Here is a 144,179-nt window from a genome sequence, read left to right on the forward strand (position 1 = left end):
AAAGGCGCTGAGAGACTTGCTCGTCACAGAGTTGTCACAAGCCTCCAATTTGTAAAAAGGACATGCGGAGCGCAATACCGTGGCACACGATGAAATGAAGTGTGCCTGTAAATTTTTAATCATTTTTTTTTAAAGATTTTATTTATTCATTTGAGACACAGAGATACAGAGAGAGAGAGAGAAAGAAAGCGTGGGCAGGGAGAGAGGCAGAGGGAGAAGCAGGCTCCTCGCTGAGCCAGGAGCCCAATGTGGGACTCGATTCCAGGACCCTGTGATCATGACCTGAGCCAAAGGCAGATGCTTAATGATCTGAGCCACCCAGGTGCCCCTGTAAATTTTTAATCTTAATGGATAAACCCTGGGATCCAACCAGTGATAGAAAAGCTGCAGTATTTACTGGCTCTACTCCATTCCCCGTAACTAGCAGGTGGAAGCTTGAGCCCAGCTCAGCCCTGTGCAGACCAGCCTCTGAGCCACCCTGGTGCCCTCATTTACTGGGCATGACTGAGACAAAACAGGGGGAGGATGTGGGCTGCTTTCATGGGTTACCTGCCTCATGCATGCCCTGTCCCCTACTTGCTGAAAATGTCCTCCCTATTAAAAAAAAAAAAAATGACAGAAATTTTTGGTGGCTGGATCGCCGTAAGATTCCTGGTAAAGCACGTTCCTCAAAAGCATACCTTGGAAAACTCGGAGTTAAAAACACTTTCCCTTTTTTCTTTTGTTCTCTTCTCTTCGTCCTTCCTGCAAAGCACCCTATGGAGGCCTTTACTCCTCAGGCCTCTAATCTGAGTAGTGGCACATGTCAAGTCCAAAGTCTCTGGACAGAAAGATTAGACCAAAGAAAATAGGGCTATAAATTTCATGGGATCAGACACTCCCAATAAACACTAGCTATGGGGCTTGGCATGAGGACCTTCACCATCCGGTTATAGAGACCTCAGTTTCCTCTGCATGAAGGGAGAAAATTGTCCTACATGGTTTCAAACGACCCTTGCAACATGAAAATCCCATGACTTTGATTCTCTATTCACAAGAGAGGAGGGTATGGATCCTATAATGATCTCACATTTTAGGTTAATTTTAGAAAGAACCAAAAGAAGAAGCCTCACTGAAAAGATGGAGACATTCCCAAAGGAGAGTAGAGGGGTTTTGTGGTAGATTCCTATGGCAAGTGTTACAGTGTTAAATGAGCCTATGTGGAAATAGAGAAGTAAGACTTGCAACTGCGAGAGACCTAGCCTTTCCCAGGCAGTGGGTCCCACCAGGCAAGCTGAGACCTTGGTGTCTCTCCCTCTATCTGTCCCCCTTTCTGCACTTCACAAATCCACCAGTTCTGAGTCCAAAGCCCTATTACAGTTAGTGGAAGATCTCTGTCTCTCTCTGTCTCTCTCTCACTCTCAGATTATACAAACTCTTACTTCACATGGAAGATACCTCTTATATTCTCTCATTATATTAGGCGATGTGCCAGGCTCCCAGGAGGAAAAAGATGGCTTGCCAAAATTACAATAATTCAAGGCGGCTTAATAAAGAGGGATAATAAAGGATAGCGAAGTAGCCTGAGATTGATAACAACAGAGCTTAAATCTATGTTCAAAAGGAAGCAGACGGGGGCGCCTGGGTGGCTCAGTTGGTTAAGCGACTGCCTTCGGCTCAGGTCACGATCCTGGAGTCCCGGGATCGAGTCCCACATCGGGCTCCCTGCTCAGCAGGCAGTCTGCTTCTCCCTCTGACCCTCCCCCTCTCATGCTCTCTCTCTCTCTCTCATTCTCTCTCTCAAATAAATAAATAAATAAAATCTTAAAAAAAAAAAAAAAAAAAAGGAAGCAGACGGGGAGCCAGCAATTGCCACAGCTGAAAAAAGAGTCGTGCACCCTCCCCAAACCTCGCTGGAGGAGGCTGCTAGCCTGAAGCAACCCCATAGACAGGGAATCAAGGGAATGAATACCCTTGAAGCCAATACAAGGCATTTGGAAAACATTTCAATCCTTGCTAGTTGAAGTACTTCCTGAAATAATTCTCACGATGTCCCCAATCTGGTAAAAGTGTATGCTTACCGAGGAAAAAGCCAGAGGTAGAAAATTTTTGTGCCAATGTACTCTCTTAAGCAATGCAGAATTTTTGGTGTGGGATAGAAGTAACTATGCAAATCTAAAATGATTCCTTACTCCCAGAATAAGCTACTCTACCTGAAAGAAAAAGGTTGGAAAAAAAAAATTCTAAAATTTTGCTACTTGTTATTCTTTGTAATTAAATACCCGAGAGACTAGGTTTTCTTTGCATACACTCAATGTGAATGCAGGGAACCAAATGACCACACTCCTAGATTTAACACGGGGGGGAAGTCACTGTCAAGCCCTCCCTTAAATGCCTAGCATTTGTTTCAGGCTATCAGGATCACTTCTACAGTCTTACCATAGTGCTATTTCAATCTGAGAATCTTATACTGTGTCCTGCTTTATCCTGTGTCCCCTCCAAGTTGGATCTATTTTAATTACATTCCAATGCCCCAAACCATAAGCCAAATTCTCTGCAATGTCTCATCTGGGGTAGCCCATATATTGCAAAGGATTTCTACCTTTCGCTCCCATGCTCACAAGAGATGTGACTAATCAACCGTTTCTCGTTCCTGGAAATTGTGAAATATGGTAGTGTCTCTGTCAGCAAATTCTCTGTTAACCAAAGGAATTAGCTTCTGCATCCTTCCTTTTTTAGTCCCTCCAGGCCTTTTAAAATGGTATTAATATATACTACAAAAACCTGTTAGAGACTATTGCAGTAAGTCATTACCACATAATAATTGCTCACTCCCCTGCAATTAACCTTCTGCTGGCATTGCTTATAAATTATGCTCCTCTTTCTTGTCTGCTCCTGTTGATCTTGCAACATCCCTGGTGTTAAGGAGTAATCATAACTAATTAATATTTACCCTTCACAGAGGCCATGCTATAATCTGGTCTAGAGTTTGTTTTCTTATAAGTTTGCCATTTACAACCTAAACCAGAATTCTTCCACTTCTGAATGAAACCGGAATTTAACTGAGTCAGGGAGAATATCAATTAGGGGGATATATCATTCCCTCTCTGTCTTATGCTTTAAGATAAATCAAATGAAATCCTGGAATACCAAAGTTGGGAGAAAAAAAAAAACCTTCTTGATGCTGAAGACAGGCAATTTTTTTTTTTAAAGATTTTATTTATTTATTTGAGAGAGAGAGAATGAGAGCGAGCACATGAGAGGGGGGAGGGTCGGAGGGAGAAGCAGACTCCCTGCCGAGCAGGGAGCCCGATGCGGGACTCGATCCCGGGACTCCAGGATCATGACCTGAGCCGAAGGCAGTAGCTTAACCAACTGAGCCACCCAGGCGCCCCGAAGACAAGCAATTTTTAAGATAATGCAAGACACTTAAAGAACTTGTCATATCCAGTAAGTAATATAAATGAAGATTAGCTTCAAGGGAATGTAGATAATTATAGGATAGTTTACTTTATGGTCCATTCATTCGTTCAACAAATATTAAGCATTACCAAGCCAAACATTTGCCCAGTTGTTGGCAACTAGCATTGTTCACAGGCTCTTCTCAAACTTTAGAAGTTGCCTGGAGGGCAGCTACCAGGTCATTCCACCTACTACCCCCTGGGTCGGTCTGAAACAGGTGGGATTAAGGTGGATGGATCATAGATCTGGCCCAATTTGCCCTTTCCTACAATCTTTCAGCATTTTTATCGTAGATATTCATTTACTCAAATGCATAAGAATAATACTACCTAATCCAAACCCTTTGATCTGAGTGATTATAAAGAACATGTATAAATAGACAAAAATAAACATTCCAACTGAAGTCCTATCTGTTCATCTGATTAAAATTCTGCTTTTTTAAAAAGACGGATGTTTTGGTCAAATAGTTGACTTTTTCTATCCTGTGTATGGGGCTAAATCAGCTTCTCTAATATCAGAGTTTCCTTTCTCACCAACTTTATTCACTGTCCTGCTGCCCAGAGTCCTTGTGTCTAATGATACCAGTCTGATAATACACTGAAATCTTGCCAACAAGAAAGAATGCTCATGGAATACGATGATTAGTGACTAAACCATTTTAAAATGCTATTGTTTTGGGGCATCTGGGTGGCTCAGTCGTTAGGCGTCTGCCTTCAGCTCAGGTCATGATCCCAGGGTCCCGGGATCGAGCCCCGCATCGGGCTCCCTGCTTGGCAGGAAGCCTGCTTCTCGCTCTCCCACTCCCCCTGCTTGTGTTCCCTCTCCCGCTGTGTCTCTCTCTGCCAAATAAATAAATAAAATCTTTTAAAAAAATGCCATTGGTTTGCTTTCTTTCTAGAGGATATACACACAGGAACAATAATAAAAGTTCAAAGAAGCCAAAATCTTTCTTTCCCCTTTCACCGCATAAATTACCTCCTCCTTTATAAACAAGTGGTTATTTACAAAGCTGGTTAAAAAGTGGTTTAAATTTAGGATTCATTTAGAATTTCTCGGCCACATATTTTTGTTTTTCTCTTAGTATTTAAGAATTATTTTTTTTTAAAGATTTTATTTATTTATTTGATAGAGAGACAGTGAGAGAGGGAACACAAGCAGGGGGAGTGGGAGAGGGAGAAGCAGGCTTCCCGCGGAGCAGGGAGCCCGATGCGGGGCTCGATCCCAGGACCCTGAGATCATGATCTGAACCAAAGGCAGATGCTTAACTGACTGAGCCACCCAGGCGCCCTATTATTTAAGAATTATTTTATTGCACATACCATTCCAAGTACTGAAACATTGTTGTGATTTTTTAAAATGTACTTAGAAACACAAGGCACTGGTTTTGAAAACAGTCATCGAAACCAAATTTATCTCAGGAAGAAAAGGAAACCAAGGATGCAGCTTAAGCAAAAAGACTTTTCTAGTACTGTACTTGTTGACTCAGAGGTGACTGATCATTAGGAGAATCAACACACCCACCCTTTTCTACTATTCAAAATACTTTCTTTACACAGAAGCAGGCAGAATCTTACCTTAAAGGGGATGATCACAGGCTACTCTATCACTGTTCTTTTATTCCAACTAAAAATCATACCTTGGTGTTTTTAAAAAGTTAAATGAAACCTGGAAAGCCAAATAAGAGACAAATAGAGAAAAAAGAAGGAAACCAGATGTGTGCCTGTATTTCAGGAGGAAGTGTTTCTGAAAGCTTTTTTTGAGACCTCTTTGGTCCAGCTAAGTTTGAGGTTACCCTAAGCATCGCGTGCCATTCTTGAAGGGCCCTTGGGCTGACTCATTTGCTTTAACATTTCTTGTGAAAATGAGAGGTGGGAGCTATCACTGGAGAGCAAAGGGTGACTTGGTGACTGATCTCTGTACTAAAATGAGTAAAGCAATCACACGCAATGTTCAGAGTCTCCCCGCTCCCAGAGAAACCCAGCAGCTTTATAGAAAGGAAGTTATTTCTATCTAAGAAGACAGGTGGCAACTGAAAATACAAATGAAGAAAAGAAGAATCAACATCTTTTTCAGATATGTATCAGCAGTTACAAATAATGAGTATTATTCCAGTTCTCTCCTTAACTGCATTTTGCAAGTTAAAATAGAATTGATCTGGGCGCCTGGGTGGCTCAGACGGTTAAGCGTTTGCCTTCGGCTCAGGTCATGATCCCAGGGTCCTGGGATCGAGTCCCGCATCGGGCTCCCTGCTCCTTGGGAGCCTGCTTCTCTCTCTCTCTCTCTCTCTCTCTGTCTTTCATGAATAAATAAATAAAATCTTTAAAAAATAAAAATAAATAAATAAATAAATAAAATAGAATTGATCACTGTGTTTGTAAAGTTCTGTCTTTTTAAAGTTCTCTGCCTTTCTAAATGTTATCACTTCACTTCTAACTGTCCAAAGAACCCTTTAAAGTTTACTTCCTCTAAAACAGGTGCAATTTTAATAGAACGGTGGGGGCAAAAGCCACACACCCACCCGAAGTGTTGAGGGAGGAGCACGGGAGCTGTGCGCAGAGAGGGGTAGGAAGTGATAAATGCCTTAAGAGAAGTCATGGGAAGGTCAGAGAGCTTTCTGTCCTGGGGCAGGGGGGTTGAACTCTTGATTGAGCTGAGCTTCCAGGACAGACACTAATGTCTTTCCCTGTGGATCTGGGAAGGAAACAGCAACAACAGCAACAACCCTTGTCGAGCACTTAACTTGAGTGGGAGGAGGGAGAGACAGATACTTTTCTAAATACTTTACATGCATATCTATTTTAATCCTTCAAACAATCTGGAAAAGTAAATATTGTTATTCCAATTTTAGAGATGAGGAAGTTGAGACACTGAGTTTAAGAAGGAGAGTAAAACTGATGAAATCAAGGCAGACTGATCCGTTTGCCATTTTGGAGTCTAGATGTTTCTAAAGCATATCTGCGTTCTATGAGATTAAGCAACATTTTCTATTACTTCAACTACTGAAGCACATTCTCTTATATTATCTCAATTTAACTTCATGAAAGCACTGATGGGGTGCATGGTGGCCCAGTTGGTTAAGCGACCAACTCTTGCTTTCAGCTCAGGTTGTGAACTCAGGGTTGTGAGATTGAGCCCCACTTTGGGCTCCGCACTCAGCAGGGAGTCTGCTTAAGACACTCTCTCTCAGGGCGCCTGGGTGGCTCAGTCGTTAAGCGTCTGCCTTCGGCTCAGGTCATGGTCCCAGGGTCCTGGGATCGAGCCCCGCATCGGGCTCCCTGCTCTGCAGGAAGCCTGCTTCTCCCTCTCCCACTCCCCCTGCTTGTGTTCCCTCTCTCGCTATGTTTCTCTCTGTCAAATAAAATCTTTAAAAAAAAAAAAAGACACTCTCTCTCTCTCTCTCTCTCTCCCTCTGCCCCTCCCCCTCACACACCACGCTCACTCTCTCTAAAATAAATAAAAAAATCTTAAAAAAAAAAAGCACTGATAGGATGCTCTTGATAAGCTTATTGGTCAGGTGAGAAAAACGAATCTTGGAACCACTCATCCAGGAAATGATAAAGCCTCAACCAGAACACAAATGCTGCGCCTTCAATTCTTCTGCTCTTTCAGTTTTGCCTCCTGCCTTTCATCTCTGCTCCCCTCCTTTCCTTATGATTCGTGGGAAGGCTGTGATGTCTGTAAATTCTCACATCCACCTGCAGCCAGAACTGAAGTTCATCAGCTTTACAGCTTCGTTCCCTGTTAAAAACACAGAAGCCCTTAGGAGAAGGGGCACTTCGATCTTTCATTTACATTTCAGTATGACAAAAGGTCTGAGATCAGGTTTTCTTAAATAAACTTTACTTTTTAGAGCAGTTTTGGGTTCATCAGAAAATTGAAGGGAAGGTACAGAGGTTTCCCACACACCCTGCCCCCACACATGCATAGCCTCCCTTATCATCAGCATCCCCTGCTAGAGCCATACATTCATTACAATTGATGAATGTACAGTAATGCATCATTATCACCCAAAATTCATAGTTTACATTAGGAATCACTCTTGGTGTTGCATATTTTTGGGGCTTGGATGAATGCATAATGACATGTGTCCACTATTACTTTATCACACAGAGTAGTTTCACTGCCCTAAAACTCCTTTATGTTCTGCCTATTCATCCCTCCCTCCACCCTAACTCCTGGCAACCACTGATCTTTTTATTTATGTTTCTAAAATCAGTTTTTGATGGGGGTAGATGAACATTAAAACAACAAACAAACAAAAAACATAGAAGATGAGGGCATTTAGTTCCTAAGGTATACGGGGTGATGTGGGTTGGGGAATTGAGTATCTAAAGATAAGCTCTAGCAACTTTACAAGTCAGTTAAGAGATGCACCTCTCTGCCCCACCCAACCCCACATCTTGCTGAAGGCTCCTCTCATGGATTTCAAACATTTTTAACAGCGAAAACCTATGTTGAAATAAAAGCTTACAGGGACGCCTGGAAGGCTCAGTCGGCTAAGCTTCTGCCTTCAGCTCAAGTCATGATCCTGGGATCCTGGGATTGAGCCCCACATTGGGCTCCTTGCTCAGTGGGGAGCTTGCTTCTCCCTTTCCCCCTGCTCGTGGTCTCTCTCTCTGACAAATAAATAAACAAAATCTTTAAAAAAAAAAAAAGAAATAAAAGCTTACATTTATATACATAATATACTAAAATTGTAATTGTTAAAAATTTATGTTAGAATGAAAGTTTAGTTATTTTAATGAAAGTTATAGTCTTATACACACCTCAGCATCTACTTCTGCTGGCAGCCTCCAATCTATTCTCTCAAAATTTTTATTTAGTTGTATGGCATTGAAAAAAATCTAATTCATAATAATAAATATCTGCAAACAGTTCTTCAAAAGAACTCACCTTGTAGTCTTGGACTATTTCCATTAAACTGAAGGGCACTACTTTCTTTCATTCTCTAGTATAAATATAAAAGTCTGACACATATCTAAAAATTAAAGTTAGTATTAACACCATCTATATAAAAATATCAAAATATGACCAAATTATGTGCTCAACTGCTTTTATCTGAGTGTTGATGCATGACGAAAACATTCACCAAAAGGCATCCCTGGGTCTTGCCTGGAACATGATCACGTAAGCATTATCATGGTATACTTTTAGTGGTATACATTTATAGGCTTAAATTTTGCAAGAGTCAAGCTATAAACCTTTCTAAGTCAATCACATATCTGTAAGAGCAATCTATGAACAGAGACAGGGTAAACTCCAGAAGAGAAGACTATTGAAGAGGACTAGCCTTGCCAGATATTCTAAGATATTATAAAACTCCAGTAATTAAACTATTTGTGTGTTGGAATAGACAATCAATGAAAGAGAACAGGGTACAGAAATAGACCCAAATATATATAAGACATATGAATATGATAAAGTTGAGCACTTCAGTATAAAAAAAGTGAATTTACCATTTGGGGGGGGGGGGGAAAGCCATATGGAAAACAACAAAAAAAGAACCTGGATCTCTCTCATCCCTTATGTCAAAATACATTTCTGGTGCAGTGATGTGCTAGACCTGCCATATACCAGCTAGTAGGAGCCAATTGTGTGCATCTTTTCCTAGCTGACTCTGTGTTCAGTTCACACTGATAGCTTATAATTGGGCACAGGTGGGACTGTTTACACTTCAGTAATTGGCAAATACTGCAAATCAGGGTTCTTGTTTTTTGAGACCCAATTTTCCAGTCGCCACTGCTGGTAGAAAAAAACATACAAGATATGAACCAGAAGATAATATGATGATTTTTCTTTTAGTAATTTTAGGGGTGGTAGAGAAAGTTTTTTATAAAATCCAAAATATTTTTTAAAAGATACCCTACAAAAAGTAAAAATCTTCTACTCTGAAAAGACTCTATAAGTAATGTTAAAATTAAAATGTCAAAATGGGGGAAAATATGTACACATATAAAAAAGGGCTAATTTTCTTATACAAAGAGCTCTAACAAATTAATGGGAAGAAGCTGAGCAATTTAATATAAAGGTGAATAAAAGACAGCAACTGACGGTTACAGAAATATAAATATAACAGGCTAATAAATCTATGAAAAACATGCTCAACCTCATGCATAACTAAGAAATCCAAATTGAAAAAAAAGAAATATGTTTTTAAATCTATAAAATGGCAAAAATCTAGTGTAGGCTGTGATGTTGGGGTAGATGTCAGGAAACCCATTCATTCATTGCCATTGTAGGACAATGTTAAATTTAACATTATTAAGTGAAATTTACAACTCACATTCTTTCCACCTCAGTAATTTTACATCTAGGAATTTGTTTTATAAGCTTTCATAGTCTCACAAAAATGAGCAGACAAGGATGATTGTTATGGCACTGTTTGTGTTGTAGTTATCTATGACTGTGTAAAAAATTACCCCATGACTTAAAAGCTTAAAGTCATAATAAACATTATTATCTTATATGGTTTGTGTGTCTCGGGAGAGGAGCTTAGGCAAGACTGTAGGCGAGGTGTGGGTGGAGGCATCTGAAGGTCTGACTGGGGCTGGGAGATCAGATTCCAATATGACTCACTCATATGGCTGACAAGCTGAAGGAGGCCTCAGTTCCTCACCCCACAGACTTCTCAGTTAGCAGAAGGCTGGAGTGTCCCCATGGCGTGGTAACTGGCTTCCACCAGACTGAGGGACCCAAGAGAGAGCAAGGCAGGAGTCCCACTGCTTTTTATGACCTAGTTCTGGAAGTTATACGTCACCATATCCATAATATCTTCTTGTCACACAGGTCAGCCCCATTCAGTGAGGGGTGGGGATACACAAGGGCATGAATGCCAGCAGATGGGGCTCACTGGAGGCCATCTCTTGAGGCTTGTTACCACAGTCTAAAGTAACAACAACAACAAAAGGAATCTCAGTATCCATTAATAAGGTGCTGGTTAAATAAATTTCTTAAATGAAATGTTGTAGAGCCTTTGCAAAGAAGGAAGCAGGAGCATCCTCTATGTGCTGCTACAGAAAAAAATGCCCCAAATTGGGAGCATACATTTATATGTTTATAGTAAGAATCCCTGAGTATTCTCATAAAAGCAGGTGTATATGCATAATTGCCTAATGAAATACAGAAGAGTATACAATTTCTGCAACAATATAAAAGGAATTATATTAGTGGGTGAAATTAGAGGTGATAGTGGTTGGAAATATGTAACTTTTTGTTTTATGCTGCATACTTATACTGGTAATGTTTGAAAAAAATGTTACCATGCACATATATTACATTTATAATTTTTAAAACTAGTTTAAAAATATGCTTCACAGATATTTACAGGACAGATAAAGAAAGGGGGCTATCATTTTAGCCAAGCTCAGGCAGACTTCCTCCTTACTCTAGCTCCTGTTCAGAGTTGCTAAGGGGTAAGCAGGAGAAACACAAGAGGATTTTCTGAATTGGAGGATTGAGTGCTTTGAAGTCTCCCTAATCTCCAGGTCTCCAGACTCTGCAAACCTGGATTAATATGAGACGGGAATTATCCCAAAGTAAAAAGCCGCTGCGGTGGATTTCTCCCTATTCTGAGGCCATGGAGTCCTGTGGAAGGTCTGGCAGCTGAGAATGAGTAGGAATGGCAGGCTTCACATTGGGTAGTGCTTACACAGCGTCACTCAACCACGGAAGGCCTCTCAACACCTCAGTGTGGGTGAAACTCAGCTCCCCTGGATTTCCAAAGCATCCACTACCAGGAAAACAGGGAATGTAAACATCGGTCCTGGAAGATCCTCAGGGACTGCAAGAGTCATCACCTATGATGGGTTATCGGGATGGGGATGTGCACCCAGCTCAGTTTATTACAAGGTCAAGTTTGTATGACAAACTTGTAGTACAAGGTCAAGAAGACCTCGACTGGGTTGAAGAAAAGGACAGTTGAGGACTGTCTGCAGCAAGCACGAGCAAGCTAGAGTTACAGGTTTTTAAGGAATCCTCCTAAGAGTTCGTATCAAAATGCAAAAAATACAATGATAATAATTATAAAGATGCAGCTGACATTTATTGAATGCTTATTATTCATTTACTAATTATGCCCATTTTACAGATTAAAATGCAGAGAATAGGAGAAGCTAAGCAATCTTCCCAGGGATATTCCACAACCTTTTTTGTGGGGGGGGAGGGATTTCTATTTTAACAAATAATTCAAAAATGTATTTTAAAAAATAAAATTTGAATCAAACATTTTAAAAACTCCCAAAGCACTTCTGCCCAAGAAATCAGAAAACCACTGCTTGGCTGATCCAATATTTGAACTGGTGAGTAGAATTTACAGAAAGATAAATTTCTGTTCAGTATAAAATATAAACTTATTCATAATTAAACTGTCAATCATGGAAGGACATTGTCTGACATAGTAAGCGTCCCATCCCTGGAAATGTTCAGGCAGAATTGCAACTGCCACCTGTTAGGTGTATGCTGGAGAAGTGTGAGCAGCGGACCCTTGGGTTCCTTGCATATCTAATCTCTGATGCTGCTATGAGAATAGAGACTTCTCTTTTCTTATCCTTCAGGTTGAACTGAGTTGAAGTGGCTGATTGCAGAAGGCGTGATTACGTAGAAGTCCTAAGATTGTGGGGTTTTAGTAGTAATAGTAAACAGATACAAAGTACTTAATTATGTGCCTTGCACTGTTTTAAGTGCGTTACATATATTAACATAAGTAATCCTTTTTACCACCCTAATGAGGCGTGTATTCGTTACACAGAATTATCTAAGATCCAAACCTCCATAGCTCGCTACCAAATCAATCCATGCTCTTCCACACTGTGTTATTGTAGTGAGATAGTTGCAATTATATGACCCTACCCGAGGAGAAGAGTTCAGCTAAAACACTGCAGATAAATGAATAAACAGACACAGGAAGTGGTTTGTTGCATAATAGGGAGTTTCTGTCCATGTGTCTAGTTATGTCTCCAAAGCACAGGTTGATACTTTGAAAAAATCAGTGCCAGGAAAACCACCGTATCATTAACACTTCTTGTTTCTGAATTCAGTACAAGTCAGGTTAATCCAAAATTTTTAATTTAATGGAGAAAAAAAAGATAAGGAGAAAACCATAAAAATAGCATTAGTAGAGTGTAAGTTCCCTAGCCTTTTTTTTTTCTTTATGTTTTCCATAACAATTTGTTATGGATTTGTTTTCACAGAGGAACATCCACACACATTTACAGGTCCCTTATTGAATGCAAATCATGGTGAAGTACTGAAAAGTACACAGCTGTGAGGCAAAGTCTTGACTCCAAAGGAGCTTTCCTAACTCAGACTGCCTGTGGCTGGGAATACTTCACCCCCACCCCCACACCTCAGTTTTACTCATACATGCAATGGGGGATAATGGGGGATAATTCTCATAGGAATATTTCTAATATTGAATAAGTTAACTCATGTAATTTTAGAACAGTGCCCTCCACGTAGTAAATCCCCAATTAGGGTAGCTACTAATATTAGCTAGTGTGAGGAGAAATAGAACATCTAAGTGTAAATCTAAATTTGCAAAGAGATAAATGATACTGCTAAGCAGTGCGTGAGAATAAGATGGGATTTACAGATACCAAATATTCCTGGGTTCAACGTGGGGTGAGATGGATATGGTGGGAGGACCAGGGCCAACTGTCAGGGAGAGGAGGCTTTTGCAGAGCCAGGAAACAAATTCTTTTGGTCACCTTTGATGTGGCATACTTTCAAATGCTGTCCCCAGTCTGTGACCATAAAGGAAGAAAACAGAAAACCAAAGAAGAGAATTCAAAAGTTAAATAGTAGGTGGGAAACAGTGTTAAATAAAAGAATTAAGATACACAGAGGTAACATGTTATTTCCTTCCCCCAATAAATATATATATTAAAATGTGTTTAATATTTGGATAGATGTGTAAATGCCAATCACTGAATTGTTTTCCACTTTTCCAGCTAAATTTCTCCATTGGATGACTCACATTTCTTAGCTTTATTTTATTTTATTTTTTAAGATTTATATATTTGTTTGGGGGGGTGCACAAACCGGGGGAGCAGAAGGCGGAGGAAGAAGCAGGCTCCCCGTGGAGCAGGGCTGGATCCCAAACCCCAGGCCCCTGGGATCACGACCTGAGCCGAAGGCAGACGCTTAACCGACTGAGCCACCCAGGCATCCCTCAAATTTCTTAGCTTTTAAAGTAATGATTATTTTTGACATTGACCAGAAAAAGTGAAAAGCAGTTTAATTTAAAGTGGAAAGCACCTGGCAGGTGGCACAGGTGTTTATGGGTAAGGCGTAAGGATCCAGCTTTCCCTGCACAGCAAAACATGCAGGTACATTTATAATTCCCACCTGGAGGGGAGCAAGCATAATGCAAATGACTCAACTTTTCTTCCTGACAAGTCTCATCTACTCCTTACTTTTAAAGCGACCACTACTCATTTGTCTCATTTTCTGATCGCTTGTTTTAATGTCTTCGGGATGGCTTTAACTGATTTACTAAATACCGAATGTTCAGACAACACTTACCAGGTTACAGAACTCTTTCCCACGCATTATCTCACAATAATTTTGAGAAGCGCACATTACTCATTCTAGTTTTCAGGTGAGTTAACTTAAGAGTAGAGTCTGTGTGACTTTCCCTAGATCACAAAGGGATGACTGGTCTACCTGCAGATAGAATGGGAATATTATAAAATGTTTCAGAAATAATCAGTATGCATTTAAGGGTCCCCTGGTGTCTGGTTGGAAAAGGAAAATTTGGGGGAGGGAAGGACAATACAATATTTGAGTCTCTGCCTTTATTTTTTGTGTGTGTGTTGCCACCTATTGGTCTTCGTTTCGTTTCATTTTTGGTTTTGTTTTCCCTCTGAAAGAAAACTAGAGGGTTATTTTTCCTCACAAGCTTCAGAACCCTGCCAGGGAGAGCAACGAAATCCCACAACCTGTTGACTGTGGCCTGGGGTCCCTATCCGGGGGAACAAGAGGTGGAATGATGGAACAAGATGCCCCTCCAGCAGCGGAGACACATGGGACCGCTGGGTCCCAGGAAGCTTTCCCCAGAACTGTCCCATTGCTTCATCCTCACTGGGCAGTAAAGTCAATTGTTAAAGCCACAACCCTGTGGACCGGCTTCATGAGCACCTAGAAAATGTGGCCTGGGTTAGCAAAGCTACTTCCTCCTGTGAAATGCTTTAACAGAAGTGGTGGCTCAAGACAGGCCTGGAACAACAGAAAGAGTTTTTACGAGAGCATGGGAAGGGGGAGGGGGGTAGTGCCATTGGAGGAGAGGTTAGCAGGAGCCCAGGACACCCCAGAAGACTATTCATAAGCAGTCCTTGGCCACCAAAAAAGGCGAGGAGCTTCACCCAATCCTGGAAATATGGACTTGTGGCCTGATGGCACCCTTGGAGTCTCTTTAGTGTAGGAGGGGAAGAATGAAGGGGGGAAATCGGAGAGGGAGATGAACCATGAGAGATGATGGACTCTGAGAAACAAACTGAGGGTTCCAGAGGGGAGGAGGGTGGGGGGATGGGTTAGCCCGGTGATGGGTATTAAAGAGGGCACGTTCTGCATGGAGCACTGGGTGTTATACGCAAATAATGAAACATGGAACACTACATCAAAAAAAATTTAAAAAAAAGAAAAGGATTAAGAGAAGTTTCAAAGCCTAGGAAAATGGAAAGGGGGCACACACAGAGGAAAAGAAAGGTAAGTGGAGGGTAAAGGCAAAGAGCAGGCTTTAGTGGTGTGATGGTTCATTTTATATGTCAACTTGGCTGTGCTACACTGCCCAGACAGGTGGTCAAAAATTATTCTGGATGTTTCTGTGAGGGTGTTTTTCAATAAGATTAACACTGAAATCAGTGAACTTTGAGCAAAGCAGATTGCCTTCCATAATGTGGGTGGGCCTCCTCCAATCCTCTGAAGGCCCAAAGAGAACAAAAGACTCACCTCCCCTGAGCGAAGGGAAATTCTGCAGTCGTTGGCCTTTGTTTGGACTTCAACTGTAGCATCGGCTCTTTCCTGGGTCTCCAGTCTCTGAGATTAAGATTTCAGACTTGCCAGCCTCCATAACAGCATGAGGCTATTCCTTAAAATAGATCTCTTTATATACATATATACCTTGATGTATATATATATATGCCCATATATACATCCCATATACATCCTACTGGTTTGATTTCTCTGGAGAACCCTGACTAATATAAGTGAGTTGTAATCCTCAGACTACAAGAAAGAAAATTGAAGCTGGTGAACAAAAACCAGGGATACAGCACTAAGAAAACGAACTGTGGCTCTATTTGGCAACATACAGGTACTGACTGCAGTCTTGGCTTCTTAAGTTCTCAGCATTAGTTTCTCTTTGCTAACTTTTCTTATTTCTAATTGAATTCATCCCATCCTGTTTTATGTGTGATTATAAATCACCTTAATTCTTTTTTAGGATACGTTAGGGGTATACGTAAGTAAATAGATTCTCATCATTTGAAGCAATTATGTAAGGCTAGATTTAGATTTCCACAGATAGGGAAGGGACACATGAATTATCCAAATCAAAGAAGAAATGAGGAGGAGACATAGATGATAAATGCCCAGAATTTAAAAAGATGTTCAGTGAAAGTCCAGGTGTGTGTGCAAGGGAAAACATTGTAGTAACAGAAAAGAAAGTATTGAAATTAATCCAGAGGATAAAATATCAAGCCACAGAGATGTGATAAAGAACCAAAAACTCTACATTAAAAACATAAAAGATGAGTTACAAAAAAGAGAAAATGAGTTTGTGTTAGTATATCTACCTAAATTTTTATGAGGTTTACATAATTAAAAATATTTTATGATGGGGGACAATTAAAGGGTTCAAGGAAAAGACATGAGTAGAGAGAACATTGTGAAACAATGAAAACATGTTGCTATGTTGTCTTTGTACATATGCATTTCAAATGTGTATACTCTAAGATATTTTTCTAAATTAATAGCTCAGGTACAATTCATGCTATGCCAATAAGAGGAGTCTGAGGCATTTATGACTTTATGTAAGATGATAGCAACGCACTGAAAAATTATGAGGAACAAACAACAGTGAAAGAATGTCCCACCGCAGAAGTGTAATAAGAATGAGAGGACTCCACCCCACCTGCCCACATCAGAACCTGGCCAGGGTGCAAACCCAACCATGTAACGACACTCAGAGAAAGCCTAAAGATTTCAGGAAGAAGTGTTCTTCAGCTTGTAACTCATTTTTCCTCAACGGAAAGTATCCTTCAATCTCATCTCTTTGCTCACCTGTGTTATATCTCATACCAATCCGACCATGAGGTAATGATGTTGTGGTAGCTGCCCATAGATTGTGTGAAGGGAGGAGGCCAGATATTCTTCTCTAAGACCTGGGTTGGCTTATTCCCTCCATACAGCTTCCTCTAATTTGGTGGGAATCAAAGGGGAGCATGAGGGGTTATGGGTTTTCGTTCTTTAATTGGTGAACTTTCCTTTCATTTCCTCATTCTAGGGATTGCCAAGGAAACCATGTTGAGGTTTTTCAGCCATTGGTAGCAGGCCCTTCAAGTGTCACTAAAATAGAATTTGAAGAAAACAAAAAGTAACGCTATAAAAACTGGAATGGTTTTTTTTTTTTTTAGGTTTCTTTCTTTATAAACACAAATATGCTCAAGTTCCTCTACAACTCATGAGACACCTTTGTGGTTGAGACAGAAGGCTATTGCCCTTAGAAAACATAACCCAGAAACTGTGGTCAACTTGTTAGATGGTCATTAATTTCAATGTAACTTCTAAACTAAAATCTTAAAGAGGTCACATATCTGGGGCATTGTCTAGCACCCACCCTCTGAAATACCTACCTTCCCCATTTACCTAGATGTGTATGAAATCTGTGACTATACAGTTTGAATTTTATGAACACTAATTTTACTTATTAGCATATATAGAAAAGATACTTGAGTGCTGCACAGAAAGTTCTATGAATCTGAAGAATTATTAGAACCTGTGAAATAATTTTTTCTACCATATCTGATCTCTTAAAGTAGAACTATTTAGAACATAACATGCATTTAATTAATCTTAACGAGGTTAAAAACAGGAAGAGCTCTTTAAAAACACTGATGAAGTAATGACGACTCATGATAAAAAATTAATGTAACAGAATGGAAAGTTCTTTCTGATAAGAAACACCTACATGATGGAAAAATATGCATAAAGAAAATGATGTTTTGAGAAGCTAAAAAAATCCATGGCTTTTACTTTTTAATATTTGTATTAATCTAATAAATGAATGCCTGAAGTTAAAAAAAATGAAATATAAATAAAGGCTTATAATGAAAAACAGCCATTTTCTATCCCAGTCCTATCCACCCCAGTCCTGCTCTCCAAAAGCAATGACTTTTAAAACTTTTAGGTCCATCTTAGGGTGCCTGGGTGGCTCAGTTGTTAAGCATCTGCCTTCAGCTCAGGTCATGATCCCAGGGTCCTGGGATCGAACCCCACATCGGGCTCCCTGCTCTGTGGGGAGCCTGCTTCTCCCTCTCCCACTCCCCCTGCTTGTGTTCCCTCTCTCGCTGTGTCTCTCTCTGTCAAATAAATAAATAAAATCTTAAAAAAAAAAAAAAAACTTTTAGGTCCATCTTCTGTTTACCTCCATATTTCTTTTTTTTCTTTATTTATTTGAGAGAGAGAGAATGAGAGACAGAGAGCATGAGAGGGGGGAGGGTCAGAGGGAGAAGCAGACCCCCCACTGAGCAGGGAGCCCGATGTGGGACTTGATCCCGGGACTCCAGGATCATGACCTGAGCCGAAGGCAGTCGCTCAACCAACTGAGCCACCCAGGCGCCCTACCTCCATAGTTCTAAATAATAAATTTAATCTCTTACCTGTCTGAAGATATTAATGCTACAGGTCTGTTTGTCTGTTGTCTCTGCTTATTTCTCTCTCTCTTTCTCATATTTGGAGATTTTCCCCCAAAATCTGATGATCCATTCCTCTAAAGAGGCACTAAAAACTGGATTGGGTGCGCTGGGGGTGAAGAGATGAGTGTGCAGAGATGGGGGTATACAAAGGAAAGAGCTAATCATTTTGTGGTGAACACACCAAAGCTCCCAGTGGTAAAGTATTATTTTTTTCCTTTAGAACTGTTCTAGAAAATAATTTTCTAGAAAACAGCCCTTGAATCTCCTGCCCAGCTGGAAGCCAAATTCCCTTGGAGAAAGAGGGTGAGCAATGGTTTTGAGCCCCCAGTCAGTAGCACATTTTCAAAAAACCCATTTTCAGTCCCAGCCTGTCCTCTGCCTTTGAAAGTCTTAAATAACAGGGAGAAATGCTTAAGATATAAAGTTAAAGGGGAAACATCAGGATACAAAATTATATACACAGTATGATTTACCGATATTCAAGCATGCATGAAATAGCTAGAAAGAAATACACCAAAATATTGAGTAGTTTTGATTATTTCTGAGTACTGTATAAAATGTGATGGTTATTTGCTTCTTGATACTTTTGTGTTTTTTTCCAAAATTTCCACAAAATATAGACAGTAATTTAAATATTAGGGAAAAAAAATACTTGTTTTTTTAAAAACATGTATCAAGATGCCAACAAGAAAACCCACAGAGGTGTATGTTGATATCTGAGTAAAGTTTCTCAGCTCCCAGCTTTAAAGATTTTCAGCTAAATATTTAATATTGCTTTACATTTAGAAAATATGAGTAGTATGCTAAGAAATTTTCTATTGATATGTTGAAAGATTGAAATGGCCACTTGAGAACTTGAAAGTGTTTTGCAAGTCCTGACTCAATCCTTCTCCCTACTCACCTGAATTTGTGTTGTCATTGGTTTTCATTAGTTTTATCACCTAAAAACAGCCTATGTGAAAATTACAGCCTGGAGTATACTCAGTAGTATCGTAATAATGTTATATGGTGACTACACTTTGTGGTGAGCATTGAATAATGTATAGAACTGTTGAAGTACTATGTTGTACACTCGAAACTGATAAACACTGTATGTCAACTACACTTCAATAATAAGAAAAAAGTCTATGGTCTAGCTTTGTATCTTTTGAGTTTTATACAAATGAAATCATACTGTATGTCTTATTCTACAGGGGTTTTTCTTCACTCCATATTATGTTTGTGAGTTTTGTGGATACTTCTGGTATTTATATTTCTATTCTAGTGAATACCTTTATTATTACATCTTTATTTATCATCTTAGTTTTTCATTTCTTTAGACAATATCCATTAGTTTCCTCTAATATCAATGAGAATTTAGCATATTTTCATTTCCTCCCCTGTAACTCCAGCCAGAAGTCAAGCTGTATTGTTTGTATGTTTTCCTCCTTCGATTTATCAATATATGCTGCTTTCTGATTTCTCCACTTTCATTTTTAGTCCTTAAAAGTAAAAATGTACACCATTTATATGGACAAGCAAATTTTGAAATTTTTTGATCATGTGCTACTAATTTTGACCTCTAAAATATCCTTACTTATTTGTAAATTAAATATATGCATTAATGTACTAGTTTATTATGGACAAATGATTAATTACACACAAAAGTAGAATTTTTGAAAGGATAAAAATATTTTCTTACCTTTCTTCACTGAATTATCATGCACATCCCCTAGAGTAGAGACACTCTCCTGATTTAGATGAACAGTCCTCAGTCCTTTCAGGATTATGTATCCTTTTGAGAGTCAAATTAGCATTATGAACTCTAAGAAAAATGCACCCATTTCACATGATGTCAGGCAAATCACAACTCAGGAACTCCCTAGGAATTCAACATAATTGGGATTATAGACATTGCCAACTCCAGAATCTCTGTAATGAAGAGAAAAATGAAACAATAGAGCCATTTGCCAAGATATAAACATGATAGTCAAACTAACCCTGATTGATTGAATATGTAATAACGTGTTTAGATCATCTCTCCACTAGTACCATAGTTGAATGAACCAGCAATCCCCAACAGTTCTCTTATCTTCTCTCCTGTCTCTCTCTCCTTTTCTGTCATGTTCTCCTTCTCTCATGTCCCTCCTCTCCCTCTCCCTTGTCTCCCCCTCCTTGTTCACTTCTCTCCACTTTCTCTTCTGTCTCCTCGGGCCCCCCAGTAAGTCCCCAAAACCCAGAATTAGATTTTCTTCAACGAATGTGCTCCACCTACTGGTACTTTAAAGAATTTCAAATTTAAATACAATTTGAGAAACTGCTATCAGATATGTTAATGGAAATTATTTTATTACCTAAATTTTAGTACCTGAGAAGATCTTGGCAACTTATGGACTAAGATCATTTTTAAAATCTAAACTTAATACATGATTTATCAAACATATTCACATGGAGCATGTATTATTTTAATAACCTCTCATATGGGACGCCTGGGTGGCTCAGTCGCTTAAGCGTCTGCCTTTGGCTCAGGTCATGATCCCAGGGTCCTGGGATCAAGCCCCGCATTGGGCTCCCTGCTCAGCAGGGGGCCTGCTTCTCCTTCTCCCTCTGCTTCTCCCCCTGCTTGTGCTCTCTCTCACTCTCTGTCAAATAAATAAGTAAATAATCTTTAAAAAAAATATTCTCTCATATGTAGAAACACAGCTATTATAATGTTTTAAAACTTATCACAATCATATCCAACTTGTCTCTTTTTTAAAAAAGATTTATTTATTTATTGAGAGAGAGAATGCGAGCAGGGAGCGGGGCAAAAGAAAAGGGAAAGGGAGGGAATCTCAAGCAGCCTCCCCGCTGAGCATGGAGCTGGATGTGGGGTTCAATCCCAGGACCCTGAGATCTCGACCTGAGCTGAAATAGAGTCGGTTGCCAAACGGACTAGGGCACCCAGGAGCCTCCAACTTGTCCCTTTCTGATTTCCTTCTTCCCTATTCCTTTTGGCTCAGGGAACTTCTTCTCATCCTCCTTCCCAGACTCCTCTTCCCAAACTCATTTTTCTGCCTCCAGTTCAGTCTCTGACTTTCCTTTCTTACTACACTGCATGCACTTCCTTGGGTGACTCACCTTCTTCCACTTGTTCAATTATTGCCTTTACACAAATAATTGGTAAATATTTGTTTCTAGATTGAACTTCTCTCCTGAGCCTTAGACTCACATCTCTAAATACCAGCTTGCAGGCACGTCAAGCTCATCCAAACTGCTGTCCTCTCTTTTGTTAATGACATCTAACCTTATCCACTTATCCACTGCTATTGAACAAGCCACCCCAAATGTAATGATATAAAACAGCAACCATTTTATTATGTTCACAGCTTCTGTGAGTCAAGAGTTATGACACAGCAGGGTTGGCTTGTCTCTGCTCCACATACAAGGGCATCAGCTGAGAAGACTTTTTTTTTTTTTTAAAGATTTTATTTATTTGATAGAGACACGGTGAGAGAGGGAACACAAGCAGGGGGAGTGAGAGAGGGAGAAGCAGGCTTCCCGCTGAGCAGGGAGCCCGATGCGGGGCTTGATCCCAGGACCCTGGGATCATGACCTGAGCCGAAGGCAGACGCTTAATGACTGAGCCACCCAGGTGCCCCGAGAAGACTGTCTTGTTGTTACAAGATACCGTATTTCCCTCACATTACCAAACGGTGGAGAGGGAGGTAAAGATGAAAAGGAGGTCCTTGTTCTTTGTTTCCTAGAAATATTCACATTATTTTTAAGTACCATACTCATGTTAAATAGAATATTAAGATCAAGTTCATAATAAAGAATAAAAACTACTTCCAGAAGTTAATTTGTATTGATATAATTTAAAATGTTCTTCTGAGAACATATAAATTTTTTAAGATTTTATTTCTTTGTCAGAGAGAGAGAATATCTACTGCAATTTTTATTTTAATTTTTAAAAATATTTTATTTATTTGACAGAGAGAGACACAGCGAGAGAGGGAACACAAGCAGGGGGAGTGGGAGGGGGAGAAGCAGGCTTCCCGCCGAGCAGGGAGCCCGATGTGGGACTCGATCCCAGGACCCTGGGATCATGACCTGAACCAAAGGCAGATGCTTAACTGACTGAGCCACCCAGGCGCCCCTCTACTGAAGTTTTTATTTTTATTTTTTTATTTTTATTTTTTTTTTAAAGATTTTATTTATTTATTTGAGAGAGAGAGACACAGCGGGAGAGGGAACACAAGCAGGGGGAGTGGGAGAGGGAGAAGCAGGCTCCCCGCTGAGCAGGGAGCCCGATATGGGGCTCGATCCCAGGACCCTGAGATCATGACCTGAGCCGAAGGCAGACGCTTAACGACTGAGCCACCCAGGTGCCCCTCTACTGAAGTTTTTAAAGAAACTACAACTTTAGCTACAAGCAATTGATAAGTTGGTTTGAAATTTTGTATATTAAACTTATTAGAAGGATGTCAAACAGCAGACATGGAACATTCTTAAAGCCTCAGGCTGCCTCACCAAGTTAGAAAAGGAAAGCAACTTGACCAGCCTGCATTTTTAATTTATAGATGCATTACTCCCTTGCTGTTAAATAGAGGCATCCAACTGGTGCAACTTTATTTACAAACGTTAGTTTGATACTTCCCTAACCGTTCCATAAGCAAACGTGTCCGTGACAGAGTCGATGTTGCAACTCTATAAACTACGACAAAGCCAATCTGCTCTCCTAAATGACTGTATTTGTGTCAACTCCTTGAAACCGTGATGGATTAAACTGTGTCAACTCTTATATTCAAACATGCTTTGAAGTATGAATGGAATTAATAGGTGAAGCATTCTTTAAAATGCTGATTACTGATTCATGAGCTTAACTTCTAGAATCAAAACCAAGTACATTGATTAGAAGGTGAAATGCAGGTTAATTACCTTGCTCTGCTGGTCTGCTAGTGTGTATCTGGTATTAACTAACCTGTAGAAACAGGTCTGTGAGGTTTTATATTGTACGCGCTATGACTTGGTTTCAGGTAACAAAAAATACTAAACTTAGTCAACTATCTATAAACGTCTAAGCTTCACTAACTTAAAGGTGCTAATTTAGGTTTATTATGAAATGGGAATTTTACAAGTGTGTTTCTTTAGGAAGAAGGATCAATTTTTTAAAATGTGTGATTTCAAATGCACGGTACTTAGGTCAAGGATACTACAATACATCCCTGAAAGCCATTTCTTTTTTTTTTTTTAAAGATTTTATTTATTTATTTGACAGAGAAAGAGAGAGTTCACAAGCAGGAGGAGAGGCAGAGGAAGAAGCAGCTCCCGGCTGAGCAGGGAACCTGACGCGGGGCTCGATCCCAGGACCCTGGGATCACGACCTGAGCTGAAGGCAGCCGCTTAAGGACTTCACGGCGCCCCGTGAAAACCATTTCTAAATGGGTTTTAAAGGATGCGTACTCCTCTTAATGGGAACTTCTGTCCTCACAGACTAGGAATAAGACAGTTATATAGAAAGCCAAACGATACTAAGCTTAATTACACAATATATTGTAAAACAGTGTTGGAAGACAAGGGTTAACAAGTCATTCACGAGGTAGCTGGCACTATAAATAAGGAAAGACCCACCCTAGGTATTTTGGAGTAATCGTAGTGTATGTTAAATGACTATGTGCATACAGACTGTGAGGAGAGCAATACTACAGATGAAATGTGCGGAGGGGTAGAAGAGATTGATTCCAAGGCAGGTTTCTTGGAAGTCTGAACTGGGCATGGAAGGATGGATGGAAGCCTGAGAAATTCCAAGCAGGGGTGGCAGCAGCCTGACTACAGGCCAGATGGAAGAGGTTTAGGAAATGCTCAGCAGCATGAGTGGTGGGTATGAGGTCTGAGGCCAAAGGGCAGAGGAGGAATGCAGAAGAAAGGGCAGAAAAGAGAGGTCAGAGTCAAATGGTGGATTGCTTTGAATGTCGGGTTGAGTTTAGCATCTTTTCTGTAGAAGGGGGGATGCTTAGAATATTTGAGGAGGGCAGTGATAATGGGATTTGAGGAAGTTATTATTATTTTTGGGGGGGGGGGGGTTGTAAAACGGTGGTTTTATTAAAGCCCAGGGACAGAATCCCTGGGCAGAAAGAGCGACTGCCCCGGGGTTGTGTGTCCTGCCTCATTATATACTTGGGAGTTGGGGGTAGGGAAAAAGGGAGGTTTTCAAAAGAACTTCCATATGGTAAAGACGAACTACAAGATACTGGAGGCCTTTGCCATTGTCAAGTTAAGGTTGTTTTTCCCTTTAGTAGGACATTAAGACGGTTGGGAACTTCCTGGAAGAGAACGGAGGTCAGAGTGACCGGAGACCCAAGATTGCCGAAGTTCAAGTCAGAGGGAACGTGGGACCAAAGTTGAGTGGTGGCAGTGGACAAAAGATTGGGAAATCAAGAAATATTTCAAAGGTATACTCAACAGGATTTGACTAGGGCAATGAAAGAGGGAAAGAGTCGGATTTACTTTGTGGTTTGGGATCTAATTCCCTTCCCCTTGAATCTGGAGCTGGCCTTAGTGATTCACTGGTGACCAATGCAGTTTGGAGGAAGTGATACTATGTAACCTCTCAGACTAGATCAGAAGGCAACCATGCTGCCTCTGCCTTGTTTGCTGGAATACGTGTTCTGAGCCACCTGAAGGCACTGTGGTCTACAGACAGTCTTGAGTCCTGAGCTGAACCTAGCCTTCGAGGTGTCCTAGCCTAGGCTTAGAGGTGTCAGATGATTTCTGGCTTGATCAACTGTAACGGCAAAAGACACATGGAAGGATAAACCATAAAGGAACAGATTATTCGGCCTTCTAATAAGGCGCTCTTTAGCATGCAGAAGTTTTTATCTCATTAAACACTCAGTTGCATTAGGTGGGTAAGCTGAGTATAGTGATGGATATAAAGTAGTGGTTAGAAATTTGCTCCAAAGCATTTACATGCCATCCCTCAAATTTCCAGCCCTTATGACCACTAATATGCATGTATAAGAGGCCAGCAGTTAGGTGTTCAGGCCATTTGGAGGTACACCCTGGGCCTCTAGCAGACTCAGAATAAACATCAATATGAATTTAAAAGAGAAGGTCATTTTGAATAAGAGTAGAATGATCTATTTTCCAATAGTTACTCAATTCTTTTTCCCCCATAGTTCTCATCTGTAAGAGAAATACACAGTTATTGAGAGTATGAAAAACTGATACTCTGAAATTTTGAAATTTCATCTTAGTCCAATGACCAGACCTGACAGCCCTAAACACAAATAAACTAGCAGAACTATATGCCAAGAGATTTTTATTGTAAAAAGTAAACTGAGGTTTATTTGAACATTTGTTCCTATATGCTTGTATTTTTTCATTTAATCAACTTTATTAAAGTATAAATCACATATACAATAAAATTCCATGATTTTAAGTGCCAAGGTCGAGTTTTGATACATGTAAACAGTCTGGTAAGCACTACCACAATCCATATAAAGAACATTTCCATCCCCTCAAAATATTCTTTTGCTCCCTTCCCAATCAATTCCCTAGTCCTAGCCCTAGCAACCACGGACGCCTTTCTCTTGTTTGAATTTTGGCTTTTCTAGGTTTTCACATAGCATAGTCATACAGTGAGTTCTCTTTTGTGTCTGGTTTCTTTCACTTGGCGTAATGCCATTTTACTATTCGCCCAAGTAGTTGTTCCTTTTCACTAATGAGTAGTATTTTCACATCCTGATACATCATCTGTTTATCCAGTCATCTGTTAATGGGCATTTCTGTTGTTTCTAAGTTTTGCCTATTGTGAATAAAGCTGCTATGGAAATCTGAGTGCAAAACTTCTATTTTTCCTGGGTAGAATACCTAGGAATGAGGAACCATGGTTTTAGTACTAAAAAATATTTATAATCCTTATATCAATTATCCTTTAAAAAATGAAAAATACAAACATTTCTTAGTCATATTTCATAGTAAAATTTATCAGTGGATCTGTTGTAAGATAGTTGAAGAATTCATATATTTTCCAGGCCTAAAGAGTCACACACAATCATATACATTTAACATATTTCAAGATAATGCTTAATAATATGTGGGAAGATACTATTCCTTACAAACTTCAATATATTATGTAAAATAAAATACACTCAAAAAAATACATTCATACTATTATATGAACAAAGAAACTACACTAAGAATTCTGTTGTGATTTTCTCTTAAGGGCAAAGAGCTGCAGAATCTCTAATTTAAAAAGAGGACAATTTTAATTAGTCCACCTTCCAAAGAAATACATTTATAAAATGCCTACATGCTTCTCACACTAGTTATGTTGACTTTAACAAAGAACAGTATCTCTCATTTGTCAAATGAGAAACATTTCCTAACTCACAACATCCCCAGGATTGTTCTTAGTCTAAACTTCCATATAGAAAAATGTGGAATAGGAAATTTTAAATATCAGACTCCAAGGTTATAAGCTCTCACATTCAAAAGTGCAGAGAATCCAACATTAACAAATTATAGTTCTTCAAAAATCAGAACCACAGATGTCCCTTATTTAAATAACAGTGATGTCACTTCAGAGTTAACAACTACAGGGAATCACTGAATTGTAACACATGGAGAGATTAAGAAAACTTCAAGTGTTCCTATATATCATTATAAAAATGAACATTTTACAATATTATGATCTCTAGAGAAAGACATATATAAAGATCATGATCAACAAAACTTCAGTCATGACAAAGTAAAAATTTTACCTTCCTTTCAAGCTGCTTTCTAAACATATTAAGTCTCAACCTCACTGAATTAATGAAAATAAAATTTATCCCACAACAGATTTTTGTGGCAGAAACTAAAACTTCAACAAATATATGAAACGAAAATAGCATGAGCAGTTTCCTTACACAAACTATATTTAGATTTCCTTAGCGCAACACTTGGAAACTCAATTTCATATTTTGTAAACTAGTCATATGAAATGATTCTAAAAGTATAAATGAGTTTTATATCAACCAATTGACGCTGACAAGCTGCCATACCACCACCTGTCGCTGGCAGCTTCCAACGCAAACTTGCAGTACTTAAAACACACGTCAGCATCTGCCAAGGAAGCAGGCTGCAGAGTGAAGACTGGAGCTCGAAGACAGTGGTTATGAACTGCCACACAGTGGCAAGGCTGCCAGCCCGGGGAACGGGGCACACATTCCGTGTCCCCCAAGCCCCAGGAAGGCCGCTCTGTGTGCATCAATGCACCCAGTCTCTCGGATGGCGCAGAACTTCCAGAATTTCCGCTTCTTTGGAGTTCTCCGGGGGTGAATGCATGTACTCCCACCTATAATGGTCCAAAACAAAAGCAAAACATGTACTAATAAGAAAAATTATAATGAACAATACACACACCTCTTTACTTAAAATCGATGAAAAATAAAATTCTAAGAGTAAAAAATGTCTTACACCTCCTTGTCTCTAATGTACCTAATACGCCTTTTACCCACTAGCCTTTTTTAAAATAGTTGCTGCTAAGGAAATAAAGTATTTTATTTTATTTATTTATTTATTTATTTATTTATTTATTTATTTATTTATTTATTTTTAAGATTTTATTTATTTATTTGACAGAGAGAGACACAGCGAGAGAGGGAACACAAGCAAGAGGAGTGGGGAGAGGGAGAAGCAGGCTTCCCGCGGAGCAGGGGGCCCAATGTGGGGCTGGATCCCAGGAACCTGGGATCATGACCTGAGCCGAAGGCAGACGCTTAACGACTGAGCCACCCAGGCGCCCCGGAAATAAAGTATTTTAATAATTCCTGAGCAGGGGCGCCTGGGTGGCTCAGTCGTTAAGCGTCTGCCTTCGGCTCAGGTCATGATCCCAGGGTCCTGGGATCGAGCCCCGTGTCGGGCTCCCTGCTCAGTGGGGAGCCTGCTTCTCCCTCTCCCACTCCCCCTGCTTGTGTTCCCTCTCTCGCTGTGTCTCTCTCTGTCAAATAAATAAATTTAAAAAATAAATAAATAAATAAAATAATTCCTGAGCATTGTTTGCCTAATATTAATATCCCAGAGCCAAAATACACTTTTAGTATAAATCAGGGTTTCATAAATTGTAGACCCTCCCATGATCCATGGGCAAACTTTGTTTTTTAGCTTAATACTTATACATTTATTTTAATGTGTTACTTTCTATTTATGGCAATAATATCAGTTTGCATTTTTAAATAAATTCTCTCTCAGAAAAACTAAGAGTAGAAAATTTAAGTAAATAATACCTCAGATAATATACAAATATAGTCAAGATGGTTAAGCTCTAGTATGAAGTCTGGCAGATACTGGCTTAGACCAGGGGGTAGCAAACTTTTCCTGTAAAGTGTCACTTAATAGATAACTTTAATTTAGGCTTTGTGGGGCCACATACAGTCTTTTGCATATTCTTTTTTGTTTTTAATAATCCTTTAAACATGTAAAATTCATTCTTAGTTCAAGGACTGCACAAAAACACATCACAAGTAGACCTGAATTCAGCTTATAGCCTGAAGTTTGCACACCCTTGGTATAGACTGTAAGAAGCCAAAAGTGACCTGTCCCAGTAACTATTCAAATGAACAAGGGATTGATGTATAATCCACCCATATCTGCAGCTTAGAATGTACCTTATAATTAGGGGCCAGTAGTAATCAAGAAGACTACTGGAGGCCTTAAAAACTTATCTCTACTTTTTGTTCACATCTCGTCTCTGGGGTGGCAGGAACACCTAGCAGTGATGTGCATGAGCTTTCAGCTAAGGACAAGAGACCTCACGAGCAGCAATCATACAAGGACAGAGCCAATGCCATTCGGAAGGCAGACACAACCATGCAGGGTACTAATCTCACCAGGCTAGGTCTGGACAGCAGAGCGAGGCAGGGCATTCCTCCGGTGCCATACAGCAGTCCACTCTTAGTTGGACATTTACACTCATAGAAAAAAGAAGATTCTAGCTCTTATAAAACAAGCAATGTAATTTTTCTTTTTTTCTGATCTTTTCTATTTCAATCTGGACACACATCATTCTGACTTTCATATAGCCAAAAAGTCAAGCTAATTGCACCAACATAAATATATCTGTTTTTAAAATTCCTCCCATAGGAGTGCCTGGGTAGCTCAGTCAGTTAAGCATCTGATTCTTGATCTCAGCTCAGGTCTTGATCTCAGGGTTGTGAGTTCAAGTCCTGTGTCAGGCTCCACACTGAGCATGGAGCCTACTAAAAAAATTCCCCCCATAGATTCAATTAACCTTTATGGAGGCTCACCACAGCAACATATAAAGCAAAAAGAGAATGCCAAGCACTGGCAACAATCCCTTGTACTTTCAAACAAGCTTGATACTTCATATTGGAGAATAAGACTTCTCCTTACAAATAAATATAACAATTTCTAACAAAATTAAGCTGAAAAACCTGACATGCTCAAATAAATTTGCTTTGCCCATAACTCTTCCTAGAAAATTACCAATTAGGCAAGGACACCACCATCCACCCTATCTTCTCACTCCCTCTGTCCTTTCCCAGCTGTCACCCACAAAGCCTTGTCATTCATCATGCTGTTCATTCTTTAAAAGAAAAAATTATTTTCCTTATTAGTTGACTGTGATTTTATTATTAAAATCAGGAAAGTCAAAACCAACGAAGTCTTTAGGTTAGACATTTGCAGTGTTAACGCTCATGTTTTGTAGGGGTTAGTGGACTGAGAGTGGAGGAATAATTATGATGAGTAATTCTTACCGAGCAGTTAAAGGTAAAGACATCAAGATGCTTTCAATCCTGGATCCTGGAGTGAAGAGGCCAAACTTTGTACCCCGATCATACAACAGGTTAAATTCTACATACCTGACATAAAGACAACAAATAACATTAAAGGCCAGTTGAATAAAATCTTTCTTAAGACTAGCCCATAATGAATACTCTAAAGGGGGTGGGAGGTTTCTTCCTGCCCATCACCCCTCCCCCTCTCAGTCAGCTGGAATGGGCACAGGGAACGCCAGTCTACAGCCAGCCAGCTGAGTCTTCTCCATCTGGACAGGCATAAATAAAAGGGTATTCTACCCAACAAACAATAGGATATAGATTCGGCCCCAACAGACAGCAGCTATCAAACAAGAAGGTTATGTTTTCCAATAAACAGAATGGACACAAAGCTGAGAACTTTAAGGCTCAAAAACAAGAGAAAGAAATGAAAGAAATGGCACCCTTTATCAGGATAGAACAGTTCGTTCTGGCCTTCCCCCGTGGTCTGAGAGGTTTCAGAAGACTTCATTTTACCACCTATAATTTCCACATACTAAGATCTAAAACTTTTGTAACTGAAAGGCCAAGTACAGCTAACGGCAATCTATTAATAATTACTAATATAGGGCGCCTGGGGGCTCAGATGGTTAAGCGTCTGCCTTCGGCTCAGGTCATGATCTCAGGGTCCTGGGATCAAGTCCCGCATCGGGCTCCCTGCTCCTTGGGAGCCTGCTCCTCCCTCTGCCTCTCTCTCTCTCTCATGAATAAATAAATAAAATCTTTAAAAAAAAAATAATTACTAATACATTCTAGAGATTTCCTTTTCTCAAAGTAGTTAATAGCATTGATGAGCAGTCCTATAATTCAGTCTCCCTGCAGATTAGCGGCAATCAATAAGCAGTGGTTGAGCTGCAGTGCTCAATTTTTTTTTTTTTTTTAAAGATTTTATTTATTTATTTGAGAGAGAGAATGAGAGAGAGAGCATGAGAGGGAGGAGGGTCAGAGGGAGAAGCAGACTCCCCGCTGAGCAGGGAGCCCAATGCGGGACTCGATCCCGGGACTCCAGGATCATGACCTGAGCTGAAGGCAGTCGCTTAACCAACTGAGCCACCCAGGCGCCCATGCAGTGCTCAATTTTATTTTGCTAAGAAAAATATCCTTAGCATCAATTAAAACTTGGTTCAATAAATTTATTTTCCATTAACTGCCACGGGGTCAGATCTAAACTCTGTGTAGCTTAAACATCTCTGACTGCCTTTAACATCATGGGATCTTTTATAAAAGGTCATTTAAACTCCAAAGATAATTTTCACTACTGATAAGGATTTAGAATGACCCATAAAGCCGAAAATTCAATGAATAGTCCCCCTTTCAGATCATTTATCAACTCATGCAGAAACTATTCTCTTGGTCTAAACTTCCCTCACATAGTCTTGTTTATCCACTAATTCGTCTTTAATCACACCTGGAGGAAGATAACCTCTAGAATCCCACAGTACTTGAATTTTTAGAAAACACACTTCTCTGTGCAAACTTGCCAAAAGCCCTGAGAAAATTTAAATAAATTATATCCATGGATCCCTTTCTAGTCCCCAGTATTGACTCATCACAGATTGAACTTTGTGCATTAATAACTAATGCCTTCTTATACCTGTTTCAAAAGATAATATAAAGCAAAACTTCTTCCTTCCTAAGACCATGGAAAAGAATTTCAGCCTTCAGTCACCTTTTTCACCCCCGATGCTGCCTTTCTGAAACATGATATTTAAGGGATGGCTGTGATTCTCTAATTTGTATGGATGTCTCTTTCAAAGGCCCTTGTATGGAACTCCCTACATGAATTTTCTGTAAGGATCCCTGTACTGCTTTCCTTTTTTGAGTGAAGAATGCCTCTCTGACCCCTCCCAGGTTTCACTTAGATCTGATCTTTCTGTTCCTTCTGGTACGTTTATCCTCTCTGAGGTGCCTGCAAACCATGAACCTTAGCCATTCCCTTCAATTTAACAGATGCCTAAATTTTATCCTGTTTCCCTTTCCTAAAATACAGCAAAGAGACAGTAAGGTAAAGATCTTTCGTTTCTGCAGTGCCTGACTGGCTTAGTCGGTAGAGCACGCGACTCTCGATCTGGTGGTTGTGAGTTTGAGCCCAATGCTGGGTGTAGAGAGTACTAACGTACGTACATACACCACACATACAATACATAAATACATACAATCAGTCAATCGGGGAAGCTCCTATCTGGGGCGGAAGGAAATGGAGTAAGCGGAACCTGTGAAGCATACAGATAGGGTGATGAGTGCCGTGTGCGGAAGGTGAAGATAATGCTGACAACCGTAGGTGAAGATAATGCTGACAACCGTAGGGAGAGCTGTGGTTCATCTGAAGTCCCAGAGTTTACTGCCATCTTAAGGCCCAGAGATAAGGGTGGCAGAAGGAGGTTCTCTGTGAGAAAGTCACAAAAACCAAAACCAACACGAAAAAACACCAAAAAGAATACAAAACACGGTTCCTATGTCTCAGAAGTTTTAAGGTTTCACCTAATTCATATTCACAAAACCGGTCAGCTTTGCATGTAAAATCCTATGCAAAACTGGAACATTGCCCTTTCCAAAGGTTGGGTTTTTTTAATAAATGTTCACTGGCTATTTTATTGACATAATTGTTATATTAGTTTCAGGTGTACAATATAATGATTCAACAATTCTGTACATTACTGCTTGCTCATCACCAAAAGTGGACTCTTAATCCCCTTCACCCTATTTCACCGATCCCCCACACCTCCCTGCTGGTAACCACTAGTTTGTTCTCTGTATTTGAGTCTCGTTTTGTTTGTTTGTTTTTTCTGGCTTAGTCGGTAGAGCACAAGACTCTTGATCTAGGGGGTGTGAATTTGAGCCCCATGTTGGGTGTAGAGAGTACTAACACACATACATATATACATTTGTACATACATACATACATACAATAAGGGAAGCTCCTATTTGGAGCAGAAGGAAGTGTCTAACATATTGGCTGGCACATAGTAAGGACCCCATAATTAGTTAATATTGTCATTAACTATAAATAATTTCCGAAATGATTATGCCCATCAAAACGACCTCCATGAAATCTTAAAGATGAATGGAAAAGTGTGGGATTCCAAATTTATAAAGCAGCAAAAACATTAAATGATGCCCATATCTTGGCATAAGGCTGGAAGGTATTGCTAGAAGACTAAAAGAAATCAGCCGAATTAAATTCAGCAAGTACCACTACATGGCTGCTATGAGTCGCTAATTTACAGACAAATGAAATAAATTTTGCTTTTTTTTTTTTAAAGTTTTTATCTATTTGAGAGGCAGAGAGAGAGAGAGCATGGCAGGGGGCGGGGAGCAGGTAAGGAGCAGAGAGAGCAGGAGAAGCAGACTCCCCACTGAGGAAGGGAGCCCGATGCGGGGCTCGATCCCAGCACCCCGAGATCACGACCAGAGTCGAAGGCAGATGCTTACCCACCCAGGAGCCCCAACTTTGTTCTTTTTACAGCACTATTGCACACAATTTTTAATATTCATTTAATATTCATCTAGTTTTAAAAAGCAGCTCTGGAGAGTCTTAACACAACCCTAACAAGACAACAAGCACCCACATGACTCCAAATGCCCCACCTCGCCGCGCCAGTTCCACAACAGGGTGGCCCATTCTCCTGTTGCCACTCACCGCCCTCTCCGGAGCTGCTGCCACAGCTTCTCCTGGGGCGTGAATGAGTCATCACGGTGCTTTTTCACAAGAGGAATGTAAGAAGGAACGACAGCCTGGGCGCAGCTCTGCACAAAGCGAAACACTTCCTCCTTGGATGGGGAGTCAAGGTCATCAAAAAAGATGCCCCCGATGCCCCTCCTCTCCCCACGATGGACGATAAAGAAGTAATCATCACACCTGGGAAACACAGCAGGGCCATGGCAAGGTTCAAAGGGGGGAAAAAAAAGACATGAAAATCAGTGTGAGCATTTCCGCATGGAGCTCTCTCCTTGACTCACGCCAACACGGTGTCCTTACTTTCTGTCCAGCTATGAAAACGAAACTAGGGCTTTCGACAGACTTCCTGCAGTCAGCACCCATGCAGAAAATGCTTATGCTTTCACATGCGAAGTAAGGAAGGAATTTAACACATGTCTATCGAAAGTATATGGAACTCTAAAAACTTTAGTGAAGAAGAAACAAAGAGCCCAGTATTACTAGGGTATTTCCTAAAACAAGTGATGCGGCTGCCCTCGGCAGCGCTGTGGCTTTTGCAAGAGGCAAGACAAGAATCCTCTACCAGCAGCAACACTAACAAGGTCTGTGTCTGGGCGCCAACCCTTCAGCTCTTGAGTCAGTTCTTCCTTCACCGAGGGAAGGTATGGTAAATAATCTCTAAGGTCTCCTTCAGCAATAAACTGTGGAGGCCCCAGAGCATGCAGGGCTGAGGGAGGGGCTGGTGGAAGGAGACGCTCAGAGAACACCTACAGACATACGAGCCACCTGGTCTTGAGTCTTCCCCCTCTCTGTGCCTACTAGAGCAGGTTTCTTAAATGCTAAATTTGCAGAATACTTTACATGGTTGAAATAGCTTGTTAGATGATCTCTAGAAGAATAAGGGTCTGTAAATAGAAAAACCCAAACAAACAAAAACTAAAAGCTGTTTGAAAGGTTCTATGAAAAATAGCCTTAATAAAAAAAACCTTAATAGCTTAAAAAAAAAGGGTAGCAGCTGCAAATCCCTAGAGCTGATGCATTGGTCTAATTCACCTGGACTGTGACTTGTTGGCTTTCCTTTACATGTATGTAACATGTTACATGTTCCTGCATGTAACATAGTTGAAGTACATCCTGAGCAACGTTGTGAAGTCAGCTTTAACCAAATCACACTATTTCAAAAGCTCCATGAAGTTATGAAATTAAGAAATGTGCTAAATACTTATACTAAAAACTTCTTTTTAACTGGCCTGCATCCTACATATCTTAGTAACTAATGTCACTCAGATGGAGTCATCTCAATAACAGCAGTAAAAGGAAACCAAAAAATGACGTCACCCATACCCTTCCTCTTCCTGGAAGGATGCTGATTTGTGAGAGAAAAAAAAAAAAACCCTCCCTCACACATCCAAGCTTCCACAGCTGTGCGGTTTTCGGGGGTAATATCAACCAAAAGGAGAATATGTCTTTTCTGAGGATTTTAAAACTGAACTCCAAATCTTACATAAATAATATCAAGATTCCACAGCTAGCTCTAAAAGCAAAGCAAAATCACCCTCCCCCGTCCCCCCCAAAAAAACACCAAAACCTCTTCTGTTCTTCCTTTTTCAAGAATGCCAATTAGCTCTAAGTAGAATTGGGTGCTTTACTCTTATTCCAAACAACTTATGCCTAGACTCCATTTCACATTTACCAAATATCCTGGATCTCCTCACAACTCATTTCCCTTTCCTTTATCATTAGAGTTTCTTTAACAGAATTTCCAATCCCACTCTTCTCCTTGTCCAAAGCATCTGGTATATTTGCATCTTTCCCTAATAGTTCTCCAACCCTTCCCATGTCCTAATATTCCTGTGGCACCAACAGTTCTCATCTAGGATGAGAAGTTAATATCCCACAGGAGAATTAAAAAGCTTCTAATTCTGAGGTATAGATCATGTTAAAATTTATATCCTAAATCATTTGGGATCAAAAAAGATGCTGCTACCCAATTTTTATTACAGATATTCAAATACTTCTAAGTAAATAATAAAACCACTTCAAACTGGTATCCCACTTCCAGTGGGCAAAGAAAACAGAGGAACCTTCATAAGATGAAAAAGGTCTTAATGACATAGTAGTTGCCTTCAGGATCTACAGAAGGAACGAATGAAATGTATTTTAGGTGTGATGACAATACCTTTACTTACCATTTTTTAAATTTAGGGTAGAGATCAGGACCATGCTGGTCACAAGCCTCCTTTAGAGTTCTGTGAAAATGGACAGCATCATCTTGGTTCAAGTATGTTGGAGTAAGGTCACATCCACCACCAAACCACCACTGCTTGTTACCTACAAAATCAAGACATGTGATTCTCATGCAGGCTTTGGACTCTGAGATGTAGCACACTACTCACCGTATTTGCAAACCGAATTTATCAGCTTAGTTTTTTAATCATGAAATGTGTGACAATCAAAAAAGATTTAACTAGGGCGCCTGGGTGGCTCAGTTGGTTAAGCGACTGCCTTCGGCTCAGGTCATGATCCTGGAGTGCCAGGATCGAGTCCCGCATCAGGCTCCCTGCTCGGCAGGGAGTCTGCTTCTCCCTCTGACCCTCCTCCCTCTCATGCTCTCTGTCTCTCATTCTCTCGGTCTCAAATAAATAAATAAAATCTTAAAAAAAAAAAAAAAAGATTTAACTAAATTTAGTTCTGAATGGCCAGTGAAGCCTAGGCATGAAAGAAAAGGTATAAGCAGAAAGAAAAAGAAGTAGGAAATTAAAAAGTGAGAGAGCAGAACCAGGAGGAAAAGGACATGCATGGCAGTGAACGACGAAATATCACGTGAGTGGACTCCGGCTGCATATCAAATCACGTGAGGAGTGTAAAATGCCTCTGCTAGGTCACAGTTTAAAAAACAAACAGAAGACAAGCAAATCTCTGGTCCAAACATCCACAGTTTATAAAAACTCCTCAGGAGATTTTGATGTTCCCTGTATTAAAAACCACTGCCCCGCTCCCCTTAGCCCAGAAGGGGTTAAAACGTTTGCAGAGGGACACAACTTACCACTTGAGACTATTTCATGTGCTTAGTTGGGTCTATAAGTTGTTAGTACCAGTTACCAACTTCTAACATTAAAAGGCTGGACCAAACTAAATGTCTTCAAAATGCAAGTTAAATACATGGACTTTAAATACCATCACCTGCAGAGACACCCACAGCCCCAGAGAGGCACTGCACAGATGCTCCGCCCGATGCGAACACTTGGCCCGGCTAACTGCAGACAGGGGCTGGAACCACCTGTCCATACGAGGCACCATCAACCCCATCTTAAACCCACTGACAATGTGCTGGTGACTAGTGAAGCAATGCATGTGGAAGAGATTTTCCATAAGCAAATTCTCCATTTCAATGTAATCTTGTTTTCCTTTGGATTTCCTTTCCTGTGCAAAGAAGCCTGCGTGCACTTTGAGTTTGAGATTCATTAAATCATTCCTTCTGTGTTGGAGGAAATATGGGGAAGTCAGAGTCCAGCCAATACTATTTTCTTCTTTTCACCTCTAGCGCATAATCCATTGCACCTGCCAAGGGATCGGGCTTCATCCGCCTCCCGAAAAACCTAGTTAAGATTTATATATTCTTTCTCACGTTTAGATTATACCCTCTAGCTTGTTTTAAGATACACATTTTGCACAATAATATTTTGCACAGTTCCATGGATGCTTACCATCGGCCTCTTCTACTTCAAAGTATCTATAGTTGAAATGGATAGTAGGAGCATGAGGATTCTTGGGGTGGATAACAGAGCTCACACCCATAGCAGAAAATGGCAATTTACCTGGAAAGTAAAACATATAGTGAGCGGCACTCAATCAGCCAGCTTGATTAACTCCAACATAGTTTCAGGATCAATTGTCAAAAGCTGCTTTTTGTCTCTTAAAAAACAATTTTTAAAAAGGAAATGTGAACATGCTTCTCTGGCATGCACAACCAAGTGGATTTTTACAGAAGCACTATTTATTTTACACATAAAACTTGTGGGGGAAAAAAGGTTTGCAGGGGCTATTACAGGCTGTGGATAATGTCTGATTTACCATCTTTAGTCTTCAGATTTTTTCCTCGGCTTCTCATTTGTTTGGCTGCTTCCTCAGAAAGATTCCCATGAACAACAGAAATGCTCACCCCAGCCTTTTCAAAAACATGCCCATCTTGAAGTACACAGCTGATGCCTCCACCTCCTGTTTACAGAAACAGAAAATGAGGAGAGCGTATAAGGACAGATGCAAAATCCAAAACAACCCTTGCATGAAGGTGGTGGGATTAGGAGTTATTTTCCTCCTTTATTTTCCAAATCTTCTATAGTATCAGTATATTTGAAATTTTTAAGTACAATAAAATTAGATAATCAGCTTAGCTGGACATTGCTACTGACAGTGGGCAAATGCTCTATCTCCCCCACATCACTAAACTGAGGATTTCTTCCACATCTGAAATAAATCACAGGACTATTTTCTCTTCAACTACTGTTCAGAATGACATCCACTGGTTATGATATGTGAGAGAAGGCTGAGGTTAAAAACACGTATGGGTATATTTGTGGAATGTTCTATTATTACTGAGTTTAAGAGCTCCATATTACTTCAATTGCTTTTTCTCAGTGTGTTGTTTACCATTTAATTTTGTTTACAGGCAATTAAAAAAACAGTAGACAGTCGAACTCTTCAGGGATTTGGAGGCTTAAACTGACTAAGACACACATTAACATTTAGGTATCGGAGCTTTATTATTAATAGTTTGTTTTTAAGACACTAGAGTTACCACCAAGGCAACTGTTTCACAGAAGTACCTATTTGTCTTGTTTTATTTCTAAGAATTTTTAGAGCTGGTTGGGACGTAAGGTGATCCAGTGCAACCCCCCCAAACCCCCGCACATTTCTAATGAGAAAATGAGGCCCAGAAAGACAAAACACCTTATCCATGATCACACAGCTGGCAAGTGGCCCAAACAATGTCTTTCTATGCATCAGACAATATTTTAAGCACTTCATTCTTCACTCTCATATATTATTTCTAATCTCATTTCATAGATGAGGAAACAGAGGCACACAAAAAATTAAGTAAGTTCTGAAGGCCACACTAGCTATTCTAGTACTTGAGGTTGTGGTTTGGTTCAATGGTCTTCACTTGAAAACATGACAAGATGGAAAACACTCTGAAGACCAGATTTAACTTCATTTAATATAGATGTGGCAGTATCACAGCTCAAAATCTGCTGATGAGAGACTGCTGTAGTATTCCTAGCTGAAAGTCAGGAATTCTTCAAGTTTATGACCAAGATGGGGAGTTCCACTCCATAGGCAATAACATGGTCAGGAATACATGATTCTATAAAAACTGGGTTTTTCATTGTTGAAGTATTATTGACATATAACATTATATTAGTTTCAGGTGTACAATGCAATGATTCAATATTTGTATACATTGCAAAATAAGTCTAGTTACCATCATCACAGTTACAAAATTTTTCTTACAATGAGAATTTCCAAGATCTCTTAGCAACCTTAAAACATGCAATACAATATTTTTGACTATAGTCACCATGCTGTACGTGACATCCTATGACATATTTATTTTATAACTGGGAGTTTGTACCTCTTGATCCCCTTCACTCATTTTGCCCACTCCCCTCACCCCCTCCTTCTGACAACCACCAATCTGAAAAACTGGGTTGTAATACTAAAGTCTTTTTGCCATTGGAAAGAAAGATTTTCCTAGCAGGAATTCTGATGCGTGCATTTGGAAGAATTACTGACAAGCCAAATATTTCTTGTGCAACTTAGGAAAAGACATACTGACACAATTACACCCTCGGCTGGGGGAGTCTGGCCAGATACTTAGCAAAGAGGAGGCAAGTTCATCTTTCCATCTCTAAAGGAGGAGAAAGTGTAAATGCACCCAGAGAAACAGATGAAATGTGGGTAAGATCCATGCTCAGTTACAACTTTAGATATCCAAGCTTGTTGGCTAAAAATAACCGCAGGGCTTCTAGAAAAGGCCATCATAAAATAGCATAGGATTTGGAATGCACACTTTTAGAGTGACCAAAGATGCATCCATACGTCTGATGACCCTTTTAGTATCCACCTTTCTAAAGGTGTCCCTTCTAACCTAGCAGCCGCTCTTCTAGGTACCTCTTTCCTACTCTCATCCACTATTCTCATTTTCTGCCAGCAACGTAAGTGCGACCTCTAATTGCCATCTCCACCTCCCGCTAGGGGCCTCCTCACCTTCCTTCCTCTCCCACCGGTCCACGCAGAAGCGGGCGCCCCCGTCTACCTGTGCCAACGCTTGGCACACCTGGGCCTGGGTCTCCAGGATCAGCAGCTCCATCTTGGTCTTCATGTCGCTCGGCCTCCGCCGCAGCTCGCGCAGGTCGGTCACAGGAGGGGCCATGAAGCAGCTGCAGCGGCGGGTCAGCTCATCGTCCTCCTCCGGCCTCGCGGACGAAGGGCTCCGTGCCCCCGAGCTCCTGGGCACCATCTCCGCCCGCTCTACGTGCCCGAAGGCGGCGGCGGCCAGCCCCGCCAGCCCGGCCAGCCCGGCCAGCGCCGCGGTCAGCCCGGTCCCCAGCCGGGGGCCTCCTCCCGCCGTAGGGATGTGCCCCAGCCCCCGGCACTGCTCGCTGCCAGCCGCGCCCGGGGCCCGGCAGATGCGTGCGGCCGTGCAGCGCCCGGGCCAAGCGCACAGCCCTCCGCGGCCGCCCCGCGCCGCTCGCCAGCAGGAGCCCGCGCTCAGCCTGCCCAGGCGCAAGGCCATGCTCCCGCGCTGTCACCCCTGGCAATGCCCACGTCCCGGAGACCTGCCCCTGAGTTCCCTGGGAGTCCCAAGCTGGCGAGCCGCTCTGGGAGACGGAACCTTTGGCGGAGAAGAGCTACTACCGGGTCAGTTCCCGGGCTGCCGGCGGGAGGCGGCGGATGCTGGGAGCTGTAGTCCGGCCCCTATCGCCGCCTGCAGGGGCGCGCCGGGGAGATAAAGACTCCACAGTCCCCAGAAGGGCGGGCCCCAAAACAAGGGAACTGGGTGCAGAGGAGGGAGGGGCGGCTGAAGCGAAGGCAGAGATAAGAGGCTTTCTGGTCACGTCCAACTTCTGGTCTGCTGTCCAATCAACCACAGGGAGAAGGCAAAGTGGGGCTGAACGCTGAGGACTGACAGGGCAGAAATATGGCCCGAGACCCCTGCCCCAATTTACATTTTCAAACAGGGTTGCAAATCCTGGTTCTGAATCTATAGACAGACCCTTTGAGCCTGGTTCCAGTTCAGGAGACCTTCTAGAGCTTGCAGGATTGGCTGGGGGCGGAGCCTGGTAGACTCCTTACTTACCAGCCCTTTCTAAGGGGAATCCGCAAGGGCAAGCTAGTAAAGGGCGCGTAAGAAAATCCTAGTAAAAGACTTTCTGGGATCAATTCATATCACAGTTCATCATTAAAATCTTCCCAGGTCTTGCTCCTGCACTGCCCACTTGATTATTTTAGAAATAGGAAAAGCAATGTGATTGTTTTACTAAACCAGCATAAAACTAATGACCTGGTGTGTTTGGGTGACCAAGGAATAAGAGATTTAAAAATAGTTAAAATCTGGGACACCTGGGTGGCTCAGTTAGTTAAGCGTCTGCCTCTGGCTCAGGTCATGACAGGGTCCTGGGATCCAGTCCCGTGGGCTCCTTGCTCAGCAGGGAACCTGCTTTTCCCTCTGCCTGCCGCTCCCCCTGCTTGTGCTTGGTCTCTGACAAATAAATAAATAAAATATTTTAAAAACATAAAATAAAAAATAAAAATACTTAAAATCCTACAGTTGTGGGGTGCTGCCAAGTATTTCTCACCTGTAGTACTTTCAACAACTCCTGTAAACTAGGTTTTTAAGGTTAAACCTCATAAAGATGAGGTTTATCAGCAAACATTCACACCGCTTCCTCCCTGTTACCCCCAAAACACACAGGCGCGCGTGCGTGCACACACACATACACAAACACACACTCTTTTAAAAAAAGAGGAAAGAAGCTAACATAGATTTGACAGATTTTTGTTGTTTTTGTTCCTGTAAGCATACCACAGTTCTATGTTGTCTAGACATAAAAGTGTTAGAATGACTGTCATGGAATGATTTTAATTTCTAATGGTAGATAATAATTTAAGCCACTGGTGGTGGTCTCTACAAGTTTTTTCTTGGTGGCTAGATGCAGTGATGGAACGTCCATGGCTGTGGGTCAGACCAGCTGTTCAAGCCAGGGTATCTTATCCATTCGCGACTGTATCTGGCAACTCTCATACTGGGACTCAAGGTTAGCTGGGTAGCATGCTTGACTCGCTAGCAGATTCAATGAAAGGTAAAGGCTTGGATTGAGAAGTGAATAAACTACCTGGGGTGGGGTGGGGGGTGGGGGGAGAAGACCAGTGGCTTTTAGCCATAGTGTAACATGCTGCCAGGCTGAGTTGCAGGAGAAAAGGGAAGATAAGAACCATTACTTCAGGAAGGGCTGTTTGCTTCTCCTAGATGCCTGTGATAGGGTTTGGCTGGACCTGTGTAATTGAAACTTATTGATGGAAAAAAACCTCTCTAGCCCATCTTTCTATAAGAACCCCCCTTCATTATTGCTCTGATTCTGAGAATCATAAAGCTAGGAAAAGGTAAGCAGGCACAGGCCATTTTGAACATATGCCCAGTCAGATAGGCTGGTCTTGAGCCAATTGTGTACTAGTTTGCATGTTTCCATCCCTCCCTGTCCTTGGCTTCTCTGTGCAAAGGGCTGCTCTCCTTTTTGCTGATATCCAGAGCCCTCCCTACCCTACCTAATTATACTATGCTTAAGAAAGACCTTTACGGCTATCAACCTTAAAAATAAAATAACCAGTTATTTAATCAACAAAGATGAGTTTATCTGGGAATAGCAGAGGAATTGCAACTCAGGACATGCAGACTACAGCACAAAGAGGCAAGAACAACAGAGAGGAACAGAGAACAGAGGAGAGGGACTTGCTTTTATAGAGGAAAGGAGGGAGCTGCCAGAGGTGGTTTTGGAGGAAAGTTCATAGGAGGAGAAGGAGAGTTCTGCGTTGTGGTGGCTTCTAATTGGCTGGGTTTTTGCTGGGTGAGGAGAAAATCTTCCTTCTTCCCACAGGGTTATGTAAAGTAAGCTGTGAGCAATACTGAGTGAGCACCATCCCTTTATTGCTCCCGACCCTATTTTGAATTGGGTTTCCTTTATTCATTTTCACACAGCCTGGTTAGTATGAGTTTAAATCATCTTCCTGGGATACAAATTGTCTCCAAGGGATATTTAAGCCTTATTTTTCGGGGTGGAATTTAAAAAAAAATCCCCTATTCAAACAATTTCAAGCATCAGAAAACTAGTGGGAACAAATAATAAGTTTATAATAACTTATAAAACATAAGGGGTAAGTGTTCTCATCCTTTTTTGAGCCCGGTTGCCTGTATTGCTTTATGTTCTATATGACGCTACCGAGCAAAAAGATTCTGAATAGCTTTACACAAGCTCATGAATTTTTGAAACTCCACACGCTTCTCAGAATCCTTATGAATTTTTCCTCTCCTCTATTCCCTAAAGCCTTGAACATAACTGACTTTAGGCCTGCCCTTTTCTAGAGAGAGTCAGAAGGGACTCTGACTTCACCCCCTTGACAGCCTTACACCCTTTTAACAACACACACACACACACACACACACAGACTCATGAGTCCCACTGGCTTTACTAAATTGTACTAGTTTCACCAATTCCCGAATTTTGAGATCTGAACTTAAGAAACGCATGATCAAAGTGACTCAGTTCTGCTACTCCCAGATAAATAATTAGACTCAGGCTAGTTATTAACAAAGTATTGCCAAACAGATGTGTTCACCTTGGTGCACTTCTGCCAATTTATTAAAAATGCTAATGGGGATGTTGGTGGGGTGGTGGTAGTGAAATTAACAAAGAAATGGACTTTTTGATATTTTTACGCTATTTTTTTTTACAATTTATTTTTTTAAATGTTTATCTCTTTAGAGGCAAGTATTTACATACTTCATTAAAACAATTGGTTCTTAAAGTTAAATGTAGGTTAAACATCCGATGCAATTTGGTGTTGCTGTCTTGCTTTTTCTTTAACTGAAATAATTTTAAAATTAGTTTTTCAGAGAGGTATGGATAGCACCCAAATATTCCAGAAAAGTTTTATGAAAGGGAGGAGTCATGGTGCCTGCCCCTTAGTCTTTAGCCTTTTGCCTTTAGGCCCTCCATATTTTTTCTCTACAGTGATATGCATATATCTGGAGTTGCAGCAACCATTTGTGATGAAGATTATAAAGGTCACATGAAAAAGTTTGCAGAGGAGTAAGATAGAAGTAGCCTGGGTCCTGATACATCCTTGAGCAGATGTCATAGCCCTGGGCTGGAGTTCTTGTTATATGAGAAAAAAAATAAATTAAGGTGCTGTTTGTCAGCTTAAGTCTTTCTAACATCCTAATTATTCCATCTTGATTTGGATGTCCACCCTGGAACCAACCAACAATGGCCAGGGGTAAAGGATGGAATCATGTTAGAACATGATGACCTCCCACTATAACTGGGGGGAATGGTAAGTGTGGGATATCATTTCTAGAAAAAAAGGAAATATGATAAGCAGACAATACCACTGATGCTCACTATAGAAAGAAACTTTTGAAGATAATTCTGGGGCACTGAGTTTGTGAATCTAAGATGAACAAAAATATGGAATTCAGAAAGAAGTAGCAAGTTTAGGTGTATAGGAGGTAATAGGTTTAATCTTGACAATTATTAAAAGTTATTTCTACCGGAGCTGGGTGGCCTAGTTGGTCAGGCTGCCAACTCTTGATTTTGGCTCAGGTCATGATCTCAGGGTCCTGGGATTCAGCCCCACATCAGGTTCCATGCTCAGCCAGCAGTCTGCTTGGGGAATCTCTCTCTCCCTCTCCCTCTCCCCTCCTTCTCTCAAATAATAAATCCTTAAAAAAAAAGTTCTTTCCACCAGGTCAGCCAAAGTCTCCAGCTGTTCCATTTGCCTAGGTACAGAAGCTTCTTGATTACCTCACCCCTACACTATATAGTGCTCTCAACAAAAATTCTCAGAGGCTTAAGAATGCCATGGGCCCAGGTACCTGGGTGGCTCAATCATTAAGCGTCTGCCTTCAGCTCAGGTCATGATCCCAGGGTGTTGGGATCGAGCTCCACATAGGGCTCCCTGCTCCACGGGAAGCCTGCTTCTCCTTTCCCACTCCCCCTGCTTGTGCTCCCTCTATCACTGTGTCTCTCTCTGTCAAATAAATAAATAAATCTTTAAAAAAAAAAAAAAAGAATGCCATGGGCCAACTGAAAGGAAGAGTTGTTTGGGAAGATGTTGGGACAAACTGTTGGGGTCTATGCAGATATCCCTTCTGTTTCGGCAATCAAGGAACAATGGGAATGGGGCAATAAGACATCAGACAGCAATAAGAAAAACATTTAACGTTGCTCATGTGTATCTGCATCCATGTGATTTCATGGCACTTGCAAATGGTGGTATTTGCTCAAGATATGCAAAGATGCTTTCACTCATGTCATGGTGAGTTCATCTCATCTGGTGAACTAGAATGCTCTCTTGGAAAATACACATCTAAGACTTTTTAACTTAAGCCCATATCAACATCTTTTTAAATTTAGGAGTCAAGAATCAGTTCCCTTAGTTCTCTGCATCTATCTACAGCAACATTTTCTTCTATGTCTAACTGTTCAGCTGGGACCAGGACCTCTTTCTAGAAGTGATGAGGTTAAATGAAAGCAGAGGGAGATGGATGCCTGGGTGTCTCAGTGAGTTAAATGTCTGCCTACAGCTTAGGTCACGATCCCAGGGTCCTGGGATAGAGTCCCGCATCAGGCTCCTTGCTCAGTGGGGAGCCTGCTTCTCCCTCTGTCTCCCTCTCCCTCTGCCTGCTTCTCTCTCTGCTTGCCACTGCCCCCTGCTTGTGCTTTCTCTATCTCTCTGATAAATAAATAAAATCTGAAGATAATAAATAAATAAATAAATAAATAAATAAATAAATAAATAAATAAAATCTAAAAAAAAAAGAAAGAAAGCAGAGGGAGAAAAAGGCACATTTGAAATAGTCTTTTTACTGCAAGACATGGTGAGATGCTGGTGGGTTACAAATGGAAATGTGGGTCCGGAGGAGGGAGGGCTGGAAGGGTAAAGATTTGTGAGATACCCACAGCTCTGGAATGATGAAAAGTTCATGGGAGAACTTTTAGAACAAAAGGATAAAGTGCCCCAAGTCAGAACACGGGAAACAGACACATTTAGGGATGAGGGAAAGAAGAAGTCGTAGGGCCTTTGGTGCCATGTCTCAGAAGCACGAAGGGAAGAAGTCATCAAGGAAGAGAGTGTGGTCAGTGGGCAGAAAGCTGCCCTCTCTGCTCAGAGAACACAAGTGCTGAGTACCAGATACTGGAAATTATAAAGTCACTGACTTCCTTTGACCAACTGAGCCACCCAGGCGCCCACTGACTTCCTTTGAGACAGAGCTTCAGAAACCAGAGGAGGTGGCTCCTAAATTGAAAGGATACATAGAACAATAGTAATTCAGGGTAGGCAGTTACAAGATTGATCTTTTGTTTGAGGTGGAAAATTAGAGCATGTTTTATGTTTGTTTTGGCCGAAAGGAATGAGGCAACAGAGAGAAACTAAAAATGCAAGAATATGAACCACTAGCAGACCCCATGGCCAGGACCAAGGTTTGTTTTCTCCACTCCTTTTCCTAAATTGAACCATTCGGCCTCCATTCAGATAGCACAGGGGAATGGGAAGGAGGACTGGGCCAAAGGATTAAACACGCTGGGTCCTAAAATATGTACCTTCAAGGGACCTGAACTTCTTGCTCCAAATATCTGCCCTCTCACTCTCACCCTAACCAACACCCAGGCAGCCTTAATGTTCTAGCCTCAACTATAATTGAAGGGTTATGAGAACTTTGTAGGGTAACTACTCTTGGTCGAACTAAGTCCTGGATCATTCATTTTTCTCTATAGACATTGATTTATCACTTTCATGTGCTATGTTCAAAAGCACCCCATAAGGTAGATGGAAACACTGCTACTGCCCTTATGTGATGGATCAGGAAACTGAAGCTTAGGTTTAGGCATAGACCAAGTGTGGGTCTTGTTTCTTATGCCCTCTTAACATTACTCCCCTGTTCTTCATCTAACCCAGAATTGCTTTCCACTAAAACAATGAAACCAGTATTTTCTAAACATCTATACCTTACTAGGAATGTCAGGGTACACAAAGAAGTTACCACCCTCCTCTTATTCTTCCAGAAACAGAGATTCCATTTGAACCACCAGATAATCTCTTCCAATGAAATACTATACAGGCAGTCCCACTTTGCATGGTACTTTGGGACCATAAAAATCACAGTGCAAGGGGCACCTGGGTGGCTCAGTCAGTCTAATGTCCCACTCTTGATTTTGGCTCAGGTCATGATCTCAGGGTTGTGAGATAGAGCCCCATCTTGGGCTCTGCACTGGGTGTGGAGCCTGCTTAAGATTCTCTCTCTCTCCTTCTGCCCCTCCTTCCACCTAAAAAAAATCACTGTGCAAGCAGAAGCCAAACAAGTCAATCTTAATAATCAATATGAAAAAAAATGATGATTGTTCTGTGGTCTTTAAAACTCTTTGTCAAGACATTAAAAACTCAGTTACTGTAGGTTGTAAATGAAAAAATAGCATAACTAATATTTAATGCACTACAATTTAAAGGCTTAGAAGCATTCAGAATTAAAGTGTCTTATTTCTCTGTACTTATCAAGAATAGTTTGAAAAGTGCTGGCCTTCCCTTCTTATTCTGTGACTTCTGACATGACATGAACATCAAGTTTAAATTAGCTTCCAACATTTTATTCTTTGTGCTTTCAATGTAGTAGAATATCCCAAGAGTTGCTTTAAGTTTTTTTTATTTAAGTGATTTCTACACCCAATGTGGGGCTTGAACTCCTGACTTCGAGATCAAGAGTCCTCTGACGGAGTCAGCCAGGCTCCCAGCCCTGCCAAGAGCTCCTTTAATGTGAAGTTGTTGTTGTTTTATCAGCATCACTTCTGGCTTGTCATAACCACTTTTATATTAATAAGTTTGCCTTCACCAAGTTCCTGTGATGCTTAATTTTCTGTCTCAACTTGGTTGGGTCGTGGTGCCCACATATTTGGTCAAACCTTGAACTACGGCATCAGCTTTCCCCTGGGTCTCCAGACTGTGGGCTCACTCTGCAGATTTTGGAGACGTCAGCCTCCATAATCATGTGAGCCAATTCCTTAAAACAAATCTCTCTTTATACACACACACACACACACACACACACTATTGGCTCTGTTTCTCTGGAGAACTCTGACTATTACAGTTCCTGTGGCTGAATATCTGTCTCAAAATGAGGCAGTAACAAAATTTCCACGGTCAGCTCTTTCGTCTATAATTTCAAGTATATTCAATTAGAATTTCATTTCCCGTGTTACCATGTTTTGTTTCTTTACTACACTTTCATCTTTGTTGGCCAATTACCCTTTCCCTTATCCATTTTTGTAAAATGTCATGTGGGCTGATCACTGAGACAAGGAAGTATCATAGCTCCACACTTCGCTTCTGTGCATAAACTGAATAACATGCAGGCAGTGACGAATCACCAACAGACTTAGAGAGAAATAGTGTGATTGGTCAGTGAAACTTACGTGCACCTGTTATTTATGTTGTTACTTGTGGGCTGAAGAGCTAGCCCGAGGTTTGTACTTTGTGCAATTACCCACAGTTATATAATGTGGTAACTGAAAATTGAACTGTGTTGTTGGGGGAACTGGTGATATTTAACGAAGCCATGGTAACTAACTGTAATTTGTGCATCCTGAAATCATGCAGTGCAAGGACTGCCTGTATTTACTTTGAAACCAGTTGTCTAGATCTATAATTTAGAAGTTTCTAACATGAAGAACCATAAGGCAAAGCAAACAAGGTTCTCAGCTCACAGCATCTCTGTAAAAATTCTATCATTTTATTAACTGGAATTCTTGGAATACCTGAGACTTATTTTCTTGACTATTTTCTGTAAGTAACTGGCTGCCTAGAGAATGACATAAGAAACATCCAAATAGAGGCAGTGGTTTGTGGTAGAGACAACTGCTAAGATTCCATGTTCCCTTTCTTCCTTTAATAATGGTACTACAGGTTTTGTGGGCCAGGTAGCTGCCTCACTAAGGACCATATTCTCATCCTCTCTTAGAGCTTATGACCAAATTCTGGTCAGTGGGTTGTGGGTAAAGCTGTTGTCTGCCACTTCGGGTCTTGTCCTTTAAAGGAGTCGATGTGCTCTTCCCTGGCTTCTTCCCCCCTGGCTGGGATACAGATGCAAGAGCAGGATGTGGAGCCAACATTTTGAACCCAGAAGTGGAATGGTGTGTTGAGTGTGCGCGTCAGAGCTTCGCTATATGGACTACTATCTCTGGATAGTTATCTCAGAGAGAATAAAAGTCAATCTTGTGTCAGCCATTACATTTTGGGTCTTTTTGTTGCAGAAACTTAACTCTAACCTAAAAAATACATGGATGGCTTCCTGTTGGGGAATAAGCAATAGCCTAACATAGTAAACAGGGGATTTTTACACATCATACTAAATAGTGAATGGATTCTCCTCCCTTCCAACTTATTTTAAAGAGGACAAGAGAAGAGTAGAAGGGCCTGAGTTTAATCCTCTTCTGACATAATAAACTGAGTGGGACCTACTGAGGACAATTAATGATGCAGTGAAGCCACAAATAGGATGAGTAAAATCTGCCCCTTGAACAGAGTGAATGTGGTGTTTCCCAATTTCCACCTACTGTGCACTAAGGATATGAGCCTTCATTCCTAACAGACTTGTTGGATTGGAGCCTTCCAATATTTAAATTGAATTCTCAGGATCTGTTGAGGTCTGATGAGAGAGACAGTTATCTGGCAATACTTATAGAATCCTTTTGTGACAAAAATCAATTTAAGGTAGTATTCATAAGTTAAGACATTGACATGGAAATAATTTATCCTAATACAGCCCTTAAAATTTGTACATCTTGAAATTTGGCTATTTTGTACAAAATGATAAAAGATCTGATTCAACACCAACAAATGTGTAATGCTCAGGTATATACACCAGAGGGCACTCATCCACTATTTTCTGTTTGAACAAATCTACAGTAATGGTTTTCAAACCAGTGCATAGAAGAATCACCTTGGGATCTTGTTTAAAATGTATACCTTTGGGCTGTGGAGGGGCCCATGAATCTTTTTTAATGAGAGACTATATGGGAGCATGGTAAAGAGGATGGCTTGTGGAGCCTGACTGTCAGGATTTGAACCCTACCTTTGCAGCTTGTGAAAGTGAACAATTATTTAACCTCTGTGCTGTTTCTCATCCATCAGATGAAGTTAGAAATAGCACTTACCTAAAATAAAAAAATAATAAAAAAAAATGGAAGAAAGAAAGAAAGAGAAAGGAAGGAAGGAATAGCACTTACCTTTTAGGGTTGTTATAATGAATGATTAAATGAGTTAAATTAGAACATACAACCTAGTGCCTGGCAATAAATATTCACTCTATTATTACAAGCATTAGTGGGTTTTTTTTTTTACTTTTTTTTTATTATGTTCAGTTAGCCAACATATAGTACATCATTAGTTTTTGATGTAGTGTTCAGCAATTTAATAGTTTTGTATAACACCCAGTGCTCATCACAACACGTGCCCTCCTTGATACCCATCACCTGGTTACCCCATCCCCCTACCCCTCTCCCCTCTGAAACCCTCAGTTTGTTTCCCAGAGTCCATAGTGTCTCATGGTTCGTCTCCCTCTCTGATTTCTTCCCCTTCAGTTTTCTCTCCCTTCCCTTATGGTCCTCCTTGCTATTCCTTATGTTCCACATGTGAGTGAAACCATATGATAATTGTCTTTCTCTGCTTGACTTATTACACTTAACATAATCCCCTCCAGTTCCATCCATGCCGATGCAAATGGTGGGTACCCACCCTTTCTCATCTGTTGAAGGACATTTTGGCTCCTTCCACAGTTTGGCTATTGTAGACATCGCTGCTATGAACATTGGGGTGCATGTGCCCCTTTTTTCACTACGTCTGTATCTTTGGGGTAAATACCTAGTAGTGCAATTGCTGGGTCTTAAGGTAGCTCTATTTTTAACTTTTACAAGCATTATTTTTTTTTTTAAGATTTTATTTATTTGACAGAGAAAGAGACAGTGAGAGAGGGAACACAAGCAGGGGGAGTGTGAGAGGGAGAAGCAGGTTCCCCGCCGAGCAGGGAGCCCGATGCGGGGCTCAATCCCAGGACCCTGGGATCATGACCTAAGCTGAAGGCAGACACTTAATGACTGAGCCATCCAGGCGCCCCTACAAGCATTATTTTTATTTTTATTTTTATTTTTATTTATTTTTTTTTAAAGATTTTATTTATTTATTTGAGAGAGAGAGTGAGAGAGAGAAAGAGCACAAGAGGGGGGAGCGGGAGAGGGAGACGCAGACTCCCTGCCAAGCAGGGAGCCCAATGCGGGACTCCATCCCGGGACTCCAGGATCATGACCTGAGCCGAAGGCAGTGGCTTAACCAACTGAGCCACCCAGGCACCCTACAAGCATTATTTTTAATAAAGACATTCATTGATTTTGTTGTGGGAAGATTTGAGGAACACATGACCACTCTTAAAAGAAAAATACATATTCTCTTGATACTCTGCAGCCAGGCAAAGACTTCAGGTCCTGACCCTCTGCTGAGCAGTAATGGAATGGCAAGAACCAAAGGTGCAAGATGAATGGAGCAAAATAAGGCTGGTCTTTGCATGTTCTCTAAAGAACTTGTACTCTATTCAGAAGTCAGTGGAAATCCTTTGAAGGCACTGAGGCTGAAGGTGGCAGGATTAGATTTACATTTGAGATAGATCTGCTCTGCAAGCAGAGTGGGGGATGGAATGTGAGGGGTGAGGCTGGAAGCAGATGGGTAGAGGAGCTCAGGCAGTTAGTTGTAAGGTTGTAACGCGGCTCCTTTTCATCCTAAGGAAGAGTCTCCAGAAAGCATTAGGATTATTCACATTAGTGACTCTAATAATAACAATTTGAACCTTATAAATCCTTTCTTCTTAGGAGCTCTAAATAGAGTCAAGTTTGTAATAAAACAGTCTCTCTCCACTCCACCCTATGATTTACATACACCATACAGTGTATACAGTACCCAGTGGGCATGCTCCCTAGGTTTTAAGCCAGCAGATCCTGCAAATAGGATTCATGTGAGCTAAGCAGTCACCAAGGAAAAACTGGACTGCTCTCCATGGCACCAGAAGCTGAGAAGGGAGATAGTTCTGCATCTGACTTGGTGATCCTGTAGGTGGTGGGGTAGATTTCCAGGAACCATGGCAACTCTGAAGTGACTGACAGTAGAGAAATAAACTTCTGCTCTATCACCACCCAGCCAGAATGGGAGGGGCTGCCAGGGGAGCAGGAGAGGGGAGGGAGGATGGGAGAGCTGAGGTCACAGTCTCCCCCTTTGACTCTGCCTGGAATTCACCAACACTGTTCAGCTACTGTCAAATTAACAGGGTCAACAGTGCCAGGTAAAATAGCTACCGGAGTCTTTTCTTTAATACCTGAGGAGTGGCTGGATGATTTCATGAGAAAGGAATTTATCCCTGGGGATGGCTCTGCAATATCAGTTCCTGCTTGTGCACTCAGCCAAGCTTTTTTTCTAGTCTCTAAGTCTCTCAGAAACATATCTGATTCTAAGTCTCTGAAAACATGCAAAATGTAAATAGATAAAACAGCTCTTCCCTCTGTTAGAGTTGTTAAGATTGAAGAATCATAAGGTATTACCCTAGACTGCTTGAGGTAGAACCTAATCCAATGGTTTTCAAATTTGTTTTAGTATCAGATCCCTTGAAATGAAATCCTATGAAAAAGTTCAATTAATATGTGGACAGAAAGCAGAGCTGCTTCTATTGAAAGAGGTTTCTGCTTGGCAATGCCTCCCACATCCTATCATGTGACTTAATTCTTTGAACCCCTAGGACCTAGAGAAGCAGAGGTAATGATTAAACCAATTCTTCCATTTTACAGAGGACAAAAATGAGTCCCAGAAAGGTACTAATTATCTGAGTGGAGTGCAAAGGCAATGGGGGGATGCACCGAAAGAAAACTGAGGGTACTATACAAATTCATGGTAGAGAATGAAGTTGGGTTAATGGTTTCTTTGGAGTTAGATCAGTGAGTCAAGAAGAAGGACAAATTAGGGGCGTCTGGGTGGCTCAGTTGGTTAAGCCACTGCCTTCGGCTCAGGTCATGATCCTGGAGTCCCGGGATCGAGTCCCGCATCGGGCTCCCTGCTCAGCAGGGAGCCTGCTTCGCCCTCTGACCCTCCCCCCTCTCATGCTCTCTCTCTCTATCTCATTCTGTCTCTCAAAATAAATAAATAAAATCTTAAAAAAAAAAAAAAAAGAAAGACAAATTGGAATGTGTGAGGGGTGAGAGGAAGGATTAACTTAGATCCAGAGAAGGATTTCCAAGAAGGAGGGATACAAACTTTGGAACTTTGATGTCTCCTGCCTGGAATTTGTTTAATGTAGCAAAGCTGCTTCTCTGTCTAGAGAGAATCAAAGCAAGCTTTGAATGATAGGCCTGCATTGAAGTGGAGACCTTCAGCCCTCCCAAACATTGGTCATCATCATCATCCTTGGCATTATCATACATCCATTAAAGGTCATTACCAGTTAAACACAGAGGCGCATTTCCCGCCGGACACTGTGAAGGTCAGTAGTTTAGACAGAAAACAATATGGCAATTTCCTGATAATTCACGGGAGAAACATTACCCAGTTCCAACCTGTAGAGGCTACTTTTAGGCAACAGGCTTGAGCAATGGAAACCAGAGCAAGGCAAATGGGCCCACAGTGACTACTGAGTGGAATACAAACAGGGCTCACTAAGCGACCCACCTCAAAATAGTCATAGACCCTCACCGACTAACTACAACCAGGCACGGTTCTTAAGATTACAAAAAAGGGGGAAATTCCATACATCCCCATACTCCTTCACTCTGCACTATAACTGTGACCTCTCCCCACTGCCTTGTGGCAGACAGTCTCCCCTTTGCTGTCCTGCCCGCCACTTCCTTGCAGTGGTATATTCAATAAGCTTCTATCATTTTTGTTTGGCCTTGATGAATTCTTCCGCCGCCCCGGCCGCCGGCCCCCAGCCCCCACCCAATGGGATGCCCCGCATTTGGTAGCTCCCACCCAACTGGAGCACTCCACACAATCTTTCTTACCTTCTTTTCTATGTTCAAAATCAAACTCAAAATTTACCTGGTCCAGGGAATGTGTACCCACCTGATTCAGTTCATTATTGGGCTTAGCAACTTCTATTCTTAATTTACCTCACTGAACCTCTGTTCTTCACCTGTAAAGTACAGATAATAAGAAAGATTTCTCAGTGTTTTTATACGAATAAAAGGAAATAAGATATGTTAGCTATTTAGCACAGTGCCTGATAGTAATTATTTGAAAATGTTTTAGTTTCTTCTTTGGCATGGATCTCTGATAGACCAAATTAATAAAAATTTGAAAGAGGTTAAATTTTTTCTTTAGTATCTTTCCATCTTTTCTTTTAGAATCCACTCTAATTCTGGGTTCTCTCATTTTTTATTTCTTCTCATCTCCTCTGCCTTTCTTTTTATTCTGGAATAACTATGATAAACTTTCATTAATGTGGAAGTTAACTGATTTGTTAAGAATCAAAATGGAGAATGAATCAGACCCCAATATCCAGTACAGTAGTTTGCCTCTAGTTACAAAATTTTTAGAATTCTTTCCCTTGGACATTCACAGCAGAGATGTTTGTTTCTCATGACTGTTTCACCTCTAGATGGTTAAAAAACATCTTTTATCTGTAGATAGTAAATTCAATAGCATTGACCAAGGGTAAGTGTCTCTGCAGATCAGCATTTGGTCAATCCAGACCAGCTGAAATTAACCCATGTTATTCAAGTGGAAATGCTAGAACTGGAAAGTGCAATATCTGAAATGAAAAAATGCAATGAATGGGCTTAACAACTGATTGAAGATTTAAAAAAAAATTATTAACTTGAAGACAAATCAATAGAAATTAGCTATTGATAATTTAAATTCAATAGAAACTAAACAATGGAGGAAAAAAATGACTGAAATAAGGTTGAACAGAACTTCAGTGAGACTCAGTTTGTGAGACAATATCAAGAAGTTATATATCTTTGTAGTCAGAGGGAGAGAAGCGGGGAGGGAGAAGGGAAGAAATGGGCAGAAAAAATATTTGAGGAAATAATGGCCCAAATTTCCCAAATTTGGTCAAAAACGTCAGTTCACAAATATAAGAGGTTAACAAATATTAAGTAGGATAAATACAAAGCAAACCACACCTTGGAATATTATAGTCAAACTAATGAGCACCAAATAAAGAGAAAATCTCCAAAGACAAAGGGCATATTTCATACAAAAAGAAAAATATATGAAAAATGACTGACTTCTAATGGAGACCATAAGACAATAAAATTACATACTAAAGTTCCAAAAGAAAAAAATCTATCAACCCAGAAGTCTATATCCAATGAAAATCTTCCTCAAAAATGAGAGTAAAATAAAAACATTTTCAGGTAAGTAAAAGCTGGAAGAATTAATCACTATTAGACTATCAAAGACTATTTTTATTTCATAATATAAAAAAGAAACTAACTGCTTAAAGCAAAAATAACATTGAACTATGGGTTTTTAACATATGTATGTATAAAACATATGACAATGATAGCACAAAGGATGAGGGAATAAGTACATGGGATTCTGCTGTTGTAATGTTCTTAATTTTACATGAAGCACCACAATATTAACTCCAAGTAGATTGAGATGATTTAAGGATGAATAATGTAATCACTAGAATACCAGTTAAAAAAACAAAGAGGTACAGGCAACAATAGAGTAGAGAAATTAAGATAGAATACTAAACATTTTTTATTAATTCAAGAGAAGGGAACAAAGGGGGAACAGAGAAACAAAAAGATGAGAAAAATAGAAAACGAACTGCAAGATGGATGTACCTGTTCATCTTGAGGAGAAATGCTCCTTTTTGTGAACACCCTAATCATTCTCACAGAATTTTTTCACATTATACCTTGCATCATAGTTACTTGTTTATAATTTTCTCCCTCTTACTAGACAACAAGCTCTTTGAGGATGAGAACCATGGCCAAATGGAAGAAGAGATGAGAACCACGAGACCTTTAAGTTCACTGAAGATTCAGTTTAAGTGTCTTCCATGTGATTAGCTTGCTTCCGTGTGAATTAAAAAAAAATGAGTAGCAAAGGGTAGGTTTGAGCAATCTTTACACATACTTATCATATTTCAAATAAACTTTTTGCCCCACTGGCCAATTGGCGTAATCATTTCTACATGGTGCCAATTGATCAAGAGGTCACAAAAACTACCTCTAAACCAGAGGGTAAAGAAGTTTCTTGTTGATTAAGGCCAACTCCAACTAACTGGTGGTGTGGCCATATCACACTCAGCAGGGAGGAACGTCACAATTGCCTTAAAAGCTCATCAATTCTTATTCTTCCCATTGTCAGCCATGGGTACAGGTGGGCGAAGTAAGAGCATACCCGGTATACAGCATGATCCTGCTTTAGGGTGTCATAATATTCATGTTTACTGTGACTACAAGCCTGGATTTTCCAAAAGGATCTCATAAATACACTCTAAATTATCAGATAATGTGTTCAAATTTGAGGTTCAGAGTATATGATCGTCATATTTATGACAATATTATTCACATGAATTAACATGGAGTTTCCTAAAACACTCTCTAAAAGCTCATCAATTCTTATTCTTCCCATTGTCACTCGGCAAACGATGACATAAACTTGCTAATTTTGGTCCAAGAGCAAATGAACTCACTTCATTCTTACTATGGTTCTTACAAAGGCTCCCAGAACAGTAGTTTGCAAATAAACAAATAAATAAATAAACATAAATGTTTTTATATGTAAGCCTTGATGATCTAGGTACAGGTATACTGAATGCACTTTCAGCTTTTATTAGTGGACATTCTTTTTTAGTCCCTTAATTTTCACATCATATATGAAAAGACAAAAGACGTGAATTAGCCATTAACTACATACAATTTTTTGAAATGAATTGATTTTCCCTAAAGCTTACTAAAAGCAAAATCTAACCCTAAAGTCATAACCAAATGTTTTACAGTATGAGAAAATCAGAATACCCAGGAAATGAGCATTTATTCAAATACTCTTTTACTCAGTGTCTAGTCTCATTACATATTTTTAAATTCTACCACAGAAGCAATCAATAGCTCTATCAGTGTTCATCAGCAGACTTCTGGTCAGAATAGCATCAAGGAGTCATTTGGCTAACATTTCATAAGAAAAATTTACAGCAAATATCTCTCTTTGAAATCTAATTTCCTCTTGGGAGTCTATTCATGGGCATTTTCAAATGATACTTAAAATCTTATAAACAAATGATTCAATGTTAAAATATGAAATCATCCAAATCACCTTCCCTCCAAAAGTATAAAATGGATAGATAAAAATATGAAAAACAACTCATTTTCACCAACAGAAGAGAGATTATTGAATGCAGTGTGGATTTTACTTTTTTCTTTCTTTCTTGTTTAAAGATTTATTTATTCTAGAGAGAGAAAGCAGGGAGGGGCAGAAAGAGAGGGAGAAAGAGAATCCTCAAGCAGACTCCCCACTGAGCATCGAGCTCCATCCCAGGACCCTGAGGTCATGACCTGGGCTGAAACCAAGAGTCAGATGCTCAACTGACTGAGCCACCCGGGTGCCCCGCTTTTTTTTTCTTTTAACACCAACACCACAACTCTCACACGTTTTGAACTCTTTTTGCAGTGGAAGTCAATAGCACAGATTATAACTTGTGTTTTTTATATATAACCAACGTATTGAGATCTAATTCACATACTACACAATTCACTTATTTAAAGGTAAGTTTTTAGTATATTCACAGAGTTGTGCAATCATTGTAATAATCAATTTTAGAATGTTTTCATTATCCTAAAAAGAAACTCTGTACCCATTACAGTAACTCCTCATACTCCTCAACCCCCTCAGACCTAGACAACAACTAATCTGATTTCTGTTTCTAAAGATTTTCCTATTCTGGGGGCACCTGGGTGGCTCAGTTGTTAAGCGTCTGCCTTCGGCTCAGTTCATGATCTCAGGGTCCTGGGATCGAGCCCCGCATCGGGCTCCCTGCTCAGTGGGAAACCTGCTTCTCCCTCTCCCACTCCCCCTGCTTGTGTTCCCTCTCTCACTGTGTCTCTCCCTGTCAAATAAATAAAAAATCTTTAAAAGAAAAAAAAGATTTTCCTATTCTGACCATTTCATATAAATGGAATCATAAAATATGTGGTCCTTTGTGACTGGCTTTTTTCACTCAGCATATTTTCCAGATCACCCATGTTGTAGTATGTCTAGTACTTCATTGTTTTTTATTGGTGAATAATATTCCCTCATGTAGCTATACCACGTTTTATCTATTCATCCATCATTGATGACTACTTGTGTTGTTTCCACTGTTGGGCCATTATAAATAATGCTACTTTGAACATTCATGTATAAGTTTTTTTATGGACATAAATTTTTATTTCTCTTAGATATATGTCTAGGAGTAGAATTGCTGGCCTATGTGGTAACCCTATATTTAAACTTTTGAGGAACTGCCAGCCTGTTTTGCAAAGCCCACCAACAGTGTATAAGCATTTCAATTTCTTCACATCTTTGTGGACACTTTTTTATTATACATATCCTAATGGGGTGATGTAATACCTCATTGTATTGAACTCTTTTTTTCCTGTTTCTTACATACCTAATAGCATGAAATTAGTTTTAGACTTCTCTTATTTCCAATAAGACCTCACCTAGGTGACACATACTGTATGTGACCAATGAATTCTTCTTTAAAATTAGATTAACATTGATTAAATGTTCATTAAAACATCTAAGGATCTAACACACTTGCTAGGAACTGATTTAAAAACTAGTAGCCTACAATAGGGACCACAGTAAGTTGAAAGACAGCTGCAGTAGGATATGTATCTTAAAATCCACAATGAATTTTCAACTTCTGGCAATGGCAGACAGAATAATTTTGACCAGTAGCCCCCAGAAAATCTCGACAAACTTTTTTCCAAAAAAATCTACTTGTAGGTATTGGAGAGCTAACAAGTCAGTGAAGATCATTAGGGTCAAGAGTGAGGAAAGAAAGGAAAAGAATAAGGGTGGAATAATACAGATGAGCCTACCAATTTGGTCACTTTTGTCCTAAGGGTATATACCAACTATGGAAGAGATGAATAAAAAGTTGAGCAGAGTTTTTTAATACCCTCATCTGGATGGAGGACAAAAACTGGATAATAAGGCTTAATCAAGGAATGGGGGTGGGGGTTGGGGGGGCCCTAGTAAATATCCCAAGGACTAAGCTGTAAGAGTATAGAGATTAAGATTTAGCTTAGTCATAAAATAGCTTAATCCTTGATACTATATCAAAGTGAACTTGCATTGCTAGTAGTTCTAGACCCTCCTCAGATAAGTGTAAATCCACTTTAGAATTCAAAAGAATTAACAACAAAAAAAAAAATCTAGGTATATCAAGGTAAACTGATGAAAATGAAAGAGAAAATCTTAAAAAAGAACAAGAATTATTGAGATTATCTTCAAAAGAGCAATAATTCAACTGGAAGCTGACTTAGTAAATAAATAATGGCATCCAAAACACACTGGAATGATTTACAGAGTTCTGAAAAATAAATATTGCCAATCTAAAATTCTTCATCCAACAAAATACCCTTCAAGTATGAAGGAGCATGCATCAGTTTCAATTACCACATAACAATTTACCACAAATTTAATGGCTTAAAACAACACCATTTATTATATCCCAGTTTCTATAGGTTAGAAATCTGGGTGTAGCTTAACTAAAAGAACATTAAATGGAACAATAATAATAATGAAATCAATCCAAAAGAAGGCAGGAAAGAGAGAAAAGAAACGGGTATGACATATAAAAACTGGACACTAATATAGTATATTTAAACTCAAATATATTGGTACTCACATTAAATATAAATTCCCCAAAGAAAAAAATAATTTTCAGACCAGGTTTTTTTTTTAATTTTAAGTAAGCTCCACAATGAACGTGGAACCTGAACTCATGACCCTGAGGTCAAGAGTCACATGCTCTACCAACTAAGCCAACGAGCTGCCCCTCAGACTGGATTTTAAAAATAAAACTCAACAACTGTAGGCTTCCAATAGTAGGTAGATCTTAATTATAGAAAAGTTAGAAGATGGGGGCACCTGGGTGGTGCAGTCGGTTAAGTGTCTTCTTTCAGCTCAGGTCATGATCTCAGGGTCCTGGGATTGAGCTCTGAGTTGGGCTCTCTGCTCACTGGGGAGTCTGCTTCTCCCTCTCCCTCTCCCGCTCCCTCTCCCTCTCCCTCTGTGCTTTATTTCTCTCAAATAAATAAATAAAATCTTAAAAAAAAAAGTTAAAAGATGGACAAAATAATAACATACAAACACTTTTGTAGCTAAATTGATATTAGACAAAACGATTTTAAGGCAAAAAGCGTTACTAGAGTTAAAAAGGGATACTTCATAATGATGAAACCGTCAATATGCCACGAAGAGATAGCAGTATGCGCTTTTAAAACCTTCCCACAAAATATTCCAGGCCCAATAGACTTCAGCAGTGAATATTACCAAATAGTTAGGAAGAAGTAACACTGATATCACACAAATTCATTTATATAATATTTCAGAAAGTGGAAATATTTCCTAACTCAGTCTGTGAGGCAGCATAACGTTGATACCAAACCCCTGCAAGGATGTCACAAAAAAAGGAAGATTTCAAGACAACGACACTCATCAACACAGAGTCAAAAATTCTGGGCAGAACATTAACAAAGTCCAAAAATACATAGAAAGGATAATCTATCCGTGGGGCGCCTGCGTGGCTCAGTGGTTTAAGCATCTGCCTTCGGCTCAGGTCGTGATCCCGGGGTCCTGGGATGGAGCCCTCCCTCAGGCTCCCTGCTCAGCGGGGAGTCTGCTTTTCCCCTCTCTCTGCCCCTCCCCCCGCCACTTGTGCTCTCTCTCTCTCAAATAGGTAAATAAAATCTTAAAAAAAAAAAAAAGAAAGAAAGGATAATCCATCCTGAACAAATTCTATTTAGCTGAGAATGTAAGGTTCCTTTAAATTCAAAGATTAAGCAACATAATTCACCATAATAACAGAATAAAAGGGAAAAATCATAAGATCATCTAAACAGGTGATGATAAAAGCATTTGATAAACTTTAACATTTATTCCTGATAAAAAAAAAACCAACCTCTTTGGTACGGCTACACTGAGAAACAGTTTGGCACTTTCCTATAAAACTAGGCATAAAGGCCCCAGATGATCCAGCAATTGCACTCATGGACATTTATCCCAGAGAAATGAAAACGTACATTCACACAAAAATCTATACATATATGTTCATAGCAGCTTTATTCATGATAATCAAAAACTGAAACAATCCAGAGGTCCTTCAATGTGTGAATGTTAAACAAAATGTGATGTATCTGTACTATGGAATACTACTCAGCAACAAAAAAGAAGGAACTACAGTATTTATATATGAAACAACTTGGATGAATCTCCAAGGAATTTGGGGAAAAAATCTACAAATTATCTCAAAATAAAAAATATAATTAAACAATAACTCCTAACAAACTGGTAATAGATAAATTTCCAAATCTAATCAAAAGCTGTTCTAAAAAAACATACAACAAACATCATACTTCTTGGAGAAATATTGAAACTTTTCTTTAATATAAAGAACAAAATAAATACCTGCTCTCCTCACTTTTATTCACCACTGTATTAGAGGTTCTAGCTTTGGAATAAAGCAAAACACAAAATAAAAGTTGTAAGGACAGGAAAAGAAAACTGTCATTATTTACAGATCATACGGTTGTATGTGTAAATTCCAAAAGAATCTACAGATAAATTTTAATATTAATAAGTGTATTAGCAAAGATACTGGAATAGTCAATATACAAAAACTGTATATATAGTATACAAAAATAAATTGTATACATTAGCAAAAAAACAGAAAAAATTTAAAGTATATTGTTTACAATAAAATAAGATTAAATGCTTAAGAATAAATCTAACAAAAGTTGTACAAGTCCTCTGCATAGAAAACTACAAGCATTATTAAGAAAAATTAAGATCAAATAAATAACAAAAATGCCATTAATGGGTTTTTCAAAATCAGTATTATGAAGACATCAAGTTCCTGAATTGATCTATGGAACAAGTGCCATACCAATCAAAATCCCAGGAAATTTTTGTTATTATTGCTGTCGAAATTGACAAGGTGATTATATAATTTATATTGAGATATAAAGAAGTAAGGAGAGCCAAGTCACTGTTAAAGAACACCATGGGAAACTTTGCCCTACTGAGAATTATTTAGAGGAATTATTAAATTATTTTTAAAATATGAAAAAGCTATATAGGTTAAAGGAGTGCAGTACTTGCACAAAAATGGACAAAAAGCCCACTGGCACAAAATAAAAAATGCAGAAATAGGTAATGCTTGGATGGACACGCAATTATGACAAAAGCAGAGCTGTAGAACAGTGGGTACAAGATGGTCTTTTCCATAAATAGTGCTGGGTCCATACATTAGTCCTATATAGCTGTCATAACAGATAACCCACAGACTTATCTTAAAACAACACAACTTTATTATCTTACTGTTCTTTATGTCAGAAATCCAACACAAGCCGCAATGAGATAAATCAAAGTATTGGTAGGGCTGTGTTATTCTCTGGAGGCTCTAAGAAAATCCATTCCCTTGCCATGCTCAGGTTCTAGAAGCTTCTGGTGTTCCCAACTCATTGTTCCACATTGACTCATGGCCCCCTTGCTTCATTTTCAAAGTCAGTGATGTTGCATTTCTCTGATAATTCTTCCCTAGTCACATCTCTCTCTGACCACAGCCTGGAAAGGTTCTCCTGTTTGAGGGACCCATTTGATTAAATGGGGCCCAATCAGAAAACCCAGGATAGTCTCCCCATCTCAAAGTCACATCTGCAAAGTCCTCTTTACTTTGGAAATCTCCGTGATTAGGACATGGACATCTTTGCAAGGCCATCATTCTGCCTACCACAGTCAACTAGGCATACCTATGTAAAAAAGAAGAAACTTCCTTTACCTCTTACCATACACAAAACCAATTCCAGATGAACTGTAACTCCAAAAATAAAAGTTTGGAGGAAAATATAGAAGAACATCTTCATGATATTAGGGTGGTGAAGAATTTCATAATTAGGACACAAAAAACATTTAACATAAGATTGAGAAATTGGTCTACATTAAAATTAAGAACTTCTTTTCATTAAAAGGTCTTATTAAAAAAGTGAAATGCAAGTGACTGAGCGGGAGAAGATATGCGGAACACACACCACCAATGAAGGGCTGTGTCAGTTTGGGTTTCCCAAAAGCGGAGCCCTGAGAAGAGGACCCAGGTACAAGAGCATGTGTTACACTTTACAAAAATACAAGTCAACAGCATTCCCCCCGCCCTGAAAAAAAGGTCTTAAATATAATAATTAACATTTATGAAATGCTTTCTACGTGCTAAACTCTGGACTAAGCATTTTGTGTATATTAGTTCAGTTAAGGTTTATAACATGCCCAAGAAGTAGGTTCCTTTATAGTTCCCATTGAGGAGGAAGCTGAGTTACAGAGTAATGTCCTAAAGCTACTAAATATTGTTCCTGGAGGTGGAGATTTTGTCTTTTTTGTTTACTGCTACGTTCCCAGTACCTAGAAAAGTGCCTCTTAACTGAATCAGGTGGCAAAGACAGGATTCAAACCCATGCTGCCTCTGGCAAAGACTGCATTCTTAACCATGGCACAAGACATCTCATAATGCTTCTCGTCAATTTCAAATCTTCTACTCCACGTAGGTTATGAGAATAAAGACAATAAATGTACAGGAAAATGAAAATTAATTTAAAAATTTCATCCATTAATCTAGATGCCTTAGAGAAAAGACAGATGGGAGAAACCACAGCCCTGAAGATTGTTTTAAAATACTTCTCTTCCCCACTGGGTTTAAGATTGTATTCCTGTCATTGCCTCACCAATGAACCTCACAGATTATAAAAACTCACCTTCCATAACCCTCATCCCAACATACCAGCCTAATCCCTCATGACACTCTCTCAGCTGAAAGACGTGTTGGCGCTGGCTGTTGGGTCAGCAGTGGTGTGACAGCCAGGGCCACAGAAAGCTGAAATCATGTTCCGAAAAGCAAACACATGTTCCTCTAAGGAACAGACAGCCGGGGTTTTCACACTAAATGCCAAGCATTTTTTCCCCACATCAGTCTGGGAGCTCTAACAGTTCAGAGATGCTGATCAAGAAATGTATTGTCCAGACTACAGATACCCTACTTTAGAAGCTTTTATTGCTGGTGGTGTTGGCGATAGTGTGTGTGTGTGTGTGTGTGTGTGTGTGTGTGTAAGTTCATGCAGTGGTGCACTCTCTCTTTAAGAAAAGTGATTACAGGGCGCCTGGGTGGCTCAGTTGGTTAAGCGACTGCTTTCTGCTCAGGTCATGATCCTGGAGTCCCTGGATCGAGTCCCGCATCGGGCTCCCTGCTCCGCAGGGAGCCTGCTTCTCCCTCTGACCGTACCCCCTCTCATGTGCTCTCTCTCTCTCATTCTCTCTGTCTCAAATAAATAAATAAAATCTTAAAAAAATAAAAAATAAAAAAAAAAAGAAAAGTGATTACATAATAAGACCCTAAAGTCTCTTCTGAGAGATCACAATTTCCCTTTCATTAGAAGATGGCCAGGTTGATTTTTGGTGGGCAAGGGGAATTATTCCAAAGTATTATTCATATTTTCTCACTGAAACATGCATTTAAATTAAGGACCACAAATCAACATTTGTCAGTCAAAGCTATAGAAGTGGCTATTACCATGATTGTATTTACAAGTTTTGGCGCTTGTGATTATGTCTTCAGAGAAAATAAGCAATCTAAATATTATGTATTTCTATTACTTAGGCATTTTATTTTCTATGAAGTATATTTATATATATATATCTCCATTATCATATCAAATCACAATGCCTGCATATTGCTATTCCTTGAGCCTATTGAAAATAGATGATTTATATTTTCCTTATAATAAGTTTGCATACAATTACTTATTCAGTCAAAAAAACTTATTTATTTTGAAAACTATAATTTCACATACCTTTACTAGAATTATATGTAATAAAGTTCCAGCCTGGAGGGAACGATTTAGAAAAAAAAATAGCATATCTGGAGGACTAAAGAACAAATTGCAAATATATGGTACACAGGATTATTTATCAAATATTATATTTTGTTTACTATATTTTCATTTTCTCAATATAAGAGTCCATAAGTATAACTAAATGTGTTTGTTTGTTTCTCCTCTTGAAACTTGAAGGGCATTCGCGATCTCCCCCTGAAATGAAGAGAGTTTACATAAGGGGTCTCTGGTGTGGAAACTAAACCAGGAGAGAGCCAGATCATTTTTAGGAGATACAGTTAGTAAAAAGATGTCCACATCCCAAACCAAAGACCCTTGATGGTAATATGATAAAAGGGAGCTAAGGAGAGTAGGGAATCAAGGTTAATAATCAGCTAACTTTATGATTGGGAGATTATCTTGCATTAGCGGGATGGGCCTTATGTAATTACAAGGGTACTTAAATGTGGAGGATGGACAAAAATAAAATGTGTCAAAGTGATGTGATGTGGGATAGATTCAACAGAACATTATTTTCCCCAAAAAAATGTTGGGGGGAATGTGTTGATTCTTTTTCCATTAGTGTAAAATTTATTGAGTTTATTTGTACAAATACCCATGATTTATTTTTATATGTGCAACGCTATACTGGATTATGAATATGAAATGAAACAATTCAGAAAGTAAAGACATGCTTCCTAAAGAGTGAGCCCCACGTGCTCTAGGAGCATAGATAACGTGCTCCCTACAGAGGCATGATTATGGATGTGTTGGTGTTTGAAATATATGAATTACATGGTGACTAAACTCATGCCAAGTCTGTAGTAAGCATTTATATGAGATAGAGCTAATTGAGAATAATTAGGTAAAATTAAAATGATAATGGCAGTGTTAATCTTGATTTTTTTTGTGAGATACAGAATGTTTCCTCTTTTCCATTAAGATGGTCACTTCCCACTTATGTTACCATAAACAAAAAATGCCTTTTTTTCCAAGCTGGTATTGGACTCAGCCAACACTTTTCTACTTCTCTTCCACTTCTTCTGGATCTCAGGCATAAGGTCACTGACCTGACCACCTGCTAGTTGGCCCTCATCCATAGAGTGATGCTCTTCACAATACTGTTCTTAGTGTCTTCACCAAGAACTTTTGAGTCACTGAATTGTCAAAATGACTTCAAATGTAAGGTGTTTTTCAACATGAACAACATGTTAAGGGGCCTCTCCATCTGCAACACCTGCTTTTGTGCATACTCCAGGCCATGGTCATTAGCCCCAGCATCTCCTGGCTGGACAAGTTTAAACAGAAATCCACCAGTTACATCTTCCATTCCTTCTCCTTATGGGTCCCCAGTTTGTCTTTCAGTAGTAGCCTCATGTGCTACACCATGGCTTCTAATGTGACCAAGACCAATCTGCTAAATACCAATAAATACTTCTCACTTTTCTCCATAAACTACATCATCTGGAGTCTGTTTTTCATACTGTCACACTTTAGAGATGCCTCCTCTGCAGGAATCATGCTTCTTGCAAGTGCATACATGGTGGTGATTCTCTTGTCCAGGTATCACAGGCAGCCCTAGCACCTTCACAATACCAGCCTCTTCTTACGAACCGCCTCAGAGAAAAGGGCCACCCAGACCATCCTGCTGCAGGTGCATTTCTTCGTGGTCATGTGCTGGGTGGATTTCATCACCTCATCTTCTTCAACCCTATTATGGGCATATGACCCAGTCATCCTGGGTGTCCAGACTTTTGTGGACAATTTCTTTTTAAAACTTTTTTTAAAGATTTTATTTATTTGAGAGTGAGATGGACAGAGCATGAGTGGGGGGAGGGCAGAAGGCAAGGGAGAGGGAGAAGCAGACTCCCCGCTCAGCAGGGATCCTGACTCAGGGTTTGATCCCAGGACCCCAGGATCAAAACCCAACCCAAAGGCAGACGCTTAACTGACTGAGCCACCCAGGTACCCCTAAATTTCTATGCTACTGTCAGTCCTTTGGCATTAATCAGAGGTAATATAAGGACAATAAAGATGATGAAAAATATGCAATGGAAGTATCATATATTTTTAATAAATTATTAAAGAAAATAATTCTCTTAAATACAGATTTGTTTATCATCACTTAAATTATTCACACAGCAAAGAACTTGATCTTTGATTTAATTAAATTGTATGGAATTAAGGGTCTCCGGATGGCACAGTCAGTTAAGCATCTGACTCTTGGTTTAGGCTCAGGTCATGATCTCAGGGTCATGAGATCAACCTCGCCTGGGGCTCCCTGCCCAGCTCAGAATGTGCTTAAGACTCTCTCCCCCTCTGTCCTTCCTCTCACTTGCATGCTCTCTCTCTCTCAATTAAATAAATCTTTTGAAAAGCCTATGGAATTATGCTCTTATTATAGCTAAATACTTTTTTTAAATTAATTTATTTATTTATAAGAGAGAGCACATGGGGGTGGGGAATGCAGAGAAAGAGAGAGGGAGAGAGAAAGCCAAGGTGGGGACAACACAGAGCTCTATTGCACAACCCTGAGATCATAACCTGAGCCAAAACCAAGAGTCAGATGTTTAACTGACTGTGCCACCCAGGTGCCCCTATACCTAAATATTTTTGAAAACAATGCTACTGAGAACTTGCTAGATTCTTTAGATAATTCCATCATGATTTGGAAGTCCTATACATTTATATGTTTCTTATCTTTCATTTTGATTCTCAGAACTTTATGTATGAAAACTTTTCTAACTTTTTGAGGTGTACTTTTAAGAAGTTTTTGTTGGTAATGAAATGCCTTGGGTACCTTGCTGCAAATCAACTGACCATATATATATAGATTTATTTCTACACTCTCTATTCTTCTTTATTGATCTATATGTACACCTTTATGCCAACATCACACTCTTTTTGATTACTTGAGCTTTAAAGTAGGTCTTGAAATCAGGTTGCTTTCCTCTGCAGCATTGTTTTGACTATGCTAGGTTCTTTGCCTTTCTATGTAAATGTTTTGTTTATTATTTATTTGTTTATTACCTTTGACCCCTTCATCCATTTCTCCCACCTCACCATCTCCTACTTCTGGCAACCACCAATCTGTTCTCTTTATCTATGAGCTTGATTTTTAAGATTCCAGATATAAAAGAGATCATACAATATTTGTCTTTTGCTGACTTTTTTTCACTTAGCACAATGCCCTTGAGTGTCATTCATATCATCACAAATAACAAAATTTCCTTTTTTTTTATGACTGAACAATATTTCAATGTATGTATACACCACAATTTCTTTATTCATTCATCCACTGATGCTCTTATTTTGTTTCCATATATTGACTTATAAATAGTGCTGTAATGAACATAAAGGGTGCATGTATCTTTTCAAACTAGTGTTTTCATTTTCTTCAAGTAAATGCCCAGAAGTGGAATTGCTGAGAGCTCTATTTTTAAGTTTTTGAGGAACCTCTATGCTCTTCTTCATAGTGATTGCACCAATTTACATTCACATCAACAGTGCACAAGGGTTCCATTTTCTCCACATCCTTGCCAACATTTGTTAATTTCCTGTGTCTTTGATAATTGCCATTCTAACAGGTGTGAGGTAGTATCGCATTGTCATTTTGAGTTGCATTTCCCTGATGATTAGTGATGTTGAACATCTTTTCACGTACCTGTTACAATCTGTATGTCTTTAGAAAACTATTCAGATCATCTGCCAATTTTTTAATCAATTTTTCTTTTGCCATTAAATTGTATGTGTTCTTTATATATTTTGGATATGAACCCCTTATCAGCTATATGATTTGCAAATATTTTCTCCCATTTGGTAGGCTGCCTTTTTATTTTGCTGATGGTTTCCCTTGCTATGCAGAAGCTCTTTAGTTAATGTAGTACTATTTGTCTTTTTTTTGCTTTTGTTGCTGTTAATTTTGGTGTCAGATTTAAAAAATCATCACTGGGGCCTCTGAGTGACTCAGTTGGTTAAGTGTCCAACTCTTGATTTCAGCTCAGGTCATGATCTCAGGGTCGTAAGATTGAGCCCCTTATTGGGTGCTGGGCATGGAGGGTGCTTAAGATTCTCTCTCTTCCTCTCCTTCTGCCCCTCCCCTGCTTCTCCCTCTCTTTAAAAAAAAAAAAAAATCATCACCAAGACTAGTGTCAAGGAGCTTACTGCCTATTTTCTTCTAGGTTTCAGGTCTGATGTTCAAGTCTCTAATCCATTTTGAGTTAATTTTTGTATATGGTGTCAGATGGTGGTCCAGCCTTATTCTTTTTCACATGGCTGTCTGGTTTTCCCCACACTATTTATTGAACTGTCTTTTCCCATTGTATATTCTTGGCTCCTTTGTTGTAAATTAATTGACCATATATTTATTTCTGGGCTCTGGGTTTATAAGTCTTTTCTTATTCTTACATTAATAAATCAGAAAAAGAAAGCATTTATTTTAATACAATGGGATGAATAGCACATTAGAAAAAGCCTGGATTTTGGGGGGTGCCTGAATGGCTCAGTTGTTAAGCCTCTACCTTCAGCTCAGGTCATGATCCCAGGGTCCTGGGATTGAGCCCCGCATTGGGCTCCCTCCTCAGTGGGAAGCCTGCTTCTCCCTCTCCCACTTCCCTGGCTTATGTTCCCTTTCTCCTGTCTCTCTCCTTGTCAAATAAATAAATAAAATATTTAAAAAAAAAAAAAGAAAAAGCCTGGATTTGGGGAGCCAGAGGTGATTTCAAACCCAGACTCTGCCCCTAATTAGCTGTGTGACTGTAGGCGGGTTACTTGATCTCTCTCAGACTTTGTTTTTCACTTTCATAAGAAGGAATAAAACATCTTCTTGATTGTTGTGAAGAATTTTTATCCATCAGTTTCATCAACATTTAAGCACTTATAAATCTTATTATAATATAATACAAATATTGAAATAAATAAAACATTAGACAAAAAGCTCCTCAAGTCCTTGATTATCTTTATTACCATGTAGCACTGACCAGCTAGCTACTTCTGGTAGGTGCTAAGTAGGTATGTGTTGGATGGGTGGACCCTGAGAACATGAGTCAGTACATAATAACAGCAGGACTGCTTCTCTTCTGTGATCTGGTTCCTAGAACTGCTTGGTTTTTTTTATTTTTATTTTTTTTTTATTTTTAAAGATTTTATTTATTTATTTGAGAGAGAGAGCACATGAGATGGGGGAGGGTCAGAGGGAGAAGCAGACTCCCTGCCGAGCAGGGAGCCCGATGCGGGACTCGATCCAGGGACTCCAAGATCATGACCTGAGCCGAAGGCAGTCGCTTAACCAACTGAGCCACCCAGGCGCCCTAGAACTGCTTGTTGAAGGGCTCACCTCCAGTATCCTTCGCTGTGGCAAAAAGAAGGTCTGGTTGGAACCAGTGAGACAAATGAAATCGCCAACACCAACTCCTATCAGTGTATCTGGAAGCTAATCAAGGATGGGCTGATCATTCAGAAGCCTGTTACTGTCCATTCCCACACTCAGTGTTGAAGAAACACCTTGCCCTGCTGTAAAGGCAGGTACAATGGGCACAAATATGCAAAGGGTACTGTCCAATGCCTGAGAAGGTAAGCTGGGTAAGAATTCAGAGCTGGTTCCTCAGAAGATGCGGTGAATTTAAGAAGACCGACCACTGCATGTATCATAGCCTATACATGAAGATAAAGGGGAATGCGTTTAAAAACAACCTGATTCTTATGGAACACATCCCTAAGCTGAAGGCTGACAGGGGCAGCAAGAAGGTGCTGGCTGACCTGGCTGAGACCCACAGGTCTAAGATCAAGGAAGCACATAAGTGCTGGGAGGGACAGCTGCAGGCCAAGAAAGAGAATAAGACTGACACCAAGAACTAAAGCTCCCCCTCTTTTGTCTGTACATAGTGGCCTCGGGACTTGTAGAGCCATCATTATTCAATAACATTAGGCTTTATCTGCCTGAAGGGGAAAAGTGAATTGCATTTGTTTTTCTGCCAACTCTGTGGTCATGGTGAGCATTCAACCAATTAAAAATCTAAGTCTTTTTTCGCATGAACTGCTGTTCAATAAGCTCTCCCTCTTCCTGTTTATGGATTATTGAATTACTGAACTGAAACACAGGATTTTTTATTCATCTTTAATTACATTTTATCATATTAACTTTAGCCAATTTAATTTTAGCTGTTCGGTTCTGTTGGCCATTAATCTGTCGGTATGCATGTTAATCATGCCTTCCAGACTTATGATGTGTAAATTTGATTAAAGTGTAAAACTCTATTCATTCAACACAACAGGCCCCTGCCCCAGAGGATCAGCAAGAACATCCAGCTAAGACCAAGTTTACCAATCATAGAGAACTGCAAAACTCCAGCTCTAAGGGAAAATAGTATATAGAATACATGTTTTTTTCTGCACAATTCTTTAGTCTTTCAATTTTAATTTTTTCCCTTTCCTTTTTCAACCAATTTCTTATTTTATCAACTCGTTTTTCAAATCATTTTTAATTTTCATTTTTACAGTTATATTCTATCTTTCATTGTATTTATTTTTGAATATATGTATATACATTTTTCTTTCTTTACAATTTTGGGATGCAGTTTCTTCTGACAAACCAACAAAAATACACTCAGGATATAGTGTTTTGCTCTGTTCTGTTCACCTGTCTATATTCCTTCTTTTTTTGTTGTTGTTTTTTCTTTTTTTTCTCTTTTAGTCTTCATTTTTACAGTTACATTCTATCTTTTCATTTTATTTAATTTTATTTTTGTACATTATGAATTTTTCTTTCTTTACAGTTTTGGGATCTAGTTTTCTAACAAACAGAAGAAAATACACACAGGATCCAGTGTATTGCTCTATTCCGTTCACCTGTTGGATTATATTCTTTTTTCTTTAATTTTTATTATTTTTTCTTTTAGTTTCAGGTCTCTTCTGATTTCCTTAGAGTATATTTCCCTGGGGTCATTGTTGCCATTTTAGTATTTTGTTCTCTTGTTCATCTATTCTCTGGACAGAATGACAAGGTGGAAACACTCACCTCAAAAAAGAGGACAAGAGGCAGTACTGACTGCCAGGGACCTGATCAGTATGGGTATAAGTAAGATGTCAGAACTAGAGCTCAGAATAACGATTATAAAGCTATTAGCTGGGCTTGAAAAAAGCATAGATGACACTAGAGAATCTCTTTCTGGACAAATAAAGGAAATAAAATCTAATCAAGTTGAAATAAAAAAGGCTACTAATGAGATACAATAAAAAATGGAGACTCTAACTGCTGGGATAAATGAGGCAGAAAAGAGAATTAGTGATATAGAAGATGAAATGATGGAGAATAAAGAAACTGAGAAAGAGATAAACAACTACTGTATCATGAGGGGAGAATTCAAGAGATAAATGATACCATAAAGTGAAACAATATTAGACTAATTGGGATCCCAGAAGAAGAGGAAAGAGAGAGAGAAAGAGAGGGGCAGAAGGTATATTGGAGCAAATTATAGTAGAGAACTTCCCCAATCTGGGGAAGGAAACAAGCATTCCAGTCCAGAAGGCACAGAGAACCCCCCTTAAAATCAATAAAAATGGTCAACACCAAGACATATAAGAGTGACACTTGCAAATCTCAGAGACAAAGAGAAAATCCTAAAAGTACCTTGGGACAGGAGGTCTGTAATCTACAAGGGTAGAAAGATTAGACTGGCAGCAGACATAACCACAGAGACTTGGCAAGAGAGAAAGGACTGGCATGATATAGTCAGGGTGCTAAATGAGAAAAATATGCAGCCAAGAATACTTTATCCAGCAAGGCTGTCATTCAAAACAGGAGAGATAAAAAGCTTCCAGGACAAACAAAAACTAAAAGAATTTGTGATTACTAAAGCAGCCCTACACGAAATATTAAAGGGATCCTTTAAGCAAAGAGAGAGCCCAAAAGTAACTTAGACCAGAAAGGAACAGAGACAATATACAGAAACAGAGACTTTACAGGTAATGCAATGGCACTAAATTAATCTCTTTTAATAGTTACTCTGAATGTAAATTGGTTAAATGCCACAATCAAAAAACACAGGGTATCAGATTGGATAAAAAAGCAAGACCCATTGATACACTGTCTGCAAGAGACTTATTTTAGACCCAAAGACACCTCCAGACTGAAAGTGAGGGGGTGGAATACCATTTATCATGCTAATGGACATCAAAAGAAAGCTGGGGTGGCAAACCTTATATCAGACAAATTAAATTTTAAACCAAACACTGTAATAAGAGATGAGGAAGGACACTATATCCTACTTAAAGGGTCTATCCAACAATAAGATCTAACAATTGTAAATATTTATGTCCCTAACATGGGAGCAGCAAATTATATAAGCCAATTAACAAATTTAAAGAAACTCATCAATAATAATTCAATAATAGTAGAGGACTTTAACACTCTCCTCACTGCAATGGACAAATCATCTAAGCAGAAGACCAACAAGGAAACAAGGGCTTTGAATGGCACACTGGACCAGATGGATTTCACAGATATATTCAGAGCCTTCCATCCTAAAGCAATGGACTACACATTCTTCTTGGGTGTGCATGGAACATTCTCCAGAATAGATCACATCCTGATCACAAATCAGGTCTCAACCAGTACCAAAAGATTGGGGTCATTCCCTGCATATTTTCAGACCACAATGCTTTGAAACTGCAAGTCAATCACAAGAGGAAATTTGGTAAGAATGCACATACATGGAGGCTAAAGAGCATCCTACTAAAGAATGAATGGGTCAACCAGGAAATTAAAGAAGAATTTAAAAAATTCAGGGAAGCAGATTAAAATGAACATACAACTGTCCAAAACCTTTGGGATGCTGCAAAGGCAGTCCTAAGAGGGAAGTATATAGCAATACAAGCCTTTGCCAAGAAACAAGAAAGGTCTCAAATATATAACCTAACCTTACACCTATAGGAGCTGAAGAAAAAACAGCAAAGAAAGTCTAAACTAAGCAGGAGAAGAAAATTAATAAAGATTAGAGCAGAAATCAATGAAATAGAAACCAAAAGAACAGTAGAACAGGTGAATGAAACTAGGAGCTGGTTCTCTGAAAGAATTAATAAGATTGACAAACCCCTGGCCAGACTTATCAAAGAAAAGAGAAAGGATCCAAATAAAATCATGAATGAAAGAGGAGAGATCACAACCAACACCACAGAAATACAAACAATTATAAGAACATATTATAAGCACCTATATGCTGACAAATTAGGCAATCTGGAAGAAATGGATGCATTCCCAAAGATGTATAAACTACCAAAACTGAAACAGGAAGAAATAGAAAACCCGAACAGACCCATAACCAGCAAGGAAATTGAAGTGGTAATCAAAAATCACCCAACAAACAAGAGTTCAGGGCTGGATGGCTTTCCAGGCGAATTCTACCAAACATTTAAAGAAGAATTAATACCTATTTTTCTGAAGCAGTTTCAAAAAATAAAAATGAAAGGAAAACTTCCAAACTCTTTCTATGAGGCCAGCATTACTTTGATCCCAAAACCAGACAAAGACCCCACCAAAAAGGATAATTACAGACCAGAATCCCTGATGAACATGGATGCCAAAATTCTCACCAAGATACTAGCCAATAGGATCCAACAATACATTAAAGGATTATTCACCATGACCCAGTGGGATTTACTCCTGGGTTTCAAGGGTGTTTAACATCTGCAGATAAATCAGTGTGATACACTACATAATAAAAGAAAGGACAAGAACCATCAGATCCTCTCAATAGATGCAGAAAAAGCATTTGACAAAGTACAGCATCCTTTCTTGATTAAAACTCTTCACAGTGTAGGGATAGGGGAACATACCTCAATATCACAAAAGCCATATATGAAAAGCCCACAGAGAATATCATTATCAATGTGGAAAAACTGAGAGCTTTCCCCTTAAGGTCAGGAACACGGCAGGGATGTCCACTATCACCACTGCTATTCAACATAGTACTAGAAGTCCTAGTCTCATCTATCAAACAACAAAAAGAAATAGAAGGCATCCAAATTGGCAAAGAAGAAATCAAACTCTCACTCTTCATAGATGACATGATACTCTATGTGGATAACCCAAAAGACTCCACCCCAAAATTGCTAGAACTCATACAGGAATTCAGCAAAGTGGCAGGATATAAAATCAATGCACAGAAATCAGTTTCATTTCATAACAATGAGACAGAAGAAAGAGTAATTGAGGAGTCGATCCCATGTACAACTGCATCAAAAATCATAAGATACCTAGGAATAAATCTAACCAAAGTGGTAAAGGATCTTTATTCTAGAAACTACAGAACACTTATGAAAGAAATTGAAGAAGACACAAAGAAATGGAAAAACATTCCCTGCTGATGGGTTGGAAGAACAAATATTGTTAAAATGTCTATGCTACCTAGAGCAATCTATACATTCAATGCAATCCCTATCAAAATACCATTGACTTTTTTCACAGAGCTGGAACAAATAATCCTAAAATTTGTATGGAGCCAGAAAAGACCTCAAATAGCCAAAGGAATGTTGAGAAAGAAAACCAAAGCTGGTGGCATCACAATTCTGGACTTCAAGCTCTATTACAAAGCTGTAATCATCAAGACAGTATGGTACTGGCACAAAAACAGATACATAGATCAAGGGAACAGAAGAAAGAACCCAGAAATGAACCCTGAACTCCATGGTCAACTAATCTTGGACAAAGCAGGAAAGACTATCCAATGGAAAAAAGACAGTCTCTTCAACGAATGGTGTTGGGAAAATTGGACAGCCACATGCAAAAGAATGAAACTGGACCATTTCCTTACACCATATGGAAAATAGACTCAAAATGGATGAAAGCCCTAAATGTGAGACAAGAATCCATCAAAATCCTGGAGGAGAACACAGACAGCAACCCCTCAGCCACAGCAGCTTCTTGCTAGAAACATTTCCAAAGCAAGGGAAACAAAGGCAAAAATGAACTATTGGGAATTCATCAAGATAAAAAGCTTAAAGGGGAGCCGGGTGGCTCAGTTGGTTAAGCGTCTGCCTTCGGTTCAGGTCATGGTCCCAGGGTCCCGGGATCGAGCCCCACATCGGGCTCCCTGCTCAGCGTGTTCTCCCTCTGCCACTCCCCTTGCTTGTGTTCCCTCTCTCACTGTGTCTCTCTCTGTCAAAAAAATAAATAAAATCTTTAAAAAAAAAAGATAAAAAGCTTTTGCACAGCAAAGGAAACAGTCGAGAAAACCAGAAGACAACTGATAGAATGGGAGAAGATATTTGCAAATGACATACCAGATGAAGGGCTAGTATCCAAAATCTATAAAGAACTTACCAACTCAACACCCAAAGAACAAGTAATCCAATCAAGAAATGGGCAGAAGACATGAATAGCCATTTCTCCAAAGAAGACATCCAACTAGCCAACAGACACATGAAAAAATGCTCCACATCCCTGAGCATCAGGGAAATCCAAATCAAAACCACAATGAGATTCCACCGCACACCAATCAGAATGGCTAAACTTAACAAGTCAGGAAATGACAGATGTTGAAGAGGATGTGGAGGAAGAGGGACTCTTACGCTGTTGATGGGAATGCAAGCTGGTGCAGCCACTCTGGAAAACAGTATGGAGGTTCCTCAAAAAGTTGAAAATAGAACTATCCTATGGTCCAGCAATTGCACTACTGGGTGTTTACCCCAAGGATACATACATCATGATATGAAGGGCAACTTGCACCCCAATGTTTATAGCAGCAATGTCCACAGTAGCTAAACTATAGAAACAGCCCAGATGTCCATTGACAGATGAATGGATAAAGAAGATGTCGTGTACAATGGAATACTACTCAGCCATGAAAAAAATGAAATCTTGCCATTTGCAATGACGTGGATGAAACTAGAGGGTATTCTGCTAAGGTAAATAAGTCAATCAGAGAAAGACAATTATCATATGATCTTATGCATATGTGGAATTTAAGAAACAAAACAGGATCACAGGGGAAGAGAGGAAAAAATAAAACAAGAGGAAATCAGAGAATCAGAGAGGGAGACAAAATATAGGAGACTCTTAATCACAGGAAACAAACTGAGGGTTGCTGGATGGGAGGGGGTGAAAGGATGGGGTAACTGGATGATGTAATGAGCACTGGGTATTATATAAGACTGATGAATCACTGACCTCTACCCCTGAAACTAATATACATTATATGTTAATTAATTGAATTTAAATAAAATATATATATATATTCCTAATCCCCAAGACCCATGAAAGTTTATATTTCTTCATATTTCTTTTACATTTTCATTCCCCTCATGTATTTGTCTTCCATCTTTTTGTGTTTGCCTTTCAAACATTTGACCATTTACTTACTCTTTCATAGTGAATAGACATCTTTTGACAACCTGCTGTATCCTGGTTTTTGTTAGATGAGGGCAAAACCAAGTCATGACACAAGTGTTTGCCTTCAAGGAGCTCATATGCTAGTAGAGAGGACATATAGGTAAGTAAGCAGTTACAAAGGTGTGAAAAGAATTCCTATCACCAAGGCGCACAAAGGTGGGGATGCTACAACCCAAATTGTAAAAGTCAGAAAACATGTTTTGGAGGACACGACCACCGTGTTAAGTCTGGAAGTAGTGGCTGCAGGCTATGTGTGCAGGCACATGGATTTCTGTAGATGCCATCTCTCTCCTTCTCACCAGACTCACTTGTGAATCTTAGCTTTCAAGGCCTACTACTGAGCTATTTTGATAAATTACCTCATTTGTTTACTCTTTCACCCATAAACATATTTTAAAGACCCACTCAGTGCCTGGGACTGTTAAATATTGTCCTTTCTTTCAAAGACTTATGACATAGAAATCCCTGTTTTCTCCCTCCCACGTGATTTTTGGGAACTTTTGAAATCTGCTTTTCCAAAGTGCAAAGTACTCACTTAGCTCTCCCGATTGTTCCTTTCTTGACGAGCAACAACTTTAAACTTTTCGGTTCCTTTTTGCTTTCAAATTGTTCAGTCAATATACTTCACTGAGTGCTTTCTATGGGCAAAGCACTGTATTCAGTGCTCTGGGAGATACGAAGGTGACTGAGATGTAGGCTCTGTCCTCACGAGGCTTATAAACTAACAGGGGAATCATGTGCACAAAGAACACAATAAAGAGAATAATAAATGCTCCACTAAAGACATTTTATTTTTAAAGATAAAAATTTCTTGATTGGAATTAAGTCCAAAAGAGAGATCCTTGCTTCTTCCTTAATCATTAGGGAGATGGTAAGATGAAATAACACTGTAGAGACAAAAAGTTTGGATCAGGTTAAAAAAAGTTTAAGAGGAGTTGTATCATGTATATTAAAAAAAAATTGTCTTTGTATTTTCAGCACATTCCAGGGGTGAGGGTACATGGACTAGTCTGATCATATTCCATAATTCAAAAGTCAATTCATTTGATTACCAAAATTTAATAGTGGTGTTATGTATCAAGTTAGGTTTAAAAGTACATATCAGAACTACGGCATTACCCCTGGGCTTTCACTTTCTACATTATATATTACTGAAATTTTGGAATACTTTGTAATGATCATACACTTCATTTATAATTAGAAAACAAACAATATATTCATAACTATGTATGTGAAGTTTCCATTAGAGAATAGCATTGTGTTAATTCCCTAGAAAGGTTTTATTAGGTTCTTTTTCAAAATGAAAAATATAAAGAGAGATTATAAAAGTTTGAAAAAATATGAAATTTAGAAAAAAGAAAAAATCACCTATAAAGCTCCCATACTCACACAATTGTTACTAATGGTGATGATGTGTTTCTTTTCCTTCTTTTTTCCTATATATTGGTGAGGTTGTTTTTAAGTGATCAGATGGTAATGTTTCTTAATCTTATTTAACCCACAAGAACAGGAACATTTTCTTCCTATGGATCCAGTTCCTTGTTCTGGCCTAGATGGAATGGTAGGTCATGGAATGTTTACCTGAAAAGATCTTACAGATCATCTAGAAGTATCCAAACTCTCATCTTATCTCCCAGGAGGTAAAAATCTTTATCTTCCAAATTTACTGTTTTGTAGATGGGGTCATATTAACAGTTACTAGTTCAGATTCTATGGCCGCTTTTCCCCACCTGGTCACACAGGTCAGAAAAGTTTCCCCAAATTCTTTTGGGAGTTCAGGCAATGTTTTACATAGACTCGGAGCACAACCAGTCAGCTCTCATTTCTTTCCTCTTCCGCAGCTGTAACCTTGGTAGGCCAGATCTTGCCGACGGCCTGCTGCCTTCCCGGGCGGCTGCCATGAAGGATCCGCAAGCGCTGACAGGCCAAAGCGGTGGGTGGAGAAGCAGCTTGGAAGGCCCCCTTCTCTTCTCCCAGGAGAGGGCTCCCCAGCAGTGCCATTTGTGTGCTATGTCTTGGCACCCTTGCTCCTGAAAATGTGTTTCATGGACTGGCAGCATTTGGTGGACTTACCAGAAATGCAGAATCTCAGGCCCCTAAACCAGAATCTGCATTTTAACAAGAACCCCAGGTGATTTGTATTCAAATAAGAGTTTGAGAGGCACCTATTTAAAGCACCTCCCTGGGATTAAAGCATGAATTCAACTGGGGTAAAGGGCAATGTTGGGTCAGAGAACAAAAGTGACAAATAATAGGACTTTTGATAATGATGCCTTCCCTTTAATGACCTTATCTTTGTGACTGGGCCCAACTTGGAATGCTTGTGTACTTCTCTTAGAAGAGCTCTCCCTTAGGAGACGCCCTCCCTCCTCACTGCCTCAGAGAGATAGACCTTTTTTTTGGGGGGGGGGGGATGGGGTGGCTGAGTGACGGACACTGGAGAGGGTATGTGCTATGGTGAGCACTGTGAATTGTGTGAGACTGTTGAATCACAGACCCGTACCTCTAAAACAAATAATACATTATATGTTAAAACAAAAAAAAAAGATAGTAGGAAGGGAAAAATGAAGGGGGGAAAATCAGAGGGGGAGAGAGAGACTTTTGGTGACCTGTCCCTTCTTTTTCAATTCAACTAAACATGGCTGAGCCTCGAACTAAGAATCCACCAGACTACAGGAAATTTTACACTGTTGCACATGTAAAATATATTTTTATTTAGTCAATTTTGATTTAGTACCTATCATTTACAAAATATTCCATGATGGGCTGTGGGAATACCAAAGTAAGTAAAAGTTTGTACCCTCAAAGGAGGCAAATAAGCTTAGGATGGGACAAGTAGGGACTTTTGGGGACAGTTTGAGGAAAGAGCCGAAAGGTTCCCAAATGAAGCAGTCTTACTGCAGTTTGGAGAAGCCACTGTTATATCTTGTCCCTACAGCCTCTGCATGCCTGTTCTCCAGGTGAAATGCCCTGCTTCCATTTCCATTTCTCTACATTCTTACCCACCCTCCAAGGCCAAGTTCAAATGCCAACTTATGAATAAAATCTGCCCCAATCCTCTCAGCTAAATATGCTTTTGACACTTTATAACTCCCATCATATCCTGCCTTGAGACAAATTATGTGTGTTGAGGCCTTATGGGGTGGGGGATGTATCATTTGTAGGCAAAGAATGTATTGTAGTCAGTCTTCTCGGATTCCCCAAAGGACCTAGCATGATGTGCCATAAATAGTTTTTGAAGAAAGAAAAAAATTAGATGTAATGCAGCTACTCCATTAATGTGTCCCTATTCAGGAAGTATGTCAGCTTCCTAAAGTCACTGTCAAAGTGAACAAGAGGGAGAAGGCTGACACTGCTGGGATAATTAGGAGGATTATGCACCTTCCCCCCAATTTTCCTTTGGTCAGATTGGTTCTTTCACACAGAAAGAACATCCTCATTGGTAGATTAGTAGCTATTAATCTCAGCTGAATGGAATTTCATCTAGTTGTCAGCTGGATAGAAGTGGGCTAGCTATGTTGCCTGTTAGTATTTAAGAAGTCTCCTTCCTTAATGGAGAGCGCTTTTTATGCCTGGTTTTCTCTAAAGCTGAGATGGCATCCCAGGCTCAGAAACCTCTCTGTGAGGCGTGTAGGGTTGCTGTTAATTATGTAGCATGTTATGAGCTGAACGTCAGTGATGCTTATTTTACGATGGTTAGTATGAGTTCTTGAGGCATTGTGAGAGAGGTTTCAACTCTGATTTGGGTGATGACATATCTTCTCTATTCTTAGGAATGGTGGTTATGGCTGTTTTTGTGGTTTGATACTAGATGAGCCAGTAACATAGTGGCTAGGGTTTTGCTGTGTTGTGACCCAGTGATTCAGAGCTGCGATGGCAAACTATGGGAGATGATAAGGAGAATCACAGTTCTTTCCAGTGGTTTCCCAATGCTATATGGGCATCAACTATGTGGGAAGACTGAATAAACAATTTTTCATCCATAGTATTTTAGAGTTAATGTAGATATATTAAAATTGATGAAATAGATTGATATTTAAAATGTCAATTTATACTGGACTTCTGCCAGGAGTCCACATGATTACTGGAAATAAGTATGAGCATGTCAGGTTCACAAATCTGACCACTAAAAAGGCCATAATGGCCGAAAATTAGGCACCAGCATAATGAGACAGCCCGAGCCTCTGGAAGTCAAAGGACAAACTAGGGAAAGAACAAAGAAGGTCTCTTTTGGAAAAACACAGAAAAAAAGAAGTGAGCTTGTATAAAATTTCCAGTCTTGAAATTCAGCTTCTCTCACCTCCATTCTGTTGCCATTCTCACCCCCTGTTCCAGACCTGTTACTATGATGAAGAGTCTGATGCACCTGTTTATGTCCCCTTTTTCCAAGACCAAGCAGAAGTGAAGAGAGCACATGCAAAGCAGTTCATAAAATACCTAAAAGAGCGTCAGAGTAAAATCTGCCTTCCGGTGACTAAGGTGACTGTGTAACTATGATGATCTCCACGGGGCTTTTGCTGGGTCTAGAGAACTCAATGATTAGTTGCTACCTAACTTGTAAGGTTACTTGTTTTCTTTTCTTTTCTTTTTTAAGATTATTTATTTGAGCAAAGAGGTGGGGGGAGGGGGAGAGAGAGAATGAGTAGGGGGAGAAGCAGAGAAGCAGAGGAGGAGGGAAAGAGAATCTGAAGCAGACTCTGCTGAGCGTGAAGCCTGACGTGAGGCTCAATCCCAGGACCCTGAGATCATGACCTGAGCTGAAACCAGGAGTTGGATGCTTAACTGACTGAGCCACCCAAGCGCCCCTGGTTACTTGTTTTCTTCCATGGAATTATAGCCACTGACTTTGAGGGCAAGCATATATCTTCTTTGTAACTTCTTCATATTATTGTGAGTAAATCATAACCACTAAATGCTTGTTTGATTTTGTTTGTTTGGGTTTTCTTTCTTTTTTAAGTTTTTATTTATTTCAGTAATCTCTACACCCAATGTGGGGTTCAAACTCACGACCCCAAGATCAAGAGTGGCATGGTCTTCAGACTGAGCCAGGCAGGCGCCCCTTGTTTGTTTTTTTTAATGGACCAGCAGCACCAGCATCACCTGGGAACTTAATAGAAATGCAAATTCATGGACCCAGTGGGACAAACTGATTCAGATTCTCTAGGGGGTGGGCCCCAAGGAGTGGTAGCTTAATAAGCTTGTCAGGTGATTCTAATGCTCTGTGTAGTTTGAGACGCTCTCTCCTAATGGCCTCTTCCTAAATGTGTTAGCATCTTATATTGGATCTTTAGTCTAATTCAGATACATTTCAGGTATTTAATATGGCTGAGTCTCCAATGCAGTAAAACAAATTCTTTTTCACTAGGACATACACTCCATAGAAACAGTTTAAACCTTAATTGGGGGGTATTATATGTAGAAACATCCCTAGTTACCTGATGGGTTCTTTTAACTTTAGCTTTATAAAGAGAACTAAATGCCTGCTAGTAACAGAACTGAACCACCATCACAGAATTCCAAAGCTAATGTAATAGTGCATGTAACTGTGCTGGTGGTAACCAAGCTTTGTAACACATTAAAATTACCTGGTGAGCTTTTGGGCAATCTTGATATCAAGTTTGTACTCCGTATCAATTAGGCCAAAATTTCTGCAGTTGAAAGCCAGACATGAGTATTTAAGATGCCCTGCTGATTCCATTGTGCCATGGTGTTTGGAAACTACTAGCCTATGTAAACCCAGTCATAATCCAACCCAGGGTGTAGGGTGTAACAAAGCTTCTGAGGTAGAAAAGTGACTCCCTTGTTCTCTTCAACAGAGGCCTGACATAGAGTACTGGGGAACTGACCTGCAAGCTATAGTGATTGCTCTGGAGATGGAAAAAGAGATACACAAGCACCTGCAAGAGCTGAAGAGCTTGGCTTCTAAGAATAGTGAAACTAATGTAAGTAGTTAATTGGTTCTGAAAGCAGGGTTATCTTTCACTTCTAATTATGACCTACTTCTAAGACATGGGTCCAAAACAGTGGATCACCCAATCTGTGCTTGTTTCTCCCCAAGGAAGTATATGAACTTATTTCTGGGAGTTGGTTGATGTGGGAAGAGTAGATGTGTTGGAGGAATGCAACTCAACACAAGATGGAGAAGACTTTCCAGGAATAATGCACTCTGGATAATTAAACAAAATAACTTCTGTTGCTGGCTTATAAATCTCCTAGACCAAAAGTGCCTAAATTTTAATGGACAACAGAATCACCTGGAGGACTTACTGAAACAAACTGCTGGGCCCTATCCCCAGAGTTCCTAATTCAATTGGTTTTATGTGGTATCCAAAAATGTGCATTTCTTTTTTTATTTTATTTTATTTTATTTTATTTATTTGAGAGAGAGAGAGAGAATGAGAGACAGAGAGCATGAGAGGGAGGAGGGTCAGAGGGAGAAGCAGACTCCCTGCCAAACAGGGAGCCCGATGCGGGACCCAATCCCGGGACTCCAGGATCATGACCTGAGCCGAAGGCAGTCGCTTAACCAACTGAGCCACCCAGGCGCCCCAAAAATGTGCATTTCTAACAAGTTCCCAGGTGATGATGCTACTGGCCAGGGGCCACATTTTGAGAACCACTATCCTTGAGTGCCCTTGCAAAACTGAGTATTAATGGTGACTTCTTATCCTATAAACTTTTCTGAAGTCTTCTTGGTTAATGAACACTCTACCTTATAGTGGTAATTTTCTTACCAATCCCCTGCCTTCTCTGAGTCAGTGGAAAAAAAAATGTCCTAATAAAAGTTATCAACCCTTGGACTCACTGAGGAGTTCTAAAGAGCTACATGTGACTAAGTCTTACACCAGACCACTTAAATCTAAAATGGGATCTGGGTGCCTACTCAAAACCTCCACGTGATTCAAATAAACAGGGTGAAAAACCATTGCAGTAGGAGCTCATTACTTAATCTGTACTTTTGATGAGATGCCCCAACACTCATAGTCATTAAAAGTGGATATTTGTATTCACCTGGAGGTCTTGAATGTCTTAGATCAGTGCTCTTTGAATTTCAATATGCATATGAATAGCCTAGTGCTGTCTTAAAATCTGATTTCTTAGGTCTGGGTGAGACTTGAGATTCTGCATTTCTGACAAGCTCCCAGGGCTGCTGGTCCATGCACTCACTAGAAGTTGGTAGCAAGATCTAAGGTTATATCCCATTGCAGACAAGGTCTTTACTGAGTCCTTCCCTGTCTTTTTTTTTTTGTATTGTATTGTAGCTCTTAGAATTCCTGAAAAAGTTCTTGGTTAAACAGAAGAGGAACATAAAGTATCTGGAATACCAGCATAGCTATCAGAAGGAATTAGAAAGGCTGACTGCAGAGGAAGGCACATCTGAAGAGCCTGCAGAAGCATCAGGCAGAGGCTTAACATCTGAAGGCAAGACATCAAGTCCTCCATTGTTGTAGTTCCCAAAGGCAGCTACTTAAGAATCTTGATCTCTATTTGACAGAAGATGGCTTTCCTTTTAATCTAGTATCCCAATCTTCACTGTTATGCATGGAAATAAATTTGGTTTTGCATTACAGTTTTGTGTTAAAGAGATTGCTATTGGAGTACAAGAGGGTTATTTCCATCACTGAGAGTTTGGTGAAAGCTTCTCAGGGATGGGGGGGAGGGGCACATTAGACTTGAAGAAGGAAAACAAACAACAAAAAAACCTTCCCTCATTGTCCCAAGACACCCAGATGCACAGTCAGGATTTGATAAATTCAACCAGTCCAAGTGGATACAGTAGAAATTAAGTAATTTCCTTAGGTTTTATTAAAGCTCCCCTCCCCCTTAGCTTGTATACATATTTTAAGTTTACAAAATAGTAGGGTTTTCTAATTAAATACAAAGCTAAACTTGAAAACAGGAGCTCTTGGTCTAGAAATGGTGGCTGCTACCTAAAAGTGGATAGTGGACAGTGGACAGGCAGCTGCAGCCCAAGTGTCCTTTCATAGCTGGAGGTAAACTTAGGGAATTGGAGGGTACAAAAAGGAGTATCTTTTTTGAAGCAAGAAAAAGTAGTCCTAAGAACCAGTTAGATACCATGGGGTAAAAAGAAATCAAGTTAACAAATAGACTGAATATTCAAACATAGCTAATCAAACAAGTGATTTAAAAGTAAGCTAAGAAATTCTCAGCCAAAGGAATAAAGAAATAGTACTTAAGATGTTAAGACATGCAGTTTCAACAAAAGATCTAATTAGAGCTCCAGGAGGAAAGAGAAATTGAGGAAAAAAGATCCATGGTAGTGAAATTTTAGAGCATGAGGGATAAAAAAGCTCCCCATAAAGGATATCACTTACAAAGAATGATAACTGACATATTAATAACAGCTTTCTCATCAATATTAGATGAAAAGAGAACATTGAAAAAAATCCTCAAAATGCTGATGTGGACAATAAGCATTCAGGCTGAGTTCGACCTACTCAGACATAAAAATATTGAGTTCACAGAAGCTTCTAACCTAAAGAAGCCCTTCACTGTGAGTGATACTGTTTTAATGGCAAAAAAGAAAGGGATACAGGTCCAGTGTAATCTAGCTGATATTAGTTAATCTTGCATAGTACTTTATGCTTTAGTAATTCCAGTGAGGAAGGGCATGTCCCCTGGCAATAATCAACCACATAATAGGCTTCTTTACCTACCTTTTCACACCTTTTCTACAACTTCCTCTTTTTGAGAACCACTGGGGTGCCTGGATGGCTCAGACGGTTAAGCGTCTGCCTTAGGCTAAGGTCATGATCCCAGAGTCCTGGGATTGAGCCCCATGTTGGGCTCCCTGCTCCACGGGAAGACTGCTTCTCCCTCTCCCGCTCCCCCTGCCTGTGTTCCCTCTCTCGCTGTGTCTCTCTCTGTCAAATAAATAAATCAAATCTTTAAAAAAAAGAGAGAGACAACCACTGCCACGATTAGCTTGTCACTACTAGAGAATTACTAGTTCACAAAGCATTCTTGAATAAATTCCTACTTTTATAATTATTACTAACTTATATCAAATTTTATGCCTATTAATAATAGATATTCACATTAAAATCAGGAATAAGACAAGACTGCTTTAACCTCAACACTACTTTGTATATTACTGGATGTTCTCAAGCAGGGTTTCTCAATCTCAGCACTATGGACATTTTGAGCCAAATGACTCTTTGTTGTGGGGAGGTGTCCTATACATTGTGAGATGTCTTGCAGCATCCCTGGCCTTTATTTACCAGATAGTTGTGACAATCAAAACTGTTTCCAGACATGGCCAAATGTCTTTTGAGGGGCAAAATCACTCCACTTGAGAACCACTATTCCAGACAACATAAAAGAAAAACTAAAGGAAAAGAAGCTATATCTGTTTAAAAAGACTTACTTAATGAAATATGATTATAACTAGAACTGAAAAAGTATTATAACTTATAAGAAAGTTTAATAATGTTGCTGGATACAGGATAAATATCTACAAAACAACCTTTCCAATATATAATCAGTAAACAGAGAAAACATTAAAAATATATTTATTTGTAATATCCACAAATACATAAAATATCTAGGCATAATCCTAACAAAAGCAATTTGAAAACTATATGAAATAAAAATGCATCCTGAAAGAGATAAAATAATGAATTTGGATAATGGAAAGAGGAGAGAAAGACTAAGTTTGTGACACCTCCCAAATCAATGTACAGGGATTAAACCAATTTGAGTCATAATCCCAACAGGATTTTGAGGGCTTGGACAATTTAGTACTAAAGAAAAAGCTTCATCATGAGAAGAAACATGGGAACATACATAAAACTTGTTTAACATCATTGAGAAATACAAACCAAGACCACAAGGAGATACACTCACTACATACTCATCAGAGTGGCTAAAACTAAAATAGCCACCAATATCATATGCTGGCAAGGTGATAAAACAACTGAAGGTCTCACACACTGTTGGTGAGAATGTAAAGTGGTGTAACCACTCTGGGAAAAGGTAGGGCATTTTCTTGTAAAACTAAGCATATATCTACCCCATGAATTTTGGGAGAACACAATTTAGCCCATAGCAAATGATATTATTGACTAAAATTGTGTAGAGAAAGCTATAGAGAAAAGAGAGTAGGAAGAAGTTACAAGCTAACTCACTTGATGCTCATAATAGGAATCAGTAGATACTGTCTGAATAAAGAAGGTTCTAAGGGTATTATACAAAAGTCTAATTGTAAATGGAGCGCTGCATAGCACAGTCAGTTGGCACCTGACTTGATTTTGGCTCAGGTCGTGGTCTCGGGGTCGTGGGGTCGGCCCTGTGTCCAGCTCTGTGCTCAGCATGGAGTTTGCTTGGCATTCTCTCTGCCTCTCCCCCCTGTGTGTGCTCTCTCTCTAAAATAAATAAAAGAAATAAATCTTTTAAGAAAAGTCTAATTATAAAGGCAGGCACTAGAATAAAAATATATTTAGAACTATAATTTTTAAAATAATAGTCTCCACATTGAAAATGTATATAAATACAATATTCATATGTACATTTTATTTTGTACCCCTTAAGTTAACCCTTGTTTTAGTCCTAGCTCTAATGTTCACCCCCCAATCTTTTTGATGAAGTTTTGCCTGATCATCTTTTGGTTGAATGAATTTTGTTCTTTGGGAGATGCTTCAGTAAGACCTAATGTGGACAGTATTCCCTGAGTCCTTGAAGTTGCAGAAATTTTTGCTTGTAGCTTTGACACTTGAAAGACAGCTTGAATGGATTTAAAATTTTTGGCTCAAATTTTCTTTCCTGAAGTATCTGATAGGTATTGTTCCATTTGTTAGCACTGACTGTAGCTGTACCAACTTGGCTTTCTTTCACTTAGAAATGACAGAATATTTTTGCCCAGATGCCCAAAATTTGCTACTAGTATTAGTAGGGTAAGTCTAATGTTTGTATGATTGGTGTTAGTAGGAAGTCTTGGTGTTGGTCATTCTGGGAAAGTTCTCTCATATCTTGAATGTGCCTTTTAATACACAAATTCAAGTCATTTCAGAGCATTTTATAATATATGTTTTACTTCATTCTTTTGGTTCTCCTACAATGGAACAACGCAAATTAATTTTATTTTGAAAAGTTTTGCCTATCTTTTATAACTTTCACTTTCTCTTTTAAAAAACCTTTTTGCTTATTTCTCTTTCACTTTCTTCACTCTTACTGTGTGTGTATATTTTCTATTTTGTGTTACACTTTCTAGAGTATCTATTTCCTCTTATGTTCCTTATAATTTAGTCTTTATTTACAAAATGATTTTGTCTGTGTCTTCTATTTCTTCTTTTTTTTAAGATTTTATTTATTTATTTGAGAGAGACAGAGATAGTGAGAGAGAACATGAGCAGGGAGGAGAGGGAGAAACAGACTCCCTGCTCAGTGGGGCTCGATCCCAGGGGCTCGATCCCAGGACCCCAGGATCATGACCTGAGCTGAAGGCAGACGCCCAACTGACTGAGCCACCCAGGAACCCCTGTGTCTTCTATTTCTTTCCTAAATTTTGCTAGTTAATCATTTCACATACTTCATTGACTGGCTATAACCTTCCCTTTGTTGGCTCTGTCTTCCCTGAGTTCTTGCATTTGTTTTTTTATTGTTTTCTTTTCTGGGATTATGATTTATCCATCTTTATTCATGTTGGGAGGTTGTGTTGGAATATTCCTCTGCTTTGGAGCAATATTTTTCTAATGAGTATTTGTAGTCTGCAGGGAAGTTTTGTATAATTTTCAGTTCTTTTTTGGTCTTTTGTTTTCCTAGAGTAGCTCTCTTTGGATCTAGTTCTAGTTACATAATTACTTTGCTAATCATATTTGGATGAGTTGGATTTTCTCACTTAGAGGATCTTTTGAAGTGAAGGAAGGAGTAGCCAGTTTCTCAGTTAAAGGGCTCCCACCTCTATTACTACGATCAAAGCCACTTTGGGGACCAAGCCTCACTTAAATTTGAGATCCTAACTTGATTCAAAAAGGTCCCTATCATCAGCTCCAAGCTTCTACGGTGTCTTCACCACGTCTGGTGAAGAAGCCACCTTCACTGGAGAATCCTGCTTCTGATTGCCACTTTCTAACTCCCCTTTCTTGTAGAAGTGCTATTTTATAGGATCTGCCACCTCTGTGTGAGTCCTCACCCAAACACGTTCTAAACCTTCTGTCTTCAACTGTCTCATCACCGCTGCCCTCTTTGATCACAGCAGCCATCACTGATGAGCGGCCCCATCCTTTGGGGAGTGAATATTTACTGTTGGTTTCTAACATCTGGCACTCCTAGAATTCTTCTGCACACGCTGTTCTCAGAAACACTCATGGCACTGTGTGGTTTCCTGAACTAAGCCTGCTGACTTCAGATGATAAAACCAGTTATCATTCAGGATACATCAAAGGAGACGGTGGAGACAGAGAATCCAGTACTGATACATATCATAATGCACACACACACACTGATATGTTTGCTTCTCAACTGAGCAATACCTCTTGAGTGCAAAGCCATATCCTTTGTCTACTAAAGTAAGTTCAGGAATAGGAGTGGGCTGGCGAAAGCCCTTCTGGAACTATAAGGTACATAAATGGAAAAAGGCAAGGCTCTATAAGGAATCACAAAGGCCACCTAGGTTGGAGGAAGGCAGTTGATTCTGTGACTACAGAAAAGAGAGAGAGTGCATTAGAAAAAATTCAACATCACTTAGCCTAGATTGCTATTCTAGCCCCTTCTCACCTACAGGAAACTCTTAAAAATAGATGATCCAGAAATTTCCAACTCAAACAATAATGAAAAATATGAAAGAATAAAGAGGGTGGGGGAGAGCATTGGCATGGCAGCTATTAGATGCTATTAGAAAAAAAGAAGGGGAAATGAAACATAATTTATTAACATATGAATACTTTGGCATGGAACAGTTGAAAACCAATAAAAAAACTTTTAATTTTAGCTATTCTAGTGGGTAGGTACATCCATTTTATTATAGTTTATTACTATTGAAGTATAATTGACACATGATGTTATATTAGTTTCAGGTGTATGACACATTGATTCAACAATTCTATACATTACTCAGTGTTCGCCATGGTAAGTGTAATTACCATCTGTCACCATACAACATTATCACAATATTATTGGCTATATCCCCCATGCTGCACCCCCATCTCTGTGACTTATCTATTCCACAACTGGAAGTTTATACCTCTCCATCCCCTCCATCCTATTGTAGTTTTAACTTGCATTTCCCTGATGACTCTGAAAAGCTAATGCTTAAAACTGTTAGAAAAGAATATCAGAGAATGACTTTACTCTCTGCCTTGGTTCTCTGTAGGGGCAGAACTGAGCCTGATTAAGAGAAATATCACAAATGCAATCTGTTAGAAGTGCAAAACACAGACACTGAAGACCCTCCAGTATCCTGCCTGTTAGAGATATGACCACAGGGTCACTGAATGGATGTTCATTGATGCTCGCAGATATTACTGTTACTATTATCATTGTATTTACCTTAAGCCTGAAAGATACAAGAGCAATTATGCCTTTGCAAACAATTTTCCTGTGCTTCTTTTTAATTCCCAGCAAGGTGATATTACTTAAAATAAATTTCTTAAAAACACTGTGAATAGGTTCTTAAATATCAGAAAACAAGACTGCTAGATTTTGTACCTCTTCGGTCATATTAAATCAGATCAATTAAACAAGTGTTTATTGAGCATCTTCTATTTATCATGGACTTAACTTAGATCCTGGGAATACAAAATTAAGTAGGACTCGCCACTGAGACATGCACAACCTAGTAGAGAACACACATATAATGTAAATAATTAGAATTCAGTTGGGTAAAGGCATGAATAAAAGCTTGTATAAGGCAGAGAAGAACACAGAGAAAGAGCAACCATTTGTGCTAGGAAAGAGGAGATATGGCTTCTGATCTGGACTCAGAGTTCAATAGAATGGGAAGGAGGAACAGAGCATTTCCAGACAAGCCAATGGTATACGGTCAGATCACAAAGTGCCTGTTATGGCACGTTAACATGCTTGGGTTTTGTTCTTCAGGGGATGGGAAAGCAATGAGGAGTTTAGACAAAGATGTAAAATGATCAGATTTGCAATTTAGAACAACGACCTTGTAGTACAGTCACTGATGGTGTTGCTCTTTTTTTTTTTTTTAAGATTTATTTATTTATTTGAGAGAGAAAGAGCACAGGGCAGGAGGGGCAAAGGGAGAGAGAGAGAGAGAGAGAGAGAGAGAGAGAGAGAGATAGAGAACCTCAAGCAGGATCTGCCCTGGGTGCAAAGCCTGATGTGGGGCTCAATCCCAGGACCCTGGGATCACTACCTGAGCTGAAACCAAGAGTTGGACACTTAACTGCGCCACCCAGGTACCCTTGATGATGTTGTTCTTGACACTGCTGTGTCTATCATGTGGTAAAACAAATAAGTAATTATGTTGGTGTTTTTGAGAACTGGGATTTCCTGTGTGGAATAAAGGAAAAATAAATGTAGGATCGATGAGGTTAAGTAAAAATCCTATAGATACTTAATTATGAATATCAGAATGAGCTCATGATGTAGTGTGATCATTATACTATGGTTATGTATAAAATAAGAACCATTATCTTTTGGAGACAAACTGAAATATTTATGAATGAAATGATAAGATTAGAAAGGGGGAAGAGAATGTGATAAAGATGAAACTAGCTTGGTTATTCCTAACACTGGGCGATGGGGTCCTTGGGAGTTTATCATACTATTCTGTATATGTTTCAATAATAACTTTTAAAAAATCATTGCTTTTATTTTTTTATTTTTATTTTTAAAGTTCAACTTTTTTTTTTAAAGATTTTATTTATTTATTTGAGAGAGAGAGAATGAGAGAGAGCACATGAGAGCGGGGAGGGTCAGAGGGAGAAGCAGACTCCCTGCCGAGCAGGGAGCCCGACGCGGGACTCGATCCAGGGACTCCAGGATCATGACCTGAGCCGAAGGTAGTCACTTAACTAACTGAGCCACCCAGGCGCCCAAAAACCATTGCTTTTAAAGGACAATTTTATTTCCCTAACATCTGGATTGGGGGAGGCCAATTTACTATAACCTCCAAACACTGACGTTGGCACCCTGCATTTTTTGACAAGGTCTCCATGTTTCTGTCTCAGAGCTCATTGTAACAGTCATCACCCCAATGTTCACCCCACTGTGCTTATAGAGGTGTCAGAGTTTGGAGAACTCGTCATTAGCCCTCAAGTTGCTACAGTTCATCACCAGACCCAAAGATGTCTGGTTTCCTGTTTCCCTTAAGTAAAGCACAGTCAGATTGCCACCAGCAAATGGGCTACTGGAGTATTTAACTACTGGAGTAGTTCTTTCCTGTATAATTTTTCTAAAAGATAAGCAGGTTTCTAGAGAAGGCCAAAAAGTAGCCCAAACACAGATGTCACTGATGTCTCCAGCTTTGTGACATCCAACAGAGAGGCTCTCACATACCAACCATGTCAGCTGGCTTCCTGTGTTGTTGCTTTCCCTGTGTGGCTCTAACCAGCTCCATCTCGTGCCCGAATACTCGTGCATAACAGACTTTACTGAAGATTTGGGGCTAATGAAATGGAATTACAGCGAAGCACAAAGAAGTAACCAATTTACAATAGAATATCAGCTGTCTCACTGCCCCTGAGCCTCTGAGCTGTCTAGCCATCTCTAGGTGGGGCTAGGCCTCTCTGTTCCAGGATTTCTCCAACATCTGAGTATCTGGATCTCCATCACTCACTCAAGAAGAAACCAAAAATTGTTGTTTCTTTAATATGCAAATTACTAAAGTCTTCTTTGTCTGAACCTGACCTAGAGGACCAAAATCTGTTCACATATTTTCCTAAACAGATGTGCAACTGTCTTTCTAATAGGAATTCTGCCTCCCTCCTAGTCTAACAAACTCAAACTCTGGCTTACCTCCCAGGATAACAAGCATTTAAACTAACTTTTTTTTTTCTTTTCCTTACACAACATTTCTGCTTAAACCCGAGTACGCACTATGACTTGCTTTACACTTTGATGTAATAAAATGAGATTGTGCTGACTCTGTACATAGAGAACAGGTAGGTGTGAACAAACATACCCACAGTAAACATCCCCAGAAACCAAGTTGCTTTTTACTATTTGCTTTGTGTTATGTTTGTTGACTTAAAATACTGTCAGGAAGGGAAAAAATAAACTTCCTGTGCTGTGACTGATTTTTAGTCTTTGTTATAGTAAGTTAATCCACTGTGAAACCACAAGTATAAACATAGATGGAAAAACCACTTAAATGTGCAGCTTACCAAAAAGCATAAAATGATGGTAGATGCATGACATGGTTTAAAAGCCATTTGGAGGCAACAGGGTAATAATAATAGCAGCCAACATCTCCTGAGTACAACTGATGTACACACCCAAGTGTTTCATATTAATGCACTTAATTTACTTTGACTCATCCTAAGTGCTTTTTACATTTAATCCAAGGAACAACTATTTGATGGAGGTTCTGTTATTAGTCTCAACCACAGTGAGGAAACCAAGAAGGTCAAGTAACTCACCCAAAGCCATCTGGCTCCAGAGCCTCCACTCTTAATCACCATCCCCTAACTGCCTCAGTGGTAATCAGTCAGGCATGAAGATCCTCAATGATCTGAATGAGAAATAAGAGCAGGTAATCTCGGGCACCTGGGTGGCTCAGATGGTTAAGCGTCTGCCTTCGGCTCAGGTCATGATCTCAGGGTCCTGGGATCGAGTCCCGAATCGGGATTCCTGCTCCTTGGGAGCCTGCTTCTCCCTCTGCCTCTCTCTCTCTCTCTCTGTCTCTCATGAATAAATAAATAAAATCTTTAAAAAAAAAAAAAAAAAGAGCAGGTAATCTCTTGGGCCTTTGTTCTCTAGGGCTATGTAGTCTTTTATCCAGTCCCTTCTACGTCTGCTTCTTTCTGTCTCTCTTTGCAGTGTCTCCACTTTCTTAATTCATGGTCAACTGAGTCCTCTCAGCTTGATGTGTCCTTCACTGAAGAATCAGCAAAGACTGACCAATGGCTTTGTATTCCGACTCCAAAGTTCTAGGAAAAAAGACTTCATTTAGGCTGAGAAGTCCGGGATCCCTTGCCCCTGGGGACAAACAACTGCAGCCATGGAGGAAAGGCAAGGTCACATGTCATAAAAATGGTTGCCCGGGTTCATGGAAACCAGTTTTCAGAGAAGTGTATGGGTTGGCAACCTCCTTCCCAAATGCTTGTATTATTACACTGGTGTGTGTGTTCACTGTATTAACATTCTTTGCATATACAGGTTCGTTTGGGTTAAGATCATAAGAATATTTGCAGGCAACTTACCCTTCCAGAACAAACCTTTTTGTATTCTTCCATGACCTAACAAATATAGAATTTGTATGGACTTAAGATAGAAATCTGCATTCGTTTTCTGTCACTGCGGCAAACTACCATAAACTGGGTATCTTAAAACAACAGAAATTTATCCTCTCACAGTTCTGTAGGCCAAATATCCAAAATCAAGGTCTTGGCAGGGTTGGTTCTCTCTGGAGACTCTGAGGGAGAAACCATTTTATGCCTCTTTCCCCACTTCTGGTGGTTGTTTGCAATTCTTGGCATTCCCTGGCTTGTAAATGCATTGTTCCAATCTCTGCCCCCATCTTCACATTCCTTCTTCCCTGTATTTCTCTTCTATCTCTTATAATTTTCACTGGATTTAGAGTCCACCCTAATCCAGTATGATTTCATCTCAATCTTTTACCCTAATTACATCTGCAAAGACTCTTACTCCAAATGAGATTCCATTTTGAGGTTCTGGGTGGACATGAATGTTGGGCGTACATGATCCGACCCATTACCACATCCGTAATGCCTCTCTGTGACTAAGACCCCAGGAGTCCCACTCGTCCCTCCAAATTGATTTGTTTTACTTTTACCAAACACTTAACATGTGGCAGGCACTGTTCTATCACAAATAATAGCTCATTTAATAGTTGTTATAAATTGGTATTGTTTTTCTCCTGGGTGGTCCCTCTCATGAGTGAAAGGCTGACCACCTGCCCTCAGCAGCTGGCCCAGGGCTTTGTCTGTGGTCACTTTGATAAAGACCCACAGGAGACCCAGCTGCAGCTGCCCGACACTGACAGTCCATGTGGGCTCTCACCTAGAAGTAAAATATCACCTCCTGGAGAAAGCGAAGTAAGAGATTCAGGAACCCTACCGATGAGATTTAAGATTTTTTATGTAAATATCTCCACGGAAAAAAAGCGGCAGGACAGGTCCCTGAGGAAAGAAAGAGAGGGATAATAATGAAGACAGCTGAGCAGCCCTGGCAGGAGGCTGGAACAGCTGAGCGGTGCCATGCAGTGTTCATAGTGTTCAGCGATGTTCCCTGCACTTCAGGGACAGTCTGGACGACGTGCCCCACCGGGTTTTTCTTCATTGCTGCTTGTGTCTCCTCTCCTCCCCTCAGACCCAGAGAGCCAACTCTTCACTGAGGTGCTCAGCTGGACCGAATACCTTTTAGTATTTGTCTGTTTTGTTTTAAAATACCAAGAGGATCTATAACATAGTAAGCTGGGAGCCAAATACGAATCCAACAAATGAAATTTTATTTCCTTTTAGCGGAATAACCAACCTAAGAGTTGGCATAATACTGGAGCTCTCAGTTTACTTAGAACTGATTTTTATTAGCCCTGGGGATGCAATGCTGTGTTTTCAGTGTGTTTACGTCTTCAGGAAGCGTAGGTGAGCTGAAATCTCCATTCTGGAGGCACTCCATAATGTGTAGTGCCTTGTGGTCCGCCAGAAGGATTAACTGCCAACAGGTGACAAAGGTACATTTCATAGAACAATGAATGGATAAAAATGATTCATGTCACAGAATCAAGGACTTATACATGGTAAGAATATTACCCACAATGGGAAGAACTGAAAGCTGGGATAAATTATGACGCCCTCTGTTCCAAACACAAAGGAATGGAAAACTGCCGCAACCCAAAGCAGGCAAGACTCCTACTGAGGCCTACATCTTTCAGGAATGAAGTACTATATGGTGACTAACAATATAAATAAAAAAATAAATAAAAAATATTTTTAAAAAATAAATTCACTGGGTGTTATATGAAAACAATGAATCGTGGATCACAACATCAAAAATTAATGATGTATGGTGACTAATGTAACATAATAAAATAAAATTTTAAAAAAATAAAGAAACAAAAAAATTAAAAAAAAAAAAGGAGTCATAAATACCAGCTACAACCAGCAGGACCAGTCAGAAACAAAGAATACCATGGCCATGAGTATTTACTCCTTATTATTAAAGAATATTAATATGGAGCATTTCCTTATTGTTTATCATGAATAAAACTGTACATATGTGTGGGTATCTTTGTTTTCTCTCTTATTCTCGTGTCATGTAATATAAGACGTATTAACTTCACATCACAGTAACTTTTTAATTGATGCATATAAATATTAATTTTACATAATAGTATTTAAGTTGCAGGATATCAAGGTAAAGAGTGAACATGATGCAAGTACTCTACCTCCTCTTCTGAGGAAAAGGTTAGTGTCGTTTTGGTTGTATACAGTATGCTTGTATCTTGTTAGGCAGAATTATGACATTGTTACTGGCTTTATTTTGAGATTAAGTATAATTTAAGGAGATGGGTGTGGGTGCCAAGTTCATAAGGGGTGGATCTGTGATGGCTAGTTTCATGTATCAACTTGACTGGGTCATGCAGTACCCACATATTTAGCTATTGTTTTTTCTGAGTGTATCTGTGAGAGCATTTGTTGATTGGCTTAGCATTTGAATTGGTGGACTCAGTAAGGCGGATTGCCCTCCCCAGTGTGCGTGGGCATCATCCAATCCACTGAAGGCCTGAATAAAACAAAAGCCTTGGGGTAAGTAAAAATTTGCCCTTTCTGCCTGAGCACATGAGCTAGACATTGATCTGTCCTCAGAAAGACTTATGCCATCAGTTCCCTGGAATTCAGATTTTGGACTTGAACTGAACTACCCACCGGTTTTCCTTGGTCTCCAGCTTTCAGATAGCAGGTTGTGGGACATCTCAGCCTCCATAACTAAGAGATAATCCCTCATAGTAAACCTTATAATATACATTGGTTTTGCGTTCCTGGAGAGCCCTGACTAATACAAAGTATCCCTTTTTTCCTTTCTCCTACTTAATAATATTCCATATAGATACTTCATATAATATCTGGTCATATAAACTGACATACTCTAACAACTCCAGATTGGAATAAAATCAGTCCATACCTAAATTTTTACTTACCTTTTGGGTTAAAACAACAACAATAACGAAAAACATAATGGCTAATTTTTTTCAAATAATACCAAAGCAAGGGAAGTTACCTTAGAATAGACACATGTGTACCATACTGACAGCATTTTAAATAAATATAGTCTACCTTTTTGGAAATAATTTTGGTATCATGTATTTATGCAGTATTTCCAATTATTTTCTTTGGCTTTAGAAGACACATTTTGGGGCGCCTGGGTGGCTCAGTCGGTTAAGGGTCCAACTCTTGATTTCAGCTCAGGTCATGATCTCAGGGTTGTGGGATTGAGCCCCAAGTAGGGCTCCACACTGAGCGTGGAGCCTGCTTAAGATTCTCTCTCTCTCTCTCCCTCTGCCCCTCCCCACACCTCTCCCTTTCTAAACAAACAAACAAACAAACAAAAGACACATTTTGTTGGAATTAACCTAGACCTTTACTTATGGGGCATGGTTTTGTTCTTTTTGACCTTTACTTATGGGGCATTGGTTAGTTGGTGGATAATTTATCTTACCATATATATAAGTAGAGCAATTTAGTTTTGAGAACTATCAGGAGACCTAAGCCTGACAGATCTTTTTTTTTTCTTTTTTTTTTTTTGAGAAAGAGAGAGAAAGCCTGCATCCTCGCAAGTGGGGGGAGGGGTGGAGAGAGAGGAAGAAAAAGAATCTTAAGCAGGCTCCACACCTAGCCCACACAGGTCTCTCCAGGCAGGGCTCGATCTCACGACCCTGAGACAGCCACCTGAGCCAAAATCAAGAGTCCGACGTTTAACGAACTGAGCCACCCAGGCACCCCTAAGCCTGATAGATTCTTATTACATTTCACTTGTGAACTTTTCTTTTCTTTTTTTTTAAAGATTTTATTTATTTATTTTAGAGAGAGAGAGAGTGAGAGAGAGAGCGCAAGAGGGGGTAGGGTTAGAGGGAGAAGCAGACTCTCCGCTGAGCAGGGAGCCTGATGTGGGACTCGATCCCGGGACTCTGGGATCATGACCTGAGCCGAACGCAGTCGCTTAACCAACTGAGCCACCCAGGCGCCCTACTTGTGAACTTTTCAACTTCCAATTCTCTTATTTAAAACTTAAAAAGTGATTTCAAGAAAAAGGTAAAATCTTAACCTATCTCCACAGTACTAACTGAATTAGAAACCCAGCAGAAATAAAATATAAGAGTTCATGATATTACATAACTGTGTTTTTGTTTTTTGGGTTTTTTTTTTCAAATTAGCCATGGTGGAAGAAGAAAGCATTCTCTTCCACTTTTTGCCATTAGCTGCCCTGTCTCCCTACCCTTGATTATATTCAGGCCCTTGATAGCAAACTGTCAATTCTGGCTGGAAAGGGGAAAAAAGAGAAGTAGAAATTTGTAGTTCAGGGCTGGCCATTCTAAAATTTTCATGCCTTTGCCTCAAGCAAGAAGGAAGTTCTTGCTTCCTCCAAGAACTTAAGCTTGTTAATGATGCCGTAGCTTGGGGTGGGTGAAAGCCTCCATAGAAGGATAGAAAAGGACAACATGGAACAAAAGTCCCAGTGAGAAGTCCAGCTCTGTCAATGATTTTAGCAAGTCCTGTTACCTTTCTAGGATCAAAAGTTCTCACCTATAAAATGAAGAGGAGATCTGGTTCATCTGCTCTCTTCTTACCCCTTTCCTGCTGTGACACACATAACAGATGATCATCTCATGATCCCACTGAGAAAAAAAAAAAAAAGAGAGAAGAAATGGTTTAGCTCACAGACATATCCACCTGAAAACTATGTCCACATATGAGAACGGTCTTCTTAAGAATGTCTATATAATGGGTATTATTATTGTTAAAAAAAATAAACAAAGCTTTTTATATGTTTGAAAAATAACTGAGGAAAATCCAAAACATTTTCAGAGACATACAGCAAAAGGCAAGCAGATTTGTTTATTTATTTTTTATCTGTTTGTTGTTGGTTTTGTTTTAACATAACATGAGGGGCTATAATATAGTCCACTGAGAGTCAAATAAGAGGTCAGCAAATGAACTTTATTTCCATCTAGTAGAGTAACCAATATAGAAGTCTATCCTTATCTACAGTCTTGCTGTCCCCAGTTTCGGTTACCCATGCTCAACCGTGGTCCTGAGGCAGAGGATCCTCCTGAGGAGTGGTCAGAAGGTCAATGGTACCTTAAGGCCACGTTACAATGGCTACCATCGTCATTCTCCTCACTTCGTCTCAACACGTAGGCATTTTATCATCTCACATCATCACAAGAAGAAGGGTAAGTAAATATTTTTAGAATGAGAGAACATTCACATAAGTTTTATTACAGTATATTGTTTTAATTGTTCTATTTTATTATTGTTAATTTTTTACTGTGCCTAATTTATAAATTAAACTTCATCACAGGTTTGTATGTAAAGGGAAAAACCTGGTATATATAGGGTTTGGTACTATGCCCAGTTTCAGATATCCACTGGGAGTCTTGGAACATATCTTCTGTGAGTAAGGGGGGGAATACTGTATAATGGTTAAGGGAGGCCTGTTTTTTTTGTTGTTGTTGTTGTTGTTGTTGTTTTGCATTTTTTTATTTTATTATGTTATGTTAATCACTATACATTACATCATTAGTTTTTGATGTAGTGTTCCATGATTCATTGTTTGCGTATAACACCCAGTGCTCCATTTAATACGTGCCCTCCTTAATACCCATCACCAGGCTACCCCATCCCCCCAACCCCTCCCCTCTAGAACCCTCAGTTTGTTTCTCAGTCCATAGTCTCATGGTTCATCTCCCCCTCCAATTTTCCCCCTTCATTTTTCCCTTTCTACTATCTTTTTTTTTAACATATAATGTATTATTTGTTTCAGAGGTACAGGTCTGTGATTCAACAGTCTTACACAATTCACAGTGCTCACCATAGCACATACCCTCCCCAATGTCTATCACCCAGTCACCCCATCCCTCCCACTCCCCGCCACTCCAGCAAACCTCAGTTTGTTTCCTGAGATTAAGAATTCCTCAAATCAGGGCGCCTGGGTGGCTCAGTTGGTTAAGCGACTGCCTTCGGCTCAGGTCATGATCCTGGAGTCCCGGGATCGAGTCCCGCATCGGGCTCCCTGCTCAGCGGGGAGTCTGCTTCTCCCTCTGACCCTCCTCCCTCTCATGCTCTCTGTCTCTCATTCTCTCTCTCTCAAATTAAAAAAAAAAAAAAGAATTCCTCAAATCAGTGAGATCATATGATACATGTCTTTCTCTGACTTATTTCGCTCAGCATAATACCCTCCAGTTCCATCCACGTCATAGCCTGTTTTTGACATGACATTCCTAAAAGTATTTATAAGCTTATGGGCTAATCACCATTTATCTCACAAGGAAAAATAGAAATAATTCTTAAACTTTTCTTTGAAAAAATAAACCTTGATATTTTTAAGCCCTCTACTCCAAGGTAAACTAAACTGAACTGATTTCTTTATGCCTTTGCATATTTAATCTTCTGAAATGACTTTCTAAAAGGTAATAGTGCAAAGAGCATGTTCTCCTTGAAGCAGTGTTGTCTGGGACAGTGGTTTAAAAAAAGCTTGTGTGATGATGAGAATCTGAGATTTGGAGCTGGAGACCTGGGGTTTGGTCCTAAAGCTGCAGCTCACTGTGTGCCCTCAGGCAAATCACCTGACCTCTGAAGTTTGGGTTTCATTTTATGATAATCACAAGCAATCAGCTGCACCTCTCAGAAATACAGTGAAAACAAAAAAAGCTAGTGATTTTTTTTAAAGAAATATCAGGGGCGCCTGGGTGGCTCAGTCGTTAAGTGTCTGCCTTCAGCTCAGGTCATGATCCCAGGGTCCTGGGATCGAGCCCCGCATCGGGCTCTCTGCTCAGCGGGGAGCCTGCTTCTCCCTCTCCCACTCTGCCTGCTTGTGTTCCCTCTCTCACTGTCTCTCTCTGTCAAATAAATAAATAAAATCTTAAAAAAAAAAAAAAAAGAAATATCATTTTATTACCTTACAGAAATACAGTAATAGTAATTTTTAATTCTAACAATGCATCCTTGATTTAATCAATAAAGAAGGTTCAGAGGCGTCTGGGTGGCTCAGTCGTTAAGCGTCTGCCTTTGGCTCAGGTCATGATCCCAGGGTCCTGGGATAGAGCCCCGCATTGGGCTCCCTGCTCCGCGGGAAGCCTGCTTCTGCCTCTCCCACTCCCCCTGCTTGTGTTCCCTCTCTCACTGTGTCTCCGTCAAATAAATAAATAAAATCTTTAAAAAAATAAAATAAAAAAATAAAGAAGGTCCATTTTTAGTCAGCATTTATTTTTATGCAAATGGAAACTATTGTAATACTTGAAAATAGTTCTCTTAAATTGGTTAAACATTTCCCTCTGAAAATTTGTTTAGATTCTCTGTTTAGCAAACTATAATGCAAAGCTAAATGCCTTCAGCTTTGTTCAATTCACACAGCAACTTCTTAATGATAAATATATTGTTACTGGATGATAAATGCTATTAAGATGTTTTCCTATTAGTTTGCACTTTGAGAGCAGATACTTATTATAGATAGAACCAACCTTCAGGCCACACCTGAGATTTCTTCCTACTGACTGGAATCGTGGGAAATTGCTCAGAAGTGAAAATTTAATGTTATTTAATGAGATCCTATTAAGCACTTACTGTATACTTTGAAAGATTCAAGATAGGAATTAAGACATTGTTTTAGCCTTCAAGATTCTCATAATCTGATTGCCACAATTTACTCTGGAGTCTTACACTCCTCAGTGCCTAAAGCAAAAGTCACATTAATACCACCCCCCACTTTTTTAAAGCCAATTCTTTTTTAAGTACATAAGATGAAGGTAACAGCTAAATAACAAACAGAAATGGGCATTCACAGTCTATACAATTTGTAACCTCATCTAGGAAATGGGATGCTCATACTTTTATTTTTTATTTTTGGGGGGAGGGATGCTTATAACTTTTAAAGTCTTCGGTATTGTCTTGTTTGCAGATGTTATCAACATCTTTATAACAACAAGGAAAGAGTGAATTGTACCACACACAGGGAAAACAAGGAAGAAAAGTAAGAAAAGTAAAAAAAAAAACTTTACTATTTTTATTCTTTTTTAAGTACTAGGTTATAAAAATGTATTTCATTTTAGTTTAATCGAAAACTAGCAATACCTCATCCTTAAAACACTTGCAGAAAAATTCTTAGCCTACAGGGAAGAAATAAGGAAAACTAGTTGAACTTTTCCGAAATTATAAAGTACATCTGATATTAGCCACTCAACTACATCAAATCAAGAAGAGGCTGGAAAGACCAGCAAGATACGTGTGAACTCCAAGTTGGCAGTGCCATTAAAATCGGTGCACTATTTCTATCAACAGAGAACAAGAACCCTAAAAGAGTCATAGCTTTCGATCTATTGAATCCACTATTAGAAATTTATCTTAAAATAATAAAAGCTATTTATACCCACCTTTGTAAAACAGTGGCATTTATAACGGCAACGCCCTGGAAACGTCCAACTGTGCAGCCGCATACAGTGGCTGATTGCAGAATGACAAATGACAGGAGGGAATCTGTGCAACCAGTCACACAAATAACTCTTTAATACGAAAGTATACTTTTATTTTTAGCAGTTTCGGGAAATACAATTTACTTACCATAAATATCCGTTCGGGGTTTTCTGCCCTGGCCCGCGCCTGGCCGCAGGGCCCGGGCTTTAGTCCCTCCGCGGCGAAAGGGGGCGAAAGGGGGCGTCCGCACCCCCGCCCCCGCGACGGCCCCCCACCCCCACCTCCGCCTCCGCCTCCCGCTCTGGGCGCCGCCCTCCGCCTCCGCCTCCGCCTCCGCCTCCGCCTCCCGCTCTGGGCGCCGCCCTCCGCCTCCGCCTCCGCCTCCGCCTCCCGCTCTGGGCACCGCCCTCCGCCTCCGCCTCCCGCTCTGGGCGCCGCCCTCCGCCTCCGCCTCCGCCTCCGCCTCCGCCTCCCGCTCTGGGCACCGCCCTCCGCCTCCGCCTCCGCCTCCGCCTCCGCCTCCCGCTCTGGGCGCCGCCCTCCGCCTCCGCCTCCGCCTCCCGCTCTGGGCGCCGCCCTCCGCCTCCGCCTCCGCCTCCGCCTCCGCCTCCGCCTCCCGCTCTGGGCGCCGCCCTCCGCCCCCGCCTCCCGCTCTGGGCGCCGCCCTCCGCCTCCGCCTCCGCCTCCGCCTCCGCCTCCGCCTCCGCCTCCGCCTCCCGCTCTGGGCGCCGCCCTCCGCCTCCGCCTCCGCCTCCCGCTCTGGGCGCCGCCCTCCGCCTCCGCCTCCGCCTCCGCCTCCGCCTCCGCCTCCCGCTCTGGGCGCCGCCCTCCGCCTCCGCCTCCGCCTCCGCCTCCGCCTCCGCCTCCCGCTCTGGGCGCCGCCCTCCGCCTCCGCCTCCGCCTCCGCCCGCAGGACCCCCGGCGGCCAGCTCCCGACGTCCCCTTCCCAGGCCAGGCCCGCGGCTCTACGGGCTGCGGGAACTCCACCCCCACGAGCACGGCCCGGCCGAGGAGCTGCAAGAACCGCTGAAGATGTACCGGAAGAATCAGCAAGGGTAGATGACGAGAGGAGGAACTATGGAAGGGGGATATGCAGGTCTACCGTCTGAAGCTGTCAGTACGGTATCCAAACACTGTACGAAAAAACGAGAAGAAACTATCATGACTCAATAATCAAGAGCTTGCTCATTAAGATTTGGAAGGAGTTTCATTCCGTGGGACGTCGCAACGTGCACAGAAATTTCCTAGGAAATTATAAACACTTGACTGCTCCGCCTTCCCCCCCATAGTTGAAACCGTGGGTACACGCGGAATGTTGTGGTACTAGAAAGGAACTGGGTGACCAATACGCGGGTATAAGGAACTTTCTGGGGTCCTCCTGTGAAAGACAGGCTGACACAGTGCTGCAGCATTTTCACACTGGCTTCAACACAGCTCATGAAGATCGTGTCTTTTCACTGATAATTTTTTGATAGTTTTTATATAACAAAATCCTTCTTCTATTTATAACTTAAGGCACTATAAATGAATTACCTAAAGTAACATATTTATGTGTTACCTTTCACTATTTCTACTTCACATTTTTAGTTGTAAAATGGTTAAATTCTTACTATTATCTCTTTCCCTTTTCTTACTATTTGGTTTTCAGCTTTATTTAAGTGTCAGAGAATTTCTTTTGTTAGGAACAATGTATTGCATTGCAGTATTTAAAAATAAGCCACTGAAATTTGCATGCCCTATGCACGTTTTTTTAAATTTAGATTCAATTAGCCAATGTATAGTATATCATTAGTTTTTGATATAATGCACGTTTTGACTTTCTGTATACTTTAGTCGAAGGCATATGTCACCACCAATCCTTCATAGCCATTGATACTTCCATTCTCCTTTGCGTGATTGCAGCTTCTCATCATGTTAATCCTATACTATTTTCAAGGACTTCTAACTGATGGTTAGTAGGGTATTTGAAAAGTTCTTAATTTGACCGTGTAGCCACCTAGTACTGCAATGTAGATTACTCAATTTACCAATGTATTTTAACAATTAAAACATTTTTAACAGACTTAAAAAAACTCATCTGTTCAAAGTGTACAATTCATAGAGTGCTTATTTTCTAATTTTTTTTATAATTACTAAAACTTTTCCATTTTTTTCTTTTAAGATGAGGCAAGAGATCAGTAGATCTAATTGCCTGGGACAAAAAACAAAAACAAACAAACAAACAAAAAGGAGTCACATTCTAATTTGTTTCAGAACTATTGAAATATTGTTGCCATTCCACCCATGCAATGAAAAGGGGGTGGGGGATGGGAAAATGGATGAAGGGGAGTGGGAGATACAGGCTTCCAGTTATGGAATAAAAGGTACATCATAGGGAATATAGTCAGTGATACTGTAATAGTGTTGTATGGTGACAGATGTAGCTACACTTGTGAGAATAGAACCACATAGAAATTTGTTGTACGTTGTACACCTGAAACTAATGTAACATTATGTGTCAAATATACTTTGATTGGAAAAAAAAGGGAAAAAAACCACTACTAACCTAAAAAAACAAAATTCAAATTCATTGCTGCTAGTAAATTATTTCTGTATTTTCCAGCTTGCATAAGGTTCATATTCTCTCCCAACTGGTCCTAGCAGTTCAAATCCAGCATGTCTATTGTCAACTTTGGGACCCAGAGCTTTGGGAAGAAGGGAATAATATCGTATACATTGGCTTTATTCTCAAGAAAAAAATGTGGAATAATGGTAAACACACAGCCTTTGGATTTGGACTTGGACTTGAATCCTGGATATGTTATGTATTAACAGCTCAGGTTTACTTGGCCCTGTGAAATAGGGCTAATGGGTATTTACTTTCAGGATGGTAACCAGCATGATGAATCTAAAGCACTTAGCACAGTAGCTGGAATGTAGGTGAGGCTCACTGACCGGTGTAATTATTGTAATTATTAATCCTATTATATTAGCATAGACCAAAATACACGCAAGCTTTGTTTCTTAGACCACACCAACCCTGAGAAAACCAGTTAAGGGTGTGAGGTACTCCTAAGGAAATTTTATTTCAATGCCCCCCACCCCATTTTCCTAGGAACTTCCTTGCAACACCACTCAGGCTGCATGACATTCTAGAAGGGAGGGGAGCCCTACCACTTCTTTCTGCACATGCATGTACCCATGCACATCCAGGGAGCTATTCTACATCTATAGAGTCTCCACTACTGATCTTCCTCTATCACTGATGACCTGCCCAAAAAAGTGCCGTCCTCATCCCAAGCACGTTTTTCTGCTTTTCCCAAACCATAGCTTTTGGGAAATTCTAAAGGCTGGTCTTGTTCCTTGGGGGGAATACCCAGGCACACCCAGTCTGCGACTATAGAATCAAGTTAAACTTCGACTGCTTTGGCTGGAGCCCTATCAATCTATTTTCTGGAAATTTCCATACATACACATCTGCTTAAACTGTGTGCCAAACATTTTCCAGATGTTTCCAACGTGCTGCCCAGGACATTTTGGTTATAAGTCCCTTAGGTTCTTCCAATAGTTTTCCTAGAATGCAGTCCAGGAGCTGAATTATCTAAAAAGGTCCGAGCTCTTAAGAGTTGAGAGTAGGGTGCCCTGTATTTGAGGGAAGTAGGTGGCAGAAACGAATTTATAAGTGGGAGGGGCTGCCCAGTTCTCACATGGGGGACGCCTGCATGATCAAGCAACAGTGAGATTCCTAGCTGTGAAGTTTGGTGTGGAATACATTGTTCAGCTTGGACGGAGAACATTTGACAGTGAGGTCAAGGTCAAAGTCCCATCTCAAATTTCCAGTAGGCCCTGGGATTCCTCCTAGAATTCTGAGATAGAAAACAGGTCTCACCTACTCACTCCATGAATAAAATTAGATTTTCTGTCAGTTAAAAATTGGATTTTCTTCCAACCTTGGTGAATGTGTTGGAGAACAGATTGATTTAATTTAGAAAAATGTTTAAAAGTTATATTTCTTTCACTTTGAGTGAATGAAGTAAATCATGGTTACTTTCCTATTTCAGCTACATTTAACTTGCAGGGCTCTAGCAAGTATCCTAGGCTCATTATTGAGAGGTTCTGTTAACTTCTCTGTTACCTTGAGAAGTTACATTCTCAAGGAATGATCTGGAAAGCAAAGACAGAGTTATATACAATGGCTTATCTTTTTTTTTATTATTGTTAATGGTTCCAGTCGTTGGGTTGTCTTTCTTTGGAATTTACATGATTAAATTCAACTATCTGGATTACTTAAGTAAAATATTTCTGCAAGGCAATTTGTGAATTCTGAAGAAAACTATAAGACGAGACATAAATACAGTTCAGAAAACAAAACCTTTGAAGACAGAAAAACAAGCTGTGAGATCTTGGACAATTTGCTTACTTCCCCTCAGGCTCAGGATTTCCATCTATAAAATAAAGATATTGAATATATTTTCCATCAGGTTATGATGAAGAAGAAAATGAATAATACTTAAAAAGCACAAGGCCTTCAATAAATGCTCATTTAACCTGTATTGTAACCACAATTGGCTGCTTTATGATCTCCTAAAGTTTATCGATATATAACATACAGAAAAGTGCATCAGAAGCATAGAGCTTGATGAATTATCACAACAGGAACACACACTTATAATCACCATGAGATTAAGAAATAGAACATAATGAGGGTCAGGGAAGCCTCTTGTGTCCAATCCCACTTGTTACTCCTCTCCCTCCTCCAGCAATGTAACCACTATCCTACCTTTAACACCATCATTTAGTTTAGTTTTTTGTTTGTTCGTCGTGGATTTTATTGTGATAAGGACACACCATCAGATATATCTTCTTAAATTTTAATTGGACATTTTTGGCTACAGACACAATGCTGTAGCCGACCTCTAGAGCTTATTCATCTTGCTTAACTGATATTTTCTGCCTGTTGATTAAACCATCATTTAGCTTGGTCTGATTTTAAACATCATAGATATTGAACCATAGAGGACGTATCAGTATTCTTTCGCTTACATTAATGAAATTCATTCATATTTTGCATTAAATAGAAGTTTGTTCATGTTCATTGCTAGAGAGTTTTTCCATTGTTTGAGTATACCATTTTATATTTGTCCATTCTTACTTTGGTGAGCATTTGTGTTGTTTCCAGGTTGGGGTCATTGTGAATAGTGTTGTGATAATTTGTACTCATGTGTATGCTTTTCTGTTGAGAATACGCGTAAGGGCCAATTTGCTGGGCTGTAGGGTATGTATATGACCAGCTTCAGAAGATCCTGCCCAACAATTTTCCAAAGAGGCGGTGCCAGTTTTCTATCTCGCAAGTGGCAGGAGAGTTCCTGTTGTTCTGCAGCCCTGCACTTGGTATTGACAGTTTCTTCTTTTTTAATTTAGCCATTCTGTGCGGGATAGATTGTTATCTCGATGTTGACACTTCCCTGACAACTACGGAGGTTGAACACCTTTTCCCACATTGGCTCATCATTTGGTTATCCTCTTTTGTGAAGTGCTTGTTCAAAAGTTTTTTGAACATTTTTGTATTGGGCTGTCTATCAAAATACCAACAGCATTTTTCACAGAGCTAGAACAAACAGTCCTAAAATTTGTATGGAACCACAAAAGACTGTGAATAGCCAAAGCAACCTTGAAAAAGAAAAGCAAAGCTGGAGGCATCACAATTCCAAACTTCAAGTTATATTACAAAGTCGAGTGATCAAGACAGTATGGTACTGGCACAAATACAGACACATAGATCAATAGAACTGAATAGAACATCCAGAAATGAATCTATAACTCTTGGTCAATTAATCTTTGACAAAGCAGGAAAGAACATACAATGGAAATAAGACAGTCTCTTCAACAAATGGTGTTGGGAAAATTGGACAGTCACATGCAAAAGAATGAAACTGGACCACTTCCTTACGCCATACACAAAAAGAAATTCAAAATGGATGAAAGACCTAAATGTGAGAAAGGACGCCATTAAAATCCTAGAGGAAAACATAGGCAGTAACCTCTTTGACATTGCCCACAGCAACTTCTTACTAGATACACCTCCTGAGGCAAGGGAAACAAAAGCAAAAATAAACCACTGGGACTTCATCCAAGTAAAAAGCTTCTGCACAGCAAAGGAAACAATCAACAAAACTAAAAGGTGACCTATGGAATGGGAGAAGATATTTTCAAAGGACATATCTGATCATGTTACAGGATTCGTGTCCCCTTAGTGCCCACAGTTTTTGGTCACGCCGCTTTGAAGAATGAAGAGGTAGATCAGACAAAGAGTGGTGAGCAGCAAAGCAAAATTTATTGAGTAAGAGTATAAAGCTCCTGGAGAGGGAGGGGGGCCCAAGTGGGTTGCCTACAGAGTTTCTAAGTTTAGGGGTTTTATGAGCTCTTTTGTGGAACTATTTTAAGCAATCAGGGTGTGCTGAGTCGTGCCAATCAGGGCTTTGGTCACGTATCTGTCTACCTACTGGGTTAATGTCCATGTGCTGATGGTCTTTTTTTGCTGACATCTGGGGGCTTATGTCTTAACTGCCATTTGCCCATGATATTGACAAATGCTTCTGTGGTTAATTATCTTATTTTAGCACGTTTTGCAGAGGTCATTTCTGCAAAGGCTGCAAAGCAGAATGTCAGTGCAGTCCTATATAAGGTGCAAAACAGGATGTCAGTGCTGTTTTATTTTAGCTGTCCTGACTCCATATTTTCTTGTTGAGGACCCTAGCCCTGACTACCTAACTAGTTCCTAACAATAAATGGTTTTAAAATCTTAGAACAATAAATGGTTAGTATACAAGATCTATAAAGAACTTATAAAACATGGGGCACCTGGGTGACTCTGTTGTTTAAGTGTCTGACTCTTAATTTTGGCTCAGGTCATGATCTCAGGGTTGTGATCTCCAGTGCTGAGTTGGGCTCTGTGTTGGGCTCTGCACTGGGCATGGAGCCTGCTTAAGATTCTTATTCCTCTTCCTCTTCCGCTCTTCTGCCTAAAACAACAACAACAAAACCAACCAAACAAACAAAAACAACAATAACAAAACTTATAAAACTCAACACCCCAAATACAAATAATCCAGTTTAAAAATGGACGGAAAACATGAACAGATATCTTTTCAAAGAAGACCTCCAGATGGCTAACAGACACATGAAAGATGCTCAACACCACTCATCATCAGGGAAATACAAATCAAAACTACAATGAGACATTACCTCACACCAGTCAGAATGGCTAAAATTAACAACACAGAAAACAACAGGTGTTGATGAAGATGTGGAGAAAGGGAAATGCTTCTGCACTGTTGGTAGGAATGCAAACTGGTGCAGCCACTCTGGAAGAGTACAGACTTTTTCCTCAAAAAGTTAAAAATAGAACTACCCTATGATCCAGTATTTGCATGACTAGGTATTTACCCAAAGGATACAAAAATACTGATTTGAAGGGACACATGCACCTCGATGTTTATAACAGCATTATCAACAATAGCTAAATTATGGAAAGAACCCAAATTTCCATTGATTTATGAATGGATAAAGAAGATGTGGTGTATGTGTGTGTGTGTGTGTGTGTGTATATAATGGAATATTATTCAGCCATCAAAAAGAATGAAATCTTGCCATTTGCAACATTGATGGAACTAGAGAGTATCATGCTAAGCAAAGTAAGTCAGTCAGAGAAAAACAAATACCATATGATTTCACTCATATATGGAAATTAAGAAACAAAACCAATGATCACAGGGGAAAAAAAAGAGAGAGGCAAGTCAAGAAACAGACTCTTAACTATAGAGAACAAACTAATGGTTACCAGAAGGGAGGTGGGTGGGGGGATGGGTTAAATAGGTGATGGGGGTTAGGAGTACACTTGTAATGAGCACCTGGTGTTGTATGAAAGTGTTGAATCACTAAATTGTACACCTGAAACTAATATTACACTATTACACTGACCGGAAATAAAAACTTAAAAACAAACAGGAAAACCACAAAATTGTTCAAATATCCCGACTTACCTAGGGATGAAAGCCTCTTGTTAAGAGGATGGTGAGCAGCGTGGAGGTTTAAGCTTCTCAGGAATATTTGTATTCTCCATACCTTATTGTATCCATTGCAATCAGTTTTGATTTTCTAGAAATTAATCTCTTTTATTCAGATTTTCAAATTTATACTACTCAGAAACTATAGTGATACCTTCCTTTTCATTGCTGATATTATCTATGACTTTTTTCTTTTTTTCCAGATCAATCTTACCAGGATTTTATCAATGTTATTAATTCCTTTCAAAGATCAACCTTTGAGTTAATTGATTCCCTCTATTATAAATTTTCTTTATATTTCATAAAATTTTGCTTTTATCTTTATTTTCTTCCTTCTAGTTTCAGTGGACTGAGTTTGCAGTTCTTTTTGTAACCCCTTGAGATTAAAAATTTAGTTATTTGGGTATTTAAATAATTAATTTATAGACATTTTTAGTATTTACACTTAAGGCTATAAATTTCCTCTTGAGCATACTTTTGTCCAGTTAACAAGTTTGGATATTCCGTATATTCACTATCAATTCAGTTTAAATATTTGCTAATTTTTACTGTGATTTTTTTTTTTAACACATGCTTCATTTAGAACTATGTTCCTCAACTTCCAAATATTTGGAAATTTTCTACTTTATTTATATGTCTTTTAAGTCTCTTTTTTCTAAATTAACATTATTGAATTATAATGTAAGTACTATTAAATTATACTTATTTTAAGTGAATAGTTCAATAAATTTTGACCAATGTATGCACCTGTGTAACCTCCAACAAATTCAAGATATTATACACTGCCATCCCCTCTCAGAAACTTCCCTTATGCTCTTCAATCATCAATTTTCCCACATCCCTGACCTAGGAAATCACTGTTTGCTTTCTGTCACTATAGATTAAGATTTTCCTATTGCAGAACTTCATATAAATGGAATCCTATACAGAATGTAATCTTTTATCGTCTGACTTATTTTGTCAACATAGTGTTTTTGAGATTCATCTATTTTTGTGGCATGCATCAGTGGTTTGTTCCTACTTACTGCTGAGAAATATTTCATTGTATGAATATACCACAGTTTATTAATCCATTGATCTGTTGATGGTATTTACATTTTTCTGGTTTGGCGTTATTTTGAATAAAGCTGATACAAGTATTTGTCAATACATATGTATACATGGCTTCCTGTCTTTCCCAATGTGAAATTGCTGGAGAAAATGGTACTTGATAAGTAATTACCAAACCATTTTCCAAATAGGTTGTAATCATTTTATAGTCCCACTTTATGAGTGGTGGTTGCTTCACATCCTCACCAATCTTGGTATTGTTGACCCTTTTAATTTTAGTCATTACGGTAGGTTTGTACAGTGGTATCTCATTATGTTTTTAATGTGTATTTCTTCTGATGACTAATGATGGTGAGCAGTTTGCAGGTACTTGTTTGTCATTTCTATATATTTTTTTGTGAAGTGTTTATTCAAATTTTGTGCTTATATTTTAAAATTGGGTCTTTTGCCCTCTCTTACTATTCAATTGTAAATATACTTTTTATGTTGTCTTACTTTCTTAATGGGATCTTTTAAAGAGCAGCAGTTTTTAATTTTGATGAAGTCTAATTTTTATTTATTTAGTGCTAGGGCATTTTAGCTTTTTGTGTCCCATTTTAGGTGATTTTGCCTATCAGTGGTCACAAAGGATATATATTTTTTATGGAAGATTTATAGATTTTTTTTCCCTTATATTTAGGTGTATAGTCCATTCTGAGCTAATTTTTGTCTGTGGAGTGAGGTAAGTTTTGAGGCTTTTTTTTTTAAACCCTAATTATCTTTTGGTTATTGATTATTGATTAATTGAATTGTCATCAGAGAATGACACAATGTCAGTGTTTTGAAATTTATTGAAACTTCATTTGTAGTTCATCATATAATCAATTTTGGCAAATGATCTATGTGGGAAGAATGTGTATCCAACAGTTGCTGATTACAGTGATTTACATATATGTCAATTAGGTAAATTTTGTTAATTGTGCTATTCAGCTCTTCTGAAGGTCTACTGATCTTTTCCCTCACCTTCCTTCTCTTCCTCCTTCCTCTTTTGGCTTGCTCCATCAGTTATTTGAGAGATCTGTGTTAAGATTTCCCACCATGATTGTGGATATGCCTATTTCTTCTTTTGTGGTTTTACTTTAGGTATTTCAAAAGCTTCTTGTTAAGTCATGTGATTTTAGAATATTATATCTTCCTGATGAATTAAACTTTTTATCATTTGAAATGTCCTTTTTTCTCTCAGTAAACTTTTTTATCTACATTATCTGATATTAGTCTATCAGTCCTGCATTGTTCAGCATCTGCATGGTTTACACGTTTCTGTCCTTTTTATTTTAATCTCTGTGCGTTCTTATATTTAAGACGTATCTCTTGCAAGCAGCACATAATATTTTTATTATCAAGTCTGGCAAGTATTGTCTTTTAATTAGAGTATTTAGCCTGTTTACATTTAACACAGTAACTTACACTTAGAAGTTTAAATTTAATGTTTGATTTTCTTACTGTCCCTCTGCCACTCCTTCCCTCCCTCCTTCCAACCTCTCTCTCCCTCTGTTCTGCAATGTTTTGAATTAGGCTTTTTATTATTCTATATTTCACCTGTATTAGCTTCCTAATTATACATTTTCACTATTCTTTTAGTTTTTACTCTAGAAACTGCACCATGAACCCTTCACTTGTTGAAGTCTGATAAAAAGTAGTATTTTAATTATTTTCCAAACAATGAAAGTCTCATAGAATAGTTTGACACCATTTACCCTTTTCCCATTTTTTGTGCTATTGTTGTCATGGATTTTACTTCTTCCAGATATTATTGTTATTTTATACATTACACATTCATTTAGATTTACCCATGTATTTATCTTTTCTGTTGTTCTTTATTTCTTCCTGTTTCATTGTGCTTTCTATCTGGGACAGTTTACTTTCCTCTTTTCTTTTCTTTCTTTCTTTTGTTTTTTTGGAGAGAGAGAGAGAGCAAGAGCATGTGGGAGCATGAGTTGGGGTGGGGAGGGGTAGAGGAAGAGGGAGAGATTCCTAAGCAGATTCCACACCCAGCACAGAGCCCATCTTAGGGCTCAATTTTCACAACCAAGATCATGTCCTGAGTGAAAATCAAAAGTTCAATGCTTAACCAAGGGAGCCACACTGGTACCCCTGGGACAATCTACCTTCTGACTAAAGAACTCCCACTAGTATTTCTTTAGTATAAATTGGTGAATAATTCTCTCAGTTTTTTTTTTTATTTGAAAATATATTTATATTGCTCTCACTTTAAGAAGACATTTTCAGCGTTGGTGGTATAGTGGTGAGCATAGCTGCCTTCCAAGAAGACATTTTCATTGGATGTAGAATTCCAGTACAGGTCTTTTCCTCTAGCTCTGATGTTAGATGTCATTTTATGTTTGTGGCCTACCTTCTTTTGTTAAGGATTTCAAATCTGTCTTATTGCTGCTATTTTGAAAATGATATATCTTTCTCGGGCGCCTGGGTGGCTCAGTTGGTTAAGCAACTGCCTTCGGCTCAGGTCATGATCCTGAAGTCCCTGGATCGAGTCCCGCATCAGGCTCCCTGCTCGGCAGGGAGTCTGCTTCTCCCTCTGACCCTCCCCCCTCTCATGTGCTCTCTCTCATTCTCTCTCTCTCAAATAAATAAATAAAATCTTTAAAAAAAAGAAAATGATATATCTTTCTCTTCCAGATTGTATTACTATTTTCTTTGTGTTTGTTTTTTTTTTTTTACCAGTTTTACTATGATACACTATGTTCATTTTATCGTATTTAATTTGAATGGGGTTTATAACCTCCTGAATTCGTGGCTTGACATTTTGTAAAAGTCTGTCATTTTGATCTTCAAATTTTGTCTCTGCTTCATTTGTCTCATCTGTTTTTTTTCTTTTTTCCTTTTTGGTAGATTTCAATTACATATATGTTAAATAGTTCACCATTTCCCATATATCTCTTATGCTTCCTCTTTTTTTTTTTTTTTGGTATTTGTCCATTCTCTTTTCTCTCTGTTCTTTGCAGTGGGTATTTTCTCTCAATCTGTGTTCCGATTTACTAATGCTCTCTTTAATTGCTCCTCATCTGCTTTAATTAACTTTCAAATTTTAGTTATTATATTTTTTCAGTTCTATAATTTACTTTTGAAGAATTTTTATATTTTCCAGATTTATGCTGAGATTTTATTTTATCATCTGATTTCTTGAACATATTAATACATTATATAAGGGTCATGTATAATAATTCCAATATTTGGATTTCCAGTGAGTCTTGTAATATGTTTTTCTCTTACTTTTCTGTCATGTGGTCTCATCTCCTGGTACCCATAGTAAATTTTGATTGGTAGCCAGACAATATATATGAGAAATTATAGAGATAATTTAAGACTCTAGATAATACTGTCTTCCAGAGAGAATCTATTTTCATTTGGCAATTGGATAAGAGAAAGATTTAATTAGTTGGATGCCATCCTTCATTATATTTGAGGGCACATCTAGCCCTTCTGGAGTTCCAAGCTGAAACTGGAGTGTTCGCCTGGGCCTCTCCTCCTTGATGGGCCTCAAGTCCCATTTTTGCCCACCGATACCGTAAGACTGTTGGAAACTCTGCTCAGCTCCTCAGCCTATTGCCTTCTGCATACAAATAGACAAATCTAAAGAGCGAAACTGGGCTCACTTCTCTGTACTTTCATTCTGTCTTGGCCTCAGTTCCCTAGAAAAGAATTGTTTACTGGGAGGTATAACCCTGAGACAATGAAAGTAAAGGGAAAAGAAACTTGGGCAGAAAGGAAGGAAAAGTGAATACAAACTAGTGTCTTATTGCAGATGACCACAGCTTCATGAAGAGACATAGCTCACTGCCTAGGGACAGCCTGTCTTGGAACAGTCTGTCAGAAGGAGAAAGGGAGAGGAATTTATTCAGTGGCTTCCTCCATTGAATGACTTATCTTTCTTTTTTTTTTTTTTTTAAAGATTTTATTCATTTATTTGAGAGAGAATGAGATAGAGAGAGCATGAGAGGGGGGAGGGTCAGCGGGAGAAGCAGACTCCCCGCTGAGCAGGGAGCCCGATGCGGGACTCGATCCTGGGACTCCAGGATCATGACCTGAGCCGAAGGCAGTCGCTTAACCGACTGAGCCACCAGGCGCCCTGAATGACTTATCTTTCACTGGTCAATATTTACCCCACAAGGCATTAACTTCTATGCATTTCCAAGTTTTTCAGCTGGCCTCTTCAGACCCACTGGGGAAACAAAACTCTATACCCTGTAGCATGTTGCTTCAGGCAACTCCAGAACTGGCGAGAGAAACCAGAGACTCACTGGGTCTGGTAGGGCCTGCTGCCAAGGCTGCTGCAGCTCCATCTGCTTCAGACACAAAGGAGTCCATGCTGGAGACTGGCACTCCCCTTGGGGGAGGCTGAGGCAGGCTGTGGAGCTCTTGATGAAGTAGTGGTGCATAGTAAGTTGAGGACCTGGGAGACAGATAGGAGAAGATTTGAGCAGTTTCCTCAGTTTGTCCAATGTGCTTTCTCCCAGGAATCTTGACCTTGTGGCTTCAGAGTTCTCCAATGTCTTCAGATTGATGGTTTTATATATTTTCCAGCATTGCAAATTCTCAAAGGAAGGTTTGGTCTACAACCAACTACTCCCTGTTACTGGAAAAGGAAAAAAAAAAGATCTTTTCAAGATCTTATTACAGTAATATAAAATGTTTACCCCATGCACCACTGACACCCAAACATAGTTAAAAACTAGTTGACATTAGACTTACGGTAAAATTAGTGGAACATCAAGATGTCAGGTTCTCATTTATAAATATAAATCTCCCCTGACTTATATATTGACTCCTCAGATAATATTTTTCAGTCAATGTCAAGCTGCCCTTGATTTTCTCAGATTGAGCCACTGATTTTATTACTCATCTAATGGAAATTCCCATCCTGACTTAAGCACTAATCATGGGTGGTGCCATAAAAGAAAGGCACAAAATTTACCAATTACATCATCCCCGAGGCAGAAGATTCACAACTGGTTTAATCCTGATTGCTTCAAAAATTCAGTTGAGACTGATGGGACCTCTCCTTCTTCCCATCTATAAACATACTTCTGATCTAACCTAGCCTGTGAATCAACTCCTTGTGACATACTCTAAGAAGCTCAGAATCTCCCCATCTGTTGTTCTAAAACATTACTGACTATATGAATCCTGCAGTGTTAGGCCAAACATATTAGTTCTTAATGAAACCACCTTATAGAAGTTTACTATGGTATCAGTTGTGTATTTTTATGTACTATGAAACAGAATGTATCAATGGAAGGAACTCTATTGGGAGGTCTAAATAAGAGTCTTCTCTTCTACTTGCTACCTTCTCAGAGCGCCTGTGATGCTTCTCTTAATATAAAGATCACCCTTTAGAGAATTAATAGATGCATGCTTATTGATAAAGATCATGGAAATCCAGAGAGGTTTCACTAGCTTTCTCCAAAATAACAATAAGTTCACTATAGAGATTTTAGGGTAGTAACCTTTCTTTACTTCCTCCCAATCTGTCATTCGTCACCACCATGGGTCACCCTCGCTACTGTAATTTGAATGTGTGGTCAGTGGGAAATGTTGACCTTTCCAAAGGGAAGAGGACCTTTCTTCAGTAAAGGGAATATGTATGGCTGTGGTTCCTGCTCAAAACTAATCTATAGCCCCCATCTCAACAGTAAGAAATACTTTATCACAAAATTGTGTATGGAGTTTAAAAACTATGTGTGCAGTACGATCTCATTTATTTGATATGTATGTCTATAAAACTTATAAGTATGTATGAGGGTGTATATTAAAATGTTATATATTATATCAGGAACATGAAATTATGGGAGCAATCTAGTTTCTATGCACTTATTAATACTGTCATCATTTTATTTAATGGGCATATAGTTTTTTTAAAAAAAAAACTTTTTAAAATCTTGTCAGATATTATGCTTCTCTAGGTAATTAGATCAGGTAATAAGCATGAAATGCATAGAACAGGACCTGGCACATAGTCAGTTTTAAATAAATATTAGCTATTGTGTTTATTGTACAGGAAATTAAGCTCATCCTTTTCACAAACTGCACATTTTAAGTATCTATATATAGGGTCTTAAAGAACATACAGATCTACAAAGGCACCAAATGATCTACTAAGGATGTTGCCTCCTTTTTTTATGTGAAGTATATTTGAAACAGGGCAAAAAAGATCTATGATAACCAGTAGGCAAAGAAATATAAAGGTTGGAAGTCAGCAACTCTGTGAATGCTGTCACTGGTTAGCTAAGGTTATAATCTGGGCAGAAAGGAATGAAAAAATATCTGGAGAGGAAAGTGATGAGTGAAGGAAGAGTGAAAGAGGGAAGAAGTGGCAGAAATGCAAAGGAAAGGAAAAGTTGGAAAGAATGTAAAAACTAATTGGAGAAAGAGAAAAAGGGAAGATAAAATGAACGTGACAAATGGAAGAGGGGCATCTACAAACACCAATCAATGTTACTTATATTTGCTAGATGTTCTGCTAAGTGTTTTATAAGAGATGACTGATTTAGTTATTAGAACAATCTTCTGAAATTAGAATTTTATTGTCCCTATTTAACAGAAGAGAAAACTAAGGTTTTCAAGATTTAAGTGATTTTCCCCCAGATCATGGATTGCATCTCTTTAATAAGATTGTGTCCAAAAAACCCAATTCTCTTTAAGCCTCCTTTGCTCTGATTTGTCTTTTGGGGGGTATGATGTCAGATCTTTCCAGATTATAAAATAAAAAACCCAAAATATCTTCCCCTGATGTCCTCTATCTGGTCATTATTTTCTATCATCTTGTGAAGCCAGCAAGTTTATTAAGGTTCAGAACAACTTAATATGAAGAGAAATGTGAGGCCTAACTTTAATACCATGTCCATATTTTCTAAATTAAAAATTAAATCATTAATTTTAAGACATTATATTTGCAAATTTATTGTCTATGAAATTTTAGTAAGGTATAAAGAGAAAATCACAAAACACTTTTTTGAAAAGCCTCAAATTAAATAAAATTTGTCTGGCCCCAGAATTTTAATATTGTTACCATAATACCTGACATCTGTGTCACCTTCATTCAGTAAGAAAATGTTTTGTTTTGTTTTATTTTTTATTTATTTTTTATTTTATTTTTTTAAAAAAAGAGCTAAATGGAAAAAATACCTGCTGTGAGGTTTTATACTTTTTACAGTCTTTGGTTAAAAGAGTTCTGGGTTGGTAGTCACAGGGTCTGGGTTGTTAAATAGCTCCTGCCCTGTCACCTGCGCAATCTTTCTGACTTCTCTGAGTCTTAGTTTCTCGATCTGTGAAATGAACGTTTACACAATATGTCTGCAAAGATCCTAGGACTGTATAGCCTATAAGAAAACAAGGGAGGGTGTTCTGTGATGAGAATTAGGTCGTAAGGAACTTTAAAACAAGTAGTTTAAGGTTTCTAGTAACACTTTGCTGGGAAAAAAATCACATGTTAAATGATGATTGTTGACTTTTACTTGATGCCATAAGTGATAGGAAACATAGTAATGGTGGGTGATTATACTGAACAAAAGAAACAAAATAGGGGCGCCTGACTGGTTCAGTTTGTAGAGTTAGTTAGTAAATGCTATTCATCTTCATTATTTTGTAATATTTTGTATAAGATATGCAACAGCCAACAGCTTGGTCAAAATTGAAACAATCCAAAGAGAGTTTCATGCATTTTACTGATTTGCATGGTAGCAATCACTGGGGGTGACACACAGTTAAAGTATTTTGGGGGGTCAGGAGGGTGTGGAGGAAAGAGAGGAAATAATTACTCAATAGCTCTTAGAAACCATCCTTCAGTTAAGTCAAATAGCACCAATACATTACTATGTTAAGATCTAATAACTTGCTACTTAAGATACTTTTTCCCAATTTAAAGATTTGGAAATCTTGGGGGGCCTGGATGGCTCCGTCGGCTGACCACTGGACTCTTGGTTTTGGCTCAGATCATGATCTCAGGGTCATGAGATCGAGCCTTGCTTTGGGCTCCCTGCTCAGCGGGGAATCTGCTTCTCTTCCTTTCCTTGTGTTCCTCCCCACTCATGTGCTTTCTCTCAGACACAAATAAATAAATAAATCTTTTGAAAAAAAGATTTGGAAATCATGAAAAGTGGAAAACTTGAGGAAAAATTTTTTGAGAAAAATAATTATTTATTTATTTGAGAGAGAGAGAGCACTCAGAGGGAGAGGGAGAGGAAGAGGGAGAAGCAGACTCCCTGCTGAGCAGAGAGCCTGAAGTGGGGCTCGATCCCAGGACCCTGAGATCACTACCTGAGCCGAAAGCAGCCACTTAACCAACTGAGCTACCCAGGAAAAAGAACATTTTAATTAAGTTTTTAAATAGCTATATTTCTCAAATCAGTGAGTGAGTATTCAGCTTCACGTAACAGAAGACACTGCTGAAAGTGGCTTAAAAAATAGGGTTTTGTTACTTTACCACCCAGAAATCTGGAAGAAACTATTTCCAGGCTTGTGAGCAGCTCCAGTTTCAGCAGGTGGCAGGACTCCCTATCTGCCAGACATGGTACATTGACGAGTGACCCTCATGCTTGCAAGATGGGTCCCCTGTTCCAGGTGCCACGTGTCACTATGACAATATTTGGGGCCCCAACATGGAGCCCCATGTGTCCCTTTTTGTTAGAGAGGAAACCCTTTCCCAGACTCCTTATTTTCCACTGCCCACAACTGGCGCCCTTGCCACAAAGGGCATCACGAGCTCCAGCAAACCAGTGCCCGCCATTTCCATCTCATAAGAGCCATGCTTTGCCAACATGGACAAGGGGGTACGCAGCCAACATACCCACTTTTACATGTTGGTCTATGTCCTTCCAAACATTTCTTCCTTGCAGGGTTTTTATCTGTACTGTTTAAATCATCCTATATGTCAGGTTTTGTAACCTGCTTTTATACTTCCTACTTTACCATACACATTGGTCCCACAGTAATAGTCTTTGGAAATTTTATTTTAAATGGTGACATAACAGTCCATGCCAAGAAACCTATCTTGATTTACTTAACTTGTTCTAAGCAGCATTCCTCTCATTTACACAATACTTACTGGGTAGTAAGTACTATATACCAGAGGCTTTACACCAGTGTCTCTAATCTTTACAACATTCCAGCAAGGTAGTTATTATCATTCCACATTTACAAATGAGGACACTGGAACTCAGACAAGGTAAAGCTTACTGATATTCCTGTTGGTCAACTGCAGAACAGGGAACTTGAGCTCAGGCCCATCTGATTCCCAAGCCAGCTAACACAATGATATTTATTCAACACTGTTGGAGGGGGGAGAAATTAAAGCCCAAATGAGTGGGCCACTTCATAAATATAAATTAGGTAAGTTTACTATTGAGCAAAACCAACCAAAGCAAACCAAACAAAAACCTGAATTCAGGCAGGCAGCCAGCAAGTGTCTACAAAGCTATAATGGAAATGTAGCTCTATTAACATGCACGTGAAGCTACAATTCATCATCTTACTTTAAGGAAAGCATCAGTCGTTATTCGATTTGCATCAAGCCGATTCTGACATCCTGTTTTTCATAAATCTTGACCAGGCTTATTTCCATGCTTTCTTCTTCATAATTGTTCATCGCTACTTCCTACCGTTGCCCCTGACAGTGTTAAACTACCACATACAATTAATTAGTCACATTTTTCAACATTCCTCGGTAAGGTTACATTAAGTTCAGCTCCTCAAAGCACCAATAAGAAAAAGTTCCTGATTTAAATCTTGTGTTCCCAAATAAATTCCATTAGCCAACAGAACATTCTAGAAACCATATATTTGTTATAGTATGTCCTACAATACACTTTGTCCATATCCTCACACAAGTGGCAGTCTTTTTGTTCTGAAGATATCAGGAAGGCCATATAGTATCTATGGGTGTCAGCAGTTAAATGGAGTACATGAATAAAAAATGAAAAACAGGGGCGCCTGTGTGGCTTAGTTGGTTAAGCTCTGCCTTCGGCACAGGTCATGGTTCCAGGGTCCTGGGCTCCCTGCTCAGCGGGGAGTCTGCTTTTCCCTCTGCCTGCCACTCACCCTGCTTGTGCTCACTCTTTCTCTCTCTCTCTGTCAAATGAATAAATAAAATCTTTTAAAAAAAGAAAAACAAAAGGGGGAAGGAAAGCAAGGAAAGAAGGAATAAAGAAATGAACATACAGGGCAAGAGAAGGGCAAAGTGAAGTGTGCCAAAGTTACTGTCAATTCTGTTGTGATAGAAGTAATTCTAGGCCAGTCTGGAAACCAGCACAGGGCAAATGTTTCTGGCCAGCCAACAGGACCAGCAGAGACTAAGCCAAACGGAACTGCTGTAGCTGACTAAATCACTTCAGGTTACCTTCTCTGAAGACGTCTCCTCCCCCCACCCGCCTCCCGCCCTGTTTGGTTTCAGGCGCTTTGGGCCTAGTCTACTTTGTTTTCCTGTCCCGTTCCAGGACCAAATGTTGCCCCAACAGGCTTTCCCAAATACCACCTCTTTTCAATGACAAGTCCTCACTTCTTGCTGCCATTCCTGTCTAATGGTGTGGGTGGTTCCAGGAGAAGGGTGACATAAGCAGGCTTCCTCTGGACTTGACACAGCAGAGCCAAAGAGGAAACTAGGCTGGCGGCTTTCCTGCTGAGGCCAGACCTTCACTACAATGTGTTGACGGTATGGCAGATGGGGAATCGGTCCCTTGCAGAGCAGGGAACGCTCCCAGGGCCTCACAGCCACTTTGCCCTCTGCCCTAGTTACTAGCGCTGCACTAGGGTTAATAAACCAGAAAGTTCTCAGTCTGTCTGGCCAGAGCAAGATAATTTGTGGGGTTTGGCTTCATCGTCGTTCTTTGTCCCATCCTGTTACAAGCCTCTGGAAGGGAGAAAGGAATTCATGTTTGCTTCAGTTTAATCATTGTGACTAACCAGGAAAAAAATGTTGTTCCTACTTTTCTCCATTCTAGGTGGCTAATATTCCCACTTGGTACCTCATTAATAATCTGATGCTACAAGTCTGGGTTTTATTTGAGACAGGAGCAAAATGATGTGTAAACAAATCTTATTGGGATATTCAATATATATATATATATCAAGATTATATTACGTTATACAACTATATATATTATATGATATATGATTTATGAGACATACTATATAATTACATATATGAAAAATCTTATTGGGATATATTATATATTATGATTACATTTTATAATTATATATTATATAAGATTAATAAGCAAATCTTACAAGTTTATAAAAAGAAAAAATAGGTTTTGGACAAATACAGATCTGGTTTTCATTCTAAGCACAGTAACAAAGGACAAGCTGACTAACTTTTCAGGTATCAATCCATTTTTTTCATCACTGAAATGAAGGTGATGGATGTTAAGAATTATGAGAGAGGATGTCTATTGAGTGTAAGGTATAGAGTGATTGAAATGAAATATTAGTTTCCTTTCCTTCCTAACCCATCAGCCCAAGAGAACACAGATTTTTTTTTAAGCTTTTCAATCAGTCAGCAAATGTGTTGAAGTATTAAAATATTATGACTCTCAAAGAGTTTACAGTCTAGTTGGGGATATAATGTTAAGTCACATGGAACAATAAGAGAACAATAGAAGTTCACAATTTAATCAATCAGTTGTGCAATGTGTGGTTCCAGTTAATGAATTATAATTGTCGAGAAAAAAATGAAATAAAAATGGACTAAAGTTTTCTGTCATGTAGTCCTTCCCTCTTCTACAGTCTTCTGGGTATTCTGTGGAGCAAGAAATAAGCCTGAGGTAAAGATAATTATATAAAAATATTAATATATATTTTTCTCTATAAAAATAGGCTGACAGATATACTTGATGACATTTTTAGGGGTGCTCCAGACAAAGTTCTACTAATCCTCTGAGGACTAGTCCAAAATCTCTTTCAAAAACAGAAAAATCCTCTCAAGAGTCCATGTTAAAATCAACCTCTCCTTCTGACCCTCTTATAATCCTCTAATGCTTTGCTGCCACTTTGTGCCTATCATGATGATTATAAAAGCATTTTATATAAATTGTCCCATGCTCATTTGCATTTGATAAAAGAATTCATCAAAATGTATGTATGAAATAGTAAGAATCCCCAAGCTCCCCTCTACTCCCATTTACCAAAGAAGCAGATATTCTATCAAATACCAAAAATAATAAAAATATGCAAATCCCCCTTTGGAACTATTCCTGGGATCAAAACTCAAAAATACAAACCTGTTAGACTTTCCATCTTTGCCGTTTACCTTTAAAGCAGTTGATAAAAAACATTTGCATTTGTAAAAGTATTTTCATATGATTCATGAATCATGTTCCTTCTTGGCCATCTAAACACACACCCAGGATGTTATTTACCATGTCTATAGAAACTACTCTTCCATATGTCTCTGGCCAAATCTTTTGCCACCTACTAAGGAATTAGGATGCTTTTACTCTCAAGAATCAGACAAAATCTTAAGTGTGGCAGAAAGACAAAAAGTATCATCTGGATAAAAACCCAATAAGCTCAGTCAAAATTAAAGAAAAAAATAAAGTAACTTACACATATTCTGCCTACTATGTGCCAGACACTGTTCAAAACATTTTATAATTGGGGCCCCTGGGTGGCACAGTCGGTTATGGGTCTGACTCTCGGTTTGGGCTCAGGGTGTGATCTCAGGGTCATGGGATAGAGCTCTGCACTCAGCGCAGAGTCTGCTTAAGATTCTCTCTCCCTCTCCCTCTACTTCTTCTCCCCCCTCTAATAAATAAACAAATGTTTAAAGAAAACCCTACATTTTATATTTCATTTAACCGCCCTAACAGTCCTATGCAGCAAATATAACTGTCCCCATTTTTTAAACAAGAGAAGTGGGGTGAGAGACAGTCACTTACTCAAGGTCAGAGAACTAGTAACTCAGCATTCAAACAGACTAAATGTTCCTAAATGGGAGTTTCAGAAGGATCAGTAAATTTTGAGTGAGCATTGCAGAATCTTTAGCTAGTATAATTAAAAAATGAAGTAGTCTATTAAGCCAGAAATTCCTTGAATGTCTACATATTGTTTTAAACCTCCCTTTAAAATAAATTAATCTACTTCCTTTTCTTATGTTATATGTCTATATATGTTTATATATTATAATATAATAAATCATGTATATGTGGTTTATTTTAAGGAATTGGCTTACATGATTATGACGGCTAGCAAGTCCAAAATCTGTAGGGTGGGGCTAGCAGGCTGGAGACCCAGAGAAGAGCTGATGCAATTCAAGTCTAAATGCCATCGGCTGGCAGAATTCCCTCCTGCCCTGGGAAGGTCAGTCTGTCTTTTGTTCTATCAGGCCTTCAGTGGATTCTAGGAGGCCCACTCACATTATGTAGGGCAATCTGCCTTTCTCAAAGTTCACTGATATAAATATTAATCTCATTAAAAACACCCTCAGAGAAATATCCAGAAAAATGTCTGATCATGTATTTGGGCACCATGGCACAAGATTAACCATCATATATGTGTCCATTGTATATATTTTTTTCATAAAGGATGGAAGATATTCTTGTAGTGCCTTGAGGATCATGAATAGGAACATTTCAAATTACTGTTTAAGGACTAAAGATATAAAACATTGGGCCAAATTATGTACTGACCACTGGACAGAACTTGGAATTTGGTTTCATAAGTAAATCCTGAATATTAGCTTTATTTGTGACCTATCTCTTTCTCTTAAAGCCTGAGAGCAAACAAAACAAAAATCAAGTTAATCAAGATGTTCAAGTAAAATGAGTATCTTTTCATATAAATACTGTATCCATTTATCTACCTATCTGAGACTAAGAAGTAGGTGTGCCAAAAAATTGAAGAGTAGGACATGCTTTAAAAGTCATTTTTTAAGAAGATTTTATTTATTTATTTAACAGAGAGATTGAGAGAGAGCACAAGTAGGCAGAACGGCAGGGAGAGGGAGAAGGAGAAACAGACTTCCCACGGAGCAGGAAGCCTGATGCGGGGCTTGACTCCAGGACCCTCGGATCATGACCTGAGCCGAAGGCAGACGCTTAACCGACTGAGCCACACAGGCACCCCTTGGACATGCTTTCAAAGTCATTTTATGAGGCCCACATTATCCTGATACCAAAACCAGACAAGGACACCACACAAAAAAAGAAATATCAGGCTAATGGACATAATGAACACAAATGCAAAAATTCTCAAGAAAATATTAGCTAATCAAATACATTAAAAAGATCATACACCATCATATCATCAAGTGCAATTTGTTCCAGGGATGCAAGGATGGGTCAGCATATGCAAATCAATCAATGATACAACACATTAACAAAATTAAGGATGAAAATCATATTATCATTTCAATAGATGCAGAATAAGCATTTGACAAAATTCAACATCAATTTATGATAAAAACCCTCACTGAAAGGAGTATAAAGGGAAAATTCCTCAATATGATAAAGGCCATATATGACAAACCCACAGCTAACAGCATACTCATCAGTGAAAAGCTGAAAGCTTCTGACCATAAGATCAAAAACAACACACGGATGCCCACTGTCTCCAGCTATGTTCAACGTAGTACAGGCATACCTCAGAGACATTGCAGTTTTGGTTCCAGACCACCACAATAAAGCAAATATCACAAAAAAGGGAGTCAAGTAAATTTGTTGGTTTCCCAGTGCCTATAAAATTTATGTTTACGCTGTAGTCTAGTAAGTGTGCAATAGCATGATATCTAAAAAACAATGTACAAACCCTAATTAAAAATACTTTATTGCTAAAAATGCTAACCATTATCTGAGTTTGAAAGATTATGAGAATTACCAATTGTGATGCAGAGACGTAAAGTGCGCAAATGCTGTTGGAAAAAAAATGGCTCTGATAGACTTGTTCAACATAGGGTTGCCACAAACATTCAACTTGTATAAAACATAATATCTGCAAAGTGCAATGAAGTGAAGCACAATAAAACAAGCCGTGCCTATTGTGGAAGTCCTAGCCATGGGAATTAGGTGAGGGGAAAAAAAAGGCATCCAAATTGGAAGAGAAGAAGTAAATCTGTCTCTATTTGCAGATGACAAGATATTATATATAGAAAACCCCGAACACTATAAAAAAAACTGTTAGAACTGATCAATGAATTCAAGTAAAACTGTAGAATACAAAATCAATATACAGAAATCTACTGCATTTCTATACACTAATAAACCATCAGAAAGAGAAATTAAGGGAAGACAATCCCATTCACAATTACTACCAAAACAATAAAATAGCTACAAATAAATGTAACAGAGGAGTTGAAAGACCTGTACACTGAAGACTATAAGACACTGATAAAAGAAATTGAAGACGGCACAAATAAATGGAAAAATAGTCTGTGCTCATGAACTGGAAGAATTAACATTGATAAAATGTCCTACTGCTCCCCAAAATCCACAGTTTCAATGCAATCCCTATCAAAATTCAATGGCATTTTTTTTAAAGATTTATTTATTTGACAGAGAGAGAGATAGCGAGAGAGGGAACACAAGCAAGGGGGAGTGGGAGAGGGAGAAGCAGGCCTCCCGCGGAGCAGGGAGTCCAATGTGGGGCTCGATCCCAGGACCCTCGGATCATGACCTGAGCCAAAGGCAGATGCTTAACGACTGACCCACCCAGGCGCCCCTCAATGGCATTTTTAACAGAACTAGAACAAATAATTCTAAAATCTGTATGGAACCACAAAAGACTTTGAATAGCCGAAGCAATCTTGAGAAAGAAGAACAAACCTGGAATATCACAATCCCAGATTTCAAAGTATACTACCAGGCTATAGTATTCAAAAACAGTATGATGTTGGCATAGAAACAGACAAATAGATCAATGGAACAAAATAGAGAGCCCAGAAATAAACCCACATATATATGGTCAATTAATTTATGACAAAGGAGCTAAGAATATACAATGGGGAAAGGACAGTCTCTTCAATAAATGGTGTTGGGAAAACTGGACAGCAACATGCAAAAGAATGAAACTAGACCACTATCTTACACCATACACAAAAATTAACTCAAAACAGGTTGAAGACTTGAATGCAAGACTTGAAACCATAAGACTCCTAGCAGAAAACATAGGCAGTAAGCTGTTTGACATTGGTCCTAGCAATATTTTTTGGACCTGACTCTACAGGCAAGGGAAACAAAAGAAAAATAAACAAATGGAATTACATCAAACTAAAAAGCTTCGGTACAGTGAAGGAAACCATCAACAAAATGAAAAGGCAGTCTACTGAATGGGAGAAGATATTTGCAAATTATATATCCAATAAGGGATTAATATCCAAAATATATTGGGGTCCCTGGGTGGCTTAGTCTGTTAAGCAGCTGCCTTTGGCTCGGGTCATGATCCTGGGGTTCTGGGATCAAGCCTCATATTGGCCTCCCTGCTCAGTGGGGAGTCTGCTTCTCCCTCTCCCTCTGCCCTTCCCCCTGCTCATGCTCTCTCTCTCTCATAAATAAATAAATTTTAAAAATCTTTAAAAAAAAAATCCAAAATAGGGGCACCTGGGTGGCTCAGATGGTTAAGCGTCTGCCTTCGGCTCAGGTCATGATCCCAGGGTCCTGGGATCGAGTCCCACGTCGGGCTCCCTGCTCCTTGGGAGCCTACTTCTCCCTCTGCCTCGCTCTCTCTCTCTCTCTCTGTCTCTCATGAATAAATAAATAAAATCTTAAAAAAAAAAATCCAAAATATATAAAGAGCTTATACAACTCAACAACAAAAAATCCCTAAGTATTCTAATTAAAAAATGGGCAGAGGATCTGAAGTCATTTTTCCAAAGAAGACATACAGATGTCTAAAAGGCACATTGAAAAGATGTTCAATATCATTAATTATCAGGGAAATGAAATCAAAACCACAATGAGATATCACCTCACACCTGTTAGAATGATTATTATCAAAAAGACAAGAAATAACAAGTGTTGGCAAGGATGTGGATAAAAGGGAACCCTCGTGCACTGTTGATGGGAATGTAAATTGGTGCAACCACTGTGGAAAACAATATGAGTTTCCTCAAAAAAGTAAAAATAAAACTACTATATCTACCCACTCTCGGGAATTCCACTTCTAGGTATTTATTTGAAGAATATGAAAACACTAACTCAAAAATATACATGTACTCGTATGTTCATTGCAGCATTATTTTCTGTAGCCAAGATATGGAAACAACCTGTGTCCATTGATGGATGAATGGTAAAGAACATGTGATATCTATATATCTATCATCTATCTATCTATCTATCTATCTATCTATCTATCTATCTATCCATCTATCTATCTACTCAGCCATACAAAAAAAAAAAAAGGAAAATTTACCATTTGCAGCAACATGGATGGACTTACGGGGCATTATGCTAAATGAAATAAGTTGGATGGAGAAAGAAAAACACCATTTGATTTCACTTATATATGGAATCTAAAAAACAAAACAAACAAACGAAATGAAACTTTGAGAGAACAGATTGGTAGTTCTCTATAACTACCAGAGAGGTAGGGGATTAGGGAGTAGGTAGAATGGGTGATGGGACTCAACTGTATGGTGATGGATGGTAATGGTAGTGATCACTTCGTAGTGTATACAGATTATAATGTTGTACACCTGAAATTTACATAATGTTATATACCAATTTTACCTTAAAAAAAAAAAAAGAAGAAGAAGAAGTAGGTCCATATTCTACCTAAGCCAGAGCTGGGAATAGGGCAGACTAGACAAAACATGCAGATATTTTTGCTTTTCAAAAGGAGGATGACAGACCTCCCCTTACAAAATTACCTACAAATGATTTAATTAAAGTGGTGTGATATTTCCCAGAATGTTGTTGCTGGCCTTGGTGATGAGAAATTATCCAAAGCACTGTTGCAAATACTCTCCAGAAGGTACACCAGACAACCCATTGGGATGCAAGTAGAAAATAAGGGAATATATTCATTCTCTTTATATGTAGTTTCTGTTTAAAATAAAATACAAAATTAAATACCCATGTTGACACTTGCCCTGGTGATTATCTACCAATCGCTTGCCACATACACCAAGAAAGAGAGCCTAAGGGATGGGTGGAAGGTAAATAATTTGACAGTGGCAGCCTTCCCCAGGGTTTTGCTACGTACTGCAGACCACATGCGTCTAGTGAAGTGGATTTACGTTTTCGAGTTCTATTTTCAACCTAACTAACCCTCACAAAATGAATAGGTGATGAAAAAACATATTCTGGCAACTAATTGAAGATGCTAATAATGCACAAATGAACAATAAGAAAACTGCAGAGCTTCCCTTCTGTTCCTACCACAAGCTCTTGTCAGACATATTACAAATTAACAAGAATAGTATTGAAATACCAATTTATTTATTTTTTGAGTTTTATTTATTTTTATATTTTAAAAATTTTAATTTTTTTCACTTCTATTGTTTTTTAATTTTAATTCCAGTATAGTTAACATATACTGTTATATTAGTTTCAGATGTACAATATAGTGATTAAACAATGCCATACATTACTCAGTGCTCATCTTTTTAAGTGTCCTCCTTAATCTCATCACCTATTTCACCCATTCCTTCATCTACCTCCCCTCTGGTAACCATCTTTTGTTCTCAATAGTTAAAAATTTATTTCTCGGTTTGTCTCTATCTTCTTCCCACTTTGTTCATACGTTTTGTTTCTTAAATTCCACATGTGAGTGAAATCATATGGCATTCCCTTTCTCTGACTGACTTATTTCACTTAGAATTATACTCCTTAGCTTCGTCCATGTTGTTGCAAATGGCAAGATTTCCTTCCTTTTTATGGATGAGTAATATTCCAGTGTGTCTCTGTGTGTGTGTCTCACAACTTCTTTATATATTCATCTGTCCATGGATACTTGGGCTGCTTCCATAATTTGGCTATCATAAATAATGCTGCAATAAATAATTTATATGCATTATTATGATGTATGGCTAATATAAAAAATAAACACTATTTATTTAGTTTAATTTTTATTTCATTTTATTACAAGATTGCAGAAATGGCCACAAATTCTATTCAATCCCTGTATGCATGTCCCTTTGCAATGTGATTGTGGCAGCCACTCCCATGAAGAAGTAAAGTCTATTCTTCTGTCCTTGAATCTGGACTTGACCATGTGGACCAAGAGACAGTGGGAAAAAATTACACAAGCAGAGACTTAAAAAGTGGTTGTATATCGGGGCTTGTTCCCTTGCTGCTCTTGGGAACCCAGCAGCCACTGGCATATAAATTAGCCTGTGTTAGCCTGCTGGATGATTATCTGTGGCTCAGTACCCAGATGAAAGCCAGCCCACCCCCAGATATGTGAGGCCACTGACTGCCAGTGGACCAGGAAACAGAAGAAAGTTTAGCTAAGACAAACAGAAGAACCAGTCCAAAATGTCAACCCAAAGGATCAGGAGCTAATAAATAAATGATTATTGTTTTAAACAACTAAGATTAGGAGTGGCTAGTTTACACAGTAAAAACTGATATAGAAATTAATGCCTAAAAGTGGGTGATTGTTGTTAAAAACAAAACAAAACAAAAACAAAACCCTAAAACATGTGGCCTTGGGTCTCTGAATTGGGCAGAAACAGAAAAAAACTTTAAGAATCCAGCAGCAAAGGGCGCCTGGGTGGCACAGTTGGTTAAGCGACTGCCTTCGGCTCAGGTCATGATCCCAGGGTCCTGGGATCGAATCCCACATCGGGCTCCCGGCTCAGCGGGGAGCCTGCTTCTCCCTCTGACCCTCTCCTCTCTCATGCTGTTTCTCTCTCGCTCGATCTCTAATAAATAAATAAATAAAATCTTTAAAAAAAAAAAAAAAGAATCCAGCAGCAAAAACTAAAAAAGAGGTGAATAAACTATTGGTGGTTGCTGGGAAAAAAAGGTGAGAAACTTGCTATAGCCAGCCAGAAAAATGGCAACATGTATCATGTAGTTAAAAGCAATTGGCCTGCAGTAACTTAAAAGATTAAATATATTTTTTCTTCTAATGAATTTATGGACCTTGCAAGATGACTTCCCAGCAAAATGTTGAAAGTGTTGAGTGGTTTCATTTAGCTGCCTAGGAAGGAAGAGACGAGCTAAAGAAAGAATTTGAAGGGAATTTATAGAAAATAAAACTGCTTCTCATCTCTAATCACTTTAGCCAGTAAAAATCCTTTAAGTGAAAGAAATCTGCGGCCAAAGATCATTTCAAAGATATGGCTATTAAAGCTTCATTAAGATACTTCAAAGAATTAAGATGATCTCTAGTAGACCCTCTCAACAAAAAAGAAGGGGCCTGGGTCTAAGAATTTTAAGAATTTCATCCCACAACAGACATACCCACAAAATTCTATCTCCAAAAAATTGTGGGTGTGGCTCTTCTTGAACCAAGTAGTCTCAAGTCAGATTCATAGCAAAACCACAAAGTTTTGAGAATGGTATTGATGAAAAATACCACACACTTGGGATGAAAAATTCGAGATTGCTCAGATTACAAAATAGCCTTTGGAACCCTCACTTTTTACCAGTCGGAAGCAATCAAAGAAAGCTATTTAGCTATAAACTTGGGCTTTGCCTTATAGAAAAGGACCAGGTTCTGTCCCAGAAGACAGAACCAAGAGCTCAGAAAGTAGGAGCTAAGAGCCTTGGAGGACAATGGAGCAGGGAGATAAAACTGACCTAATCAAGAAATAGTTCTTGCTCCCAGAATGGAGAGACCTGGCAACAGATGTCCAATTGGATTTCAGAATCATTATAGACAGGTAGCTGCTATGTGTTTCGCATCCTTCCCTTTATCAATGTCAGTGTGAACTGTAATGACCCTGTCTCTGCTTCATCATTGTATGTTATTGGGTATGTTGGGGACAGATAGTCTCTTTTTTTAGTTTATAGGTCTCTAGAACAAGAGGAGCCCATCTGAAGATTCTCACCTGATCTGATTTAGATCACAAGACCCCATACTAGCATGAGGCCATCATTCAATGAGATTTAGGGGGGGATCTAACATGCGGAAGGAATAATAATTATTTTGTCCAAAGGATAGACTGTGCTAGATTGCAAAAATGGCTATAATACTTGGTAGCTTCTTTCATCAAGATATGTGTATTTCTCTTTGAATCTAAACTAGTCCTGTGACTTAATTCACCATTAGTATGCACCAAAAGTGATGTTGTGCCAATTCCAGGCCTAGAATGTCTTTGCTCTCTCTGTTCAGGTCAACCGCAACCAAGTGAACATACAGGGGCTACCTGCTGCATGATGCGAGGTCTGTGGCTCAGTCACCCTTGTCACTCCAGCCAACAGCCAACAGAAGCAGGAGCAGAGCGGCCTGATTTTTTATCTGTGCAGAGACACCTGAGTGAGCTAAATGAACCAGTTGAGAAGAGCATCCAATTGATCCCAGCCTAAATTTCTGCCTTAAGAATTATGAAATAAACACACGGTTAATATTTTAAGCACATAAATTGGAGGCAGGGGAGGTTACCATGTAGCCATAAGTAAGTAACACAGACACCCAAATGTCACAGAACAATTTAGTGCTATCCCCTCCTTTCTCCTCCAGTCTTCAATTCTTTCTCTGACATAAATCAAGTGTCTGGGGGCGCCTGGGGGGCTCAGTCGTCAGGCGTCTGCCTTCAGCTCAGGTCATGATCCCAGGGTCCTGGGATCAAGCCCCGCATCGGGCTCCTTGCTCCTCAGGAAGCCTGCTTCTCCCTCTCCACTCCCACTGCTTGTGTTCCCTGTTTCGCTGTGTCTCTCTGTCAAATAAATAAAATCTTAAAAACAATAAATAAATAAATAAATAAATATATATATATATATATATATATATATATATATATATATATATATATATATATAAATAAATAAAGCATCTATGTAGCAGTGGGTCTGTCTGGGGCATTGCAGCGTGTCCCAATAGTCTATTTGCCTGTGTCCACATCAGTTCAACGCTATGTTATTTGCTGTAGCTTGATATCTGATGAGGCCAGTCGCCCCCAGTGTAACTTTTGCTTCTTCAGGAGAGTCTTGGCTATTCTTGGCCTTTTGTTCAACTCTGTAAATTTTGAATGGGTTGATCAAGTACAATAGAAAAAAAAAAAAACACCCCTGTGGCATTTTTATTGAAATTTTATTAGCTCTATAGACCAAATTGGGAAGAATGGACATATTTTTTTAATTGGCCCTTCTTACCCATAAACATCTCCCCATTATTTAAGTATTCCTTGATTTCTTTTCATACATTTTTATAATTATCTACATAAATATTGGTTACATCTTTTTCAGATTTATTCATAAGTACTTTATATTCTTACTGTTAATAGAAAATAATATAAAGTAAATGAATATAAATTAGATTTATAAATAACCTTAATCTTTTTTTTAAAGATTTATTTATTTATTTACTTATTTGAGAGGGAGAGAGGGGTAGAGAGAACAAGTGAGAGCACAAGAACAGGGGGAGGGAGAAGCAGGCTCCCAGCAAGAAGCAGGGAGACCCGACACAGGGCTCGGTCACAGGACCCTGAGATCATGACCTGAGCTGAAGTCAGAAGCTTAACTGACTGAGCCACCCAGGCACCCCAATAATCTTAATCTTATTAAGATAATCTTAATAAATAAATATAAATTAGATTTTTAAAAATTTTCTCAACTGACTGCATCAAAGTGTAAATGACTCATTAGTTATAATAGTTTGTGTATATTTAAATATTTTTTATTTAGACAATAATCTAGACAAAACAGCTCTCTCTCTACCCCTTATGCTGGGATGAGTTCAAAGCAACAGCTACATATATATAAGAACAGAGAGAAGAAAAAGAAACAAAGCCAAAAATGCCCCATTCTTCCACTAAAGGTTGCAAGCTTGAAGCAGACTGAGAGAGGGGAAAGGAGTAGCTACTTGGATAAGAGTTTGTAGTTTTGACATTACACTTGCAGGAATAGAGGTAAATTATTATTAGACCAGACCAAACTTGTATTTCCTAAGAGCAACTGCAAGATCTCTGGCCCAGCAGAACATTTGTTCTCTTCAACGTCTCAATCTATAAAAGCAATTTAAGCTTTATGAAGGAAAAAAGTGTGACATCCATTTAATGCTTCTCTGAGAGGGCAAGGAAACTAAGGTATCCTGGAAGAAAAGCAGGAAGCGAAAACAACATGGAAGTTCCTCAAAAAATTAAAAATAGAATTACCATATCATCCAGTAATTCCATTACTGGGTATTTACCCAAAGAATACAAAAACACTAATTCAGAAACATATATACACCCCAATGTTTATTGCAGCATTATTTACAATAGCCAAATTATGGAAACAACCCAAGTGCTCATTGATAGAGGAATGGATAAAGAAGAGGTGGTATATATATATATATATATATATATATATATATATATATATATGAGTTTGCCTGGGCTAAAATTAGTGTCAGCAGGGTGGCATTGCCTCTGACACTAATTTTAGCCCAGGCAAACTCATTTCAGGCTTGTCTCATCCAGAACTAGAAGACAAACATCTGTGTTATTTCTAGCCACAAAGTCAGGGGTAATTTGTCACAACAGCAATAGAAAAGTAATACAGACCCCAAAGGGATAATATATTTCCAGAATGATTTCGATACAGGATTGTTAGGGAAGACTATGGCTATAGAGATAATATAACAATTTTTATAATAAACGTTAAATGAATGTTAAAAATGAAACACACACAGCATGCTCAACCCACTCAGAATTCAGCAAACAGAAGCTCTTGCTGATTGAATTGGACTTAATGAAATAAAAAGCATTATCTGCCTCTGGGAAAGGCAGGGCAAGGTTCATTAATAATTACATTTACTGGCAAAGGAAGAGCTGAGTCATTATGTGCCTGAAACATAAAAATGATTTCAGTCATTCTACAGAATTCAAATCCCATAAATAGAAATAAATGCCCTTGTCTGCAATCGGCTCCTTCCTCCTCCTTTCAGATGCTTTGATCTTTTGCCCCAAACGGAAAAAAGTGGTATTTGTAAGTGAAGCAAATAATTCAAATTTCATGACATTTAAAATATGAATCATGAGGGCTATTTGGGAAACCTTTTACGTGTAGGAAATGCAACAGAATCTTAAGTGCACAGACTAAGAGCCCAGTAATCCTTCTGTCTCTTTCTCAAAAGTGTTAGTGCTTCCATACGTGAGAAGTGTTTCCATCTTCTTTTAAGTGGCCTTTGATATTACAGCAGTAACCTCATAGTTTAATATTTTCCCCTCAGAGCTTACTCTTGTGTTTTAGAACTTTCGCTAAAGAAAAGATTTTGCGGTGGTGGTGTAGTGACCTCAAACATTTGAAGGAAAGACAAATTAGCTGGCTGCATGGTAACCAGGGTTAAAAGGACTCGATGTTGGGGAGAAAGGAGCTGAAGATAAGGGTCTAGCCAGAAGAACATATCATTAGCTTTATCCAGCGATGTGAAACAGCAAATTGTATTCCCCTTTAATGCCCTTACCCTTGACCTCTGCCCCTTGCTACATACTCAGGAACTAGTACTGAGCTGGCAGCCTTATACCCTCCCCACAGCTACTTAGGACAGAAACCTGCCTGGCTGTATCTTCTATTTTCCATCCTCACATCCCATCAAAGCTCAGCTGTTAGGATTTTCTCATTCCTCTGCTCCCACTTCTAGCTATTCTTATTGGGGAGTAGCTCATAAACTAATACATACGTGATATTACATGTAAATGATTCCAGTGTTGTTCTTCCTCCCTACAAGCCAATGATGACTCAGACCACTGTTTCTCTCCTCCAATACCCATCCACCTACCCAGGGAGTGTCTTCTCTGTCACTGCCAAGTCAGTTCCTGGAATTTATGTTGAAAGGTGGCAATGGAGGGAGAACCTGAGAGGTGAGAGGAGGAAGGAAAGAGGTTAAGTTAATCCTCAAAAGAAAGAGAGAAGAGATTTTGGAAATTTAGGACAAATGAAAGGTGCTGGTGTAGTGTGTGTATAAGGCAATTGGGGAAGGGGGGAAAAAGGTAAGAGAGATGTTGCTGGTGGGAGGGTGTTAAAGAATCAGCTTTAGCACATTTATAAAAGCACAAAAAATAGAATGTCATTCCATTTTTATAACTAATAGATATTTGATCTGGGCTTCTATGAATGAAACTTTATACACAGACTGGACCTTAGGGGTCAGAGGTAAAAAGGATTGGACACCAACTCATTCTGGGGGTTTGCCCAGGATGTCCCCAATCTTAGCACCAAAATTTTCATATCCTGGAAACTTCTTCAGTCCTTGTCAAACTGGGATGTTTGGTTACCCTAAGTCATTAGTGACCAATAATGGCTTCACATGTTCTGTTTCCTGAGAGAATGTTAACTTGTTTTTCCTGAGAATTAGTTGCTGAGGATGAAGGGAAAATTATGATGACATTTGCCAAGAAAAGGATGAGGAAGAAAGAAGGGGAAGAGGAAAAGAAAGAAGGCTGAAAGGAAGAGAGAGTGTGTGTGTGTGTGTGTTTGTGTGTGTGTTTAAAGGGAGGACCTAAAGCAGTAGTTTTCAACGAGGAGCGATTCTATCCTGCAGGGGTTATTTGGCAACGTCTGAAGAGAGTTTTGGTTGCACAATTGATATCTACTGGAATCTAGTGAGTGGAGGCAAGAGTGCTACTAAACATCCTACATAGGACAGCCCTCCACAACAAAGAATGATCCAGCCCCAAATGTCAGTAGTGATCAGAAAAGCATATAGGAGGAGGGTTGGGGGTGCAGCCTTCCTGTCTTGTTTTCAAGTGTCTAAAATGGAAGTGCTAGCACAGAAATAGAGTGCTAGAAGAGTATGAGTAAAAAGCAAGAAACAGGTGTCAATTTCTTTTATTCAGATGCCCAGGTCTAGGATAAAACACTTGACCATGCAAATAACAGTCAATACTTTTCTCCAAGATTTTCTGACATTAGGAAAAGAGGGAGTATCTCACTTTGCTCAGAATCTATAAAAGATAGTGTCAAATTGGTATTAAATCGGTCATTAGAAGAGGTGAAATTGATCTCATGAGTGTTAGAACCAGCTCATTCATTCCCTCAACAAGCATAATATTCTTTCATGCCAGGATTCTTGAGGAAACTGGAGATGCAAAGATGAACATGACATGCCGAGAATACAAAATAAATAATTATTTAAGATGAGCATTATGCCATGGGAACAGAAAAAAGGAGGGTTCTGCTTGAAGAAGGTATGTCAGAGTAGGTAAAATTTTATCCGGGCCTTGAAAAATGAGTAGTAAATGGAAGTAATTAATCCACCAGAGAACGCAAGGGAAGGACAATCCAGATGAAGACAACACTAAGCGCAAATCATGGGGGCTTTCAAGAGATGTGGACCTAGGTCTTTGAACACTCATCTTTGCAGCAGGTGGACTTCATGGAAAAAAAGAAAGAAGAGATATTTATCAGAAGTTAAGGAAAAGATTACCAGGATCCCTACAAACCATTCTCTCAAGTCAAACAGCATATACATTGTCCCCACACCCACGATTGTCCTCTCCCCTCAGAGTCAGCCCACATGTCCTCCCACTTTGTCACTAAAATGCTCTTCTTCAAAGGTCCCTCTATGCACCCCTCAGGCCAAAGAGATGTTTCTGTCCCTGCGCTATGCACAGTTCATACCATCTAATACTCATTTACTCCTTTGTTGTAGTGACTGCATTTCCTGAGCATACATCTTATTTTTTTTTTTTTTTTTTAAAAGATTTTATTTATTTATTTGAGAGAGAGAGTGAGAGAGAGAGAGAGCACAAGAGGGAGGAGCGGGAGAGGGAGTAGCAGACTCCCTGCCGAGCAGGGAGCCCGATGCGGGACTCGATCCCGGGACTCCAGGATCATGACCTGAGCCGAAGGCAGTCGCTTAACCAACTGAGCCACCCAGGCGCCCCTGAGCATACATCTTATAATTGCCCATCTATGTTATGAATTTTCTAAGGGATGGACCAAATCCATATGGCTTGGTTCCCCCAAGGATTAGATTACCCACAGTCATCAGCAAGCATATGTACAGAATAAATGTTGGTGAATTCATATTATTAAAATAAAATACTGTTGGATGTGGACCAAAATGAAGAGGACACTTAAGTATGAAACATTTAATATAGTGCTCTGGTTAAAGGTTATTTTTCAGGGGGAAAAAGAAAGCATTCTTCTAGACCTGTGACTAGTAAATATTATGTATTTGATACATGGCATATCTTGGACACTCAATAAATATTTGTCTAATAAATAAAATGTCAAATAAGATGTTCGAAATTGAGTTGATGTTAATGGTTAGATTTCTTCTAATGATCCAGGTCACTCTTTACGTCAGCATTCTATCCCTGTGCTTCTGCTTTCAATGCAGAAAAGAAATAATCAATTGCCCTGATACACCCTCACTCACATGTCCCGAAAGGTATGACCATGTTCGTACAGAACTGCATTCTTTTGTGAGATAGGCAGATGGAGTTCACCCCAGCTGACACAGTACTGTGTTCTATGGAAGCTCTGTAGTGGACGGGGTTGGGATGTGGGGTTCGGCCCTCTTTGAGAAAAACATGAGCCAATATATTGGACTTCACTTGGGCTTTTTGTTGATGGCTAAGCCTCCAATAGGTTTAACGAGAGTTGTCAACAGACAAAAATTTTAGAATCATGAAAACTTCAAGCTGGAGGGAGTCTCACAGGATCATTTTGTCTCATTCCCTGACTCTTGGACATAATGTAGCATCATTCTTGCTTTATTTTTTATATATTTATTGATTGATAAAAAAATTTAAATATTTACATGTATTTATTTATTAACTCATTTAAAATAACAAAAATAAGCCCACTACATGTTATCATAATGTAAAACTATGAAAAATAATTATCCTTTCCAAAACAAACAAAAAAGGCTGCAATACGAGCGACATTGTTTTATATGTTTGCAAATCTCTTTAATATTTAGCTTAACAGGCAACTCGATTCTCATCTGTCCATTCCTTCAATCTGTTTCTGTATATTGTTTTGGTTGAAATAAACGAAGAAACTCCAGCCTCAAACAAGACGAGTAATTGAAAATGAAAGAGGCATTTTAATATATCTTTTCAAATAATCGAGGATATTATTTTCAGCCACTACACCAAAATTTGACGTTGTCAAACTCTAAGAGGAGACTTCACTTTTCTGAGCCTCAGGGCTGCTGTGAGAATTACATCAGATAATACCTTCAAAGAGCTTAGGACGGTGCCTGCTACATACATGTGTGTGTCTGGGTGTGTGTATGACATTTACGTGGTACATATGTATATATGCATATACGTACACGAGGGGTTATTAAAATACGAGATGGGGACAGAAAGACCCTAAAATATGAGTTATAACACATATGGACTCAGTTGATCATTTTAGATTCCACAACTACTCTTTATTTTTCTTTCTTGGTCCAGAATTTTTGTTCAGACTTGCTTGCTATTTTACAAGTTATTTTATACATGTATAAAAGAATCAAACTGCAAAATATAGGTAATACTGTCTTTTCAGAACCAGCCCTAGAGCACTGACTAAATGCAAAAACTTAAATGTTCTTAGCCTTAAGAAAATACGGTAGCACACATTTTATATATACGAAGATATATATACTTATATACTTATAAATAAATTTATATATAAAATCTATATAGACAGAAAGACACACATACATCCCAGTTATAAAAAGTGGTTTCTTTGCTTTGAACTGAGATAAGGTAGTTAAAAAGCTTTGGTTGTTGATAAACTTTACCTGCTTTCACAATACGAAGACTCTCTGGGCCCCCAGTAGGCTAGATGATCAGATAACTGGTCACTCAGGCTGAAACTGGATGGCAAGGGAATGACTATTGTAGCTACCAGCTCAGAGAAGAGGGCCTGGCATGTAACAGATTAAGAAAAGTCTAAGGGCAAAAGCCTCTTGTTCCAGGAGCCAGCTAGTACCGAGCACGTCAGGAATTTGGACCCAGGCCTGGCTGAGCCCAAAGCCATGATCCTCTTACTCTTGCTCCTCACTGTCTCTGGAAGGCAGGAGGCCGTGGTGTGTGAGTGGCTCCTTCCTACAAGGCGTCCTACTGCCCTTCCTCCTTCCACAAAGTACAAAATCTGAAACCCCCTTCTCACTGCAGCAATGGGAGCCGAATTTGTTACTCTACCACAACTACGGAAAGAAGGTAGTAGGGCTTAAAAGAAATCATCCCCCAAAAGGAATTTCCATCATCTCATACATATTTGGAGCTAACTGGAGCTTAGAAAGGCAGGTTGGTTTCTCATATACCTACCTACAAATAAATTGACCCTGGTAAACCATTTCCTAAAAACGGTTCTTCTGACACCTATCCCAAAGTGAGTGGTTTTGTGTGGTCAGAGTGTTGGTTTCTGGGTAGTTAGTGTAGGATGAGATGAACAGTGCTAGAGTTAAAGAGGGCCGGGGGTGGACAGCACTGCCTGCCTCCCTCCTTGGGCTCCTCAGACCAGTTGCGAGGGATGAGCTCGTTGGTTGCTGGCAGCGCTTTTCAGGCTAAATGGACTCTAGAAGCGGTTTGGGTCAACCCATTATTTCCCAGTCCTGACCTCCCTCTGCCCAGCTAACTCCCTCACTTTTCCAGGGGTTTTCCTTTTTTTTCTGTTGATTAAGCCAAGGGCGAGGCTTGGATCTTACGATGGGAAACACTTTAAACAATTTGCATTTGAAAAGAGGAAGTAGAAAAAAGAAAAACAGGGCGAGGCCGAGCCAGCAGTTTCCTACAAAGCTCTGACAACCTCGCAGCTGTTCACCGGGCTCTGGCCCCGGGGGAAACCCATAGCCCGGACACTGCTCTTCTGGTCTCCCTTTGCCTAGCCTGACGGCTGTAACCTTGCCTCTGTCATTTCTCTTACCAGGTAAGATTCTGAGATTATGCTACGTGACCTCTGGCACCACTCAGTCAGTTCCTGACTCAGTCATAGCCAAAGCTGTACTTTTCTTACAAAAAGCCAGAATAGAGGACGTTGTACAAATACTACCTCGCTTTGTCCACAGGGTTACCCAGTGCGGAAGACTGTATTAGTATCCTCACGTCACAGATGGGGAGAGTGACACGTAAGCCGAGTGGCCAAGTCATCTGGCTGACTCCAAGGCCTGATCTCCAAACTTCCAAAATGTCTTCCGATCAGTTGCGTGCTGGTTAAAAACAGATTTCCAGGCAGAGACCCGGATTGGGCAAATGTGGAGAGCAGCCCCAGTCTGTTTCTGCAAGCTGGCTCTCTGGTGAAGGCAGGATTTCAATCTTCAAGAGCTGCTCTACATCTTTATATACCCTGCTGGGTGCAGCCCTTGCACATTTCTCAGCTCTGATTAATCGTTCCTCCCTCGGGGTTCTCAGAGCACTCTGTTGTCATTGCTAGTACAGCAGGAAACAAACACACTGTTAAAATTAGCCATGTCTGTCTCCCTGCCTAGTTGGGAAATTACTTGATTTCCAGGATCCTGTTTCTCTTTCACTTCCTCCTCTTAGATTGCTTCTTCCCTTGATCTTTCCATAGCTTGGTTCTCCTTACTCAGGAGCACAGATTGGCCTCCACTCAAAAGTTCCCTCCTCAGAGAAACCTTTTCTGATGACCTCAAGAAGTAATCAAGAAGGCCATCACTCATTCACTGTCATATTACCCAATTTCATCATCTAGCATAAAGCACAGAGCTTCCCACAGTAGGTGCTCAATTAGAACTTGATTATCCAAAGGCAGATTAAGCACATTTCTAGGGCACCAGGAAAAGAGGTACCAAATATTTTTTTTAAAGATGTTGACATATAGTTATATTTTTAGACTATAGAAGTCATGTGAAAATAAAATTAGGCTCTTGCTGGCCTCCATTCCACTTACATTATAGCCTAGTATTATTTTTATATAGAATTATATATATGTACATATATATATAAAGATTTTATTTATTTTAGAGAGAGAAAGAGAGAGTGCAAGTGGGGTGAGGGGCAGAGAGAGAGAGAGAGAGAGAATCTCCAAGCAGACTCTGCACTGAGCACAGAGCCTGAGGCGGGGCTCAATCTCACCACCCTGAGATCATGACCTGAGCTGAAATCAAAGACTTGGATGCTTAACCAACTGAACCACCCATGTGCCCGCATTAGAACCATATATTGAGAATGGGCTTCATAACCTTTGGGGGCCTTGAGTCTCTAAAGATTTTAATCAGGCGCTAGTATACATCTGTTAATATCTTTGCTCTCTAAAAACATTTTGAAAATAAATTGGGCAGGTATTATTACCTAGTTCTATCTTGAAGTAGTTTAAAAAAAAAAAAAAGCAGCACAAAAAAAGAGGAGATAGCATCAGATTTCACAGGTTAAGGGCTGAGTCCTACAAGACTGCCCCTCCCCCCCAGTCCGCACTTCACATGCCAATCCCAAGTCCAGTTTTGTCAGCTGTGCTTCTGACCTACCAGCTATAGACTGAAGGTTCCAACGACCCCCTCCTTGGGTTTGATTAATTAGCTAGAGCAACTCACGGAACTCAGAGAAAAATTTTACTTCCCAGATTGCCAGCTTATTATAAAAGGATATAGTTCAGGAAGAGTTGCATAGGGCAAGGTATGGGGAAAGGGTA

General features: G+C 39.3%; 1 protein-coding gene, 1 long non-coding RNA gene and 1 pseudogene across 5 annotated transcripts; 1 reads left to right on the forward strand and 2 right to left on the reverse strand.

The window, feature by feature from the left end:
• Window positions 1-16,725: 16,725 nt before the first annotated feature.
• Window positions 16,726-20,314, reverse strand: LOC135362129 (uncharacterized). Its single transcript, XR_010406601.1, has 3 exons — window positions 20,035-20,314; window positions 18,318-18,459; window positions 16,726-17,004 (listed from the first exon to the last, which is right to left on the reverse strand). It is a non-coding gene; the product is annotated as an uncharacterized LOC135362129 (long non-coding RNA).
• Window positions 20,315-25,618: 5,304 nt separating this feature from the next.
• Window positions 25,619-103,701, reverse strand: CPOX (coproporphyrinogen oxidase). Of its 4 annotated transcripts, XM_064580595.1 has the most exons (11): window positions 103,568-103,701; window positions 103,381-103,483; window positions 99,536-99,627; window positions 54,216-54,285; window positions 40,062-40,926; window positions 37,869-38,012; window positions 37,502-37,612; window positions 35,984-36,125; window positions 33,777-33,995; window positions 30,077-30,181; window positions 25,619-27,654 (listed from the first exon to the last, which is right to left on the reverse strand). In XM_064580595.1, the coding sequence occupies exons 5-11, from the start codon at window positions 40,588-40,590 to the stop codon at window positions 27,567-27,569; spliced, it is 1,338 nt and encodes a 445-aa protein (XP_064436665.1). In that variant the 5' UTR covers window positions 40,591-40,926; window positions 54,216-54,285; window positions 99,536-99,627; window positions 103,381-103,483; window positions 103,568-103,701; the 3' UTR covers window positions 25,619-27,566. The 4 variants fall into 4 exon arrangements, 3 of the variants coding, with proteins under 3 accessions (XP_064436665.1, XP_045758670.1, XP_064436673.1); XM_045902714.3 differs by lacking the exons at window positions 99,536-99,627; window positions 103,381-103,483; window positions 103,568-103,701 and adding an exon at window positions 55,952-56,106; XR_010408045.1 differs by lacking the exons at window positions 54,216-54,285; window positions 99,536-99,627; window positions 103,381-103,483; window positions 103,568-103,701 and adding an exon at window positions 32,293-32,349 and having other exon boundaries at window positions 27,636-27,654; window positions 40,062-41,526.
• Window positions 60,572-71,095, forward strand: LOC123834743 (large ribosomal subunit protein eL19-like; annotated as a pseudogene).
• Window positions 103,702-144,179: the final 40,478 nt, after the last annotated feature.

This window comes from Mirounga angustirostris, unplaced genomic scaffold, assembly GCF_029215605.1.
Source record: "Mirounga angustirostris isolate CCGP_5_RB_7025 unplaced genomic scaffold, mMirAng1.0.hap1 SCAF_1, whole genome shotgun sequence".
Classification (NCBI taxonomy): Eukaryota; Metazoa; Chordata; class Mammalia; order Carnivora; family Phocidae; genus Mirounga; species Mirounga angustirostris.

Excerpts from the sequence above, each read along its gene's own strand:
- CPOX (XM_064580595.1), bottom strand. The coding sequence starts at position 40,590 with ATGGCCTTGCGCCTGGGCAGGCTGAGCGCGGGCTCCTGCTGGCGAGCG. Across the intron at positions 38,013-40,061 it reads CCGGTGGGAGAGGAAGGAAG|GAGGTGGAGGCATCAGCTGT; the intron begins GTGAGGAGGCCC and ends TTCTGTAAACAG. Across the intron at positions 30,182-33,776 it reads CAGCAGCTCCGGAGAGGGCG|GTATGTAGAATTTAACCTGT; the intron begins GTGAGTGGCAAC and ends TCTTTATGTCAG.